The sequence below is a fragment of the Podarcis liolepis genome, assembly GCF_965112155.1.
Source record: "Podarcis liolepis genome assembly, chromosome: 8".
In the NCBI taxonomy this organism is placed as follows: domain Eukaryota; kingdom Metazoa; phylum Chordata; class Lepidosauria; order Squamata; family Lacertidae; genus Podarcis; species Podarcis liolepis.
In genome coordinates, this window is record NC_139560.1 from 14716055 (window position 1) to 14821801 (window position 105747).

Below are 105747 nucleotides of genomic sequence, written 5' to 3' on the forward strand. Positions count from 1 at the left end.
ACATTATCCCAACAACATCTGCTTGGCAGGCTAGGTGAGACAATTCTCTCCAGAGCACCTGTTTGAGGGAGCTTTGGGTTTTGGCAGGGACAGCTCAAGCAGCAGTGATGGAGCTTAGTAGTAGCCACACACACACACACACAAAAACCCCTGCTAGACAGATGCTTGTCACCCCCCCCCCCCAGCTTTCCCCATGAGTCTGGTGGAAGCTGGAGTTTGTTTTTTAATGAAGAAGACTTTTTGGAGGAGTGGCATGAAATTTAAACTCATCCCACTTGTGTATGTGTCCTTGCCTGATTGGTTTATGGTAACACATTAGCCAAAGGGATAAATGGCAGTTTTGTGCCACTCGTATATAATACGCTCTCTGTATATGCTGTACTTGCGCTGTGTCTGAGCACCACATGAAAAATCAGCCCTAGTTTGAGAAAATGCGTAGAAAGCATAGGAAGACGGGCATATCTTAAGGCATTGTTTCCTGTCTTGCAAGTTCAGATCTTACACTTCCTTGAAAAAGAAATCAGATGTAGGCCTAACAGTTAAGCTTTAAACTTTAGATGTGATGCCTATGAGCTGATGGAAAACAATCCTATCAGTGGAATGGGGAGAGGCGATTTTTAGCAATCCATCCTGTGGGGGGCAGATTTAGAAGGGGTGTGGGGCACAGCAGGGAGGGATCTCCACAGAATGCAACACAAAAAAGCAGCTGGAGAAAGGCTACACGGGACTTTTTAGCAGAGAAAAAAGGAGCCATGAAGGTATATAACATGCATGGTGTGAGGAAAGCCAGTAGTGTTTTCCTCTTGAGTAACAATAGAACGTGGAACAAAAGGAAAGTGCTTCACACAATGTGCAGTTAAACCATTGGGTAGCGGGAGAACACCGGCAAGGAACTGAACTAATTAACCTTAGATCCAACCCAGCATGGCTTTTGCAAACCGACCTGATTTTTGCGGCGGCTGACAACCAACAGAGTCCTGCATTGCAAGGGGCTGGACTAAAGGGACTCAGCTATCCTTTCAAACTGCAATTCTATGGAATATAGAAAAAGCAGGGCGCTCATCGCCAGCCAGCGGAAGCAGAGCGCTTTCCTACCACCAGTTTGTTGTTTTTTAACCACCCTAGACAGCAGCTCACGAGTTCCCAGAAAAGCTTGAGCCGCTGCACTCCTTTTCAGAAACTTAAGAGGCAGATCCTCGTGCATGTGCGTAAGAGGGTGGCGCAAATAACGCAGGTGCGTTAAGTAAAAAATAATAAATGTCATGTGCTGTTCCGCTTTTCACCCTCCCCTGCCCTCGCGGCGCGATTCCCTATGGCCAGCGCCTAGTCTCTCCGGGGCCAATCAGAGGGTTGCTTTCTGTTGGGTCCGCTGCTTGCAACTTGGGGCTGTGACCCCACCCACTCCCTCGTTTCCCACAGTCCGGGGGGGAGGAGTTGAAGGCGTGGGGGGGGGGAGAGAAACCCTCTTGCAGGCTTTCCATTGGCTCCGCCCTTTCTCCGCCGTTCCTTCCGGCTCCTTTCTCTGGGTTGCCTATAGGCGAATGCGAGACTTTTTGCACACATTCGCAATTTGCTGCGGCGCTTCCCTCCCCCCCTCCACTTTTATTGTTTTTTTAAATAGAAAATATTCATTGATGTCATCGGGTGTAGAGGGAGGGAGAGGAAAGAACCTCTAATTTTCATGCTGCATGGGGGGAAAGTGAACGAGGGCGGTGGGCTTCTCTTCTCTGTTTTTATTTTATTTTTAAAGTCTTATTCCTTAAAGTGCTGGCTTCCAGTTCAAAGTTCACAAAGCATCGCTTACCCCTCCTCCCCATTAAAAGTGCAGTAGGTTTTTCTCTTTTTTTTAAATGCAAGATGGCGGACTTGCACTGAAGAAGCAGAAATGCAGAGGTCTCTAAAAGCTGCTTGCAAAATATTGCAAGGTAGGGATTTGTTCGTTCTCTAATAATCTTCCGGGTGAGTGTTGCGGGATGGCGAGAGGGGTGAGGGTGGGGGTGGCTGTCCCTACAGGCGTGAAATGGCCAGCAGACTTTAAAAAGAAATAAATGATGGGCTAAGTTACAAAAGCGTTTTCTTCTTCCATGCAGCAGTCCCACAGTCATCGCCTTCGGAGCTAGCATTTAGGAGATGCAAGCTGGCCTCTAATTGTCCCTCAGATCTTAAAAAAACACTCTCTTGGAGTCGTGGGGCGAGGAAATGAGAAACCCTGTTTTCTGCTTGGTGTCCCCCTATGTTATTTTAATTTTTGTGTGTGGCACTGTGAGAAAGCGGGGGTTGCTCTAATTAGGAGGATAAATCATTTGGGGAAATGTAACTAGAAATAATAATAAAAGAAAACCACATTAAAGGGATGGCTCTCATCGTAAATGGAAAATAAATATTATTGTTGGTGGCAATCTTTCAATATTTGTTGTGGCTTTCTGGTCAGTACTCCTGGCCTCTATTGTTTGTGGGGTGCATGTGGTGTTTTGGCTGTATAGTTCTTCTGAAGGAGTTAGGAAACTGGGTAGCAGAGAGGTGAAGGTGGTAGTCAAAATTTGGGCCCTGTGGTGAAAAAGAGAGAGCTTCTTAACTTAAAAAAAACAAAACAAAACCCCCATATCCTGTAATGATCCCTGACAGTTCCATTTCTCTCTGCATTTGCCCTGAAAAAACACAGGGTGCAATTATTTTATCTAGCACAGATTGTACAGATAACCGTGTGCGTGTGTATATTTTAGGTTGGGAGTAAGGGAGCTTTTTGTGTTTTTTACTTGCCCCTTACAACATACATTGAGGAGGGAGTGGCTCATGGAGGGGGGAGCATAGCTGTATGTGTGTGTTCACCAACAGGCTACGGGGGAAATTAAACCAGCCAAATTAAATGTGTCACATTTGTGCTGCACCATTCCTCTGGGGTGGAATCTGGGGCGATCTTGCAACAACCCCCTTGAGGGTGAGGTAAGCCTGGCTTGCTCAAGCGTATTCAGCTTTATGGGTAAGTAAGCAAGGATTTGAACCTCTAAATCTGACCTCCCAGCATCTAGCCACTGTACGAAAGCGTACAGGAATCGTAGGATTTAGAGGCCCAATTTGCGTGAACAAGTTACCCTCTTTGGTTAACTACTTGGAGGTTTGTGGAATTGTGTGCGAGCCTGCAGAGTTCTCTTTCCTTTTGACTTGAATTAAATCTACGCTACAGCACCATTTGCACAGCGAGCACATGAAAATTTTTATTTTTCAGGCTGCCTAATATCTCTGCCCTTGTCGTTGTGCTGGATGACGCTCCTCCTTCTGCCCCCAAGAACAGATGGATGTAGCGCTGGAGTCTCTAAGGAGACTTAAAATAAGTTTATAATTGCAGACAATCCCCTAGGCTTCCGTAAGAACACCTGAACTCAGCAATAAGCGCTTTGCTGCTAGGGCTGCTTTAGCTTTTGGGGTTCCTTAGCTGCCTGCCCAGTCAGCTAAAACCTTTTATCATCTCTCACCTTGATTTTTTCCCTCTTCCCTTGTTGTGCATCTGCCACTTCTTCCCAGAACTCTGCTGTCAGATTCTCTTGCCTAACCCTAACACAGGAACCCCCTTAAAAAAACACAACAACATAGGAGTCAGACCCATTGGTCCATCTAACTATTGTTTACTCCAAGGCTACATTGACGCCATACAATTCAAAGCACTATGGTATCATTTTAAATAGTCATGGCTTCCCCCCAAGAATTCTGGGAGCTGTAGTTTGTTATGGGTGCTGACAATTGTTAGGAGACCCCTGTTCCCCCACCACCACCACCACCACAAAGCTACAGGTCCCAGAGTGTAAGAGTCTCCACAGGGAATCTTAGGAATTGTGGTTGCTTCTAAAGGGAGGTGTTAAAAATGAGTGCATTCAATGTACCCAATAGCCTCAAATCACTGGGCATCCTTAATCACTGTTTGAATGAAATGCTCTATTTTGCTTTGATATAAGTGGGTAGGCTCTAGATCAGGGATGGAGAACCTTTGGCCCTGCAGATGTTGGTGGACTATCTCTCCCAGCATCCCTGACGATTGGCTATACTTGCTGGAGCAGCTGGGTGTTGTGGTTCAATGACATCTGAAGGGCCACAGGTTTCCCCTGTATAGAGGAAGGAACACAGATTGAATATTGGGCTTTGCTTGACCTCTGGGGCTACTCTGGACATTTGCCATGGAACTTGATGGGAAAAGCAGCCACCCACCCCACCTCCCCTAATGGGTCTCTCAGATTTCAACCAACCATTGTGTTGTCAGATGCATCCAGTGCAATAAAACAGAGGTAGGGAGCCGTGTTGGTCTGACGCAGTCGAAATATATATAAAAAATTGTCCAGTAGCACCTTAGAGACCAACTAAGTCTGTTCTTGGTAAAAGCTTTCGTGTGCATCTGAAGAAGTGTGAATCTGAAGAAGTGTGCATGCACACAAAAGCTTATACCAAGAACAAACGTAGTTGGTCTCTAAGGTGCTACTGGACAATTATTTTATTATTTTTTAATATATAAAACAGAGTGTGAGCTTTGCAGTTTGGTATCTCTAAAGTGGTACAGTGAAATTATCTAACCTGCAGGTCCTGATTAGATGAACTTATGACAATGTTTCCCAATTGATGGTGCGGACCCTAAGGATTTATTTTATTTTATTTAGATTTTAGTCTTTAAAATATAAAGTGGTATAGAAATGAAATTAATAGAAATAATAAGAAACACTTTGGTGGGTTGGCACCTAGTCATACCGTTGTGTGTGGCAACCACAACCTAGGTTTCAGCTGCCATTTGGTGATGAGCCTATATATCTGAGTTACTAACACTGAGTAACCCACCCAGGGGATCCCTATGGCACATACCTGTCAACTGTCTGGGGCATCCTCTTTTGGGGGGCAAGCACAGCTCCCCCAAACGTACAAAATCGCAGCCAGACATGCATCTCATGCGAGATTGTGGAGTGCCCAAAAACACGTGTGTTACGTAACTAACACAGGCATGTGGTCTGGAAAACGCACAGCCCAGTATTGCGCTGGGACAGGTTGGCAGGGATGGTGGCACCATTCACATAACAAAAACTACCAACATTTTCAAAAGCAGGGGGGATCCATGGCTCAGCTTTTCGCAGTACGAAACTCATTGGTAACCACTGTTCTGTGACATGTGTCTGCTGCCCCATAACAGAAATCTAATGAGAATGTCTTATTCATCTGTTTGTGGAATTATCCTGAACCACTTCTCTTGGCAGAAGGTTGGAAGAGAGTTCTGGATGGTTGGTTCAGAGCCATCACCAGTTGCCCAAATTTATGCCCTTCCTCCTGTTAGGGAAGGAACAATAACTTGGCGTTGGAGCACTCATTTTGCATCTGTTTGTCGGCCACTTTCAACCAAGTAAGGATTCCTGGGTGCCAGGATGGGCCTGAAATCTCCACCATCTGGAGGTGATCCTTGGATCTTTACTGTTTTCACACACCAATACCTCATCCTGTGGCAGGGACACAGGTGGCGCTGTGGGTTAAACCACAGAGCCTAGGACTTGCCAATCAGAAGGACGGCAGTCCAAATCCCCGTGATGGGGTGAGCTCCCGTTGCTCGGTTCCTGCTCCTGCCAACCTAGCAGTTCGACAGCACGTCAGAGTGCAAGTAGATAAATAGGTACCACTTTGGCAGGAAGGTAAACGGTGTTTCCGTGCGCTGCTCTGGTTCGCCAGAAGCGGCTTAGTCCTGCTGGCCACATGACCCAGAAGCTGTACGCCGGCTCCCTTGGCCAATAAAGCGAGATGAGCGCCGCAACCCCAGTGTCGGTCATGACTGGACCTAACAGTCAGGGGTTCCTTTACCTTTACCTTACATCATCCTGTAGAAGTTATGTTTTATCTGCACAGTCAGAATGAATTTCAGGAACCAATAAGCTTTTTCTGTGCAGCCTAAGCAAGAGCAGTGAACAACATTATAGTTAATTGTTGTTTCTTGTCTTCACTTACCCCATCCTACTGCCCTGCTCACGGTTGTGAAGAATATTCTTAGGTTATGAATGATCTGTGTCACCATTAAGAAAAAGAGGTCGGAATAGGCCGGTATCAATGAGGACTGTCCCTGGATCAAGTGACTTTTCTTCCTTAAGTTCTCAAAGTTCTTAACTTAGCTCAAGGTTGTCGTCTGAACTGGCCAGATGTTTAGCTGAGAATCCATCACAGTCAGTCCACCATTTGAAAAATAAGACTTTAGAGCCATCTAGCCCCAAAATGGCAACTAGACAACCAGTTTTGGTGACTGTAACCTTAGTTTAAGGAGCCATTTGGCTCCTAGCTTATATAGTGAGTTTCTTGAAACCGTTTCCCCTCTTCCTCCTCCTCCCACCCCCAACTTCCAAATTTCTTCCAGTAGCACCTTAGAGACCAACTAAGTTTGTTGTTGGTATGAGCTTTTGTGTGCATGCACACTTCTTCAGATACAGATTTCTAAAATCAGAGCCTTGGTTTCATGCATAGGTAAAGGTAAAGGGACCCCTGACCTTTAGGTCCAGTCGTGACCAACTCTGGGGTTGCGGCGCTCTTCTCGCTTTATTGGCCGAGGGAGCCAGCGTACAGCGTACAGGTCATGTGGCTAGCATGACTAAGCTGCTTCTGGCGAACCAGAGCAGCGCATGGAAATGCCGTTTACCTTCCTGCCGGAGCAGTACCTATTTATCTACTTGGACTTTGACGTGCTTTTGAACTGCTAGGTTGGCAGAAGCAGGGACCGAGCAACGGGAGCTCACCCCGTCACAGGGATTTGAACCGCCAACCTGATTGGCAAGTCCTAGGCTCTGTGGTTTAACCCACAGCGCCACCCGCGTCCCCAGTTTCATGCATACATCGGTCCAAAAACTGACCTGCAAACAGCGTCTAGTTGATACAGATTCATATTGAAAAGTACTAAGCATCATTTTCTGCATAAGTAGAAATTGTGACAATTAGGAGTTTGGTCACTTTATCTTGTGTATTAACCATTTGGTGGTGGTAGAGGAGTAAGGCTTTAGAATAAAAATTGGTGACTGGTTCTTGCAACCAAACCTGCAAATGTTATGAACCCAAAGGGTATTTTTTTTACTTTACTGTTCTGATTCCTATATGTACTTGGCCTGGAGCATATGTGAAGAAGGCGTTTGCAGGATGTTGAGTGGTACAACAGTGTGGTTTGGGGGAAATGCCCTAAATCAGTGTTTCTCAAATTTGGGTCTCCAGTGGTTTTTGGACTACAACTCCCATCACCCCTAGCTAGCAAGAGCAGTGGTCAGGGATGATGGGAATAGTAGTCCAAAAGGAGAAAGAGACCCAGGTTTGGGAAACATGGCCCTAAATTATTTATTTAGTCCAAGGACTACGTTACTCTCTAGGCGAACTTGCCAGCAGGGGCTTGGGCCAGAGCAAAAGTGGGGGGAAGTAATTAATGTAAGATTTATCCTTGTGCACAAGGCTGGTTTCTACACCCACTCGCACACTGCTCACTATCGGCTGTCCTGGCAACCTAAGAGGTCTTATCATTGTGTCAAGGACAGATTCCAGCCAGACAAAGTATTCAAGGAGGATGCAGAGCATAACAGAGCCGTTGCTTAATGGTAGAACACATCATTTGCACTGGGTTCAATCTGCAGCGTCTCTAGGTAGGGCCGGGAAGGACTATGTGTCTGAAATCTTGCAGGGCTGCTGCCAGTCAGTGCAGACAATACTAGCCTAAAAGGCTCATTGATCTGACTCTGTATAAGGCAGCTTTCTGTGCTGCTAATAGTAATAAAACAGTAGCTAAAAAGTTGGATCTGGACTTAAGAGTACTGATGAGAGAGAAATAATCTAGCTGAAAATTATGCTAAACAAATGGTCGAAAGGGGTGGGTTGGTATCTGAAGCATAATCTATGCCTGGATTTTTATTTCAATGAGTTCATATTCTATGTCCTTTTAAATGTGTTTGTGTGAGGAGGGGTTATTGGTTTGGTTGGTTTTTGTTTTGTATTTTTATACTACAAACCGCCCTGAGATCTTTGGACTAAGTTCGGTATACAGTTGTACCTTGGATCTCGAATGCCTCAGCTCCCAAATGATCAAAACCCAGAAGTGAGTGTTCCGGTTTCCAAACGTTTTTCTGGAAGCTGAACATCCGACAGGGCTTCCAATTAGCTGCAGGAGCTTCCTGCAGCCAATCAGAAGCCGCGCTTTGGTTTCCAAACATTTTGGAAGTTAAATGGGCTTCTGGAATGGATTCCGAGGTACGACTGTACAAATGTAATAAAAGAATTAAATAAAAATACATTAGGCATACTTGGAGGTAGGTCTGTTGAAATCAAGGGGGCGTTAGTCTACGGTTACCAGATTTTTTTCAATGAATCCAGGGACACTTTTCAACTTCAATGGATTTTGCATGGGGGCTGATCTGTAAATCCAGGGACTGTCCCTGGGAAACAGGGACATCTGGTAACCTTACGTGAGTCATCCCTGAAGCCCCATTCATTTCAGTGGGTCTGCTCTAAGTATGGCCACGTTGGGCTCCAATGCAAAATCCATAAAACAAATACAACAAATTGTAATGTTAGGGATGAACCGAAATGGATTGAAAGGGTCAGCAGGAAGATATAATTCCAGAGGTGCAAGGGCATTTGGTTTCACACAACGGAAGCAATGCATTTTAAAATCTTCTTTCTTTCTTTCTTTCTTTCTTTCTTTCTTTCTTTCTTTCTTTCTTTCTTTCTTTCTAAATGCAGGTGGTAGACGCCGAAGTTAAGAAGCTGCTGCTTGTCCTTTTATCCTTTGCACTGCAAGTCGCCGTCTTGCCTTGTTGCACTACAGAGATGCTGCTAACGGGCTGAATAATGCTGAGAACCTGCCATGCGATGACGGAGAACCAAAAGCCATTATCGTAACCCAATCCTCCAGGAAGCTTGACTCGGAGTGGGAGCCGCGTCAACTCAAACCTGCCAAGTCTCTTTGCCGCAGCAGAATGGCAAGTAAACGGAAATCCACTACGCCCTGCATGGTCTTAGCGAGTGAGACAGACCCAGACTTGGAGGTGGTCTCTGACGTGGAGGAAGGACCGGCTGCGATCACGCCAGTGGGGAGTGTCTCGAGTGACGAAGACTCTCAAGAATATGCGGACTCGGACAATCAGCAAAAAAAAAAAGTCGAAGGGGGTTATGAATGCAAGTACTGTACGTTCCAGACTCCAGATCTCAATATGTTTACTTTCCACGTGGATTCTGAGCACCCGACCATCGTACTGAGCTCCTCCTACGTCTGTCTTGAGTGCAAATTCGTCACCAAGAGGTATGACGCCCTTTCGGAACATAATATGAAATACCACCCCGGAGAGGAGAACTTTAAGCTCACCATGGTGAAGCGTAACAACCAGACCATCTTTGAGCAGACAGTGAACGATCTCACTTTCGATGGGAGTTTTGTCCAGGAGGAGAAAGCGGAGGAGTCGGAAGCTTCCGAGGGCCATCTGTCGGGCATCTCAATCAGCAAAACCCCAATTATGAAAAGGATGAAGAATAAGAACGAATCGAAGCGGATCGCCGTGTTTCACAACGCGGCGGAGGATGGTGCTGCGGAGGAGAAAGACGCCGATTCGGACCCAGAGTGTGAGGAAATCGTAGAGAAACCGGCTCCTGCCGTTTTGGACCCCAACCCAAGTAATTCACTGGCGGCAGAAACCATTAGCACGGTTGTGAACCCCACCACAGTGATCCAGCCTGCGCAGGTGATTACTACCATCACGTCTCCGCAGAACTCAAACTTGATTTCTAAAGTCTTGATCCCTATCAATAGCATTCCGACCTATAACACTGCTTTAGATAACAACCCCCTCTTGCTCAACACCTACAACAAGTTCCCGTACCCAACCGTGTCTGAAATCGCACTTCTAGCCACGCAAGCGAAATACACTGAGGAGCAGATCAAAATCTGGTTCTCTGCCCAGCGCCTGAAGCACGGCGTCAGCTGGACGCCGGAGGAGGTGGAGGAAGCAAGGAGGAAGCAGTTCAATGGCACCGTGCACACTGTCCCTCAGACCATTACGGTCATCCCGGCACACATTTCGGCAGCCGGCAACGGCCTGCCGTCCATTCTGCAGACCTGCCAAATAGTTGGCCAGCCGGGCCTGGTGCTCACGCAAGTCACGGGCGCCGGCACACTTCCGGTGACTGCCCCGATCGCGTTGACGGTGGCCGGAGTCCCGAACCCGGCTCAGTTGCAGAAAGCGCAGGTGCAAGCGACTCAGCCTGTTACCGAAACCAAGCAGGTAGCTGCCGTCCCGGCCCCTCAGCTTACCAAATCGGAGGTGGTGGCGGCGGCAAACGTGGACGTGGTCGGGGGACGTACGAAGAAGACCAAGGAGCAGCTGACGGCGCTGAAGATCAGCTACCTGAAAAGCCACTTCCCTCTCGATTCCGAGATCATTCGGCTCATGAAAGCGACGGGCCTGACCAAAGGGGAGATCAAGAAGTGGTTCAGCGACACCCGGTACAACCAGAGGAACTCGAAGCACAACCACTATAACCATCTCAACAACGACTCCTGCACCATTGTGATTGACTCGAGCGACGAGACGAACGAGCCCTCAGCGCTGGTGCAGCCACAGCAGAAACAGTCGTGGAATGCCTCTGACCTCGGCCCCCAGAAATTTAAGGAGAAGACTGCCGAGCAGCTTCAGGTCCTCCAAGACAGTTTCCACAACAACCCTGCTCTTACAGACGATGAACTGAACAGGATACGGTCGGAGACCAAGCTGACCAGGCGGGAGATTGACGCTTGGTTTTCGGAACAGAAGAAACCTAATGTTCCGCAGGACGAAAGCGAGGAATTGGCCGAAAGTAATTCAGGAAGCTTGAAGGAAGCATCTGCTGAGGCATGCGGTGGGGAAGGAGCTGGAGCCCAGAAGTCGGGGAAGCTGTCTAAGAAGTCACCGGAACAACTGCACATGCTCAAAATGTCCTTCGTCCGGACGCAGTGGCCATCCGCGGAAGAATACGACAAGTTGGCAGAAGAGACCAAGCTCCCCCGGACAGAAATTGTTAGCTGGTTTGGAGACACGCGTTACGCCTGGAAAAATGGCGGCTTGAAATGGTACTACTACTATCAAGGGGCCAATGCAAGCGGTATGAATGGCCAAGGCTATTCGAGGCGGAGGGGGAGAGGACGGCCAAAAGGCAGAGGGAGGGGAAGGCCCCGTGGGCGGCCGAGGGCCAACAAACGGATCAGGCCTTGGGACAGGACGCCGATCATCAAATTTAAAACTGGAAAAGCCATCCTGAAGGATTATTACCTGAAACACAAATTCCTTAACGAGCAGGACCTTGATGAGCTGGTGGCCAAATCGCACATGGGATACGAGCAGGTCAGGGAGTGGTTTGCGGAGAAGCAGAGGAGAGCCGACTTAGGCCTTGAGTTGTTTGAGGAGGAAGACGACGAGGAGGAGACATTGGAAGAGCAGGACGACGAAGACGAAGGCGAGGCTGAGGAGGACGAAGAAACAGACGACAGCGACAACTGGGAGCCTCCTCGACACGTTCGACGTAAGCTCTCGAAATCGGACTGAGGTTCCAGTTCTTTGGTCGTGGGGTGTGGCTGTGCGGTGCCAAATGATTGACGCTGTCCCTCCAGTCCTGGTGGCCCCTATAGATTCCCTCCACTTTTGGAAGGGGGGAAATGAGTCATTGACTCCTGTAGCAATCGCATATTTGCTCCTTGGTTGGCTGAAGTGAACAAGCAGTTCCGGGATTTGGAATTTACAAATTTGGCTCTCCTCCACATCTCTGCTGGCGAGGCTGCACCACACAAGGGACTGTTGGTTTAATGGCCTTATGTTTGATTCCAAAAATCCTTTAAGGGTGCAGATGATTTTTTTTAAATAAAATAAAATAAAGAATCCTCTTAACCACAGTAGGAAAATTAACTGCAAAACGATGTTTGAAAAACGTGCTTCGTGTTGCAAAACTGCATGTCTATTTTCCTTCCTCTGAGCAGAAGGACAATTTTATTTTATTTTCCAGAGAAAAACAAGATGGGTTGGGGGTAAAGGATACCAAAGGGCAAATAGCAGCAAAAGCTTGTGAGGATGGCTTGCAGTTTTTGTGTGTTTTCTTAGGACAATAGAGGAAAAGGAGTACCTTTGTTACATCCGAAGCCTGTGTGCTAGGTTTACAGAAGTCCTATTGAATGTGTCTCTCTAGCTGTGTTCAGGGAGTTTGGGTTGGAAGTATGCTTTTATATTAAAACTAATCAGTGTATATCATATTTAAATACTAGATACGATTAATGCAGCCAATACCAAAACTTGTCTTTGACCGTGCAGTTCTTTTGAAATCGCTAACAATAATGGCTTGCCTCCGTACAGAAAGGTTCCCCAAAAATATGTATAGCAGGCTTCTTTAAGGAAAAGAGCAAAGCTTAAAAAAACAACAACACAACAGCCGTCTTGGTTTTTAAAGAGCAATGGCCAAATACTTTAGCCTGGGGGAACCTGACAGTTCCCAACCTAGACATCATCTCCTCTACTTCTCTTCTCCATTGTGACTCTTCCCACCCATCACACCATCAAGCAACTTGGACTGGGGAGAATCTGCCTGCACAACCTGTAGAACACATATTGTTGGGACTCCAACTCCCATCAGCCCCCAGGCAGCATGGCCAATTGTCAGGGATGATGGGAGTTGTAGTTCAGCAACAACTGGAAAGCCGCAGCTGGCATCCTGTCTATCGTGGGAAATACGCCAAAAAGCATCCTCTGGGTCATGGTAGCTCAGTGGTTAGAACGTGGTGCTGATAACACCAAGTTTGCAGGTCTGATCCTTGTAAGGAATGCCTGCATTGCAGGGGGTTTGGCCTTTCTCAACCTGTGGGTCCCAGATGTTGTTGGACTACAACTCCCATCATCCCTGAGCTCTGGCCTTGCTAGCTAGGGGTGATGAGAGTTGTAGTTCAACAACATCTGGGGACCCACAGGTTGAGAAAGGCTAAATTAGATGGTCCTCCGAGTTTCTTCCAACTCCTATAATTCCAGATATGCCACCATTTTCAGGTTAACCTCCCTGGCGGAAGGCCATTTGCCAGCTTAGAAGGGGCACCATTTGCTTTCTGCCAGGCACAAAACGGGCATAAGGAGTTGAATGGGAATAATGACAAGAGATGGATGGGAACTGCCAATTCTTGGTTGAGAAGAACAGTGGTTCCCAAATTCCCTCTATCAAGGAACTCATGGATTTGAAGTCCCCCACCCAGTATAATATAACACCAAGCAAAGCAGCTCAGCTAGCGGAACTTGCTCTGGGTCTGTAATCCTGCAGCCGGGCAAACTGAGCAGACAAGGTCAGGCGGAACCCAAGGTGTCTTGGCTTGTGTGCTGTGCTTTAGAGCAAAAAGAACACCACAAAGGAACCAGCGGCCTGTCTCCTTGACCCTTCTTGTGGTCCAGCAACATTGCCCTGCAAATTCTGTGGAGATGAGTTAACAGGGGAGCTTACAGTTTCCCGGGACCTTTAGGGACTTTGAAACAGGTTTGCAAGCTGGAGAGAGAGCGCAGCCTGAGATCCAGACAAGAACACTTCGGGTTTATTTTTACACCCCTTTTGCTTTGCCAGTGTTTGAATTCATACACGGTTTAAAATTGTGACATTTCCTGCCTTTCCAGCACTGGGTGTGTGGCTAAATCTCCTGTGTGGTTCCGCGTTGCCCCATTTGTCTTCCTTTGCAGTTGTAGCTCGAGCGGACGAATTTGCACAGCTAGTTGAACCAGACTTCATGGTAACTAATTCAGGCAGCCAATTACTTCTGCAGCTTTGCAGCGCAGCCAAGCATTCTTCTTTCCAGTTCAGTTCTTTACCTTATTTATTTCCTTTAACTTGCCGGGGGGGTTGGGAATCCTTTGGCGTACAGTATTAGCCTCCAGAAAGCTACCTTTTCCCAAACATTTGAAAGGCCAGCTTAAAAACCATGCACTGGAATTATTTGTCAAAATTAGCCAGCTTTCAAATGGGCATGGTCCAATGCAGAGGCAGTGCTAACATCCTGCAAACCATGGTTTACAACTTCAAAACCAGCCTTGAATATACGTGTCCCCGCACCTTCCATGTGCACTGACCATAGTTAAACACAGTTAACCAGGTTTCCTTAGGACAGACTCATTCCAAACTCTCGTTTCAAACTGTGGTTTATGAGAGGACTGTTGTTTTGTATCTGCACATATGAAATGCTAAGTCATGGTTAAAGCCAGTCAGGGAAGGAACATGGAGAGTTGCTTCAGAAAGACTGACTGCTGGTGTGTAAACCATGGTTTACAGGGAGCCAGTGTTTCATTTTCACTTGTTTCCAACATCCAATCCCTTCTCTCAATGCTTTATGCGCAGGGGCTGGTGGTTGTGGTTTCGGCACCGTTCAGGGTGCTAACTTAGGCAGTTTTTGTGGAGAGGGCACAAGAGGGCATGATTCCTGTGTTTTGTGCTTTTAATGTGGGAAAGTAATCACAAAACTATTTTTCCCATAGTCTTTCATGTGACAAACATTTCCCCTCTTCACAGCAGAAGCAGGTGGTTTGATCTTCGGTCTCCCCCCCCCCCCCAGCATGGTTAAAAAAAACCCTGCTGTCTCCACGTTAGGACACATCTGCAAAAAGAGCGTTGTGAAAATGATGCAGTTAAAACCAAACCATCACGAGGATTTTGCCATCTTTTAAGGGGGTGGGACTTAAGAGACTTTGGGTCCCTTCCAACTCTGTGATTCCAGTTCAGCAGAAGCGAACATCGATACTGGCTCTTGTTTTTGAAGCTATTTTGGTTCTGGCAGCATGCCATAGGAAATAAATCCTTTCGGGGGTGGCATTTCTTTATGAGCGGCAATTTTTGTCTGTTAAATTGTAGGCTGTTTCACACTCCGCCATCTCGAGAGAGAGGGAGGGACCTGTGTTGAGCTGCTGGGAATAGGCCTATGTATTTAAAATGTAGTCAGTCGGTTCAGAAAGCAGGTTGAGTCAAAATCTCTCTTGGTTGGCAAGACAGACTACAGGCCACCTATTAAGACATTTTGGGTGCTTTTGAAAATTAGGAGACAATGCATGTCCGTCCCTCAAGCATCACCACCAATTTAAGAACAAGTTTAACAGAGGGGCACATGGATTAAAAAATGCCACGTAAAAAGGTCCATGTCTTCGCTTCTTTCATCAACCAAAACTGGAGAGGGTTTGGAAGTCAACGGGGAACTCGCAAAGAACTGTCCACTGCACTAGAGAGATCAACTCCATATTTGAGATCTGTTCCCTGGGGCTGCTCATACTAGATCTCTTTTGTTTGCTATTTTTGTTCAAGTGTGTTGTGGGACCCAAGCAACTTCCCTTTCCAGCAGCAAAAGCATTTTAGCACTGATTAAATAAGCCCTCCGATGTAGTGATGCCGTTTCTGTTTGCATTCCTGTTTTTTAAATGGGGGTGGCGTTTTGTTTTGTTTTGCAAAGCTTCTTTGGGCTGACGATACCCGTAGGATGTTGTTTCAGCTTGCATTTGTTTACAGCACAGCTTTCCCCAACTCCGCTTAAAAAGGAAAATATTGAAAAATGATAGCGTTGCAAGCACAAGGTTGCGAGGTGACGACCAGCACTGTGACGAGATGAAGCGTGGGGCTGCCTGTTATGTTGCTCTTTTTCAAAGTGGCTTCCTTCCTAATTTCTGGAAAAACTCTGCTCAGCAATTTGCTATTTTTCCTAGGAAGTGTTTTGGGGTGTAATACAGGGTGAGAGAATTGCACTGAGCCCCTCAAGGGTCCCCAGATTTTCCTTCCGTGAAACTGCTGCCGCTTTTCCTGTTCGTACACTTAAGCATATTATTTATGCTGATCTGCAGTTTGCAATTACTGTGTTGCGATTTATTCGGGATACGAGAATGGTGCTTTGGTAATTGCCAGTAAAGATTTGAGCAAGTTGCTAGATCTGTTTTTCCTGGTTTATCGTAATAGCAGGTGACCCACTGCTGTTACAAAAGTTTTGGGATTTTTACTTGACTGGTGCACAGTTTCCACCCTTCCTTGCTTCCCAAAGTGATGAAGGGGGAAACAAGTTTTTGGGGGGCGGGCGGGTGGGAGGTGGGAGAGGCACGCTTGCTCATCTATGGTTTACTGTGAATGATGGTGGTCCTTTTGTGAAAGCAAGAACTGGACAGACCTAACCCCAGGACTGGAATACGCCACAAGGATTGGATTGTCCACGATGTGCCAAAGTTTTTTAAAAATAAACACTTCTTCAGACGGCAAAAGTTCTGCACTGTAATATGACTGGTTCAATGACAACTTGTACAAAGGAGGGTGGGGAAAATCTGGTTTTAATACAGACAGTTTTTATTCTGCTACGCGGAGGGGAAGTTTAATGTTTTGAAGACATTTAATTAAGAGGAGAGTTGGTGACCCATTTTTCATCTGGCTTGTACCGATAACTATGTTCTTGGTATATAAAGATGGGCTTTAACTGCCTGTGTTCTTTGATAATGTGATTTAAGCTTATAGCTTTGAGTGACCAAACATTTTACAGAGTAAAAGTTCTTAGAAACAAGTAAACTTAATGGCTATTTTCTGTGTCTTATTTATCAGGATTTGCACAGAGGTACATACATACAGGTTTTTTTAAGAAATGGTGGAAGTTGCAGTGGACTTCCATACACAAGCATGTGCAGTACGATGAGTTATGTAGGTGCGGTTTGTCTTCTAGAGCGGATGTCTGTCGCTTTAAGAGATTTGTATTATTTCGGAAAAGACCCGGACCCTCTGTTGAGCCACACAGATGAAGAAAACACAACAGGGCTGGCAGCTCGGAACGCAGAAAGAAGTGCTCAAAGGCCACTGCAGGAATAATAAAAAGTCTGTGCCAAAAATGTCAACAAAGAATATCTGCTTGCTGCTGGTGTGTCCCCCTCCAAGATGGAAGCAGGATGGAGCCAGAAAGCATGTTCATACAAACAGATAGCCTTACGTTCCTCCCAGCATGTTCTTGGGATGTACAAACTTGTACATGCCTTGCAGCCAACTGATTTTTAACTGGGGGTATGTGTTTCTTAATGGAGCCCTTTCCTAAGGGCTGGTGAAATTGACCACCCATTGAATGATCTTCCTAGCAAGGCACACTGAATACAGTGGTACCCCGGGTTACAGACGCTTTCAGGTTACATACGCTTCAGGTTACAGACTCCGCTAACCCAGAAATAGTGCTTCAGGTTAAGAACTTTGCTTCAGGATGTGAACAGAAATCGTGCTCCGGCGGCGCGGCAGCAGCAGGAGGCCCCATTAGCTAAAGTGGTGCTTCAGGTTAAGAACAGTTTCAGGTTAAGTACGGACCTCCAGAACGAATTAAGTACTTAACTCGAGGTACCACTGTACCTTCTATCATTGTAACATTAACCAGCGTTTTCTCAAAATTCTGCCACTAAATCAGGGGGAAAGACCTGTAACTGCCCAGATGTTGTTAGACTTCAACTGCCCATCAGCCTCAGCCAGCATTGCACCAAGTCTTGTTGGGAGCTAAAGTCCAGCACCTCCCGAGTTAAGCTGCACCCCCTAAACTGTTCATATGTTTAGCGCTGGCCCCATTGTTCCGACAATGGGAATATGTTTCAGCAACATGTTTTAAGGATCAGGCTATCTACTGAATTGTTATTTGGTGGTTGAGTTGTTTTTTGTGTAGGTTTACAATAGGGCGGCAGGTAGGTTCTATTGAATACTTGTAATTAAAACAAAAACTCCACCATGAGCTATGATGGTTCCTCTTATAATCTTAATGGGTTTGGATTTTCTTATTTTCTTTTGGCCAATTGTGATCTTCAATCAGTCTGCAATTCTCAACATTTTCAGTGCTTCAAATGTTTGTTTGCCATGTTTTCATATACTGCAAAATGAGGCCCTTTAACACATTTATATATTATTACCCATTTCCACTGCTGTAATAACCACCTGCCATTGTAAAGAGTTTTGCATCTGCATTTCTTTCTACAGGGTGCTGAGCTGACGTTTGCTAGCTATGAAATAATTGGGGAGGGGAATCGGCCCATATTTGATTTGCGCCTTTTCATAATAAAGGTGAGCATCCCAAAGCAATTCTCTTCCACTGATTTTCCACTTATTTCTAAGTGAAAAATCACACTTAATTGCGGCAACGAATGCCTTCATAGACCAGCAAAATCACATTGCCTACCCAGAAGGGAACACATTGTATTAAAGACTTCAGGCGGCAATTCTGTGGGTCGGTTGATGCAAAACTTTGTAGGCATCTGTCTTGTTTCCAGAGACAATGGAGTGCACCTCCAGGGGTGAAGTCAAAAATCTGTTAGCCCCAAAGTGACCTCCTTGGGGTGCAAGCCTGGGTAGTGTGTATGGAGTTCCTGGGATGGCCACCTGAGAAGACTCCCTTTCGGCCTTGCTAATGTGGTCCAAAGGAAAGCAGAGCAATACGTTTGGCACCAGCTTGGCTGTAGGAGTTGCCAGAAGGAGGCTGGTACAAGGCACCATCCGACCATCTAAGGGACTCCACTCTGGGCTTGTGTAGGGTTTACTCCTTCGCCTTTTCCCGAAGTTATCCCTCAAGGCTGTGGAGGTTTAGTGAAATATACTGGGAGTCGAGAGTGGATTTCATGCTCTTTATTCAGCTCATAGTGTTCAGGAGGAATGGAAGTTCCCCCAGAATGTCTGCTTTATATACATTATTTACACAATGGGCCCCACCTGATTGGCTAATTCCGGGATTCTCCTGTAGGCCAATCAGGTTGCGGATTCACTTCCATCTGGAGCTGGATTGGGTGGCTCCTGTTGACCAATCAGACTGCTGCATTCTGAATCCTATTCAACTCAGTACATAACAATTAGGATCAGAATTTACCTTCTCCTAGATGGGCTACCTTCTCACATGGACGAGCCCCATCTGCTCCTTACTTCCCATGCAAATGAAATCTAAAGTGGCCAGTCCTCAGAAAATAACATCATTACCATCCAAATCTGTAGCTTTGGACATTCCTTAGCTATGGATCCCTGCTGGCATTTTCACTATCAGGAACTGCCTTTACACTTTTGACGCACATCACAGTATGGAGTCAGTACCTGTGATGTTCCTGAAACAGCTATATGGGTGAAGGTTGGTATTATTATTTTTTTTGAAGGCCAGCTTGTGTGTCTCACTGTATAAGACAAGCTTCCTCAACCTCGGTCCTTCAGATGTTTTGAGACTACAATTCCCATCATCCCTGACCACTGGTCCTGCTAGTTAGGGATCATGGGAGTTGTAGGCCAAAAACATCTGGAAGGCCAAGGTTGAGGAAGCCTGGTATAAAAGAACTCACAGTAGGCACTTAGCTTTTGTTACCTGGTGTAGTGGTTAAGAGTGGTAGACCCGTAATCTGGTGAACTGGGTTTGCGTCTCCGCTCCTCCACATGCAGCTGCTTGGGCTGGTTTGACATCAACTGACAGGAAGTGCCTACAGAGGGTGGTGAACACAGCACAAGATATTATGGGCTGTCCTGTGAATCCACTGGATGAAATAGAATGTTGCCTCAGGAGAGTGAGGAAAATTCTCAGGGATGATTCACACCCTGGCCGGCACTTTCTTGATCTCCTGCCCTCGGGCAGAAGATATAGAAGCATGATTAGTCGCACCAACAAGGTAAAGAATAGCTTTTATCCGTGGGCTGTTAGGCTGCTGAATGAAAAGATAACAACAGGGCAACTGACTTTCAGGTTTGGTGGGTGTGCATCAGTAAACGAGGGGAATTAAGACTAAAAGAGCTGAGTGTGGGGTGCTCGTGTAATCTCACTGTATGCAAGTTGAACAAGTGACAATAAAGTATTTCAATTTCAGTATTTCAATTTAATATGTATCAGTTGTAAAAAGCAATGACAAACCTAGACATCATCTTAAAAAGCAGAGCCATCACCTTGCCAACAAAGGTCCATATAGTTAAAGCTATAGTTTTCCCGGTAGTGATGTATGGAAGTGAGAGCTGGACCATAAAGAAGGCTGATCGCCGAAGAATTGATGCTTTTGAATTATGGTGCTGGAGGAGACTCTTGAGAGTCCCGTGGACTGCAAGAAGATCAAACCTATCCATTCTGAAGGAGATCAACCCTGAGTGCTCACTGGAAGGACAGATTGTGAAGCTGAGGCTCCAATACTTTGGCCACCTCATGAGAAGAGAAGACTCCCTGGAAAAGACCTTGATGTTGGGAAAGATGGAGGGCACAAGGAGAAGGGGACGACAGAGGACGAGATGGTTGGACAGTGTTCTCGAAGCTACCAGCATGAGTTTGACCAAACTGCGGGAGGCAGTGGAAGACAGGAGTGCCTGGTGTGCTCTGGTCCATGGGGTCACGAAGAGTCGGACACGACTAAACGACTAAACAACAACAAGTTGTAAAACTATTTCTGTACCCTCGTGTCATAAAAGGTCAGGGCATTGTACGAAACATCTTAAAAAAACCCACAGCAGAGTGGTTTGGCACTCATGCGCTGCTTGCAGCATGCTTCCTACAAACATCTGGTCAGCCGATGTGAACAGGATGCCGGAATAAATGGGCCACTGGTAAACAATACTATCCTAATGCTCTTCTCCCTATATTCCAGATTAGGGTGGACCACAGTTCACAACAGCCCGGCCATATCAAGGAAAGTCGAGGCTACCCCAAGAGAGCAGAGGAGGAGATGCAAAACACCCTCCAGATGGCAGCGAGGACTAAATCCAGAGTTTGGCTTTGCATGCAAGCCGGCTTCCTCCATCCGCACTTGACGTTTGAACTGCTGAAACACCAAAAACGGTGTGGGGTGTAAGTGCGGCGAGGGCGACACAGATGCTGTGCAATCGATGCTGCGCAAGCCGCGCCTCCGTTTGCCCGCGCGGCGTTCCAAGCGCCAGTGGACGAGGAATGCCTTCCCAAGCCGACCCGGAAGCTTGCACCTTGCGTACGGCTCTACTTCATTTGCAAGTCTATGAGTTGTCTCCGTAAGCCCGCCCCGTGACTCAGGCCTGTCTAGTTTGCGGCGCAGCGGCGTCCTCTGTGATCCGGAAATGGGTCCCTCTCTAGGAGCGTGGGCTTCCGGCGCGCTCGCTCGCCTCTCTTCCCAAGGCGGCATGGCGCTGCCTTTCGACTTCGAGGAGTCGGTCTTCGAGGGGCGCTGCCGGGAGGGGAAGGGACGAGGCTCCGCCTCTCCTTCCCTCGGCTACAGCCCCCGGTGCTGTGAGCCCGAGGTGAGGGAGAGAGAGAGCAAAGGCTGGGGGTGGGATGAGAGGAGGCCCCATAGACTCCTGGGAAGTGTAGTTTTTAGCCCCTCCCCCCACAGAGATACATTTCCCAGGATTCATTGGGGGAAGCTATAAATGGGCTTTAAATGGGTGTTGGTCCAACCACGCAGCTCCCAGGGCAGGTTTTGTCCATGCTTCTGCCTTCCCTGACCTGGTGTCCGCCACCTGCTTTGGACTGAAACTCCCAACAGACTGAAGCTGGTTGGAATTGTCATCCAAAACATCTGGAGATTGCAGCCTTTGTTCTGGCAAAATGTGGGGCAAGGCGGTTGGGGGGTGGTTTTTCCCCCATTTGGTGTTTTTCAGATTTTATTTTATTATTAATATTACATTATTATTGCTATTATTATTATTATTATTATTATTATTATTATTATTGCTATTATTATTATCATTATTGTAATTATTATTACTATGCTACCCATCTGACTGGTTGCCCCAGCCACTCTGGGCGGCTCCCAACAAAATATTAAAAACAAAGGGACTTCGAAGCCATCCATTACAACTTATTGCAGCCTAACAGGATGTCCCCTCTGGAATTTGTCACATGCACACACAAATTTGTAAACCTGCCTGTGGCTACCCAGAGCTTCATAGGCGCCGACTTCATGGGGCCTGAGGGGGCCCGAGCCCCCTCAGAAATTCGTTGCTCCCCCTCAATAATTTAAGAAAATTATTAGGCACCTTGCCAAAAACCGCGCAGGGGGCTCTGGCGCGTGCCTCCCAAAGTGACCGGGAGCTCCTGAGAAGGGGCGGGCAGGTCGGTCAGTCAGAGGAAGACCCCCAGCGGCGGGACTTTAGAAAGGAATGGAGCCGCGGAGCCGAGGAACGGCGTATTCGTCACCGGCGAGGGACCGGGGTGAGGGGAGAATGGAGGGGACGGGAGTTCCCGCCGCCGGAGTGGGGCTTTTTTTCTGGGTTCAGCTAAGGTGACGTTGGTAGGAGGGGGTGGCCGCCTCCCGGCGCGAAGCCTGGGGAGGGCAGGCCGGTTCTTGTATGCAAAAGCACCACTGCCATCCTGCCGCCAGTATGGACCCCGGTATGGGCCCCCCCAATATTTTTTATAAGTCGGCGCCCCTGCAGAGCTTAAGTATGTGATCTTTCACACATCCTTTCAAACATATGCATGTGGAAAGGATCCCAAACTTTTTGGGGGGGGGTACGAAGAGCGAGAGAGAGAATGAGAGAGAAAAAGACGACCTGAAATACAGGACAAAACTGTATCAATACAGGACATAGCATTTTACATTGAAATACGGGACAATGCTGTATTATACAGGACAGGTGGCAATCCTATCTGGAGAGGACCAGGTTGGGGAAGGCTGATTTATGAGGTAGAGGGGAATTCAGTATCACAGAATTGTAAAGGGACCCCCAAGAGTTATCTAGTCCAACCCCCTGCAATGCAGGAATTGTAGCCAAAGAATCCCCAAGAGATGACTCTGTTTAAAAATGAAGGAGAGTCTAACAGTCCATCAAACGGCTCTTACCTTCAGAAAGTTCTTGCAAAACATTCGACTCTTCCTAATTGTTTAAAGAGCCTTGTATGCCTGTTGTGGGGGGCGGGGGGAGTAAAATCAGAGTCTTGTAATTCTTTGCAGCAGGAATGGTGGAACCTGTGGCTCACCAGATTATTGCTGGCTGGAGTTGATGGGAATGAAGACCACAGTCTCCCAATCCCCACTTTGAAAATGTAGGCAGTTTATTCTTTTGGCATGAGTTTTCATAACTAAGAGCCTGCTTTGTCAGTCTGATGGATGGGTGTATCCAGCATGCAAGAGTCAAATGATATTTATGGAATCGATTGGTAACCCAAGCAACACAACTGATTTTTCTCCCCTTTTCCTCCCTTCAGTGGTTTTGTGAAGAAACAGACTGGGACGATGATGCCGAATGTGTCAACATTAAAAAATTCAGAGGAGATTTGGCATACAAGCAGCAAGAATTCAAGGTATTTTGGATACTATTATTTGAATGTGTATCTTTCAGGCACATGATAAAATATTACACGTGAGAGCATGCTTATATCATTTATCCCCATGACATTTTTTGAACGGACAAATACTGACTCAAATCAGAGGGTTCCCCTCACTGTTTTTTCTTTGATTTTTTTTTAAATTGTACATTTAAATTTTGCATCTTGCCCACTTTCCTTTTCATATTTTGGTGTTGTTGCAATTGGTCCCAGGAATTTGGTAGAGGGCAAGGTGACAGGGAGATGGCAGAATGCCAGCTGGGTGCTAGCCTGACGTAACAGCAACATCCTGTGCACATCAATGGGACTTGCACCTAGGTAAGGGCGTTTAGGACTGCACACTTTAGTATTTAAACAAGGAACCTCAGAGGCCAAATGCCACACTCCACACTTTTCTGTCTAACCCTCAAGTCTTAATGGCCCTTAAAAAATGTCTGCCCCCCGCCCCCTAGTGATCTTACCTGGCTGGAACGCTTCCTGAGAGCCAGTGTGGTGTAGTGGTTAAGAGCGGTGGACTCGTAATCTGGGGAACTGGGTTCGCTTCCCCGCGCCTCCACATGCAGCTGCTGGGTGACCTTGGGCCAGTCACACTTCTCTGAAGTCTCTCAGCCTCACTCACCTCACAGAGTGTTTGTTGTCGGGGAGGAAGGGAAAGGAGACTGTTAGCCACTTTGAGAGTCCTTCGGGTAGTGATAAAGCGGGATATCAAATCCAAACTCTTCTTCTTCTTCTTCCTTGAACTGTGACGACACCTCTTGTTTGTCTTGATGGAAGGCGGGAAAGTGGTGTGCGTCTGGCCACATCCACCGCTGCCATGTGGCCCCCAGAAGGTTACCTAGAATTGAATGTGGCTCTCAGGCTGAACAGAAAAGGTTCTCCGTCCCGCTTTTCAGCATTAATATTATTTCTTACCCTAGAACTTGGGCCTTGATCTTGCTTTATGCCTAATGCTTGCGCACAGATCTCAGGCCACCCAGTCTTTCTGAGTCACACTAAGTTCAAGCTCGGTATTTGCAAAATCTCGTTTCAGAAGGCTCTGTGCGAATATTCCGGCTGCCTTGCGCTGCTGCCTCCCAGCAACGCTGCCATGCGGAGAGATGTGCAGGAGAGCCAGGCTCGTTGCTTTGCTCACCTGGGGAGACACAAGGAAGCCTTGGAGATCGCAGAAACGCTGGTTGGTAGTTTCCCCATCCCCCCCCTTTTTTTAATTGTTGCACATAACACCAGTCTTGAAAGACCTACACTGGCTCCCAGTACGTTTCCGAGCACAATTCAAAGTGTTGGTGCTGACCTTTAAAGCCCTAAACGGCCTCAGTCCAGTATATCTGAAGGAGCGTCTCCACCCCCATTGTTCTGCCCGCACACTGAGATCCAGTGCCAAGGGCCTTCTGGCGGTTCCCTCGCTGCGAGAAGCCAAGTTACAGGGAACCAGGCAGAGGGCCTTCTCGGTAGTGGCGCCCTCCCTGTGGAACGCCCTCCCACCAGATGTCAAAGAGAACAACAACTACTAGACTTTTAGAAGACATCTGAAGGCAGGGAAGCTTTTAATGTTTGATGGATTACTGTATTTTAATATTTTGTTGAAAGCCACCCAGAGTGGCTGGGGAAACCCAGCCAGATGGGCAGGGTATGAATTATTATATATTCTATTCCATCTTTCCTCCAATGAGCTCAAGGCGGTCTACCTTGTTATCCTTCTCCCTGCTTTCATCATCACAGCGACCCTGTGAGGTAGGTTAGGCTGCGAGGGAGACTGAGGCTACACACAATATATTTAAAGCTCATGACTTCCCTGAAAGAATTGTGGGAAGTGTAGCTTGGAGGTTGTAGCTCTCTGAGGGGTAAACTACACTTCCTGGTATTCTTTGGGGGTAGTAATCTGCTTCAGATTTATGGCATGTACTCATTAGGGGAGTGCCAGTTCAATGAAGACATCGGCCCAGTGTGTGAAAAAGGCAAAATCCTTGTTGTGGGATCATTAGGAAAGGAACTGAAAATATGATTATTGATATCGTAATGCCATTATACAAATCTGTGGTGTGACAGCATTTGGAATACTGTGAGCAGTGCTGGTCATCTTACCTCAAAAAGGAGCGACTCCACTGCGAGGAAAGGTTGCAACATTTGGAACTTTTTAGTCTAGAGAAAAGGTGAGGAAGATAGACATTTATGCATAGCATGCAGAAAAGTGGATAGATAACAGCTTTTCTCCCTCTCTCATAACACCACAACTTGTGGATGCCCAATGAAGCTGAATATTGGAAGGTGCAGGGCAAGCTGAAGAAAGTACTTCTTCATGCAGGGCATAATTAAACTCTGGAACTCACTCCCACAAGAGGCAGTTGTCAGGTGTTCAGCCTGCACGCGAGTAGGACCCTAGCAGAGGCACATGCCTGACTGGCATGTTCTCTCCCTCATGGTTGATCGGGAGCTTCAAAAGCTTTCTTCAGCCCGAACATCACAGCGACTGATGCCAACCGACACCAGCACACTTAGGGATCTGCAGAGTTTGCGCATCATGCGTAACAGACCCCAGCAACTCAGCATTTTGGCTAATCTACTTTATTTACATATAAACCCACACGGAGCACTGCAACATGGCTCCCTCTCTCTCTAGCATCAGACAGCAAAGAGAAAAAGAACAAAGGACAATAGTCCCACTTCACGGAACACAGTAACACAAACATCCTTCGTCACTTCCCACTCTGTAGAGTCAAAACATACACCGTCATGTGAAAGACAAAAATCCCATGACTGCAGTCATGGAGCAGGAATTCTAACAGTTATGGCCACTAACCTGGGTGGCTTTAAAAAAGAGGATTGGACACATTCACGGAGGTAAAAGCTATCAGTGGTTATTAGCCATGATGACTGTGTTCTTGCCTCCACAGTTGGAGGCAGCATTGCTGCTGAAACCACAGGAGGGGGAGAGTGAGGGGCAAGGCCTCCTTCCATCTGCCTTGCCCCACCCTCCAGTCTCTGCTTCTCAATTTGTATTGTAATATTTTATGCACCGTGGCTTGCCGTTGTTTTATTGATTGTCGTTTAGAAATTATTTATTGTAATTGTTAAGAGTAGATTTCTGTTTAATTTTTATATGCTGATATTTAATATTATTCTATATTATTCTAATGATTGTTGAATGGGCTGTAACACTCATGCAAGCCAGTAGTTCGTTAGTTTGTAGAAATAAGAGGAATTATGCTTCACAGCTAGCTTCCGCGTTATTTATACTCTACGTGAGTCTGGTGCTCACAATGCACATTTGTGGGTCCAGTGCACTGGGACCTGTTTTCCAGAATTGGAAGGCCTCTGAAAGTTCTCTAGTCACCTAGCCCAGTCGGGGCAGAACCATTTATTGAGCCCAGTCGCTGACATTGGTTGAAAGGCGTACTGACAGGTTGCTTATTTTAAAGCTATGTCTTATCACATTTTTGTATTGCATGAGATTGTTATAAGGTGTACATTCTTTGTTTCTTTAGCTTGTAAACCGCCTTGGGTATTGTAAGATAGAAAGACGGTATACAGATTAAAAGTGGTGATGATGATGATGATGATGAGTTCTCTTGGGCTCGAATCCTGCTTGCTGGTTTCCCACCGGCATCTGCTTGACCACTGTGAGAGCAGGATACTGGACTGGGTGGGTCACTGGCCTGATCCTGCCGGCTCTTAAGTTCCTATAGACCGAGGCCCCTTACTGAGTTTCATGACTGTCACTTAGTTTGCAGAAGAATGCCATTATCCCCCACCCATTGTTTCTCCAGAAGTGTTTCCACTGGTGCTATGCCGTATATGTTTGCGGACATGTAGAGGAAACCACATGCTCCATGTGCCTAACACATGGGGCATAGCACCTGTCCTCTGGAACAGTTTTAAGCTGGTTTAGCTGGTTTCTAAGGCCACATCGGGACGCGGGTGGCGCTGTGGGTTAAAACGCAGAGCCTAGGACTTGCCGATCAGAAGGCCGGCGGTTCAAATCCCCGCGACAGGGTGAGCTCCCACTCCTCGGTCCCTGCTCCTGCCAACCTAGCAGTTCAAAAGATAAATAGTTACCGCTCCGGTGGGAAGGTAAATGGCGTTTCCGTGCACTGCTCTGGTTCGTCAGAAGCGTCTTAGTCATGCTGGCCACATGATCCAGAAGCTGTATGCCGGCTCCCTTGGCCAATAAAGCGAGATGAGCGCTGCAACCCCAGAGTCGGTCACGACTGGACCTAATGGTCAGGGGTCCCTTTACCTTTACCTTTAAGGCCACATCTGTATGTAACAGTAGGCTGTGTGCTGGTATCTCTACTTTGATCAATCCCACTTCGCTCTCCCCTGGCGGAGATGGGTAAACAAGCCTGAAAAGGGATAGCTGAGCATCAGTGCCCAAAGCTTGGGTTGTGGTTCGTTTCTCCCTAACAAATCACAATTGGTAAGCCAACTACAAACCATTGTTTCAGGCTGGTTCGCAGGTATGGTTTGTTCAGGCAAAGAAAAGTCAAAATCTTGCCTTTGCTGGGTTTGGACATAACCCTAAGGTCTCCACTTTCCATGCTTCTGCCAGGCAACAAGTGAAATAGGAGGCACTGTGAGCTAATAGCTTGTTCAGGCAGTAATTTTGGCTTTTCGTTATGTGCTATCATGGCCATGGTATTGCTTCTATTGCTTCTTCTTGCCCTGTTAAATTTGGATAATATTTTTAAGCCGTCTGAGTGCGTACTTCTTTATTCAAGAAAATGTGTCCCCCCACCTTTCCAGATTCTAATAAAAAAAGTCAATACTGCATCCTTTTAATCCTCGAATTTCTTTTCTTTCTTGCCAGAGACTAGGAGCAACAAACACTGACCACATAACAACAGTACTAGGGCTGCAGCTGGCCATTTACCAGACTCTGGAGCGTGTCGAGGAAATAATTGGGTGCTTACAGCCGCTGATTTTGTTGCACCCCTTTCACCCAGGGAACTGGAAGCTGCTTGCTGAAGCTTATGCGAAACTCTTGGAGTTTCCAGCCCCATTGTCTCTGTCGGAGGATCGCTTGACTGCAGGCAACTGTCTCAAAGCTTCGGCAGAGGAATGCAGATCCCAGTGCTGCAAAAAAGACAGCTCGAGGAAGGGTTCCTCTTTGCAGTTTTCTCCCTGGACAAACAACAGCTTTGGATCTTGTGAGGAACGCCAAACAGAAAAGGGGCATTTTGGTGCCTTGGGAAGGACGAAGGCACCTTTTCATGCGACCAAGGCGGCTGTACCTGATTCCTCGGGACAAGAAGGGTCTAAAGATCTTTGGATATATGCATGTGCTTCCTTCATCAGAGCAAGGTAATGTGCAACACTGTCTATAAAATTATCACTGCGTGTGTACAAAATATTCCATACAGTTCTCCTCTTTTTTTTAAAAAAAATGAAATTAGACAATTTCAACGTAGCAAATTATCAATCCAAATAATCAGTTACATTATTTCCCCCCCCCTCCCTCTCCGCCCCACCCAGGACTTCCCTCAGCTCCCCTCTCTGGTTTCTTTGCACATATTCTCTGCATGTTATAAGTAAGTTCTTTGTTGTTGTTTTTTGGCAGGTCTTGTCTTACAATCCCTAATAGAAATATTTCTGGTTTTTTTTTACAAAAGTCATTTTAAACATTTTTTCCAGCTTGTTATGTATCATTTCCCAAAAATTGTTAACGTCTCTACATTCCCATCACATATGATAAAAAGTACCTTCTTTTTCTTTACATTTCCAACATGTGTTTGACCCGGTTTTGTACATTTTTGCTATTTGTACTGGTGTAGTATACCATCTGTACATCATTTTCATGTAATTTTCTTTCAAAAAAGAACATTCTGTAAATTTCAGACCTACCTTCCACAGTTTTTCCCAGTCCTCAAATTGTATATTATGTCCTATATCTTGTGCCCATTTGATCATGACTGATTTGACCTCCTCGTCTTTTGTTTCCCATTCTAGCAGAATACATACAGTTCTCCTCTTGACATATATTTATTAATAATATTTATATCCCACCTTCCCAACAGAAGATTGCTCAGGGTGGCTCACAATAAAAGGAAAACACATCAGACTAGAAACTAAAACCTATTAAAATACACACTGGAAATCACACACCCTAGAAACAAGCTATGCTTGAAACCAAGAGGGGCACTACAATCAGCTGAAAGGTTTCTAAAGGTTACCTACTTTTTAAAAAAGTTGATGTTGAGTGAAGCCATCTCTTGACTTCTTCTGCGACAGACACAAGGTTTACGTGATTAGTTAAAAAAAATAAAATCAAAGCCTCAACTGGCTCAAAATCATGTAGTATTAGCAAGAGCACCTTATGATACTGGGATACATATGACCCTGGCTGATAAATTTTGGTCCAGGTTTCTACATTGTTCACAGGAGAAATCATCCATATTGCTATCTTAGGGGTGAAAGAGACATGACCCTGGAAATCTTTTATCTTTCTTTTATGGTTTTGATATTGTGTTAAACCGTGTTTGGGTGTTACATTTCAACCTTTTCTTTAACACTCTTTTCAACTTGGACATTTGTAAAGAAATAGCTCCGCTGCGAAACACTCAAACTTCCCATATTGGGAACTCATCCTGTGAAATCTTTAAATTCAACAACGTCGTCGTGTATTCATTTTGGCTGCCAAAACTCTTACGACTCCGCTGTGTTCACTCAGCTTTCGTTTTCCTTTTCCTCCAGGCTCTTGCTGCAGCTCATGCAGTCGAATCAGTCTTCCTTTGCGTTAGAGCGTAACTTGAAGGCTCAGCAGGAAATTGAAGACAAAATCACATCCTTCGGCGTGAAAGGCGACGCCTTGTTTTTGATGACTGAGGTGAGTGGAAGTTCTGTGCCAGGTTAGGCAACCTGTGGCCCTCCAACTATGGCTAGACTGCAGCCTCTACAACCCCCGATCGTTGGCCATGGTAGCTGGAACGGATAGGACTTCAAGATCTAACAAGATCTGGAGAGCCACAGGTTCCCCACCCCTGCCAGAAAATGTCAGAAGCCACTCTGAATGTATAGAATAATAGTAATAATAATTTATTATTTATTACCCACCCATCTGGCTGGGTTTCCCCTTTTCAGCCTGAGGGCCACATTTCCTTCTGAATACCAGTTGCTGGAAACCACAGGGCGCTCTTGTGTTCAGGTCCTGCTTGCAGGTTTCTGATGGACACCTAGTTGTCCACTGTGAAGACAAGATGCTAGACTAGATGGACCATTGGCCTGATGTAGCAGGTTCTTCTTACATGCTAATGTACCCCGCCTTTCCCCCCCTTCCCTGCAGGTCATGGGAGAGGACCTTGTCCCAGAAAAGCTCAAGGAGGATGCTCAGGGAGAGGTGAAATGCTTAGGTGCTTCAACCTTGGCATCCATGATGACTGTGACTGCCGTGGAATTTGAAAGGAAGTGGTTTCAGAAGCTCAGAGACCAGTTGCCACACTTGGACTGTCACACATAGCGCAGCGTGCCTGCACAGAGACTCTTGGATGCATTTTTGGTTTTTCCTGGTTATCAAGATGATTTGTATGTAGGTGCCTAGAGCAGGGGTCTGCAACCCGCGGCTCCGGAGCCGCATGTGGCTCTTTTACACCTTTCCCACGGCTCCGGGGCGGATACTAGCGAGGGGAGGAGGTGCATTGTGCGCCCCGACACTCCCCACTGTGGCGGGCGCTGTACTGGCTGTGACATCGCATGGGGGCGGTGCGTGCGTTAGTCACGCACCGTCCCGACGTCACCTTCCCGCCCGCTGTCAGATCGCGGCTCCGGAGATATATTTGTTTTAAATGTTGCAATGGTTTTGCAGCTCCCAGTTTTTTTTTCTTCGGAAACGGGTCCAAGTGGCTCTTTTTGTCTTAAAGGTTGCAGACCCCTGGCCTAGAGGATTGTGCTGGCCAGAGAAGAATTCCACTTCTGAAACTGATTCCATCTGTCTGAGCCTGGGATGGTTGCCCTCTTCAGTGTTACATGAGAGTGGCTTGGCCAGCATGGGGAAGGTTATGAACTTGTTTTTGGCAAGGCGATTGATGAATGGCATGTCAGGAGTTCAGCCTACACTTGCCCGACTGGCATGTTCTCTCCCTCCTGGTCTTTCGTTTGGGAGCTTCATAAGCTTTCTTCAGCCCGAACACCACAGTGAGTGATGCCAACAGACATCAGCACGCTTAGGGATCCGCAGAGTTTGCACAACTTGCGTGACAGACCTCAGCAACTCAGCATTTTGGCTAATCTACTTTATTTACATATAAACACACACAGAGCACTGCAACATGGCTCCCTCTCTCTCTAGCATTTAGACAGCAAAGAGAGAAAAGAACAAAGGACAATAGTCCCACTTCATGGAACACAGTGACACAAACATCCTGTCTCCGTCACTTCCCACTTTGTGGAGTCAAAACATACACCGTCATGTGATAGACAACAATCCCATGACTGCAATCATGGAGCAGGAATTCTAACATAGCAAGCCATTTCCCATGCTGCTGGTTCATGACCCATTCACTTTTGTGTCTCCCAGTGCATGGATCTGCTTCGTGAAACGATAGCAGAGCAGCACGGGCCTCAAATAAGGTTTGACAAACTTCCCTGTCCATTTGCAAAAGGGATGTCCATGTGGGAAAGTAACCCTGGGGGATCTTGAACAGGGGCATGTCTCCCATTTGTCTCTTGCATGTGCTACGATCCTCTTCTTAGAGGTTGGTTCTCTGTAAGTATAACTTCTTGTGAGCAGCTTCATGTCATTCCCCAGATCAGAGCAGGGGAAAAACAACATCTACCGTATTGGCCTGAATATAAGCCTCACTTTCTCCCCAAATTCTGATCATGAAAAATTAAGGTGCGGTTTATATTTGCAACCTTATGGTAAGTAGCCAAGAGCACAGCAAAGTGGTGCCCTCCCCATGCGTAGTCCCCTGTCCTCTCCCCCAAGGCTGGGAAGGGAGAGAGCAAGGAAAGCGAGTGGCTTATATTCTGTCAATTTATCTCTCCCCAATTTTAAAGGTGCGGCTTATATTCAGGTGCAGCTTATATTTGGGCCAATACGGTATTATGCTTCCCACCTCAGAATAGTCCATATTCCAGATAGTTAATAGTTCAGTCCCTCCTATTTTCCAGCTAAACAGTCAGGTAACAGGTGACGGGGAGATCTAGTTACCTTGACATTCTACATCACAACTTTTCATATATTAGGCATCGGGCAAAAACGTTCCTCTTTAACCAGGCTTTTGGCTGATTGACATCTAATGCCCTTTTAAATGTGTTGTGCAAAAGGGGATTATTGGGTTGTTTTTGTTTTTGTTTTTATTATGTATTTTGTGTTTTTATATTGTGATTTTATGTCGTAACCACCCTGGGATCTACAGGTATAGGGGTGGTATACAAATTTAATAAATAATACTAATAAAATAATAGGGGCGGCTCACTTTTTTTCCAGGGTAGATGCGGGGCCATGTGCCAACATGGGTGTAGCTGAAGTGTAAAAATAGGCGGGTTGAGGGCTGCGGCTCAAAAGGCAGCCTTCCAAAATGTTTCCCTATCAGCTAGTGGACACTGTTTTTAATGATTTTCTATTGTTATTACATAAATGCAGAGGGAAGTGTGGGGCAGCTGGGGCTTGTCAACCTGGAAAAGGAGCCCATTTAGGAGAAAGAAAATTCTGATCCTAAACCTCCGCTGCCTTTGTGGGATATCTTTGGAGAAGAAACAGCTAAGAATTAAACCCTACACAAATCCAGAGTGGAGTCTCTTTAAGATCAGGGGTCAGCAAGGTTTATCTTGCCTGAGCCGGATCGGTCCTGCAGAGATCCCTCCATGGGCCGGATTGTGTGTGCTCCTGCGATTTCTGGCGTCTGTGCATGCGCAGACACGATTTCTGGCATCTGCGTCTACGGAGACGTGATTTCCGGTGTCGCGGAAGCAAGTCGCTGCGCTGCGCCGGTTTAGCACAGCGCATGAGCGGGCGGCTCAGTTTGGGGGCGGCTTGTGGGCCAGTCAAACAACCTCCCATGGCCCTTAAGTTGCTGACCCCTGCTTAAGATGGTTGGATGGCACTGTGTATGCCTTCCAGCTCCTGCAGCCAAGCTGGTGCCAGACATCTTTGGACCACATGAGCAAGAAGGAGAGGGGGGGTCTTGTCGTCTGGGCAGCCCAGGACCTCTATACACACACATGCCCAGACTTGCGCCCCAGGAGGTCACTTCAGTGCTGCTAATACAGCAGTTTGACCTCACCCCCGGAGGTGCACTCCATTGTCTCTCAAGACAGACAGCTGCCGACAACATATATAGGGTGGAATTCAATGCACCGCTATGCCGAAGGCTCCATCTGAGCAAAAAAATTCCAGCTTGCTGGGCGGAAATGTTTCCGGCAAGGTTTTTTAATTTCGCATATGCTGAAACACGAAGTACAAATGAAGAGCAGATATACATGAAAGCAATATACATGTGGAAGATGCCGTGGATATGTAGCCTCAGCGACCCAAAAGGATACGGCACCAGGGATTGCAGATTTTTTAAAGGTAAAGGGACCCCCTGACCATTAGGTCCAGTCGTGACCGACTCAGGTTGCGGCGCTCATCTTGCTTTATTGGCTGAGGAAGCCGGCGTTTGTCCGCAGGCAGCTTCCGGGTCATGTGGCCAGCATGACTAAGCCGCTTCTGGCGAACCAGAGCAGCGCACGGAAACACTGTTTACCTTCCCGCTGTAGCGGTACCTATTTAGCTACTTGCTCTTGGTGTGCTTTTGAACTGCTAGGTTGGCAGGAGCAGGGACCAAGCAATGGGAGCTCACCCCGTTGCGGGGCTTCGAACCGCCGACCTTCTGATCGGCAAGTCCTAGGCTCTGTGGTTTAACCCACAGCGGCAGGTATTTTAGTGGGTAAAAAAAGATCCTGCGAGTGGGTGTTGTGCCTAAATTAGCATCACTTAGAAATGCAACAAGGTTCTCTCCGCTTCCCCTCCCCAATGTTTTTCTCTAGCCCCCAGAATAGATGAATACATAGGGGCAGAAAATGCACCGACTTCAGCCTAGGTTTTGTGTAAACAAGTCTTAATCCTGCAACCCTAAGCGTATTTACCCAGGTGTAGGATTTCTGAATAAAAAGGCATAGGATTGCATTTACAGTGATCTGGCTTGGTTCACACAGATGTCTAAAGAGGTGCTGAAATGTTTCTCTGGGGGTGGCTGGGGCCTTTACAAAGCTAACACGTTCAGGAGAGGACTAGGTTTAGAACTCCTCCCTGGCAACTGGTTTATAAAGACGGATTTCTTAAAAAAATATGAAACTGAGGAGCATTCGTTCATTTGATTCTCTCATCGTTGATCTGAAGTGGTGCAGTCCGTGAGCAGTTCTAAGATTTCATGTGTTCTCTGTGATTTGCATGCAGTGTTAGTCCTACTCAGAGTAGACCCATTGAAAGTGATGGGCACAACAAACTTGGATCCGTTAATTTTAAATAGCTCCGCTCTGAGTATAACTTAGTTGGATACAAACTTTAGACTTCAAGATTATTTTCAAATGTAATCTTAAGGTCTTGTTTTCTTTTTCACACACACATGCACGAAGTTGTTTGTGTGTGTGCACGAATTAGACCTGTACACTGATCTTCGGGGTTTGGCAAGAACAAGGTCTACTCTGGGTTTTTTCTTAGGGTGCATTTCATTCTCCACTGACGAATATGGAGTCTGTTTACATCTAACTGAACTCAGCGTTTGGTTTCACAGACTCCTCAAAATCATGAACTGCATACTCTTCCTGATCTGCTTTCTACTAAAGTGGTACCTCGGTTCTCAAACGTAATCCATTTTGGAAGACCATTCGAGTTCAGAAATGTTCGGAAACTGAGGTGCAAAGGGCTGTCTACAAATTCAATTGAGAAAACTGAAAAACACACAGCGGAAGCCGTTCGACATCTGAGGCGCGTTCAAAAACAGAAGCATTTACTTCCGGGCTTTCAGCATTCGGGTTCCGAAACATTCGTCAACGGAGACATTTCAGAACCGAGGTACCACTGTATAGTTTTAGGATTATTTTTATCCACAACCCCCCACACCCCAGATTTCCATTTCTAAGGCATCTAATGCAATGCTGTGATGTTTTCTCATGGTGCTTAGCCACCCTGGAGATGGTCACTTTTCACATTAAAGGAAAAAAAGACAACCGAGATTCTCAACCTGCGGAAAGAGCAACCGGGTCACACTTTCGGGCTACTGTCTCGCAATGAAAAGACTGTGGGATGTAAAAATCAGGTGCAGTCAAACACAACATTGCTAGAGTAGACATGAAGGTTGTCTCAGTCCTCCAGCTGGAACTTCCTGCTTTCCAGGACAGAGACGAAACTTCCTATGTGTAACTTGAGATGGGCATGGCCTCTCAAGAAGTAGAAAGAACTAGAACCACAGGCTGGCGGCCATCTTGTCTCTCTTGTCTCTCTCGATGCCATCTTAACAACAGCACTACTAAGATGCACCCTTGGTTCCAGTCCAAGAAAAGAAAAGGGGAGCTTTCTCCCATAAGGATATAGTCACCACATTTAAACACATTTAAATCTGCCTTCTGGGAACCTTTGTGTGAACAGATGATTACTTTTGAGTAAACGTTTTATACTTTACCAAAGACTCTGTAGCGTCTTATTTTAGGAGGGATTAAACGGGAGAAATACCAGGAAATATTTACAGAGACTCTAACGAGTCTGAGCAAGCTATCTGCTGTGTTTTAAAAAAAGGGGGAATGTTAACTCTGCTGATTTTGCTGAACTTGTAAAGACAAGTTGGGATAGGATATCTTGGACAATATAGCCTCCCCTGCATCCCTAAACATTCCCACAAAGACAGCAAACCCCTGGCCCCAGTCAAGTCATCCAAGCAGGTTAGCGTTGTGAAGGCACCTCCAGACTGGGTTCATCTGTGCCCTTTTGACATCCTCTTGCCTCATCCTCATAGGCCTGTAGATGTTGACTTTGTTGTAAAGGACCGCCGGCGAGTCGCTGATGTATTGCCGGTGGTAGTAGTTGACCTGGATGCCGTTTGGCTGTGGGTTCATGTAGGTGGTGTAACCGTGGAAAGAATGGACCCTGCTGAGAGGCGACGGCGACGCCGGGTGGCTGCTGCGGACCGGAGCCTTGGGCGGTTGCCTGCTTCGCGAGCCGCTGTGGTTCGACGGGCAGCTGAAGGGGTCCGACGGGGTGCGGAGGCTGCCCTGGTTGCTGCTGTTGGTGAGGCTGCCTTGGGTGGCCGCAGTGCTCTTGTTGAGCAGGAAGAGGGACGTGTGCGACGGAGGTCTCAACCCGGCCACAGGCTTGGACAGGGCGTAGAGGTGCCGGAACTCCTCGTCAAACAGCTCCACCACTTGGCCCGTGAACTTGGAGAGGAAGTTGCGGTGGACTTGGCCGCACAACCACGTGAAGCTGGGAGGCAAGAGGAGGCGGGTGGTTGGGTGCAAAGCGGGGGAAAGATGGGGAAAATATCCAGGTTAACAACTTGGAAAGGAATAGTAATAATAATTATTATTATTTATACCCCGCTCATCTGGCTGGGTTTCCCCAGCCACTCTGAGGAGCTCCCAACAGAATATTAAAAACATGATAAAACATCAAACATTAAAAACTTCCCTAAACAGGGCTGCCTTCAGATGTCTTCTAAAAGTCAGATACAGTCATACCTCATATTACGTCCGCTTCATGTTACGTTCTTTCAGGTTATGTCCCGCAGCGACCCGGAAGTACCGGAAAGGGTTACTTCTGGGTTTCGCCGCTCACACATGTGCAGAAGCGCAAAATGACATCATGCGAATGCACAGAAGTGGCGAATGGCAACCCGCGCATGCGCAGATGCGCTGCTGCGGCTTGCGTTCTTTTCATGTTGCGAACGGGCCTCCGGAACGGGTCCCGTTCGCAACCAGAGGTACCACTGTAGTTGTTTATTCCTTGACATTTGATGGGAGGGCATTCCACAGGGCGGGCGCCACTACAGAGAAGGCCCTCTATCTGGTTCCCTGTAACCTTGCAGTGAGGGAACAGCCAGAAGGCCGTCTGAGCTGGACCTCAGTGTCCTGGGCTGAATGGTGGGGGTGAAGAAGCTCCTTCAGGTATACTGGGCTAAGGCCATTTAGGGTTTTACAGGTCAATACCAACACTTTAGGAACGCGGGTGGCGCTATGGGTTAAACCACAGAGCCTAGGGCTTGCCAATCAGAAGGTCGGCGGTTCGAATCCCCACGACGGGGTGAGCTCCCGTTGCTTGGTCCCTGCTCCTGCAAACCTAGCAGTTCGAAAGCACACCAGTGCAAGTAGATAAAGAGGTACGGCTCCGGCCGGAAGGTAAACGGCATTTCTGTGAGCTGCTCTGGTTCGCCAGAAGCAGCTTAGTCATGCTGGCCACATGACCCAGAAGCTGTACGCCGGCTCCCTCGGCCAATAAACCGAGATGAGCACCGCAACCCCAGAGTCGGCCACGACTGGACCTAATAGTCAGGGGTCCCTTTACCTTTACCTTACCAACACTTTAATTTAATGGTCAGCACCAACACATAGCCTCTTCTACACATAACTCAAGGGACTGATGTGGACTTAAGAACGTAAGCCCATCTAGTTCAGCATTCTACTCTCAGCGTGGCCAACCAGATGCTGTAGGAAACCAGTCAAGTCATAGACTCGTAGATTTGGGAGGGACCACAAGGTTCATCTAGTCCAACCCCCTGAAATGCAAGAATCTTTTGCCCAAGGTGGGGCTCAAACCCACAGCCCTGAGATCAAGAGTATCGTGCTCTACCGGTTGAGCTAGCCCAGGCTATATAAGAAAAAGTGTTTTGACTTGCAATTTTACTAGACTAAAGAAGTTCCAAGTGTCCAGGTTTTCTTCTTGCTGAGCAACTGGGTGGAAAATGGCTTGCATGGGTTTATAAATATGTTTTCTTTACCCCCTCTGTAAGTAAAACTGGCTAGAATTGTAAGGGATCTGGAATATCCCCAAGAGCTTGAGGGGTTTTCCCCGTCTGCTTCCCATCCCCTAACCGGCTCTGCCCATTCTTAACCAAAGGAGGAAAATCAGCTTTCTTACTGTCACCAGCTGTTTTTCAACATGCATCGTTTGGGGGCTTGAGGGGAGATTTTAGGTTTCTGCATAATTTAGCTTTGCATAACTAAAACACAGGCAGGTGTGCCAGATATTGCTTAATGCCGCATATCAATGTCATGACGAGGCAGATGCATTTGTGTGTGTTTGTAAGAAAATTAATTGGGTGTGAAGATCTCTTCTAGCCCAAAGCTAGCATAGTTCTGTTTAAAGTTGGTTTCTGGGGAAAAGAAGAACCAGCATAAGGCGGGACTTGGCTTTGGAGAGTACAGCTCTAAATCAATTCCCTATGGTTGCAAGCAGGAATTATTATTATTATTTATTATTATTATTATTATTATTATTATTATTATTATTATTATTATCAGTGCTCACTGGTACAGAGTACCAGCACCTCTCTCATTTTCAGCAATATATGAGTACTGGCACTGCATTATTATTATTTTACCCCAAAAAGAGCAGTGATTGCAAAAGTTCAGGCACAAACAATGACACCTCTATGAAGGCTGTCAGAACACCGGGTTAACTGTTCAAATTTAATACCGTATGATGTTAAACAGCATCTTAAAAAGCAGAGACATCACCTTGCTGACAAAGGTCCCTATTGTTAAAGCTATGTTTTTCCCAGTAGTGATGTATGGAAGTGAGAGCTGGACCATAAAGAAGGCTGATCTCTGAAGAATTGATGCTTTTGAATTATGGTGCTGGAGGAGACTCTTGAGAGTCCCATGGACTGCAAGAAGATCAAACCTATCCATTCTGAAGGAAATCAGCCCTGAGTGCTCACTGGAAAGATCCTGAAGTTGAGGGTCCAATACTTTGGCCACCTCAGGAGAAGAGAAGACTCCCTGGAAAAGACCCTGATGTTAGGAAAGATGGAAGGCACAAGGAGAAGGGGATGACAGAGGACAAGATGGTTGGACAGTGTTCTCGAAGCTACCAGCATGAGTTTGACCAAACTGCGGGAGGCAGTGGAAGACAGGAGTGCCTGGCGTGCTCTGGTCCATGGGGTCACGAAGAGTCAGACACGACTAAATGACTAAACAGCATGTTAAACTGTCTTTGTGCTGTTGCTTCAAGTATGCATTTAGAAATATGATGGGGCTACTTGTTTGATACAGCATATGCTTTTTGGTGGGGGGTGGGGGCTCTCCTGAAAGGTTGCCCATGAAGTGGACTGAAAACTGTTGTTGTCCCTGTCAAGATTAAAATGCATCTTGTAACTTCAAATATTATTTTTAGTAAGTTGGCAACCCAAATATGCAGAAGCACTAGGGCCAACTTGTGCATTTGGCAGCCTAGTAAGTTATTGTTTATTAGAGTTATTTATGCTTGTGATATAGTCACATGGAAGAATTTTTTTTAAAAAAAATGTATATAGCAGCAAGGGAGGTGTAGTAGCCTGGCAGCAGTTGCTGTTGCTCATCTGCTTGAATTGTTCCTCTCACCAGTCAAGCGGCGCAAATGAACTGTCAAGTTATTTTTCCTACAAGCTTCAGCGCAGAAGGCAGCTGTGAGCACAACCCTCTTGCAGCGGGGTGAATGGATGTAGCAGGTGAGCTTACCTGTACGATCCAGACAGAACGTATCTCCAGTCTGAGATGATGAATTTTTCTTGGATTTGCCCAGAGAATTTTCGGCCCGATTTGGCACAGTAAACCTCCCCTGTGACGCTCCGCACAGAAATATTCTGGGAAGTTATCAAAGAATGCTACAAGTTAGTCACAATCTCTTGGCCTGATCTACTACACAGGGTTGTTGTGTGGTTAAAATGATGCAAAGCCACCAGCTCCTTGGAGGAAAATATCGACACATAAATATTGATGGTTATTGTGCATCTCACGAATCAGACTAAAGTCCACAAAAACTTATGCATTTTTTTTAAAAAATTGTTAAGGCGCCACAAGATTCTTGGTTGGTTTTGCTACGAAAGGACTAGTGTGTCTCTTTCTCTGGAAGCTGTTATTGTTTTCCATTATTTATTTGTGCTCTTGTATAGATACTTGTAAATAATACCACTTGCATTCTGATGCACTGAGTTCCCCTAGAAACCTGCCCTATTCCAGCCAGAGGATTAGGAAAGTATGTGGAGCCCCTCATATATTTTCCAAGTTGCCTCTGCTACCTCACTAAAGTCCATCTCCCCGACAAATCTGACATTCCTTCAGGTGTATGAAGGTGAAATTCCAGTTCCTGACGCTTTATCCTTGAAGTGGGATCTGCAACAAAACGCTGGGTAATCCCAGGCTTTCAGCACACATATGATGGGTTTAGAATATAAGGTAAAGGTAAAGGGACCCCTGACCATTAGGTCCAGTTGTGGCCGACTCTGGGGTTGCAGCGGTCATCTCGCTTTATTGGCCGAGGGAGCCGGCGTACAGCTTCCGGGTCGTGTGGCCAGCATTATTAAACCGCTTCTGGCGAACCAGAGCAGCGCATGGAAATGCCGTTTACCTTCCCGCCAGAGCGGTACCTATTTATCTACTTGCACTTGACGTGCTTTCGAACTGCTAGGTTGGCAGGAGCAGGAACCAAGCAACGGGAGCTCACCCTGTCGCGGGGATTTAAACCGCCGACCTTCTGATCGGCAAGTCCTAGGCTCTGTGGTTTAACCCACAGCGCCACCCACGTCCCTTTTAAAGCACATAGAATCATAGAATTGGAAGGGACCTCAAGGGTCATCTAGTCCAGCCCCCTGCAATGTAGGGATCTCAACCAAAGCATCACCGACAGGTAGACATCCAACCTCCGTCAAAAAACCTCCAATGAAGTCCACAACCTACTGAGGAGTCCGATCGACTGTCAAACAGCTCTTACTGTCAGAAATGTTTGCCAGCACATGGCAACCCCCAGAGAATCCTGGGAACTGCAGTTTGTTAAGGGTGCTGGGAATTGTAGTTCTGCGAGGGGGAAACTGTGGTTCTCAGGATTATTTGGCTTGAAACATGTGTTTTTAAAAGCATGATGTGGATCTGCACGGATTCTCCATGAATTAGAGGGGAAAAGTCCTCTTTTAAAGACATCTAAGCTGGCGGCCGTCAGAAAATAACGAGGACGAGGTTCCCCCCCACCACTCCTTTACTTAAAACAAGCTAAGCCAAGACAACACAACACACAAACACCAAAACAACCTTTCTATTGCTGTGTTTTGATTCAAGCTGGTTGGGGCTTGGGGAGGAGGATGGACAAGAGACTGCAATAGTACCTTGAAGTGACCCTCGGCCACATGGAGCTTGTCGCACATTTCGGTGAAGAGCTTTAGGTTGCTGTGGTCGAGCAGCAGGTAGACAAACACCCTCCGTTTGTTTGCGGCTTCCAAGACGTCGCAGAATATCTCGGCGTCAGTGAACACATCCATCAGGATAGCCAGTACCTGGGATGGGGTCCAGAAGGAGGAAGGGAGGGAGGCAGATGAAGGCCAAGCCGAAATATACTATGAAGACCTGGGAACATCGTACCTGCCAAGCAGACCGGTGGCAGTACAGTGGTATCTTGGTTCTGGAAGTCCGTTCCAAAAACCAAAGCGTTCCAAAGCCAAGGCGCGCCTTCCCATAGAAAGTAATGCAAAATAAATTTTACAATCTAACAAGACCATTGATACAGAAAATGAAAGCAATAAGCAATGTACTGCAGTCACACAATCAATCAGTAGCTGAACTGGGTTCCACACATTCACACAAAAAAGAGCCGCAAAAACCAAAACGTAAATTAAATAAATAGCAAAAACAGACAGACCTCAGGGTAACACTCAAAATGGAAGTGTGGCACACAAAATGGAAGCTTGGCACTCAGATCGGAAGCGTAACACTCAAAACAGAGCACGCTCAGCTTTCGGAAAAAGTTCGCAAACCGGAACACTTATTTCCGGGTTTGCAGTGTTTGGGTTCCAAGTTGTTTGAGTACCAAGGCATTTGAGAACTAAGGTACCAGTGTATTTATTCAGAACTTGCTGAGCAAGCTTTAACTCAGCCATCCTCCCAGCAACCCTGCAAAGTAGGTCAATATTGTAAGTCCAAGCGCCTGCGGATAGCGTCCCGCTTAAACCGCAGAGGCCAGAGATGGCAAAGGACCGCCCCCCTCTTTTTCCATCTGTATGGGTGCCGCAGTAAACTCAAAGAAGCGCACAAAACCAAGACCCATGGCTTGAATGGGTATCATAAAGCACATTCTGGGCACTGTAGGGTCTTCTGGGAGCTGTAACTCTGTGATGTGATCTACAGCTCCCATAATTATTGGACGGAAATAACGGGCTCTGGATGTGCTTCAAAGGTATCAGGTGTATTCTCTGCAAACAACCATCTCCCGGGAATCCTTGCAAAATGCTGTAGTACAGAATGCTCTCCCCACCGCCTTTCTAGCTAGCTCCTGAAAAGGCAAATACCAGGTTCTTCCCTGCCATGAATGAATCTTTATTTGCATCAGCCATTGGCCATAGCAATAAAACAACAATACAATAATGTAAAGATTTGGTTGCCAACGCCGAGAATCTAAAATGCGGATGTATATAAAACATAAAATGGCCCCAAAATAGTCGCGGCACATTGGGTTGAAAAAACTAATAAAAGAATTAAAACAGGTCCAGGTCTAGGACACACTACCCAGTCAAAGTAGCCCTGAGTTTCAGAGCCTGCACTATAAAGATTGCCACCCCACGTGAAATTTGGGGATTTGCGTCCACAAGAAGCGATTTCAAACAGTCTTCCTTAGATGTAATGGTGGACGGGATCAGGAGGAGGAGCTTAGGTCTTATTAGCTCATAAATAGGGCAATGGAAAAAGAAGTGTATGAAGTCCTCTACTTCGTTCATTGTGCATGGACATAAACGCTGAGTAATAGGGGTCTTAGAGTAGATCCCCTGCAGGAAGGCCGTGGGTATAGAATGGAAACGGGCCATAGTAAACGCTCTTCTCAAATTGGGCTCCGTCAGGTCTATCAAGTAGTTGGCAACTGATCTTACCACTTTCACTTTAGGGAGCCACATGGAGAGGCGGGCTGTGGAGGACTGTGCCCGGTCCATGGCCTCGTCTCTTGTAAGAATCCAGGCCCGGATTTTATGTTGGTGCCAAGATGACAGCGTGTCGAGGTCTGGGAGGGAGTAGCGTGCAGTAATAGTCTCCATGGCCTTGGACCATTTGTTGGTTTGAGAACAAGTTAAAAAGGCTTGCCTAGCTAGTAGGGAACCTGGGGCATTGATTAATTTACAGTAAAAACTAATGATTCTAATGTGGGCTCTCGCAACAATGGAGGGGAGGCCCAGTTCTGTTCTCAACTGTGCAGCAACCGAGCCCTTGGGGAGACCCAGTATCTTTCGTGCAAAAGAGTTTTGCAGAATCTCCAGCCGTTGTAGTGTTTTTAAATTCCACCCCCAGATTTCAACCCCATACAGTAACATTGGGAGGACTTTGCTGATAAAAGCTTTTCTGATTGGTGGAACCAACTGGCCGCCTTTTGCGTAGAAGAATTTCTCCAAGGCTTTGATGGTTCTGCGGGCAGCCAGGATGGTCATATTTAGGTGAGCTGACCAGCTAAGCCCATGCTGAAAAGTGATACCCAAATACTTGAATGCTGAACAGTATTCAATAGAGTGGCCCTCAAAATTCCAGAAAGGCTTCCGAGTTTTCTTGCCAAAAGTAAGAATTTTGGTTTTGGCGAAATTGATTTTGAGGGAGTTGGTATCACAATATGTCATGAGCCCTCTGAGCATGTTGTTTAAGCCCTGCTTGGTTAAAGACAGTATCACCATGTCGTCCGCATAGAGTAATATGGGAATCTTGAGCTGTTGTAAAGAGGGGGCAGATTGATTTAGGGCCTTCATGGTTGTAACGATGTCATTGATGTAGAAATTGAATAGAAAAGGGGCCAAGAGGCAGCCCTGTTTGACCCCTTTATTCAGAGGGAAAGGATCAGATAGAGCACCCAGAGGGCCGAATTTTACTCTGGCCGATATGTCATTATGAATTTCCATAAGAAGGTGGAGGAGTCTCTTATCTATGTTAGTGTAACTAAGCTTCTGCCACAGCCTATCTCTGGGGATGGAGTCAAAAGCGGAGGTCAGGTCCACAAAAGCCGCGTGTAATTTACAGTTGAACCTGTTTAGGTATTTATCAATCAGGGTAAATAGAACAAGACATTGGCCAGATGTGCTGTGACCTTTACGGAAGCCAGCCTGTTCCGGGTGGAATAGTTTTGTTTCTTCAGCCCACTCGATTAATTTCTCTAGCAAGAATCTAGAGTAGACCTTGTATGATATATCTAGCAGGCTGATAGGACGATAGTTACGCGGATCTTGTGGGTCCCCCTTTTTATGTATTGGGATGACTATGCTCTGTTTCCAATTAGGTGGAATCTTAAGAGTAGCATTAAAGAGAGATGCTAAAATAGGGGCCCACCACGTCTGGTTCGATAAGAATACCTCAGGTGGTATCATATCCTCCCCCGGGGATTTATCCCCTGAGAGCGTGCTGATTAGTTGTATACATCTCTCTGGGGAGACTGGCTCCCAGGGGGGCAAGGCAGATGCTGGAAGAGTGGAGACAACATTTACTTCGGGATCTGGGGCGGAATACAGCTGAGCAAAGTGAGAGTCCCAACTGGCTGCTGTGATGTTATTAGCGATGAATGAGGGGGGTCTTAAACCTGCATTAATTAAATTCCAGAATTTCTTGTCGTCACGGGTTTTAATGGCCACTGACAGTGCCGTCCAGCGTTCTTTCGCAAAGAGCAATTTCTTATGATGGAGCAGCTTCTTGTAGTATGAACGGAATTGGGCTAACTCCCTGATTTTGCTCTGGGTGCTGTCTGATTTCATATCAGACTGAAGAAATCTAAGCCTACTTCTGCACTGTTTGCATTCTTGGTCGAACCAAGTTTGATTCTTCCAGGTTAGAATTGCACGGGCAGGTTTCGTAAGTGAAGGAAGCAAGAAGCCTTCCCTGCCAAAAGGAAGCTCTGTATTCATTCAGGTAAAAATGTAAGAGGAGATAACCATAAATCTGAAAGCAAGATTTTCTCAAAGATTATCGCCATCCGTCCCCTCCAGCCACATATTAAGCAAGGAAGGATGGGGACTTCGCTGCTTCCATGCAAACGGAGAACACCGTAGTTCAGAGGTAGAATATCTGCCTTGCAGCTGAAGGTCCCAAATTCAACCCCCAACATCTCTAGGTGCAGCTGGGACCTTCCCCTGTCTTAAACCCCCGAGAGCTGCTGCCTATCAGAGAAGACAATGATTCATTTTAAGGTTCTTCCTATATACAATACGATAATCTTTATAGTCATTGTCCCATACAGAACAACGAAATTGAAAAATCTACATCAGACATTCAAAAACCAACACGCCTGCTATCTCAGCCTGGTTAACCCCCTAAAAACTCTGATACCCCATAATTAAATACAATATACTCCCATAAAGCATAAAGCTGTCAACGTTTCCATTTTTTAAAGGGAAATTCCCTTATTCCAAATAGGATTCCTCGCAAGAAAAGGGAAAAGTTGACAGCTATGCCATAGAGAGTACCTTACACTGCGTTTAAAACCAAAATCGCATTTGGATAGAAACTGTTTCTCAGGCGGCTAGTCCTAGTCTTTATAACCCTGTACCTTATTCCAGAAGGCAGAAGCTGAAAGAGATCATTTCCAGGGTGCGCACTATCTCTGCACCTTTCTTATGAAACCTGGAAGCATAGATTTGATCCAAGGTGGGAAGAGTGCACCCAATTATTCTCTCCGCAGTCTTTACAACCCTGGACAGCATTGTTTTTCCCTGACCATGCAGCTCCCAAACCACATACACGGACCATAAGTTAATATCCCAGATGACCTGTGGCATTGCAGAGGGTACAGTGTCCACTGTGCTGCTGACATGTTGCGCTCATAAAAATTGAAGAGTTGGAAGGGACCCTGAGGGTCATCTAGTCCAACCCCCTGCAATGCAGGAACCTTTTGCCCAACATGGGGCTCAAACCCACAGCCCTGAGATTAAGAGTCTCGTGCTCTACCGACTGAGCTATCTGCCGTCCTTCTCACCACATCAGAAACCATACAATAGCTCTGCACTCTGACACAGCTTCTGGCTTTATTATTATTATTTCGTTTGGCTCATTTAATGTTTTATTATTGCATTCCTATCCCACCTTTCCTCTGAGATGGCGTGCATGGCTCTCCCTTTCTCCATATCATCTTCCCAACAACCAGCTTGGGCTTAGAGTTTGTGGCTGGCCCAAGGCCACCTAGTGAGCTTCACAGCTTGAGTGCACCTTTGAACCCGGGTCTCCTTGCCTGACCCACCACAGCCCTTGATCCTTGCCTCTCCAGGCCTAGCCTACCTGCATATTGAAGCTCGCCCATTTGCCCACCCAAATCCCACCTGCCATACCTGACTGGTCTTGTTGATACAGCGGCGTATAAGGTCCCGGATATTGCTGTTCTTATCCGTCTGGAAATACACCGTGGCGCTGGACTTCTCCTTCAGGTAGGGCTTCTCGGACGCACTCCATGTGTGGAGAAGAGCTGGTTCGCTGCTCTCTGAGACAAGAGGGAAGTACGTCCCTGACTGGAGGGACCTGGTGTCATTATTCTGCCTCGACCCGGCTTCACCATCAGGGTGCGTGTCGCTGGCGTAGTAAGGCTCCCTCATGTTCCTCTTGATGTACTGAGCTTCCACTGTGGACAAGAAGTCCACTTCTCCTTCTTCCTCCAAGGCCTTGAGATAAGACTGGAGACCGCCATCTAAGAGGGCGTCCGTGGCCAGCCGGACACTTTCGTTGTGACTGAAATCCAGTTTCGCCAGCCGGAAGGACCAGTTTTTGACGTCCTCCAGCCTCCTCCGGATCTTGCCCATGTGTCTTGATCGATTCATGGTTCTTCACCAGGCCCATGCACTCGAACAGAGGGCTGGATCCAGTCTGGCCTGGCGTGGTACTGGCTTAGGCAAACAACAATACACCACTTGCAAGCTGCGTAGGGTCCCACATCCAAAACCTGGAGGTGCCGGGTTGCAAACTCTCTTTTGTCAAGAGCATAATTTCTTAGCGAAGAAACCCACAAACCCTCAGCGCCTAAGGCGAATTGTCCTAACCACCTCTCTTCTCGATTCCACAGTGCGGGTGTTTCTCTAAAGAGAAGAAGTCGAGCGAGCTTAGCAGAGGCACTTCAGTAACAATTATGCTCCAGGTGTCCCAAGTGATGAGTTTGCTCATCTGAGAAAACTACACCTTCTCCTCGGGGCCCAAGAAAGTGGGTGGTGGGTGGACCAAGAAAGAAAGGAGGGGGGAAAGAAACAACCCACCAGATGCTCATTATCCAATTATGATTTCATCAACTGATTTCCTTTTCTCCTGTCATTCAGTCAGGCAAAGCAAGGCAGAGCTCAGGCGAAAGCAGAAGCAGCAATTCTGAATAACATTGGAATAGCTCAGGCTTGACAGACGGCTACAGATTTAAAGAGGTGTGGTGCAGGTCATGTTTAGTCCAGCTCTCTTGCAAGATGTTCACAGCTAGAGAATCAGCAAGGGATGTGGAAACTTGTTTCCTGAAAAGAAAAAGTTTGAAGACCACTCACTGCCTTCTCGATTCATCCAGTGTTTGCCAATCAGGTGCTCTTCAGATGTGTTGGACCACAACAGCTTGCTCAGTCAGCATAGCCAATTGCTAGGGATCCAACAGCAACATCATCCAAAATATCTAGAGGGCACCAGTTTGGGGATGGCCAGACTAAATCACCGAAGGTTGCAAGTTTATTCCACACATACCCATGTCTGCATAAAAGCTTGGTATTAAGATTGCAGGGGATCTGGTTTGATTTTATTTTTTAAACAAGGTTATACCACATGGTAGGGACGTGGGTGGCGCTGTGCGTTAAACCACAGAGCCTAGGACTTGCTGATCAGAAGGTCGGCGGTTTGAATCCCCGTGACGGTGTGAGCTTCCGTTGCTCGGTCCCTGCTTCTGCCAACCTAGCAGTTCAAAAGCACATCAAAGTGGAAGTAGATAAATAGGTAGGAAGGTAAATGGCGTTTCCGTGCACTGCTCTGGTTCGCCAGAAGCGGCTTAGTCATGCTGGCCACATGACCCAGAAGCAGTACACCGGCTCCCTCGGCCAATAAAGTGAGATGAGCGCCGCAACCCCAGAATTGGGCACGACTGGACCTAATGGTCAGGGATCCCTTTACCTTTGCCTTTATACCACATGGAGGGAAATGTGTCTATTCTCTAATGAAGCGCATTTATGTTTGACATATGTCAGTAGTTTATTGTTATTGTAATTAATAGCAACACGGGGGTGGACTGGGCTGGGCTTGTTGGGTCACAACTTGAGCAGGCCAGTTTTAAAAAGGAAAGGCATTTAGGAATTCTAATTATTACAGCCTGCTGTAAACCGTTGAGCAGAAAGTCCCAGCGCAGATGTGTATGTGAGGAGCAATATACGAAGATCCTTTCCCTGCCATTTTCAATCATGCACCAGCCTTTAAGGTCCAGTTAGTTAACTTGACATTAACGAACCACAGTTTTGCCCTCAACATCTGCTTGCAGCAGCACCAGGAACAACAAAAAAAGCAATTAGCCAGCAACCTGCTAAAGGCAATTACATGGGAGAGAGTCATTTGGCATCATTAACTGGACGGGTAAATAGCGGCCTGTCAGCTCGTATCAGACCAGCTGAAATGTGAAAATGTATGACATATGCCTAAATTACTGGGGCCTTTTCTTGTTTGGTCTTTTAAAATGCTTTTGTATTATGCAGGCTGTATTATCATGCATTGCTCAGCAATGGAAAGCCGTAAGTAGATATGAATTTCTAGGTGTGCTGCCCCCATTTCCTACACCTAAGAGGAGCCTGAAAGGCAAATATTCAAGTGCTAAATATTTTCCCAGCATGGAAAGGCAGGGGTGGAAATGCTTTGCCTGTTCAATTGCTGTCTGTAATACAGCTCTTGAAGGAAAGCCTAGAGGCTCTGTCTGTGATAAATACATAAAAATGCTTCGAAGGTTGCACACCTATTGGAAAAAAGACATGAGACTAGAAAGCTGCTTTGTTAGCAAATGCTCCCCCCCCCCCCAGCTGCATAGAAAAGGGAATTTTGTACTGAAGAAGAACGAAAAGTTGCGTGTGTGGAAATGGTCAGCAATAGTACAATGCTAACTTAGTTTCAGTACAACATCAATTGTAATACAGAATAATTAATAAATCAGAGACATAACCTTGCCGACAAAGGTCCGTATAAGTTAAAGCTATGGTTTTCCCAGTAGTGATGTATGGAAGTGAGAGCTGGACCATAAAGAAGGCTGATCGCCAAAGAATGGATGCTTTTGAATTATGGTGCTGGAGGAGACTCTTGAGAGTCCCATGGACAGCAAGATGATCAAACGTATCCATTCTGAAGGAAATCAGCCCTGAGTGCTCACTGGAAGGACAGATCCTGAAGCTGAGGCTCCAATACTTTGGCCACCTCATGAGAAGAGAAGACTCCCTGGAAAAGACCCTGAGGTTGGGAAAGATGGAGGGCACAAGGAGAAGGGGACGACAGAGGATGAGATGGTTGGATGGTGTTCTTGAAGCTACCAGCATGAGTTTGACCCAACTGCGGGAAGCAGTGGAAGACAGGAGTGCCTGGCGTGCTCTGGTCCATGGGGTCACGAAGAGTCGGATACGACTAAACGACTAAATAACAACAGTTAATAAATCATCAATCAAGCAATTTCAGTCTATAAGACACTGCTAACAAAGCAGCAATTAACAAATAAGCTAAACATCACAATTAAAGCAAATGTCATATTAACTAATCAATACAGCATTGATAATCTATTAAACAATTTTAACGTTAGTAAAACAGCAACAACAACAAAAACTTAGCACTGTTATAAACAGGCTCTCCACACACACACCCCGACCCATAATCTTTCCCCTTTATTCAGCAATGATGGGGCTCTGAGTTCAGGAACATTTGAATTCCCCCTTCCCTTGCTTGAAGGTCTGGGGGTGGTCCTTTTCCAATTACAGTCACCAGGACCGGAGCAGCAAGGAATTGGCAGCTCTTTTGCAACATAATGCATTTGTTTATTTCAGGGCCATCCTTTTAGTTTTGCATTTTATTTTATCTGAAACCAGTGGGGAAGAGAAAGGGTGTTGGGCTGGGAAGAGAGAGAGCCCTACTGTTTGTAGCCTGCAAAGATCAGTAGCTGCAAACTCTCACTGTCTCCGCCTTACAGGGCAGGAAAGATCAGCTGACGTCTAGGGTTTCCCCGTTTCACATGGAGCTTTGCAGCGGCACCGCTCCGACCGCCTCGTTAGCGCAGTAGGTAGCGCGTCAGTCTCATAATCTGAAGGTCGTGAGTTCGAGCCTCACACGGGGCAACGGCAGCACTTTTTTCTGAACCCTCAAAAAACACACACACAAAATTTCCTTTTCTAGGGTCGCCCGTGAAGCTCCTCGCTTGCACCAAAACTGACCTAGATTGCACGAGTAGATAGGTAGCCGTGTTGGTCTGCCATAGTCAAAATAAAAAATTCCTTCCAGTAGCACCTTAAAGACCAACTAAGTTAGTTCTTGGTATGAGCTTTCGTGTGCATGCACACTTCAGGGTATCTGAAGAAGTATCTGAAGAGGGTATCTGAAGAAGTGTGCATGCACACGAAAGCTCATACCAAGAACTAACTTAGTTGGTCTTTAAGGTGCTACTGGAAGGAATTTTTTATTTTGACTAGATTGCACGGTATGCAAACGACAGGGGCGGAAATTCAAGCAAACTGCTTGGACGGTTTTAGGCGAGAGAATGTCTTTTTCCCAATCGTTTATTTAATCAACTCGCATTTGGTTGGATCCCTGCAGGCCGGATCCTGGGCACGTGCACGGAAGAAGTAAATCCCACTGAGTTCAACGGGAATCCGCAGAAAGTATTCATTATGTAGGATGCAGGGAGGATGCATTTAAAATTGAAGTTTGCAGCATCTCTGCACCCCTTTTGCCTGGGAGCGAGCGCCATTGCACCCAATGCGGCTTACTTCCGAGTAGACATGTGCAGGATCCTCTCTTGCAATATGTCAGCCGCTTTATGCATGCTCACTCAAAAGCAGGGTGGATTTGATTTAAATCAAATTGATTTAAATCACTAGTCAGTAAGGCTTGATTTAAATCATTTTTTCCCTACAGAAAGACTGCTCCTTGCTGGTATGATCTTAATATTTACAACCAGATGAAGGGTTCATTTTTGGAATAGTAAATTTTCAGAGTAGTTTTTACAGTTATGTCAAAAACTATTGATTTGGTTATACTATTAGAAATACATGCAGATAATTATGAAATTATGGTGAGGTTTAATAAGTTAACTGCTTATATTTGGACTTTTCTGCTGTACTTTATTGGAAGGAGAAAAATAATTTTATTAATAACAATTTGAACAATTTATTTAACTAAAACAATTACATTATAGCACATGTATCCATGTTTGTTAGCTGATGTAGTTAAACAATTTTTTTAAAAAAAAACCCCTTAGACGGAGTTTTAGCAAAACATGAAAAACTTAAAACAAATCATTATTTACTGATGAATACCTTTGGACTATAATGTAACAAATAGAAAACTATCTTTAGAAGGATTTTCCCTCCAAAAACATTTTATTTTAAAAATCCAATTTTAATTTTAAAAAATCCAATTTTAATTTTAAAAAATCCAATTTTAATTTTAAAAAATCCAATTTTAATTTTTAAAAATCCAATTTAAATTTTTAAAAACCCAATTTAAATTTTTAAAAATCCAACTTAAATTTTAAAAAATTTAAGCCCCATGCATCTGATGAGTAAGAAGCTTGCTGCCTCCTAGGTGTATTGGATACTGACTTCTTTTGCTTTGGAGAGAAATCAGCATAATTTAAAATGCCACACTGCCCACTGTTTAAGCACCCAGTGCTCCTCAGTGCTTCAAACAAGCAGCTCCTAAACTTTTCTCATTCGCCTCCCACACGCCCTTGCACTTACCTTCTCAAAACACAAAACCAAGCCATGCATTTAGGAATTTCCTCCCCCCCCCCCCGGCCACTGCATGTTGATGGGCAGGAGAAACAGGGCCTTTTCTGCTGTGTCCCCTCCCTTCTTCAAGATTAAGGAATGGAGGTGTGGGTGGCCCAAACTTCTAATTTTTAAGTGAGGTTAAAACAAAACACCCAGAACTTTTTGAGTTTGAGCCACCTCTGTTAACCTGTTCTTTGAACCCATCTATTTGCAGTTCCTAGTCATTTTTAAGCTGGCTTTTCTGTTTTAATACACCTGTAGTATTGCTGGGTTTAAAATGGTTAGTTTTCAAAATCAGTTTGCTTTTATGAGATGCAAGCTGCCTAGGGTTGCCATAGATTTGGAAAACTGCAATTGGCAGCAGTTTCCGGGCGGAAATCAGGACAATCCGGATACATGGCAGCCCATGTTGGCAGTTCTGTTTTTTAAAAAGAAAAAAAAGCAGCTCAACAACTTTTCTGTTCGTATTTTCACTGTTTGAAAAATGGCAGCCCTAAATCTGCCCCTCTTAGGTAGGCTGTGCCTTAAAAGCTGGGCAGCAAATAAATTTACAAATGGCTTTGTATGTCTATATTTATTGTCTGTTAGCAAGTGAGTATTGTATCTTCCAATCTGGTTTTATCTTCCATGGCATGCAAGTTTCTAGAGGAAGAGAGAACTTGAGAACATTCAAACCACACCCACCCACACCCACGTGTTATGGGGCTGAAACAATCTGTTTTCTCATTATGTGACATGCTTCTGTTTGGCATCAGTGAACATCATTTTTGTCAGTAATATAAGAGATTGCACATAGACTCCATTAAGGTGGGTTCCTGGAATTTGTGCAGATTTAGTCCTCTTTATACAATCAGCGGGGCCAAATAAGCTTGTATCTAAGCACTACAGCATTGATGATTTGGTCAAAATATGTCACCAGACCTATTTCTGATAGGGACATGCTTTTATGCACCATGTATTGCTGATGTTTTATTTGAAAATACTTGTGTCTTTACTTTAGAGATTTGCTTTAAAAAACAGCTACACCTCTCGTTTGGTATTTTATTTTTATGTACAAAAATATTTCTAAAGGCATTTAGAATAAAAATGGTCTAAAAAAATCAGTCCCTTTGATCTCTTAAATGCAGCTCCTAAGTGGAAAAAGTCCATCTGCAGGCAGATGTTGTCCCTTCAGCTGCTCCACTGCGCATCTGTCGGTGGGGCTTGCTTTCCGCGCGCCTGCGACATGACCTTTCGCCTGAGCTGTCTAACTTCCACCAGCAACTCCTGCTCTCTGGATTCCAGCTCTTGCCGTCCTCTGTCTAAAGAAACTAACAAAAAAAGGAAAGATAAGAATTAAAAGCCCCCTGGGGATTACAAGCGTGGAACAGCAACTTTTTGGAGATCAAAGCGGCATGAAGTTATGTTTTATTTGGAAAGTGTAATTGCACATGTGAATAGAACATAAGATGAGTGTGCGGGATTGGGCATCTAGTCCAGCATCGTGCTCTCTCAGTGGACAGAATGCGGGTGGCGCTGTGGTCTAAATCACTGAGCCTCTTGGGCTTGCCAATCAGAAGGTCGGCGGTTCAAATCCCCGAGATAGATTGCTGTTGCTCTGTCCCAGCTCCTGCCAAACTAGCAGTCTGAAAGCACACCAGTGCAAGTACAGTGGTACCTTGGGTTACAGACGCTTCAGGTTATAGACTCCGCTAACCCAGAAATAGTACCTCGGGTTAAGAACTTTGCTTCAGGATGAGAACAGAAATTGCGCAGTGGTGGCATGGCTGCAGCAGGAGGACCCATTAGCTAAAGTGGTGCTTCAGGTTAAGCGCAGTTTCAGGTTAAGAACGGACCTCCAGAACGAATTAAGTACTTAACCTGAGGTACCACTGTAGATAAATAGGTACCACTGTGGTGGGAAGGTAAACGGCATTTCTGTGCGCTCTGGCTTCTGTCATGGTATTTCATTGTGCCAGAAGCGGTTTAGTCCTGCTGGCCACATGACCTGGAAAGCTGTCTGTGGACAAACGCCGGCTCCCTCAGCCTGCAAGCAAGATGACCGCCGCAACCCCATAGTCGCCTTTGACTGGACCGTCCAGGGGTCCTTTACCTTTCTACCTCTCTCAGTGGCCAGCCAGATGCCTTGGGGAAGCCTGCAAGAACCTGAGTGCCCACAGAACTTTCCCCACTGGTGATTCCTGGTAACTGGCATTCAGAGGCATAATTCCTGCAACAGTGGAGGTAGAAGATTATACAGTGGTACCTTGGGTTAAGTACTTAATTCGTTCCGGAGGTCCATTCTTAACCTGAAACTGTTCTTAACCTGAAGTACCACTTTAGCTAATGGGGCCTCCTGCTGCAGCAGTGCCACCACTGCCGTGCAATTTCTGTTCTCATCCTGAAGCAAAGGTCTTAACCCGAGGTACTATTTCTGGGTTAGCAGAGTCTGTAACTTGAAGCGTCTGTAACCTGAAGCGTCTGTAACCCGAGGTACATAGGCGCCGACTCCATGGGGCCTGAGGGGGCCCGAGCCCCCTCAAAAATTCGTTTGGGGGGGCTCTGCGCCCCCAATAATCTCGGGCGCCCCTCCAGCAGAGCGCCACCGCCGCCCCTCCCCCAGCCCAAAATGCACAGGGTCGGGCTGCATGCCTCCTGCCCTCCCTCCCGAGCAAAAGCTCCACCCAATTTCCTTCGGAGCTGATTAATAGGCGCAGCACGCTCTCCCCTATTCGCTCACGAGGAGGCGGTGCCACTTTATCTGCATATTCATGAGCTTATTTATTATTCATGAGCTTTCCCGGGCCCCCCCAATATTTTTTATAAGTCCGCGTCCCTGCCGAGGTACCACTGTATTTTAACGGAGGCATGGGAACCTGTAGTCCTCATCTGCCCCAACCACTATGACCAATGGTGTTGGGGCTGGGGTTCATACAATTTTAGAGTTGGAAGGGACCATGACAGTCATTTAGTCCATCTCCCTGCAACAGTGGAATCGAACCCACAACTGAGATTCAGAGTCAGATAAAGAGTCAGTTCGGAAGGAGCCCAAAAGACTTTGCTTAGCCACTTACAGTGTTTTGATGCTTCTTCTGCCGGCGAATCGTTTAAGCAGACGTTGCCAGGCTGTGATTGAGTCTTGCTGGGTGACAGGAGGGATTCTGAACTCTTTCGGGACTGGGAGGCTCTCAAGTCGCGCAGTCTCTCTGCAGAAAGGGGACAGGCGGGATCCAGGAAGTTCTTGCTGAGTTAAAGGCACACTTTGAGCCAATGTATTTTATCAGTTTTACACCAAAGCCACCTCAACGTTATACCCTGAATCATGATGAAAATGATGCCATTCTTGGAGCGGTCATACAAAACTACTTCATTTATTCATGGAACATATTATCTGAATAATAATAATAATTTTATACCCTGCCCATGTCCTTCATAAAGAGTCTTGGTTCATTCCTACACTAGCCAAGACCTTAGAACAATCTTCAAGAGCAACTCCATCATGTCAGTCTAGCCTCAAGGCCCACAGAAATACAGAGCTAGTCTAGGTTATCTGTGAAGCAGGATGACCCAGGAATCATCAAAGCATACGAACTGAAAGGGACATGAAGGGTCATCTCGTCCAACCTTCTGCAATGCAGGAATCTCAACTAAAGAATCCATGGTAGATGGCCACCCAACCTCTGCTTAAAATCCTCCAGGGAAGGACAGTCCACAAGGATTATCCAGCCCCTAGTCTGTACACAATGAAGTAATGATGGAGAGATTGATAAACTGAACACATTGAACATATTATCAGCATGATTCCAGTGTACTACTGTTATCAAATCCCCTTCTTTCTCCAAGGAGCTCAAGCTGGTGTGAATGGGGGTTATCCCATTTTATTTTCATTCTAACCCTGACACCATCATTTATTTAGGAAGTTTGAATCTGGGCTCAAGGTAACTTAGGACAAGGGGGATCGCAAGCGCCTGGACCAAGGTCAAAACTTGGAGGGATGTGACTATCCTGATGTTGTGTAATAAAGTGGTACCTCGGTTTACGTACTTAATCCGTTCCAGAAGTCCGTTCTTAAACTGAGGTGCGCTTTCCATGAGGCCTCCCGCCGCCGGTGCCCTTCCACCGTTCGGATTCTGTTCTTAGACTGAGGTAAAGTTCACAAACCGGGACACTACTTCCAGTTTTGTGGAGTTCATAAACTGAATCGTTCATAAACAGGACTGTTCTTAAACCAAGGTACCTCTGTAGTTAAGACAGTTGGACTATGACCTGGGAGTTCAGGGTTCGAATCCCCACTCAGCCATGAAGCTCCCTGGGTGTCCTTGGGCCGGTCACCATCTGTTAGTCTGACCTACCTGGCAGGGTTGTTTGCGAGGATGAAAGGGGGAGGAGGGGAACCAGAAACGCCACCTTGAGATCTTTGGAAGATAAAGGTGCCATATAAATGTTAAAGATCGGCTCCCATCAGCCTCAGCCAGCGCTGTCAAAGGTCAGGGATTATGCGATCTGTTGCCCAAGGAGATTTGGACGGCCACAGGATGCTCACACATATCGTATCCACAATATAAGCACACTAGCTTTCAAATGGACCACAAACGTTACCGTGTGTTTCAACTCTGATGTCTGAGGTAGTATTAAAGGTTTTCTTTTTAACAGAAATGCCTGAATAAATGAACCAAACACGTGGACTGCATGCAGGAGGCTTAGGCACTCACCAAAATAGCTGTCTTCGTCTTGGAGCTTCTCAGCCAATTCTACAGCATCATTCATTTCCTGTTCAAGAAAGCGTTTCCTGTTGGCATCCAAAGCAGCGGTCACAGCCTGCTCTGCTGCTAGCTGCTCTTGCTTTTCCAGGAGTTCCTCCCACTGAAAGAAAACAGGCGCAGAGAAGATGTTGTATTGAAAAAGGGAGAGAGAGCAGTTGAAGAAGGAGGCAGCAGCATCAGGGACCAGCACTCTTAAAGGTAAAGGGACCCCTGACCATTAGGTCCAGTCGTGACCGACTATGGGGTTGCGATGCTCATCTCGCTTTATTGGCCGAGGGAGCTGGCGTACAGCTTCTGGGCCATGTGGCCAGCATGACTAAGCCACTTCTGGCGAACCAGAGCAGCGCACAGAAACGCCATTTACCTTCCCGCCGGAGTGGTACCTATTTATCTACTTGCACTGGCGTGCTTTTGAACTGCTAGGTTGGCAGGAACAGGGACCGAGCAACGGGAGCTCACCCCCGTTGTGGGGATTCGAACCGCCGACCTTCTGATCGGCAAGTCCTAGGCTCTGTGGTTTAACCCACAGTGCCACCCGCGTCCCCTGCCCCAGCCTCGAATTCCTCCAGAGCTTTCTACGAAGGCGATGGAAAGAGGCATAAGTGCAGGGATCCCAGTTGGTGTGGGGGGTCAGGTGGGGTTGCTATGAGGAATTATGAAAAATGGAGCATGCCATTGTGTCAGCGATGAAAGCATTGCTTTGACTGGGCTTGATTCATTGACAATAATTTCTGATCAAATCACACAAGCCTCTGCATCTCTGCCCATTCTCTCTGCCTGACAGTCACGTATAGCATATTACACAGGCCAGTTGCTTCAACAGGCATCCTGGGTCATAAATATAGAAGGTAGCTTTTGATATAGCTTTTGTTAATCTTAGGGTCAGGAAGAGAGTTCACAAGGAGATGGTAAATACTACCTGTCCTTCCTCTCCTGTTTACTGCTGTTTATGACCTCCGGGGTTTGCTAAAAGCATTCTTCCTTGATTCCTATTTTATTTACTCTGCATGCTCAAGTAGGAAATAGTTTCTTTGTAGTTAAAAGGATTTCTCTAATCTAACTTTGCCCCACATGTTTTTGAAATGCTCAGAGGACCTCTGATTGGTTCTTACAGCACTGGGTTATAAGTTCTTTTGTTAATAAAAGGGACACACTTCCTCCCAGAATCTTGCTGGCCAAGCCTCGTGTGTATTTTATTAATCAGGGTCCAATCCTTCCTAGCCTTTGGAACGCAACAGTTGGGACTGCGGTGAGGAAGCAAACGGGCTGCTACATTTTGAAGGAACAGGAAGCAACACACCGTAAGCCGCCCAACCAGAGCCACGCAAGAGGTGAACTGAATGTGTGCTTCATCAGCCACAGAAGTGGTCCCTCTCCATGCCCTGTGACCCAACCGCGTCCACCAGCAGAGGCGCAAACAACTCTGGCCAACCTCACAGCACTCACTTTTCTGGCTTCCTCCTCTTTCATTGCCCCAAACAGCTCTGACTCTGCCATTCTGTTGTTACGGAGGTGCCTGGCCAGCTCTCGATATCGCAGGTCGCGATCCAGGTCGCCGCTTCGTTGCTTGCGCAGGACCTGAGTCCGCCAGTCCGTGTTGATGTGCTCTTGATCGGCTTTGGCCAGGCATTCTTCAACCACCTCAAAAAAAAGAAAAGAAAAGAAAGATACCATTTGCATCAGGGAAAGACAGGCTTTGAGTCCGTTCCCTCGAGGAATGAGCCAGGCTTGTAAGAAGAGCTACCACCTTATTGCTTGCCTATGAAGGGTGAAAATTCTCAGCAGGTGATCAAAAAAGGAGGCTTTGCAAAAAGGAACCCCTCCCCATTATCCACAAATCACCAATAAATGGGTATATTAACAACAACAACAACAATTTATTATTTATACCCCGCCCATCTGGCTGAGTTTCCCCAGCCACTCTGGGCGGCTTCCAATCAAGTGTTAAAAACAGTACAGTGTTAAATATCAAAAGCTTCCCTAAACAGGGCTGCCTTCAGATGTCTTTTAAAGATAGGATAGCTGCTTATTTCCTTCACATCTGAAGGGAGGGTGTTCCACAGGGAGGGCGCCACTACCAAGAAGGCCCTCTGCCTGGTTCCCTGTAACCTCACTTCTTGCAGTGAGGGAACCGCCAGAAGGCCCTTGGCGCTGGAACTCAGTGTCCGGGCTGAATGATGGGGGTGGAGACGCTCCTTCAGGTATACAGGTATATATATATTCAAGTATATATAAATATATATATTTGGGTAAGTGGAGCAGACCTTTTGTGAACTTTCTGTGTAACCCTGAAAGTAGAGTAGCTTGCTTTGTTTAAAAGACATCTAGAGATGAATAGGCATGTGAAGCCAGGAGAGACTGGCCTGGTTTGGGGGCACAGAGTCACACTCCCCAACAGTAGGCGCCACTACCATTCACTGAGACAGTGTGGGGCAGGATGGGCACAAGATGGGGGTCACAATATTGATTATGAATTATGGGAAAAGTTGTGTGTTCCAACACAAGGTTAAAAATCAGGAGCTACAACAATTTCTGCTCTTACTTGCTTTGCGTTCGATTCTCCGTCCTGCTCAATTTCAATCAGCCTCTGAAGGAAAAGGTCTTCGTGATCAGCTTTTGCCCGGCTCACGTCCAGCTCCCCTTTCACTTCCTGAGCTACACTTTCCTGCTCTTTGAGTAGTTTCTGCCGAGGTAGAAACTTTGGTTAGAAACAAGGATGGTGTGGAAGAGTGTTTTTTATCAGCTGGAGTTTGTTTTGTATCAGAAGGACTAACAGGGATGCATCTTCAAAAGGTACAAAAAGGACTGAACTGCCATGCCGAACAAGAGGAGCCGGAGCGATTCTGCAGGTTAGAACAGCTGGATTTCTAGCCTGTTGCCAATTTGAAGCTCAGATCGGGCAGCACAGAATCACAGAGTTGGAAGCGATCCCTGAGGGTCCATTGAGTCTGGCCCCCTGAAATCCAGGAATCTCAACTAAATCATACATAACAGATGGCCATCCAACCTCTTCGGTCCCTCTCCAACATAGTAAACTTTCCAAGCCACTCAGCTTTCCATCTGCATCCAAACTCAACTTTGACAGTGAAGACGATAAAGGTCTAACTCATTGCAGAGATGCATCAAATACCCACTGAACTACAGTGAAATAACTAGGGCAAGGCATAGTCCATCATCATCACATCATCATCATCATTTATTATTATTATTTATACCTCGCCCATCTGGCTGGGTTTTCCAAGCCACTCTGGGCAGCTCCCAACAGAATTAAAAGCACAATAAAACCTCAGACATTAAAAACCTCCCTAAACAGGGCTGCCTTCAGATGAGATACGACTGCAGGGTCCCAGCAAGCGAAGCGCACAAACCTGCTCAAAAAGCCGCCTTTGTGCCGTGAGCTCCATCTGCCGCACTTCTACATCCTGAACTGTAGCAGCAGTTTCTTGCTCTCTCATAGACGCCTAGGACAGAAAGAGATTGTTAGCCCAGAAGAGCAACGATGTCCCTTCTTTTGTTGCCAGCATCTCCATATACAGTGGTACCTTGGTCCTCAAACTTAATCTGTTCCAGGAGCCCATTCGACTTCCAAAACGGTTCACAAACCAAGGTGTGGCTTCCAATTGGCTGCAGGAGCTTCCTGCACTCCTGCAGCTGCGTTGGACGTTCGGCTTCCAAAAAACGTTTGCAAACCAGACCATTTGTGGTGTTTGGGAGCCAAAACGGTCGAGTACCAAGGTACAACTGTATATAAAAATAAATAACAACAACAACACACCCACACACACACCAGGGTGGAGGGAAGTGGTATCATTAACCAATACAACTTCCTGTAAAAAGGCATCGTCCACCTCTCAGCCTCCCCTTACAGCAGCCTTTCTCACCCTGTGGGTCCCCAGATGTTGTTGAACTACAACTCCCATCACCCCTAGCTAGCAAGGCCAGAGCTCAGGGATGATGGGAGTTGTAGTCCAACAACAACTGGGGACCCACAGGTTGAGAACCGCTGCCTTACAGTTTTCCTACTTGGATCTAGACCAGCAGGGTCTAACTTTTCAGGTCTCGGTGAACCCAACCCCATAGTGAAGTTGTCTGGGGCTGGATCCACACACTCAAACTATGGCTACTTGGCCATAGAGAGACCAGCTCGTCCAACTCAAGAAAGCTGTTAGATGGCCCTGGGAAACGAGAGAGTGCTCCATAAGCCCTCAAAGTCGCGACACCTGCTGGTTTCTGCAATCCACTTTAGGCTTGGTCCACACCCAAGCAGGAGAAAGATGCAGGAGAGGAGTTTAAAGGCAGAAAAGCTGAGATGGGGAGCCTTTGGCCCTTCCCAGTGTTGCTGCTGGACAGAGCTTTACCTTTCTTGCAATTTCGTCATCAAGCCGTTTGAGCTCCATTTCCCGCTGATCTTGCTGGTACTTCAGGAAACGCCTCCTGGCGGCTTCCAGTAACTGCAGCTCCTTCACTTTCAGCTCTCGCTTCACAGCCGCTAGTCTTCAAAATGCAAACAAAGAGACAGGAATCAAGGAGGGCAGGAACAAGTGACCCTCTTGTGATACGGAAGTGACACTGTGCATTAGTAGCCTTTTCTAAGCAGCTGGACATCAGCCCCAGCTACTATTGCCAGGGATAATGGGAAATGTAGCCCAAAAACTGATGCAGTGTGAAATTCTGGAAGCAGCTTCCAGCTGCCTACTGTAGCAATTCTCACTCTATGACAGGGATAAAAATCAAAGATTTTTTAAAAAATAAAACAGATTTTAAAAATTTAAATCGGATTTTTAAAATAAAACGCTTCTGGAGGAAAAATCTTTCTAAAGATAGTTTTCTATTTAAGTTACATTGCACAGTGGTACCTTGGTTTTCAAACTTAACCCGTCCTGGAAGTCTGTTCCAAAACCAAAGCATTCTTATATATTAACAAAGCTGTATTCGACGGATGAAAGTACATGATGTTTGACATGATTGAGAAACTAAGATGTGGAGATATGCTTCAGAGATCCAGACCGTGGGGAGCTCCGAAAATTTAATAAATATAATTTGGACTATAATTTGGTCTTTTTTATTTTAGTTTTATATTCTAATTGGATGTTTTTTATTGGAAAATCAATAAAAATGATTTAAAAACAAAACAAAAACAAAGCGTTCTTAAACCAAGGCGCGCTTTGCCATAGAAAGCAATGCAAAATGGTTTAATCCGTTCCAGACAACTAAAAACAACCCCTAAAACAGTAATTCAACATGAATTTTACTATCTGAGATCATTGATCCTGAAAATGAAAGCAATAAACCAGGCTGCAATCTACTACCTGGTATCAAAAACTGGTAGTGATTCCCCATTGCCATTGGAGGGACGAGAAGAGAGGGGGCAGTTTAAGTGGGGTGTGGAAACACTCAAACTGGAGGGACGAAGAGCGCGCATGGGGTGTGTGTGGGGAAGGAGGTGGCTAACTGGATGCAGGAGAGGAGAGTTTCAGTGGGAGGGGGGGAAGGAAAGGGAGGCAAAAGTTCTCTTTGCCCCCCAAGCCAGCCCCCCCTCTTGCCAAAGCAGCTGGGCTTCAGAGCGCTGCCAGGACACTTCTCCTCACCAGCCCAATCAGCGCGATCTCTCTAAAAATGGAAGTGAAACACTAAAACCAGAAGCTCAGGATACGTCCGACTTCCAAAAAAATATATCGAGAACCAGAATGCTCACTTCCGGGTTTGCGACGTTCGGGTTCTAAGATGTCTGTGAACTAGGCTGTTCAAGAACCAAGGTACCACTGTAGTCCAAAGACTATGCGTCAGTAAATAAGGATTTGTTTTAAGTTTTTCATGTGTGCTAAAACTCTAAGGTTTTTTGTTTTTTTAATTGTTTAACCACATCAGTTAACAAACATGGATACATATGCTATAATGTTACTGTTTTAGTTACAAAAATTGTTTAAATTGTTATTAAGGAAATGATTATTTTCATCCTTCCAATAAATTATGGCAGAAAAGTTGTCCAAATATAAAGTTAACTTATTAAACCTCACAATAATTTCATAATTATCTGTGTACTTCTAATAGTATAGCCAAATCAGTAATTTTTGATGTAACTGTAAAAACTACTCTGAAAATTTATTCCAAAAATGAAACCTTCATCTGGTTGTAAATATTATTATACCAGCAAGAGTGAGTCTGTCTGTTAAAAAAATGATTTAAACCAAGTCTTACTGACTTGTGATTTAAATTGATTTGATTTAAATCAAATCCACCCTGCTCTGTGACCCAATAACGTAGAGTTTTTTACAGATGTAATCTAAACAGGGAAATGATATTTTGCAAGATGAAACATTACTTTTTTTGCAAAACAAGTCCATCTGCGGAAGAGCAGTTCTTTCGGTAATATTCCTGTGGTCAGTACCAGGGATGCTAAAATGGAAAATACCTCCGCCTTTGCTCTGCTAGTTTCTCCTCTTCCTTAAGCAGAATCTTCCTCCTTTGCTCCTCAGCCTCCTGAAGCAGTTCTTGCTTACGATACCAAGTTTCATCTTCCACTCTGCGCTCAGCTGCTTTGGCTTCTATCTCCTGGACCAATTGTCTGCAGAGAACAATCACAGGGAAGTTTTCAAATGTTTGATGTTTCATTTTGATGTTACATTTGTTGGAAGCCGCCCACAATGCGTGGGGTAACACAGTGAAGTGGACAGGATCCAAAAAATAAAAAAACTATTATTATTATTATTATTATTATTATTATTATTATTATTATTATTAATTTCAAACTTGACAGTTTAATGAAGCAAGAGTTCAAGCAAGTCCATCATGCTTTCAGTTCCAAGTACAAAATAGTTTTTAATCTCAAATACTATACGTAGGCAGTATAGATCACTATAGACTGGCCTAGATTATAAAGCAATGCAGGCTGAAAGGAAAAAAAAGTTTGTTGTACATTAAAAAACAACCCCATTGTTCCAAAGGCTATACATTTATCTACAGTTGTACCTTGGAAATCGAACGGAATCCATTCCGCAAGTCCACCCGACTTCCAAAATGTTTGGAAACCAAGGTGCGGCTTCCGAATGGCTGCAGGAAGCTCCTGCAGCCAATCAGAATCTGAGCCAGACGTTTGGGTTCCAAAAGAACGTTTGCAAACCGGAACACTCACTTCCGGGTTGGCAGCGTTTGGGAGCCAAAATGTTCGACTCGCAAGGCGTTCGACGTCTGAGGTACAACTGTACTGGCGATAGATGGGCAAGTCCAAAAACCCAATATATTTTTCTCTTCAAATGTTCAGTTCTTCCCTTTCACAGGGGCACCTGCCTGTCAAAATGACACAAGGATGTCATTGCCCACATAGTTAGAAATCAAACCACACGGGCAAAGGAACAGTGATTTGCAAGTGTCACTCATTAATGGTGCCTGCATCTCCTGCCCTTTCAGCCAAAAAGCCACCAGACCTTTGCAAAGCAGACCTCACTATTTCCAATGGGCAGGCTGTTCCACGGTCAAACTGCTCTTGCCAGTAGGAAGGGTCACCCAAATGTTTAGCCAAAATCTGCTTTCCCTGCAATTTCCACCCACTGCTTCTAGTCCTGAGGCACAGATAAATACAGTGGAACCTCGTGTAACGTACCATCCTCCTTGCGAACGCTTCGAGTTATGAGCTCCGCTAAACCGGAAGTAGATGCTCCCAGTTGCGAACTTTGCCCTGGGACGCGAGCGGAAGTTGCACGCTGGCGGCAGGAGGTGCCATTAGCGAAAGCGCGTCTCATGTTAAGAACAGTTTTGGCTTAAGAACGGAGCTCCGGAATGAATTACTGTATTTTCCCATCTATAAGAGCCCCCCCCGGTATAAGACGCCCCCTATTTTGGGGGACTTCAGTTTAAGAAAATGGGGGGAGATGGCCTCCGTGTATAAGACGCCCCCACATTTTAAAGGGAAAAAACCTAGTCTTATACATGGAAAAATACAGTAAGTTCGTAACCGGAGGTACCACTGTAGGACCGCAGCATCTTCTAATGCAACTGATCTCCAACCAAGATGGTCCAAGTCCTGCTTTACAAGATTGGGCTAGACTGCCCTCTTGAAGGGCAGTCCAGTTTCCCATTCCCCCTGAGCTGCCAGTCATCCTTCCATCAGATCTGCAAAACAGGCCGCCCAACTAATTCCCCGCTGCCACCCGTTCAATACCTCTCTCTCAGGTATTCAATCTCATCCTGTCGGATTCGCTCTCGCTCCTGAGCCTGGTAATCCACAATGAACTTGGGGTACTTGTTAAAGACGGGGTACTGGCCCTTGGTCAGTGGCACAAAGTCCTCCAGCATGCGGCGCGGGTGGATGTCGGCCGGGGTGCATTCCATGAGGTGGTAGGCCTCTTTCAGCACGGCGCCGACGTCGAGGTTGTTCCGATGGTGGAAGAAATACTGCAACGAAGGTGGCCTTTGGTTTAGGACAGAAATAAATAGGGGGAGAGGGACGCGGGTGGTGCTGTGCTAGGACTTGCCGATCAGAAGGTCGGCGGTTCGAATCCCTGTGATGGGGTGAGCTCCCGTTGCTCGGTCCCTGCTCCTGCCAACCTAGCAGTTCGAAAGCACGTCAAAGTGCAAGTAGATAAATAGGTACCACTCCGGCAGGAAGGTAAACGGCGTTTCCGTGCGCTGCTCTGGTTCGCCAGAAGTGGCTTAGTCATTCTGGTCACATGACCCGGAAGCTGTACGCCGGCCCCTCGGCCAATAAAGCAAGATGAGCACCGCAACCCCCAGAGTTGGCCCTGACTGGACCTAATGGTCAGGGGTCCCTTTACCTTTACTAAATAGGGGGAGGATCCTATTTAGAGCTGGCTCAACTTTCCTGAGATTATGGCAACTGGACCTCAGTCCTCCAGGCGCTGCTGAACTACAACTCCCATCATCCCCAACTGTCAACGAGGCTGATGGGAGGTGGAGTCCAACAACATCTGGAGGGCCAAAGGTCTCCCTGCCTTGAACCTGACAGAACCTGCACCAAAGGCATTAAGAAATTATACAATTTTGTTCCCCCCCGTGCGTGCTAGAATTGATGGTTTGACGATTTATTTTGTTTCTGCGTTCCAAAATCTTACAAATTTCAATTACGCTGCAGTCAAAATACCAATCCCTTATATCGCAACTGCCGTTACAACGACTTCCATTCGTACTGACACGTTAAAGGATTTCTACGCCTACAGATGAAGCATTCAAACTCTCTCTTTCCTGTGTGTGACAATTATTCTGTCCGTAGTGTTTCTTCCTGTCCTTGTAATATATTATATCTATCTTTTGCCAGTTGTTGCTGTTCTCCAGCACGCCTTGGGTGGCGTTTGTGTCCCATTGTTGTTTCAGAAGTTCTCCATTACTCCGTCCCTGGTTCACTGTTTTGCAGCTGCAAAAGTCACACTGTCCCAATAAATTTCCTGTTTTCCCTCACAAAGGCCCTGTCCCATGCCTTTAAGAGATGCATGAGGGTGCAAATCAACAGAAGGGGGGGGGGGAACTGCAACATCTTTCCCTCTCAAAAAAGTCACCATGTGAGGTCCTGTCCTTCTCATTTACATTTATTTAGCAGATTTCAATCCTTCCTCCAGGGCTACCACCTTCTGTCAATGACGTGAATAACACGGTAAGAGGTGACACCTCTTCTGCTCGGGGTTTGCTGTCAGTTGGGACCCCCTTCACCTAGAGCAGTGATCTTCAGCCCTCGGTACTCAGATATTGTTAGACTACAACTCCCATTATCCCTGACCGCTGGACTAAGCTGGCTGGGGATGATGGGAGTTTTAGCCCTACAACATCTGGGGACCCAAGGCTGAAGAATGCCGGTTGAGAGCAAGGGTGGTTAACCTGGGTCTCTCCAGATTAGGGATGGGTAGACAAATTAGGATCTGGTCTGTCCCAGTTCTGCCTGGTGAGGGGACCGAGCCTGTTCCACTCCAATGCTGAGCAGATTCTGAAAGGAAAATCCTTAAGAAATCTGCACAGAATCATAAAGCAATGAAGAAAGAACAAATAGGGCTTATATAATGGTCTGAGGGCTGCAGAGCTATTTCTTGCCTTTTAAGAGGTAAAGGACCCCAGCCAGTTAAGTCCAGTCGCAAACGACTCTGGGGTTGCGGCGCTCATCTTGCTTTACTGGCTGAGGGAGCCGACATTTGTCCGCAGACAGTTTTTCCAGGTCATGTGGCCACCATGACTAAGCCGCTTCTGGTGAAACCAGATCACTGCACGGAAACATCGTTTATCTTCCCGCTGGAGTGGTACCTATTTATCTATTTGTACTCTGACGTGCTTTCGAACTGCTAGGTGGGCAGGAGCTGGGACAGAGCAACGGGAGCTCACCCTGTTGTGGGGATTCGAACTGCTGACCTTCCAACCGGCAAGCCCTAGGCTCAGTGGTTTAGACCACAGCGCCACCCGCGTCCCTTCTTGCCTTTTAGGAGGTTATAAAAACAGTTTATCTGCCTATCTACAGTCTGGGAGTGGCTGGGCGACCTCATTTTTGAAAAATGTGAGAAATACCTTTTATCAGAACAGAGGCAGTGCTGCAGCCGTCAGCCTACCTTGTAAAGACTCTGGCAAGACTGCAGATTGTGAAGTGGATCCGCGATCTGATACAGGTTGTGATCCACCCAGATCGAGTCAGGCGAGTATGCTTTTGAGTACCAATTTGGTGGATTCCTCCCACATTCCCTACTCCAGATGTTGCTCCACTATGCCTCCAATCAACTCCAACCAGCATGGCCATTGGCTAGAGATTATAGTAACTGTAGTTCAACAACATCTTGAGGGTCACAGGTTAGTCACCCTGATATAGAGCTTAGTTATCTACTAGTGTGGACTGGGTCGTTCGGTAAGATCTAGGTTCCCAAGCGAATAGAGTTAGGCCCCATGAATAGACACGCCGACCCAGCAGCAAGATGCTCACCTCAAAGTCTTCCTTCTGATTACAGTGAAGCAAAGGAGCTCTGGAAGAGATGATGTAAGCAGCAACCACCATCAGAAAGTAGGAAGGGTGGTTGGAGAAGATGTTATCGAACATTTTCAGCCATTCCTCCCTTGTCAGGACCTCTGAGAACATGGTTTCCAGAAGAGGCCAGGCGTAAACCTGGTGTCAGGTGGCAAAGACAATTAATGGTCACCTAAGCACAACACATTGAACAATCTCATGCTAATATTGTTCCATGCGAAGGTTGAATATGTATTTATTTTTAACCTGTGATGTTATATTGTAGCTCATGAAATGCTGAAGCAGCTCTTTGTCATGGTGTGCTAATATGTTTTCCACCATGCCGAGGATGTTGATTGGAGGGTTGGGGAAAAACTCGAACCAGTGCTGACACCAATTAACTAAAAAGAAAAGGAACAGAAACAGCTCATTGCCCTAACAGCAGCACACAAATGCAAATTCATCTACAGTTTTGGTCCCACGAATGACTAACTCATGTCTGAAAAGTTGGTGGATGCAACAAGGGGGCAGTGATATTGAATCTTTCTCCCAAATGTGCCTCCCATTTGACATTTTTCAATGACAGCATTACATGCTGTGACATTTTGATGCAGCTCCCGCTAGCATGTGAATAGACGTCATTCAATCTTATTGGGAAAAGCTACATGCTGTGATTGGGGACACTTCTGAGCAGTGCAAAACCTCTCCCACCCATTCCTAATATTCGGTAGCCCAAACCTTATTGACAGAGGGGCTCTTGGGGGTTGAATGTGCCTGTGTTCGGGGGCACACAGAGGTATGCTGCACATCCCACAGAAGTCCTCAGCACACCAGCCATCACAACAAGGGGCATTTTGCTAGCTGGTAAACAATTTCCCCCTTTAATGGACTCACACATTCTTTACTGTGGAAATCGAGTGAATGCTGGACTCCATAGCTGCGCCAGCAATTCACAGCTCTCTGCTATTTGCAAGCGGTCTCTTGGAAGGCAGTGCCTGTGCTTGGACAATCGTAGCTTGGCTTAATTGCAGTGTTTCCCAAACTTGTGTCTCCGCCTGTTTTTGGACCACAATACCCATCATCCCTGACCACTAGACCTGCTGGTTATGGATGATGGGAGCTGTAGTCCAAAAACAGCTGGAAACCCAATTTTGGGAAACCCTGGCTTAACGGAACCAACATATAATTATTCAAAGACAGCCCACAGTATAGGAAGTGTGTCATCATTCAAGAGCGCTCCTGCCTTACCTATTACAGTAGCAACCACTTCAAAGCAGATGAGCTGATTGTTCTGGAAGAGTTTGACAAAAGGGAAGGCCAACAGAGGGACGTAGGGCATCTCGCCAAAGATGGCGGACCAGTGAGCTAGAGCAGATAAGGTCCTGTGCATGGACAGAAGAAGCAAGTGCTCAGAGAAAAGTTGGCCAAGAAGAATCTCATTTAGTGAAGAGTTAAAATCAGCTGGCGCCCTTCGGATGGTTTGGAGTGTAACTCCCATCAGCTCTAGTCAGTGTGGCTGAGCTAGCTGGGGCTCAACTTCCTTTCCTTCCCACCTGAAAACATGACCATATGTACCTTTGTAGGACTCTCAAGAGTTTCCTGCTTTTAATAGGGTATTCATTCTGAAGGTGCACAAAAGCTGAATGGGTCCCTTTATCCAACAAGCTGCTAAAGGCCAAGTGGTTTTCTGGGAGATGAAGTAAGGACCGCCAAACAAACATTCTGTAACGACAAGGGAGATTTGCAGACACAGGCCAGTTTGTGCAGAAGTGGCAGAGCCACAATGCTAGCTTCCCAACAGGTGTAGTCACAGTTGCTTACTGTAAAGGATGAGGCAGCGGAGAGGTCAGCAGGGTGCAAATGCAATGGCAGGAGTGTCTCCACCAGAACATATGCACCACACAGGCTTCCCCACTGCCTCGCACTTGCAGTAAGCAGCAGCAACCCCCCTGCTATGGGGCTGGTGTAGTGGCTCTGCTTCTGGTAGAAGGAAAGACACCAGGTTTGCACCCAACGCACCTGTATTTTGCAGGATACTCCCCAAATCCTTTCAGCAAGGTTCGCAGCCGCTTCTTGTTCAATCCATCGGGCAGCTCGTTCTGGAACAGGAATCACAAATTATTTCTTGCACCGAGATGGCCTTTTCCTGCCCTTCCTGTCTCTCCTCTCTAACCCCTTTCCTCCGTTTTGAATTCTGCACCTTGCAGTCTCTACTGTGGGTCCTCATTATGACCAAGCTGCCCTTCTTTTCTGTCCTTTGCACCTTGAAATGCCATCTATTGATTTTCAAAACCAGCTGGGTGCTGCCCTAGAGTGGCCACCCTGTGAGGCACAACTTTTGAGTCAACCGTGCAAAATCACCAGATGTTTGGCGAGAGGGGTATTCCCAGACTGGGATGTTTGCATCTCTCTGGCAGAACTCATCTCGGCCAAGTTGTAAGGGAGAAAGAGCTGGGAACTGGAAAGGAATAAAATGTGGAATGAAACATGTACCTTCCAATTTTTTTTAGCTCAGAAACATATTGGGGAGGAGATCCTGCCTTGGCTTTAGTGGTCGTAAAGTAAAGGTAAAGGGACCCCTGGCCATTAGGTCCAGTCGTGGCCAACTCTGGGGTTGTGACGCTCATCTTGCTTTATTGGCTGAGGGAGCCGGCGTACAGCTTCCGGGTCATGTGGCCAGCATGACTAAGCCGCTTCTGGCAAACCAGAGCAGCGCACGGAAACGCTGTTTACCTTCCCGCCGGAGCGGTACCTATTTATCTACTTGCACTTTGACGTGCTTTCGAACTGCTAGGTTGGCAGGAGCAGGGACTGAGCAATGGGAGCTCACCCCGACGCGGGGATTCGAACTGCCAACCTTCTGATTGGCAAGTCCTAGGCTCTATGGTTTAACCCACAGTGCCACCTGCGTCCCTTAGTGGTCGTAGCAGAAATTTGAACCCTGGGTGCGCTATTTCCAAGGAGGAAGATTTATACTAGCCTCCTCAACCCTGGCAGCCTCCAGATGTTGGACTCCAACTCACATTGGCCCCAACCAGCATGGCCAATAGTCAGGGAAGATGTGAGTCGTAGTTTAGGAAAACAACAGCACATCTAGAGGGAATCAATGGTAGGGAAGGCTGTTCCATACAGTCAGTCACAGTAGTGGCAACCTTCTATTTCTTATTATTTTATTTATTAATTCCACCCTAAGAAACTCACGGTAGTGTGTGTGGATTTTCTACTTCAGGAATCAGATCTTGGCCCTACCCTGTCAAAGGTTCTTACCTCTTTATCCTCATGTGACACATCTGGCTGTGGTTTTAACATTTTGGTTTGGATCTTTCCCTTTTTCGATTGCCAGGGTCTCTCTGAGACGCCGGGTGTTACTCTCACTGTCAGCTTGGTAGTGTCAAATTTGCTTTTGGACGAGTCTTCAATCACTTTAAACAGAGGTGGGGGAGGCTGAAAATTCAGGAAGGAGATCCATTAAAAACCTTTCAATGCCAGAATACAGAATGTATTCTGTAAAACCCAGCTAAACATCTAAATAATCCTGATCACTACCTAAATACAAACCAATATGCTGCTGAGTAAGAAATGTAGAGGTTATCTAATTCTAGAACCCTGTCTAAATTCTGCCCTATAACTCACAAGAGGCATTAGTGGATAAGGCAGTTTTCCAAAGACTCAAATCTGGGTTGATCCTTTTTAAGCTTTTAAGGTAGATATTTCCCCCCTCGATTCATTAGAATGACGTATATCAATGTGCAGACTAAATCAAGTAGTTTCCTACCCACCTTAAATCATAAATCAACTCAAAGCCATTATCCTCCAGGGAGAACTCTTCACCTGGTTTGAAGTCAGAACTCTGAGATGTATATTTGCTAAAGTAACACTCATGAGGTGTTGCTTGTAGGGGAGAAAAAATCACTGGTTGGGAGGAAGGGTCCCTTGCCCATTGATTTCCCACTGCAACCCCCTCCTCCCACACCGAAGCCATAGATCTCCCACAGCAGAGCATTGGAACTGGAAGCAACTCAGACCAGAGGAAAACACATTCAGTTGCAGGCCCAAAGCAACAGTTGGCAGGGACTTCCTAAATGCATCTGTCAGAACAGAATGCTGGACTGCATGGGCCTTTGGTCTGATTCAAAAGGATCCTTCTGATGTACCTTGTTTACTTCTTTTGTCAGTGCCTGGACGCTATATATGTTAAGGCTGCCATTCTCCATGACCGCTGCAATGTACCTCCCATTAGGGCTCACGGCGACAAGGCTGATTCCCTCCTCGTGGCTGCCGACATCAAAGAGTAGCTTGCATGTCCTTATGTTGATGACTCTCATGATATTATCTTGACTAAGCACTCCAAGAACCTAGAGGGCAAAGAAGAGGGTGTAAGAGAGCTAATGTGGAACGGACAAAGAGCTTAATTTGCTTTATTAAGCAAACAGACATAACAATGCTGTGATCCTAAGTAGGACTTCTATATGGGCAGGCATGTGTAAGATTATGCAGTAATATTTTGTAGGCAGGAAAATGGTTTTCATTTACATATGCAGACGCTAATGCAACAGGCTTTTTTAAAAAAATTATGCAGACATGGAACTGTTGTCACATGTCTGTTTACATTCCAGCACAGTTTGCTGGGAACTTCCGTTGTGTGTATAGCCTTTGCTTTTCCCCATCTCTCTGAGAAGACAGAGAGAGAGACGACATGTTTCTTTGTGCTGATTTATGATTAATAAATCTGTAGTTGTAGTATGCTTCCACAAGCCTCACGCCTATTCTGTGTGTGCAGTTCGCTCTGCTGATATAGTGTGCCCTGGCTTTGACGCTTGGGTGCGCAGCCCGAAAACGTGTAATCTGAAGCGTCTATAACCCGAGGTACCACTGTATAAGATGATGCTTTTTTGCTAAAAAAAAAAAAATATGCAAAAATTGGGCGTCGTCTTATACACAGATAGCGAATGCAAAGTGGGGACGTGCAATTAATGGCAGCAGCAAGCAGGAGATTGGCAGCGATGATTGGACGGGTGATTGGTGGCTGGGGCAAGCTGTGTGATTGGCAGTGGCTAGGGCAAGCGATTGGTGGAAGTGACCTCCCCCCCCCAAAAAAAAGCTAAACAATTTAATTTCTTAATTATGGGTTTAAAAAAATAGGGCTTGTCTTATACATGGGGGCGTCTTATACATGGAAAAATATGGTATGTGCCAGCTATCAGGAGCTTAGTGAACACCATTCTGTTTCGAGCTCTGCCACCCACCTGATTCGAACCACCGTCAAAGCTGTCTGGGAGGAATTCGAGGTGGCGAACGGCTCGCACTTTGGTGGGCATCTGGATGATCCTAAGCAGCTGCTTGGACTCTAAGCACCACAAGTGAAGGTGGTTTGATTTGCCCCCTGCTGCAAGAACACGGCCGTCTCTGCATCCCAAAACAAGACATAGTTGATGTGAATGGAGGGGAAGAGTCACAGCACAGTGGTAGAACACCTGCTTTGCATCCAGAAGGTGTGGATGTCTTCCACCTGACTGTCTGGATAACCGTTGCTAGTCTGGGTAGCTGATACCAAGCCAAGTGGACCAACAGTCTGACTCAGTAAAATGCACCCGGCTCTGCCAGCTGATTGGAGGCAAGCACCTCTGGCCAACAGCAGAGGAAAAATAAATCAAAAGGGATGAGACACTGACCAGAGGAGGAATGACTGCTGGGAAGAGTGCAGAGAGAAGAATCCCCATGGTACACCTGTACCAGCAAAACCAGACGCCTTCATCTGCCCCAGCTGGAATAAAACAGATCTCTCCCATACGATACGATAATCTTTATTGTCATTGTCCCATACAGAACAACGAAATTGAAAAAATCTACATCATTCAAAAACCAACAAGCCTGCTATCCCAGCCTGGTTAACCCCCTAAAAACTCTGATACCCTATAATTAAATACAATATACTCTCACAGAGACTACCTTACACTGCACTTAAAACGAAAATCACATTTGGATAAAAACTGTTTCTCAGACGGCTAGTCCTAGTCTTTATAACCCTGTACCTTCTCTTCCAGAAGGCAGAAGCTGAAAGAGATCATTTCCAGGGAGCGCACTATCCTGCGCTATCTCTGCAGCTTTCTTATGAGACCTGGAAGCGTAGATTTGATCCAAGGTGGGAAGAGTGCACCCAATTATTCTCTCTGCAGTCTTTACAACCCTGGGCAGCATTGTTTTCTCCCTGACTGTTCAACTCCCAAACCACACACACAGACCATAACTTAATACACTCTCAACAGTACAATGGTAAAATGCCATCAACAGGCCCTCTGAGAGATTATTTTTCTGGATGATTCTTCATCAGGCCTTTAAGTTAAGGAGTAAGTTGTTTTTCCTGCACCACTCCCCCAACTGCTCAACTTCCTTCCTATAGGCCGCCTCCCCCTCTCCATATCAGTCTCTACAGTCATAGTACGAACTTTAACCTTCCAACAGTTTGACTTCACCACCAAAGGCGCAATCTATTGTCTCTCAAGACACATGGATGCCAGAAAATCTAACCATAACTCAGCATTACCTAGAAGGACTTCTGCATGGTTGTAGTGTGAATTACCTTGTAACAGCAAAAACTTTGTAGCTCAACGAAGATCCTTCAACGGGCGAAGGCAGCTGAAACTTGCAGCGAAGGGTATCAAACTCCCAGGCAAAAATAGAGTTATCTTTAAAGCAGCTGAGGATGGTGTTACTTAGTGGAAGAAAGAAAACCTGAAATCACAGGGAGGAAGACTTGGAAAGAGTCCATGCATTGAGCAGGAAATACCTCCAAGGTACAGGATTCTAAAATATGCGCTTCCAGATTTCAACTGTTTAATCTCTTACACTTCTGTAATGGGATAGGACCACATGAGCTTTGAGGTACCGGAGCACTAGGACTCCAGGAGAACCTGGGAAATGGGGGAAGTCAGGCTTGAGTTTGTGCAGCACAATCAAGCTCTGGCAAAAGGAGGAAATGCAGGAAGTGATCAAATACTTCGCAACAATGGCTGGAGCGGGCCATGTGGTACTGTCTAAGCCTCTCTGAAAGTGTCAAAAAGGTTGGCAACCTGGGCAAAGGAAATGTTTCTTTGGACTGACCTTCTGAATGCCCACAGACTGCCGGACTTGCAGCTTTCTTTTCCTCTGAAAAGTGTCGAGATCCCAAAGCTGGGCTGTGTCAGTAGATGACGTGATGGCATATCTACCGGAACCATGAACGGAGATGGAGGACACCGAAGATTCATGTCCTCTCATCCAACTAACAAGTTCTTTGGTATCTAAGGAAAGAAGAAGAGCAAAGAGATAAGACCGTGGTGGGACCTTCTAGCACACAGTCTAATTCAAGCTTCTGGGGGAAGTCTCAGCGGTGTCCGGTGCAAACAGGGGAAGCCATATGAGAGTTGACTCTGGCAGAGATGGTTCAAAGACAGCGTTTCCACCCAGATTCACTTCCAACCTGAAAGGTGAATCACCTGTCAGATGATAAGCGGGTGCACCCCCCATGTCAAAAACAACCAGTGGAAATACTATCATAGCACATATTTTGTTATGTTCTTTATCTTCGGCTTATTAATAAAAATGTGTTGTTGTTTTAAAAAGGAGAGCAGTGGAGGTTGGGTCAGTTCTGGATCCTGCCCTCAGGATGAAAAGGGTTCCGTACTCCTGGTTTGATCAAAGATAATAATACTCCAGTTCTGAGGTTTCTAAACTAGTCCATGGACCTCCAGTGATCTACGAGGGTCATTCTGGGAGTCCATGGTGTATTAGAGGATTTGTGACTGAAGACAAGAGATGGGACACCTCTTGCATTAAACATTAATATTGCTTTTTAACTGCTGTATGATTGTTGTTTTTAAAATAAAACAACTAAAAATCACACAGCATCTAGATCACCACATTACAACTGCTACAACAGGCAGAAAAGCCATTACAGTGGTGCCTTGCAAGACGAAATTAATCCGTTCCGCGAGTCTCTTCGTCTAGCGGTTTTTTCGTCTTGCGAAGCAACCCTATTAGCGGCTTAGCGCTATTAGCGGTTTAGTGGCTATTAGCGGTTTAGCGGCTATTAAAGGCTTAGCGGATTAGCGGCTAAAAGGCTATTAGCGGCTTAGAAAAAAGGGGGGGAAGTGGGGGAAAAATCGGAACACTCGCAAGACGTTTTTGTCTTGCAAAGCAAGCCCATAGGGAAAATCGTCTTGCGAAGCAGCTCAAAAACGGAAAACCCTTTCGTCTAGCGGGTTTTCCGTCTTGCGAGGCATTCGTCTTGCGGGGCACCACTGTAAGTGGTCCACCAAGATCCTCAACAATTTACAAGTGTTTTGAATTTTCGGTGAGAAAAAGAAGTTGAAAACCGCAGCTCTAGTTTTATCATCACACACGAGATGAAATAGACACTGAGAAGCAGTCACATATAAGGAACACAGGTTTTGTTAACCGTGCTCAGTACCTGTATCGAAGCATTTAATGGAATAATCAGCCAAAGCCACAAGGAATTCTGTTTTCCTGCGGAGATTAAACGCCAGAGCAGTACAAGCTTGCATTGTTCGTTGCACCAGTTTGAACCTATTTGTACAAATCAAAATTATTACTTCAGAGGACAAGGAAAACTCACTGCAGCCATAAATCAAATACAGCCTTTGTGATTATATCACAGGCTATATAGTAGCCAAAATAACAGTTGTTAAAATCAACCAAAGTTTGTGAGGTTGAAACAACACAACAAACCATGGTTAGCAAAAACCAGAAGCAAAAGCTTCCAAACTGCTATTTGCGCCTGTTCTTGGCAACAGGGTGGGCAGTGTTTGAGATAAGGCTTCCTTAGGCTTGCTTTTGCAATACTAAACTATGTTTTAGAGTTACGGAGAAATCAGCCCAGTTTTTTGAGTATATAAACAACTGGATAGGAACTTACTAGGGCCAGGAGGGGTAATCTAGAAAGAGCTCACCTCACTACTTCATGCTTAAAACTGTGCTAGTGTATGTATCCCTCTACTGACCCACGGTTTATATATTTTTAATCTGAGCACATCAAAAGATCAGAGACAAAGAAGCAGCACTTGCCTGTTGCCCACCAAGTCAAAAACATAGATATTCCCTTGATGATCTCCAGAAAGCAGTGCATCTCCGGAACTGTCAAAAGCCACATTCAAAAAGCGAATGGTCTTGGAATGATAGCCTGTGGCACTGTGAATAATATTTACGATGACTCTGAAAACAAGAAGGTGTCAACAGCATGGTGTTAAGAAGTGGTGAGAGCACCTTCCCCTACCCTGCTTTTTAAGATGCTGTCTAGGTTTGTCATCGCTTTTCTCCCAAGAAGCAGGCGTCTTTTAATTTTGTGACTGCTGTCACCATCTGCAGTGATCATGGAGCCCAAGAAAGTAAAATCTCTCACTGACTCCATTTCTTCCCCTTCTATTTGCCAGGAGGTGATGGGACCAGTGGCCGTGATGTTCGTTTTTCGGAAATCAAAAAAATGTGTATAAGATGTCAATACAGTGGTACCTCGGGTTAAGTACTTAATTCGTTCTGGAGGTCCGTTCTTAACCTGAAACTGTTCTTAACCTGAAGCACCACTTTAGCTAATGGAGCCTCCTGCTGTCGCCGTGCCACCGGAGCATGATTTCTGTTCTCATCCTGAAGCAAACTTCTTAACCTGAAGCACTATTTCTGGGTTAGCGGAGTTTGTAACCTGAAGCATATGTAACCCGAGGTACCACTGTATATGTTTTATCACTGTGGAAAATGATATCCTAAAAATTAATAAATTATTTTTTAAAAAAGAAGGAAAGGCCAATTCAGTAGTGACTGTATTGGAACCGAAAGGGTAGCCTGCTCCTATACATGGGAGCTCCACTGATGACACCCAAGGACAGAGTCCCCCCCCCCCTAAAGCCCGTTTCCCCGCACGGTTTACCCCTGCTGCGTGGCCGGGGAGGGCTTGCGGTGCCAAATCTTCCCGCCCTCCCGGCTCCCCAGGTCCGAGCTCTGCATCCTGACGAGGAACTGAGGCGAAGCCGCCGTCGCCTCCCGCTCGAAAAGGTTCCAACCGCCCAGGCCCCGCCCCGTGCCAACCGCCGCTCGCCTTCCGTGGCCCCGCCTACTTCGGAAGGCACCAAAATCCCGCCGCGGGGGGGTTTAGGCCTCCCTCCCCTTCTTTGAGGGTTCCCGAATGCCAAAAGGCAGGAGAGGCTTCTATCTCTCGACCCCCCTCCGCTTCCTTCTCAGGATGGGCCAATTCACCCCCGTTGCATGCCGGGAGTTGTGGTTTCTTTTCCACCCTCACAGGTGGAAACTGGGCTTGGGAGGCGTTGGGAGCAGGCGGGCCGGTTCAGGTGTTAACGGCCAAGGCTGTGGGGTTAGATTCAGGAGGCTTTAAAGTTTGCTTTTATTCTTTAGCTGCAAGGTTGTCTTGGGTTCTCATTCTTCCTTCTCTTAGTGGTCGAAACCGATTTAAATGTATGCATTCTGCGTTTATATATTCTGATTTTATCCTGTGAACCGCCTGGAGAGTTGCAGGTGTATGGCGGTGTATAAATTTTTTAAATGATAATAATAATAATAATATCACTTGTTAGTATGTATAGAATGATTTCACAAAGTTAAGTTAAGCTAAGCAGATATATAAGGCTGAATGTTTCATTATTGAGATACAAGCATACAATCTCAGTAATAAAGTTATAAAATAATAAGGAAGTCACGCATGGGTGGAAGGAAGACACAGGGCAAGAAATAAGAAAGGGATAAATGTTAGTACATAATGAAATGTGAAAATGTGAATTTACGAATATAATGTATATGTATTGTTACGGAAAAATCCGGGTGCTCAGTATCATTATGTAAAGATTTCACATATGTATTGCAACATAAATAAATAAATAAATAAACAAACATAGCTGTCAACTTTCAGATTTGAAAATAAGGGATCAGCAGCCTCACCTGTCCCGGGGACAGTCTACGGGATATCTAACAATCCGGGATCGCAGCGAGAAATGGCGCTGGAATAAGGGAATTTCCCGCAAAAAAGGGAAGGCTGACAGCTATGATAATAATATCACTTGTTTTAAAAATAAACCGCCCACCGTAATTAGAAGGCATTCCATGGTGCAAGAATAATCGATCGGAAGGGATTCCGCGGTCATCAAGTCCAACCCCCCTGCAATGCAGGAATATCATCGAATGCATACATGACTGATGTCCATGCAACCTCTGCTTAAAATTATTATTGTTTATTAAATCTGTATACCACCCTTCATCCAAAAATCTCTGGGAGGTTCACAGCATAAAGAATACAAAACAAAAACACAAAATGCATAACGAGACCAAGAACAAACTAATCCGATAACCCTCCCTCCAAGCAAGGAGAGTCCACCATCTCTCTTGGAAGTCTGTTCATGCGCCTTTTAAAAACATATGCATTGTGGTAGGTATTCAAGAGGGGCCCAGTACCCACGCAGAGGTGGAGATTTGCTAGGCTTGCCACACGTCACCAAAAATACTGACATGTCCTGGCTTTCGGGTGTAAAAATGGGGTTTGGGAAATGTTGCAGAATCGGAAAAATGTCAGGGAAAACCCAGATGTATTACAATGTGGTGGAAAAAGCAGTGGAAACAGCTCCAAACTACAGTACTGTATTTGTAGCTGAGGTTTTCCCCCAAAAAGCTCAACAACGTTGGTGGTTTCCTTAAAAAAAAGCTCAACTCTGCGGGAGTCAGTAATTACACTTTTTGAAATATGGCAACCCTAGATTTGCGGTTAAGTGTCATGTAAGCTCTGAAATATATATATGACACTTATCCGCAAATCTAGGGTTGCCATATTTCAAAAAGTGTGTGTGTATATACACACGCCAATGTTTTAAATATTTATATTCACCCAGATCGGTTTAGAGAAGAGAGAGAAAAACTAATGCACTACAACTAAAGTGTCACACACTCTGATAATAGTTACAGGTAGATAGCCCTGTTGGTCTGCCGTAGTCAAAACAAAATAAAATAAATAAATAAAATAAAATAAAAAATTTATTTCAGTAGCATGCACACGAAAGTTCATACTAATAACTATCTTAGTTGGTCTCTAAGGTGCTACTGGAAGGAATTATTTTATTTTATTTTAATTATTTTATTTTGTTCCCTCTGATACTAGTAAGCCAGTCTGGGATAGTGTATGCTTGAAATTGGCATTTAAATAAAGCGCACTTATTGAACATTCGTGCCGCGGCTTGCAGCAAACAGGGATGACTTGGGGTCAGGATAAACAGTTAAAAAAACAAATTCAAGCCTCTGTATTACTTCCGCGTTTCTATATTTCCCCCCAACACGCTCCCACGTGTATTGGTAAACAGGGGTGAGAAACGGCGCCCGCTGTCCCTTTAAGAGCCGGAACTTCCGGCGACGCTCCTTCCGCCCCGCCCCTCCTCAAAGAGAGGAAAAGGCGGAAACCGGAAGCGGCCGTTGCTCGGCCGAATTCGGCGCGGCCACGTCGGAGGAAGGCGGGCCCCTCCCACCGCCCCACCTCCCGCGGCTTGGCTGTCATAGGAGCGGCTCCAGCGAGCGCGTCGGGCAGCGGAAGGCCCCAGACGCCCAGGCCTCGCAGCGGCTAGACCGGCGGCGGAGGGGAGATGTCGGACCTCGGGGAATGGTTCCGGAGCATCCCGCTCATCACCCGCTACTGGTTCGCCGGCGCCATCGCGGTCCCCCTCGTCGGCAAGCTAGGCCTCATCAGCCCCTTCTACCTCTTCCTGTGGCCCGAGGCCTTCATCAACCGCTTCCAGGTAAGCGAGTGGGCGGACTACAACTCCCGGCATGCTCGGCGCGAGCCTGGCGCTTAAGACTCACCCGCGGCGCGGCGCTGTGCATGCCGGGAGTTGTAGTTGTTGGGAGACGGCGTGGGGCTCGGCAGCGCTGGTTGTCAGTGGATCGCAGGGAGTTGGAAGGGGATCCCCAGGGCTCATCAAGCCCAGCCCCCTCCCAGCGATGCAGGACAGCTGCCTACCGCCGTCCCTGGGTGGGCTCGAACCAGCGACTTTCTGGTTGACAGCCAGGCGCACTGACCCCTTGTGCCACCCGAGGGAGCCACGCGGGAAGTGTCAGTGCTTTGTCATGGCCACTTGTTGCGGGGATGGGACACCACTTGTAAGGGGTTTCTTCATTCGTTTGCTTCCTCCCTTCTTAAACGGGAATGGGTGAGGAGCTGTGAAAAGGTGCCTTGTTTTGAGCCCAGGAGTTCCTGCCTCTTTTCTGAAAGCAAAGCACACTACCACGGTTTAGTGGGGAATGTTTAGGTCTTTACCATCATGGGTTCAAATTCCCACAGTAAGTCCTGAAACTCATTCGCCGCATCTGAAAGCTTGAACATCATCAATAACTCAAAATCAAACATTGTTACAGTGGTACATCGGGTTACATACGCTTCAGGTTACAGACTCCGCTAACTCAGAAATAGTACCTTGGGTTAAGAATTTGCTTCAGGATGAGAACAGAAATTGTGCAGTGGCAGCGTGGCGGCAGCAGGAGGGCCCATTAGCTAAAGTGGTGCTTCACGTTAAGAACAGTTTCAGTTTAAGAACGGACCTCCGGAACAAATTAAGTACTTAACCCGAGGTACCACTGTACTTTGTGTGCAGCCACTTTACCCCCTTTTTTGTGCAGATGAGTGAACAATACAGTATATGAAGCCAAGAGTTTAGTGTCAGCATCTTGGTTTGATCAGAAACCATTATGCTTAATCATTTTCTAGTTTGGATATAATAAGGAACAATGACGGAAGTCTTTCTGGTTTGTTTGTTGGTTGGTTGGTTTGTTAGGTTATTGTTTTTTGCTTCCAAGATGCTAGGAGTAAAGCAGGCATGTGATGCTTGTTCATGGGCGCAGCGCTTGCTCTACAAGTGAGGGGGAGCCTGGGCTAACAAAGTCCCTTTGCCCTAGTATTGAAATGTCAAGGTAACAGTTCCATTAATAGGGTGAGGAGGCCAGGGCAGAATAGGTTTCCATCTGGCCCTTGCTAGGCTTACAGGATCGCCATCTTAAAGCAGCCATAAACAGAACACCTTCAAGGTGGTGTTATCTGAAATGTTACCCACCCTACATACATGACCAGCTAAATATTTTCAATGTGTTTGTGAGACAAGAATCTGGATTTGTTAGGCACTGAGGAAACATTATAGAACTATCTAGGCTTCTATGAAAGGGACAGGCTTCATTGAACCAGGGAAGAACTTGGTTCTTAAAATTAGCATTGTAACAGAGCAGCTTTTAAGTTGGTCACTGGAGGAACAGCTGGTTTGGAATGAACATGTATCGTGCAAGGGGGACGTTATAGGAATTCAAAGAGGCCAAAGTAAAGTAGGATAAAATGCATGTGCCAGATACGTTTGGAAACAAAGATCATGAATAGACGTTCATTTGTTAATTATAGAAGCCTCCAAGCCAGAATGGATGCGCTGGAATGCTTGGTTTTAAAAGAGAGAATAGATGTATTGGGCATAGTGGGCAATGGTAGCACACAGTTGTCTCCACATCTGGACTCTATAGGAAGGGCAGAGAAGGGTGTTCTGGAGGTGGTGTTGCTCTGCATGTCAAAGAGGACACAGAGTCCCATGAGATGGAAATCCCAAAAGGGGCAGACTCCACCACAGAATTGTTAGGTGGTGATATTGGACCCCAAGAGTAATTTAGTACTGGGGACCTGCTATCATCCCCCTGATCAAAATGCTCAGGAAGATCTTGAGAAGAGAAGGAGCTCAAGGAGGCATCCAAAAGAAGGAATGTCATAGACAGGATAACAACAGGAAAACCCCCAGAAACCCAGAGGACAAAAGTCAGAGATTGATGTGCATTATAATGAGTGAAATACGTATTTGATCCCTTATCAACCAGCCAGATGTCAGGCTACCTGGCATCTTCACTGTATGTAACAAGCTGAGATTAGAAGCACCTGCTCTAAGCGAGAGATATTACCTGTAATCCCAGCTCGTTACAGTACCTGTACAAAAGACACCTGTCGACAGAAGCAATCAATCCAGCAGATTCCAAAGTAGCCACCATGACCAAGACCAAAGAGCTGTCCAAGGGGGAACTTGTCAATGATCTCAGGGCAGCTGGGACCATACTCACCATGAAAACAGTTGGTAACACTCTAAGCTTTGAAGGACTGAGATTTTGCAGAGCCCGCAAGGTCCCCTTGCTCAAGACAGCACATGTACAGGCCCGTCTGCAGTTTGCCAATGCACATCTGAATCACCCAGAGGAGAACTGGGTGAAAGTGTTGAGGTCAGATGGGACCAAAATCAAGCGCTTTGGCATCAACTCAACTCGCTGTGTTTGGAGGAGGAGGAATGCTGCCTACGACCCCAAGAACACCACCCCCACCGTCAAATATGGAGGGGCACATATTATGCTTTGGGGGTGTTTTTCTGCTAAGGGGACAGGACACCTTCACCGCATCGAAGGGACAATGGACGGGACCATGTATCGTCAAATTTTGGGTGAGCACCTCCTTCCCTCAGCCAGGGCATTGAAAATGGGTCGAGGATGGGTATTCCAGCATGACAATGACCCAAAACACACGGCCAAGGCATCAAAAGAGTGGCTCAAGAAGAAGCACATTAAGGTCTTGGAGTGGCCTAGCCAGTCTCCAGATCTTAATCCCATCGAAAATCTGTGGAGGGAGCTGAATGTTCGAGTAGCTACACATCAGCCTCAAAATCTTACTGACTAGGAGAGGATCTGCAAAGAGGAGTGGGACAAAATACCTCCTGAGACGTGTGCAAACCTGGTGGCCACCTACAGGAAATGTCTGACCTCTGTAATTGCCAACAAGGGCTTTGCCACCAAGTACTAAGTCATCTTTTGCAAAGGGATCAAATACTTATTTCACTCATTATAATGCACATCAATCTCTGACTTTTGTCTTCTGGGTTTCTGGGGGTTTTCCTGTTGTTATTCAGTCTCTCACAGCTACAATAAACCTACCATTAAAATTATGGACTGGTCATTTCTTCGTCAGAAGGCAAACGGGCAAATTTAGCAGGAGATCAAATACTTTCCCCCCTCACTGTAAGTGGATGACTTCTTTCTGTGTCAGAAATGCAAGCATGATCAGCCCCTTGTGGCAAGGCTATTTTTTGTGGCTGCTGCTACTCAGAGTTAGCAGGGCTGGAAATGACATAGGCAGGGAGCTTGCTAGAACAGGTGGAATGTGCTCTATTTTTTGTGTGTAAAGACAGGCGATGCTTGTGCAAGTCCTACAATATAGCACTGGGGACGTAGCCACCTACTGCCTGGAGATTTTTGAAATATTAAGTGTTATTTAAATGCTGTTATATATATGAAATAAACCACCGAGTGGTGCCTCGGGTTAAGAACTTAATTCGTTCTGGAGGTCTGTTCTTAACCTGAAACTGTTTTTTAACCTGAAGCACCACTTTAGCTAATGGGGCCTCCTGCTGCCGCTGTGCTGCCACTGCACGATTTCTGTTCTCATCCTGAAGCAAAGTTCTTAACCCAAGGTAATATTTCTGGGTTAGCGGAGTCTGTAACCTGAAGCGTATGTAACCCGAGGTACCACTGTACTTCATTTCTATAGCATGTATAAATTTGGGTCCTCCAAGGAGAAGTTACTTGTGTACTGCCATGCTCTTGGATCAGAGCTTTCCAAACTTTTCATCTCACTGACATACTTTTTGGATGTGCATCATTTTGCAACACAGTAATTCAGTTTTACAAGCAAGCTGGAGGTTTAACTAACCCCTTTCCAGCCCCAGGAGGAGCATGGGGAGCATTCGCACAACACATGTACAAACTGCAGCCAACATACTAACATGTTGCAGCACACAGTTTGGAAAGCTCTTGTCTTAAATGATTGTTACTCTGACTTCACCCCCCTACATTTCTCTCCCATCTGCTAGTCAAGTGAGGCTTACATACCATGCATCATGTGGAGTTGCTAAGCTTATGCCATAATAAATTTGTCAGTAGTTAAGGTGCCACAAGACTCTCGGTTGTTTCACTGTGATAAACCTCTGAATTCATACTCTCTCTTTAAAACGTTTGAACAGATCTGGAGGCCAATCACAGCAACCTTCTATTTTCCGGTCGGCCCAGGAACGGGGTTTCTTTACCTGGTGAACTTATATTTTTTGTATCAGTATTCATCACGATTAGAAACAGGTAATGTAACATCAAATATATAACATACTATTTAGTTTTCACATTCAGTGGCACTAGTTACTTTCCATTTTCTTTTATCACCTTCTGGGTCCATCTTGTGGAGATAGATGCTAATTCGGATGCATAAGAAGCTGCCCTATACTGAGTCAAGGCTTTGGTCCATCAAGCTGTCTGCACTGACTGGCAGTGGCTGTCCAGGATTTAAAACAGAGGGACTCTCCCAGCCCTACCCGGAGATGCCAGACATTGAATCTGTGACCCTATGCATACAAGGCAGGGGCTCTGTCAATGGAGCTGTGAGAATCTCATCTTGCTAAGATGCAGAACTCGCAGGGTTGCATCCAAGCTTCCACCAATTCTTTGTGTAGCCCTTAGCACTGCCTCCTAGCTGTCACCTTCTGGAGCAGCTTTCTGAGGGGCACGAGGCTGCAGGCAGAATTTGTGAAAACAGCCTCTCCCCTCTAGTGGGAGAGGTTCCTGGGCAGAGTACCTATGATAGTCTGGACCCATGGGAGGTTAATGAAAATTCAATTTTGTGTGTGTGTGTGTGTGCGCGCGCGCGCGCGCGCAATGCTAGTCTTGGGGGCATGCTCAGACACTTGTCCTGTGAGGGTTTTGGGAATGAGAGGAAAATGGAGGCTGGTTATTTTGAATTAAGGTCCTGTTTTGAGGCTTCTGTCCTATTCCTGTGTGGTCTGAATTCACTGGTACAGTCATACCTTGGATTCCGAACGCCCTGGAGCTTTGGCTCCCGAACGCCGCAAACCCGGAAGTGATTGCTTTTTAGCGTTCTTTTGGAAGCGAAATGTCTGACGGGGCTTCCATGGCTTCCAATTGGCTGCAGGAGCTTCCTGCAGCCAACCAGAAGCCTCGATTTGGTTTTTGAACGTTTTGGAAGTCGAATGGATTCCGTTTGACTTCCAAGGTATGACTGTACCTCAAAGATGCACTGCAGCTTTGTTTCCTGTATTTTTTGCAGAAAAATAGTGCTAGATACAAAGCTGGTACCCATATTGAATAAAGAGGCTTTCCTCTTCCTAAATGTGGAGATGAGATATTTCGTGTCTATTAAAACAGCCAGTTTTTCCCCCAAGCATTTCTTAAGTGGAAGAAAAACCTTCCCTGACTCTTCCTACGGGCTCCTGAAACGAATCAGCCTCTCGTTTCTTCCTCTGAATGAAAGCCGCAATTGTGTCGTGCAATATAATCATAGCCCTTAAGATCCACCCAGTGTCTCTGGGGGGAACAATGCAAAACAACTGCCAAGGAAGAAGACTGGAAGAAATTTAAAGACTATCTACAGAAATTTTGTAAAATTAATGAATGATAGAATGATGTTGGATAGCAACTAAGGGGTTTCCAGCTGTAATGATTTAAGGGAATATGAAAAAAGGGTTATAAATGGGTTAAAATCTAATGGCAAGGGTTTGCTGAACCAATAAATTGAAGTGGAATGCAAAAAAGGGAGGTATGAGGAGGTCCGGGAAATAAGTTAAAAGAAAATAAGTAAAAGGAAAAATGTATGTTTTTATTTTGTATTTTGTATTTTGTATTTTCCTTTTTCCTTTTTCATTATTACTGTTATATTTCAAAAAAAAGTAATAAATATTTTATTAAAAAAAATACAACTGCCAAGGTTTCAGCTCGCTCTAACGCCACTCTTTTGTTCACAGGCGCTTTCGATGGAAGACCCGCCGACTATATGTTCATGCTTCTCTTTAATTGGATCTGCATAGTTGTATCCTTTTTTTATTTGCTACAGCAACATTTTGGCATGTTTGAGTTCTGCAGAGGGGTGGGAGTCTGTTGTGTGGCCCTCACCTGTGTTCAGTCACACATCCACTGCATGGCCTTAGTAGTTGTAGTAGCATTTATTAAATTTGTATAACGCCCTTCATCTGAAGATCACAGGGCTGTTCGTAACGTAAAAATACAAAACAAGAACACAAAATACAGTGGTGCCTCGCAAGACGAAAAGAATCCGTTCTGTGATTCTCTTCGTCTAGCGGTTTTTTCGTCTTGCGAAGCAAGCCCATTGGCGGATTAGCGGATTAGCGCTATTAGCGGCTTTTAGCAGCTTATCTGCTTATCGGATCAGCTGATAAGCGGCTTAGTGGCTTAGAAAAAGGGGGGGGGGGGAGGAAAAAAAACCAGCAGGAACTCGCAAGACATTGTCGTCTTGCGAAGCAAGCCCATAGGGAAAATCGTCTTGCGAAGCAGCTCAAAAACGGAAAACCCTTTCGTCTAGCGAGTTTTCCGCCTTGCGAGGCATTCGTCTTGCGGGGCACCACTGTATATAATAGAAAACAGAACCTAATACCCGCCCTCCCACAAACACATTCAAAAGGCCATAGATTGTTTAATCAGCAGAAGGGTAATATTTTCGCCTGGCAGCGCCAAATCAGCCTCCCTTGGGGGAGCATTCCACAAATGGGGAGCCACCGCAGAAAAGGCCCGTTCTCATGTAGTGGTCCTCTTGTGGAGGGAGCACACAAAGAAGGGCCTCAGGTGATGATCACAGGGTCTGGGTTGGTTCATATGGAGAGAGGCAGTTCTTGAGCTATTGTGGTCCTGAACCATTTAAGGCTTTACAGGTCAAAGCCAGTATTTAGTCAAGTTAATCTGCTTCACTCCTTTCTGCCCCCTTTTTACTATGATGTGTTGTTAATTATTATTAATAACTTTATTATTTATACCCTGTCCACCTGGCTGGGTTTCCCTGGCCACTCTGGGCAGTTTCCATCACGTATAAAAACATAGTCAAAATAAAAAATTCCTTCCAGTAGCACCTTAAAGACCAACTAAGTTAGTTCTTGGTATGAGCTTTCGTGTGCATGCACACTTCTTCAGATACACAGTATAAAAACATAGTAAAACGTCAAGCATTAAAAACCTCCTGATACAGGGCTGTCTTCAGATGTCTTCTAAATGTTGTGTAGTTCTTTATCTCTTTGATATCTGGTGGCTTTGTGTTTGTCTGTACGTGTAGGAATAGTCGTAAGGATTGCAAGTAAAAAAAAAACAACCTCAGAAAGATGCTGTATAAATAGTTTTATAATATGGCATCACTGGTCCTGTACTAAACCCTGATTGAGTGGCTGAGCCTTAAGGAGCTCAGAGTGAAGTGTTGGGCCTGTGCCTGTCCGCTTCTCGTGTAGCTAGGGGAAGGACTTCTGCCAAGTTGAGTTTAGCTTTCGAGGAATCTTGGCTTCGCATTCTGTAAAAGAACAGGACTCCTGGCTTAAAATGACTAATGGTTTAACCGTGGCAGCTTCAGATTTGGCAACTGTGTTACACCAGGATATCTCATTTGTACCTAATGCTAAGATGAGATTCTTTGAAAGCAGAACTAAACTTTGCAGAAGTCTTCCTCCTGGTCCTGCCGGAGGAGAGGTGAGAGGGGAGCAGGCACATCCTTGGTTGCACTTGAGTCCATTGAAGCTTGCCTGCAGAACAGTAATGGCAGTGTCTAGTATGTCCGGCTAACAGAACCTTTTCTTCTGCACTGTACTGTGTTGAATCTGATTCACTTGCTCTCTCACCAGCAATATTTCCACAGGCTGTTTCAAAGCCATGCTGCAGGTTCCCAGACAGATTCTGTCCAGCTCTTTTAGTCCCTTGAGTTAAATGTGCCTCATCACAAGGTTGTGCTTCTTGTCTTCTGTTTTAGTTTGGTTTTCCTTAGTGAAACAATGAAAGATTACTGGTTTGGCAATGAATATGCAGGTAAGCATGTCTGTTTTCAAAGCGACCTGGCTTCTAAAGTGCCAGGTCTTTCATCTACTTGTACAGAATTCATGTGGGCCAGATCAGAGTGGATTATGTGTATTCAATACTCTCCCATCTAAACCAGTGTGCTGGCAGGGAGAAAAAGGGTCAGTTTGCGTTTCTGAACACCTGAAAGAGCACTGAGCAAAACACTCATCATTCCTGTTCAGCAAGTTTGGTGTGAATTTTCTGCTGATACCCAAGTGCAAAACTGTAGGTGAAATAACCCTAAGAGAAAATGGCTGCATTCAGGTTTTAACAATACCTTGCTGCGACCCTCCATCTCTCTCAGAACTTTCCCCAACCACACCCTCCCCAAGTCTGTCTGTCTGTCTGTCTCTCACACGATTGGCCTTGCTTTGCATTGAAAGTTGCCCTTGAACACTGATAATGTTTGATGTTTGCCTGGAGGACAGAGAAAGGGGTGTGGGTGGGTGTTTTGTCTACTGTGCAAAGGTAAATTTTACATTAGTCGATACTGTTTTGTGGATGTGTCTCTTCGGCTCCCCTGCTCCTCTCACGCAGCTGCAAGGAGGAGAGATTGGAAGCTTTCCCTTCTGTTCTTATCTAACTGCAATTTTGCATCGTGTCCACACAGGATGTATTGTGCTTTCTCTGTGGTGTGGCCGAAAGAAGCAGGTTTAGGAAGCTGACCGCAGATTAGGCATTGGACGTTGAAAATAGGGGCCAGGGCTTCTGATCTTCTCACAGGCATGCTTTGGAAGGAGAAATTACACAGGCTTAAGGCTTATTCATGTAAGGTAGGGTTGGGAACCTCTGACCATCCAGATGACTACAACCCGCATTGTCCCTGATCATTGCCTGTGCTGACTGTGACTGATGGGAGTTGGGGAGTCCAGCAATATGTGGAAACTGCCAGTTTTCCATCGCTGGTGTAATGATGCTAAACCACATCATACCCCTTGAATGCATTCTATGCAGGTGATAAGCAGTCTTACCAATGTCAACAGTGAGTGTGCCGTAGGTGCATTCCTTTTCAGCTGAAGCTGCCATAAAGCCTTTGCCCTTTGTAGGAAGGAGAACTTCCGAGACGCGCCTGGAGCTTCAGGCAGGGTTTCCAACTGCACCCTGTTCTTCTCAAACTCAGAATCCCATATTTGGGCTCTAGGAGCTGTAAGACCTTTTGATTTCCAGAAAGAGGGAGAGGTGTGCATTCCTGCTTTTGATTACGTTTCCACTGTGAGACTTTGAGGCTGAAACATTTCCTGGGAGTTTCATAAGAGCACTTCTTGGGATCGTATCCATGAACTCCTCGCCAGCTGCATTGGGCCCAACCTCTCCCCACTCTCTCTGAGGGTTTCCATTTCAGGTCCTTCTAAGCCACTCGTGCCCAGTTCTCCCAAATGCATGCATCATTTTGCACTGCAGAGAAGAATCGTATTTAACTTTGCATCTAAAATAGCCAGTCAGCCTTCATTGTCTAAGACGTGTGTGTGTGTGTGTGTGTGTGTGTGTGTGTAATATAACTTTCAGGTAATTAAGCAAGCCTGGTGCTGACACCTCTGTCAAACTGTCCTTGCCAAATGCACAATCACATCTCTTGGTCACATTAGCTTTTTAAAAAGATCTTGTTGAAAGTAAATCAACACCATTTTTTCTTGCGATGGAACTCATTACGCAAGAACCAATATGGATGTTATGAATAAGGAGGCCTAAAAACCTGCAAGTCCCCTGTTAGTGCTCAGTTCTGTCAGTGCAGAATAAGGAGGGGATAGCTGGACTTAATTTTAAAGTCTATTTTTATTTCTATAATTTGAGCAGACTCCTGTAATCTCGAGGGCTGCGATCCGAGGTATATTTCCATGGAAAATACACTCGGTGAGATGGCGGCAAATCCGTGGGACTTAATTCTAGGAATAAACAAGGCTAGGAACCAAGTATTTCTCTGTGCACCAATCCTTCATCACTTGTGACCCACTAAGCTGAAGGCAGCCCACAAGCCACGTATTGTGGTTTGACTGATCTTGACAACAGGCCTTTGTATTTGCTATCTGAGACAGGCAGCAAAACCAGATTTCTCACGCCCCGGCATGCTGTCCTGTCTGGTGATAGGCTGCTTTCTGCTTGGAGGATCTTAAATTAGGGAGCCTGGGGCAAAGAGGAAAAATGCCTTTCTAAAACATTTTCTTAATGACGATGTGCTGTCAGGTGTGGAGAGACCTCTCTGTGGCAAGCATCAATGAAAGAGCCACAGCAAGCTTTGGGCTTCTGTGCTCTCTCTCCTGCTTGCTCTGGCACAGCTGTTAGAATATCAGAAACTTCTTCATCTGTTTTATATGAACCACAGCTTAGTGTGTTGGATGAACTCTAAGCTATGGATAATTGTAACTATAGTTAGTGATAACAACTCAAGGTTATAACCACTTCTCAAATTCAAGTGACATGCTACAGTTAATCAAAAACAGAAGGCAGAGATTTCAAACTCCCCTGTGCAACCATGTCAGGAGTGGGGAGGAGACACGCACCAGAGTCTTGTTTCCATAATACTAAATCCAGGTTTGAAGTTACGTGCAAATTGGAGAGAACACTAAACAGGCCTCTGCGTTTCTTTTTATTCTGAGCATTCTGCAGTTGCTTAGGTCTCCTGTACCAAATCTCAATCTTTTTGTCTCTTCATTCTCTTGCTTCCCTTGTAGCTGCTGATGATTCCCTTGATCATGTCCGTACTTTACGTTTGGGCCCAGCTGAACAGAGACATGATTGTGACATTTTGGTTTGGGACACGGTTTAAGGTAAGGCCAAAGGGCTTTCCCCTTTCCTCAAGCATTTTGCCCATATCAAAGGAACTTTGCTCACTCACTGGGGAAGGGAGGCAGTCCCCCCCCCCCCGGTGACTACTTGTCCCAGATTCTTAAAGGGATACTGGCATCAGAGGAGCTCTTTTGCTGCCTCTAAAGGTGTTTCACTTCCAAGCCTTTCTGCAGGGTAGCCTCAAAGTTGATATCATGTGCCTTGGCCACAATAGACGTAGACCTATGTGTGAGATGGCAATGTCTTTATACCACATTGTATGCTCTAGAAACACCTTGCGATGCTGCAGCCAGGCATGGGCTTCTGGCAGAGCTCCTTGACCTCTACCCACCTCCCTGATGCTACTAGTCACCTCATGTCAGATCGCCATGCTTTCTCTTGGCTGCCAGATACGTAGTTGTGGGGGCTATGCTATCATGGAATGTTAGGATTGGAGAAGGGGATTTGTCATCCTTGTCTGGCATGCAATGAGGAGGTGTACAGACAAGGAAAATATTGGCAAAGGCAGTGCAGGATGGGAGGGAAAGGCAGAGTCGGGAGAGAGATTTTATGCCAGCAGAGGCAAGGGATGGAGCAAAAAAGCTGAAGGGGATTTAACTGCAACTTGGGTGTCCTGATAGCATGTTGCAACCCAGGGAGAGGTACTGTACTTCTAAAATGTGAATTACATGCTGCCGACTAGATAGAGCAAAACCTCCATAGTTGAGGGGGGAAACGTCTATATCAGCTAGACTGGTGACTGGCAGCGGCCGCCGAGACCACATAACACCGGTCTTAAAAGACCTACATTGGCTCCCAGTACGTTTCCGAGCACAATTCAAAGTGTTGGTGTTGACATTTAAAGCCCTAAACGGCCTCAGTCCAGTATACCTGAAGGAGCGTCTCCACCCCCATCGTTCTGCCCGGACACTGAGGTCCAGGGCCGAGGGCCTTCTGGCGGTTCCCTCACTGCGAGAAGCCAAGTTACAGGGAACCAGGCAGAGGGCCTTCTTGGTAGTGGCGCTCGCCCTCTGGAACGCCCTCCCATCAGATGTCAAAGAGATAAACAACTACCTAACATTTAGAAGACATCTGAAGGCAGCCCTGTTCAGGGAAGTTTTTAATGTGTGGTATTTTAATGTATTTTTAATCTTTGTTGGAAGCCACCCAGAGTGGCTGGGGAAACCCAGCCAGATGGGCGGGGTACAAATAATAAATTATGATGATGTTGATGATGATGTCATGAAATAACCATGGGGTTGTTTCCAGTGATGCGAGCGGAGCTCTGTTTGATCCAACTGGAGCCCGCTGGATCAGCCTAATAGCCCACCTAGTCCAGCAGCCTGCTCTCTCAGGGGCCAGCCAGCCACTGACTTTGCCTTTCTCTGCTCCTCAAATATGCTCCAAAATGGACCCCAACCCTCTGGAGCAGATTTTCAGGGTGTGCAGTGGGCTTCAGAGATGAGCAGATGGAGTTGAGCTCTGTTGTGCAAGTGGAAGTCATCAACATTGGATGCAACCCCTGTACATTAAATGCTCAATAATGTATTTAGCTAGCTATATTTCTGTCAGGGACTTGTATTTGGAGAATTCTGAAGGAGGTGGAGACTAAATTGCGCTCTTCAGTTTCCTTGCTCACAGCAAGTTTGCATGTGCTCTTGTTGTCCTAGGCATGCTATCTACCGTGGGTTATCCTGGGATTCAACTATATCATTGGAGGCTCGTAAGTATTCCCAAATACCCGTTTTTATTACAGTAAATACAGTCCTTACAGTAACATGTGGCTTACTTCCATACCCCGAAGGACATCTGAAACATCTGGATAATTAAGAGGAATGTGTGTGAATGCAGTAGCCTTTTTTGCAGTGGCAAGGAGACACCCTTTCCCTTGCATTGCCTAGCTCTTCCACTGACCTAACCTCCAGATCTTCACTGGTGGGTTTCTCAGTGAGCAATTTCCATGGCGAAAGGTCCCAGCCATAGTACCAGTCCTGCTCAAGCTGCAGTTGCTCCTGCACGAGCAGCAGGCTCCTGTGTCCTTCCCTCTCTGAAAGAAAAGGTGAATGCGGGAAGGAAAAGAACTTCCTGTGCCCGATTGACTCTTATGTCTGCCTTATTTTTTAGCCTGTCCTTTGAGCATGGTAATTGCTAGGAGTTGTGGCTTTGTATGGTACATTTTTTGCTGCTATACAGGAGTATAGCAATATAGGAGTATTTTGCTGCTATACAGGAGAGTCAGCGTGGTTCAGTGGTTAAGAGCGGTGGACTTGTAATCTGGTGAACCGGGTTCGCTTCCCCGCTCCTCCACATGCTGCTGCTGGGTGACCTTGGGCCAGACACACTTCTCTGAAGTCTTTCAGCCCCACTCACCTCACAGAGTGTTTGTTGTAGGGGAGGAAGGGAAAGAACATTGTTAGCCGCTTTGAGACTCCTTCAGGTAGTGATAAAGTGGGATATCAAATCCAAACTCCTCCTCCTCTTAGGGATAGGAGCCCAAAGCTGCCCTTTCCTCTAGCCCAGGGGTCTGCAACCTTTAAGATAAAAAGAGCCACTTGGACCCGTTTCCGAAGGGGGAAAAAAACTGGGAGCCGCAAAACTGGGAAGGTGACGTCGGGATGGTGCGTGACTAACGCACGCACCGCCCCCATGCAACGTCACAGCCAGTACAGCGCCCGCCACAGTGGGGAGTGTCAGGGCGCACAGTGCGCCTCCTCCCTGCGCCCAGAGCCACGGCAAAGGTGTAAAAGAGCCACATGCGGCTCCGGAGCCGCGGGTTGCAGACCCCTGCTCTAGCCCCAGCTTAGTCTCCTTGGTTGTATGGTAGGGCAACCAAGGTTCGGTGTGTATAGATTGCCTTCAGGTCGGCAGCAGAAAATGCTTTACTACAGAATTGTTAAACGTTGATCCCATTCTCTTCTCCCTGCAGTATCATCAATGAGCTGATTGGCAACCTGGTTGGCCACCTGTACTTTTTCTTAATGTTTAAATATCCAATAGACTTGGGAGGAAGAAATTTCCTATCAACGCCTCAGTTCCTGTAAGTTGTTTTAAAAGGTTTTCTCTGTTTTTAAAAGGAAAATCAGGTGGCTTATTAGGAAACATTTGAGTTATCCTATTTGAAAAAAAGGGTTTATAACAGTGATAACTAGAGAATTTAGGTGACCCAAGCAAGCTTTTCCAGTCTGCTGGATCTATGATGGGGTCTTCCACATTTATCAGAGCATGCATCTCTGACAGCAAAACGAATAAGGAAAGCTTTTCAACTGAAACTTTTGAATCGAAGAGGAGGAAGGGGTAAGATGACAATAGACTTGTAAAATGAAGTTTGAAAACAAGCAATTCAACTTAAACTGGCTTACACATGCTTACTCAAAAATGTCTTTCTGAATTAACGTGGGGAGGAAGCAGCAGCAGATACATTTCAGACATCGCGATATATCAGCATATACCAATATTTAGCTGTTGATATATCACAATGCTGAAAACTAGATATTGTCCAGTTCTTGATGCAAGCACACATACTCCCAATCTCTCTCAGAAAACATATTGGTTCTATCCCAGTTCAAAGCCAAAGAGTGGGATACATCCACACCGTTTCGAGGAGAGAAATAATTGCTGTATCTCTTAAGAGAGCTGCCTAGCACTTCCTGGAACCCATAGGTGACACATTTGCAGTTGCTGCCAAATGTGACAGATCGTCCATTTTTAAACTGGGGCATTTAGCACTTCTTAATGTATCAATAAGGGACGCAGGTGGTGCTGTGGGTTAAACCACAGGGCCTAGGACTTGCCGATCAGAAGGTTGGTGGTTCGAATCCCTGCGACGGGGTGAGCTCCTGTTGCTCGGTCCTTGCTCCTGCCAACCTAGCAGTTCAAAAGCACGTCAAAGTGCAAGTAGATAAATAGGTACCGCTCCGGCGGGAGGGTAAATGGTGTTTCCGTGCGCTGCTCTGGTTCGCCAGAAGCGGCTTAGTCATGCTGGCCACATGACCCGGAAGCCGTACGCCGGCTCCCTCGGCCAATAAAGCAAGATGAGCGCCGCAACCCCAGAGTCAGCCACGACTGGACCTAATGGTCAGGGGTCCCTTTACTTTTAATGTATTAATATGCAATGCTTTCCCTCCCACTAAGCTAGGAAGGGCAATGCTTTTGAGATCTGAGTGTTTGATAAAAGAATGTAAACTGTCAAAAAGAGCTTCAGACTTGTTAGGGGGTCTGCCAAAACAGTTCCAATTAGGTTAAAACTGCGCTCGAAGGGGCAGGGTGGGATTGAACAGTATCTTAGCCATATGTCATCCAATCCTTTTGCTGTTTGGCCAGCTTATAGCTCTTACTGTGTAGATTCTACACGCACAATGCCACAAAGCTGGAACTAGTCCTGATTTCAGAAAGACCAGGCATATTTGAACGGCTCTTTTGCTTGGCCCCCAGGTACCACTGGCTGCCGAACAGGAGAGGAGGAGTCTCTGGATTTGGGGTGCCCCCTGCCAGCATGCGCAGGCCTGCAGAGAACCGCCAGGGCGAAGGGAGACACAACTGGGGCCAGGGTTTCCGGCTGGGCGATCAGTGAAAGAACTTCCTGCTTTTTCTCTTCTTCTTTTTTTCCTTTTTGTGTGTGCGGGACATCTTCAACCATTCACAGGAATGGCTCCTACTGAGGAGTGTACTCAAGAACTGGGTTTGCTCGAGGGCAATTGGGTCTGGCCCATTAAGAAATCTTAACTTTTTCTTTTCGTTCCTGGTGGAAGATGACACAACGGAAGGCACAAGATAGATTTTACTCCAGGCTGTTGAATAGTGCTCAACTCAGTGCTGCCATTAAAAAAAAAAAAAGAACACATATTTTTAATATTGTCTAGCACAGTGTATTTTCTTTTACCAACCTCTCCTCAGGTGAATTTTATGTTGTTGCATCTGAATTTCACGCCTTTCATTGCGTAAGAGCCCTACAGTCCAGTAAGAATCTACTCCTTGGGTCAGAGAATTGTCCAACACAGTAACTGGTGGTAAAAAGGGTTACTTCAGAGTTTGCTGTAATACTAACTAGCAGGAGCTCTTCGGGTATTGATAGCTATGTTGGTATTTATTTAGCAGGATCAGAGCCTAAAATTTCCTGTGTAAGGCATCAGATATGTGTTTTGACTGGAGGAGATGCGAACCTAGGCCACTGAGGCAGAGCGCTAGCTCTCTCTTGGGAAATTTTTGCTGCGGCCACCTAAATGCCTCTGCCTCTTCAGCTGTAGATTGGGGGCACTTTAATGCCAGTCCTGTGCACACACTCACTTGGTGGGGCTTACTTCCGAGTAAATAACATGCATAGGACTGAGACAAAACTCAGTTCTTTGGAATCTGTAAGGTAATCATGCTTGGGTTTGTATCTTGTAAAGGGGAAGGCAAGCCGTGAAAAACAAAGTTGGAGAGTTAGCAAAAATTATTTTGTGTTTTCAAACAAGACTCCCGACCAACCGGTGCTTCAACATTTCTCATCCTGGAAGAAAATTTGGGTACCTGCGAATGTTCAGTAGTAACCTTCATTGCAAGTTAAGCTGCTCGATTATAATACGAGTAATGGGTATCAAACGACTGATGACTGTTTTATGTGGGGTGACACTGGAGATATTTGGATAGAGGGAGGAGAAAGCAGACCTAACCTTGTCCTCCCAATCCGCTGGTTTGTTCCTCTTCCTCTCTCCCCCATCCCCAAGCAAACCACACCAGGTTGTGCTCACCTGTGTTCCCACCTGCAAAATGGGACTGCAAAACATTTCACCCAGCTGCGCAAAGTAGGCACTCTTTCCATAGCACTGCAAACATGGAAAGTGCTGTAGAAGTGATTATGAATGCTTTGGGTTGCAGTTGCTACTGATATTTCTCCATGCATCAAAGGTGTAGCCAATGGGGCACCCTTGAGATGTTGTCAGACCCTCATCGGGGCCAACTGCATTTGGAGGGCATTGTGTTGTCTATCCTGGCTCTGTGTATATTTGTCTACTCAACTGGGGTGGGGTTGGCGAGAGAGCGATATTTTCACCAGATTTTGCTTTCCCAGAGGTGTGAACCCACTGCGGCAGTCTTCATTGAGGAAAACAGAAACCTTGCAATTATGTGTCTTGATAGTGGAAAAACGTATAGATTAAGAAATCATTTAGCAGTGTCCTCATGGTAATAAACCTTCCGGTGGCTCTTGCTTGATTTAAAAATACATATTTGTAATAAAAAAGATGGCATTTCCCCAAGGCCATAATGTATTTGTCATTAATTCTGGCTTGTAGCACGTGGGAACCCAAAGTCCTACAGCATATTGTCATGAATTAATCCTGGTGGTTTTGTGAATTGGCTGTCCCCATGTGCACGGTGACAGTATAGCTTTGCTTGCTGTTCATTCACACAACAGGTTCCATTGGCAAAGAGTCAAGCAGCTTCTTAACACTGCACTCTAGGCTTGCCTCTTCAGCAGTGGGAACAGTTGTACCGAAACCAGAAAGCAAAAGTTTCAGCTGTGTATGCAGTTTTTTGCCCAAGGCTGCTTGTTCTCTTTTCATACTGTGTAAATTTTGAATGTTACCCCAACCCAGGTTCTAAAAACAGGATCTCATTGTGAATACTTCTAAGGATTGGGATTTTGTCTTCTCTGCATTCTAGGAGAAATTGGTCTCTGTATTGCGTGAGGTATTGTGGTTGGTCTGTACAAAAAGCTGAGTTTCTCCCAAAGACCATTTTGTAGAATGGAACACTGGATTACAACCAAAGTGAAATCCATGAACAGACATGACTAATTTGGGTCCATTAATTCTGATGAGTCTACTCTGAGTCAAATCTAATTGGCTACAACCCCATAGCTATACTGATCATAGAGCTAATCAACGCATCCATTTTAAGCCCGAGGTGCAGCCAACTTCATAATGTAGGTGGGAAATCGCAGCTCTGAATATGTTCTTATGTAGGAAGTACTCCATGAAGGGGAAGAGGGAGTAAGAATAGCTTTCCATAGCTTTAATAATTCCTCCTTGGCAAGCTAGCATTCCAAAGCCAGGGATATTTTGGGGTCTTTGTGAAGGTGGAGGAATCCACTCATTCAGTTCTCCGCCTCTGTTGGAAATACTACTACTTCTGAATGGTGTAGCATGGCTCTAATTTAAGAGATCTCTTGCACTGTTTTAGCAGACCCATTCCCCCGATGCTGAATGGCAGCAGCCCTGCCGCAGCTGAAGAGACCTGCCAATCTTGTGTAGCCAACAAGGACCATTATTAAGCCTGCATTGCACAGCTTCTCACTTGAACCCTGGTAGCAGAAAGGGGAAAGTAGCACCCCTCATTTGCTTGCAGTGGTTGCTGATGCTCAAAGAACCAAGCATGTTTTTAAAGGGAACCTGTAGCTTGGCTCTAAAGCCACGAGGATTGCTGTCCTATCAACCCAAGCTCCTAGTTCTGCAGGAAGCTGCTAGGTCATCCTGAACGGAGCAATGATTTCCACCCCTTTTACAAGTATAAAACACACCAGAGGAGCAGAGAAGGGGGCAGATTCGGTGTCTGAAATTTCTGTCTGCACCATAATCTTAAAGCAAAAGTCAGATATTCAGGAAGGGCATGTGGTACAGCAATTGTACCATGTTGCAGTGCATGTGAGGGGTGGCTTGATTAGCGAACACCTAAGCCAGTGACATTCTCCTTTTCCTCCCTGAGCCCATGTTGATTTTTGCAGTGGTCTAGTCTTGTGGAAGACCAGTTCTTCTCAAAGCTGGATTTGGCTATCAGAATGTGTCCCTGCATCTCTGCATAGGGAACACAGCAGGAAGACTTCTAGCCTGCCTTCTCACTAGCATGTTAGCCGTCCACATGCAACTGGTGCATATCCAAGCCTGGTGTCCATCCTAGATCAATACCATGTGCCTTTCCTGGATGTCAGAAGCTCACTTTTGGGCACTTCGCACTACTTTGGTTTTTGTTCACCCGAAGCACTTTTCCCTCCTCACTCTCAAACTGCCACCGGCAGCTTCTGTTACGAAATGAGTACTTCTTTTTGTAGATAATTTCTCTTTTTGTAACCATTTTTTTTTTTTTTTGGTTCTTGGCAAAGTTTTAAATTAAAGATGTAAAACTCTAGAAACCTGTCTGACACTGAATTTGTTTCCGCTTTGCATGCCTTCGACTTCACTGTGCAACCGCAGAAGAGCTTTGTAGGTGCTCCCCCAGCCATAAATTGAATACTGCTTTTCTCACAAAGCGGTAAAAATTCCCCACAGGGCGGTAGATTATTGTTGCCGACTTCTCAGGGAGCTCTTCCTACATTGTGTCTTGGTCAACCTTGCAAAACGTCCTATGTAGCCGAGTAGTAATATTGGGTCATTAAAAGATGCATTGTCTAAGGCCATCTTTGAGCAATTCCGGCATTGCTCCATCTGTAAAGGTAAAGGGACCCCTGACCATTGGGTCCAGTCGTGACCGACTCTGGGGTTGTGGCACTCATCTCGCTTTACTGGCCAAGGGAGCCAGCGTACAGCTTCCAGGTCATGTGGCCAGCATGACTAAGCCGCTTCTGGCAAACCAGAGCAGCGCACGGAAACACCGTTTACCTTCCCACTGGAGCGGCACCTATTTATCTACTTGCACTTTGACGTGCTTTTGAACTGCTAGGTTGGCAGGAGCAGGGACCAAGCAATGGGAGCTCACCTCGTCGTGGGGATTCGAACCGCTGACCTTCTGATCGGCAAGTCCTACGCTCTGTGGTTTAACCCACAGCGCCACCCGTGTCCCATCTGTAGGCTGTGAGAAAAACCCTTCCTCGTGCCAAGCCTATGGATGAGAGGACATGTGGCAGTATCCATAGAATTCCTTCCACAGGTGCAATTCAGCATCCTTTTCTGTGCCCGCTCCCAATCCTGGGCAGAAGCAAAAGAAGGATGTACCTTCGTATAGTAAGTGTGATGGGATGATGAACTGCTTGTGCGTAAAATCGTAGTCCCTCAGAGTTTGTGCAAATCCACAAACCTCTGTCTGTGACGGAGCCCCTCAGACATGTCTGCTCTAGTCACTTGCAGATTCCGACAGTGGTTGCTTTCGGAATCGTTTCCAGCATAAAAGCTCCTTAACGGAAACACGTCTTCTGGACTCGCGGCGTGACAGCTTCCGGCGAGGAATGGGTCTCCCTATGGGAGCTTCAGACACCTCCCCACTGTTCTCGCTGGACGTGTCCCTGAGCCCTCCCTCTTGCTCGCTTTCCCTCAGAGATCCACCTCTCCCCCTGCTGGTTCCTGCTTTAGCTGCTGAGTCTCTCTCAGCCTCCGTGAGACTTTCCACCAGAGACCCACCTCTCCCCCTGCTGGTTCCTGCTTCAGCTGCTGAGTCCCTCCCAGCCTCCGTGAGCCCTTTCCCCACCTGTTCCTCCGATGGCAGTTCCCTGACATCCACCTCCCCTCCAGGGCCCCCTTCACCCCCTCCCGTTCCCTCTCCTCTGGGCGGTGAGGAGGTAAAACCCCGAAAAGAATCCTCTTCATCTTCAGACGTCTCGAACATTTCCCTCCATCGGTCACCGTTCCGGCTCGCTGAATCCTCCTCCTCCTCGGAATCTGTGAACCCCTCCAAGTCCTCTTCTTCGTCGGTGGTGGCAAAGTATTCCCTCTGGAACCTCGCCACAGGCTGAGGTTTACGTGGGAACCTCTGATGAAAAGTTTCTATTAAAACCTCGTCATTGACATCCTCTGCCATGACCCAGGTGTTTTCCGACTCCGGTTCCCCTTCCCACATTACCAAATACTCTACTTGATCTCCCTTCCACCTGGAATCGAGGATCTCCGCTACATGGTAGCTGTGTTCCCTTTCCTCCATTGCTGGTCCCCGAGTGACCCTCCCTTCTCTGTCCCCTTTATACGGTGACAGCAACGACCTGTGGAAAACTGGGTGCAGCTTCATGTGGTTTGGTAACCGGAGTCTGAAAGCCACTGGGTTGACCTGTTGCGTGACTTCAAAGGGACCCAATCTTTTGGGTCTTAACTTCTTACAACCCCCTTTGAATGGTAACCCTTGGGTTGACAGCCACACCTGGTCCCCCACCCTAATGGTTTCACCTTCTCTTCTGTTTTTGTCTGCCTGCCTCTTATATTCCTCCTTGGCCCTGTCTAAGTTAAATTGGAGCTGGCGATGGATCGCTTCCATTTCTTCTACGAACTGTTCGGCAGCTGGAACGCTCCAGTTCTCCCCTCCCCCCCCTGGGAAAGCCCTGGGATGGCACCCGTAATTAGCCAAAAAGGGGCTCATCCCCGTGGACACGTTCTCCGCATTGTTGTAGGCAAATTCTGCCAGCGCCAGCTTCTCCACCCAATCATTCTCTCTGTCATTCACATAACACCTCAAATATTGCTGGAGGATGCCATTGGCTCTTTCCGCCTGCACGTTGGTTTCAGGATGCCGGGCAGTCGAAAAATTGACCTCTACATGCAGTAAGCTCATGAGCTTCCTCCAGAACCTGGAAGTAAATTGTTTCCCTCGGTCTGAAACCACCCTCAAGGGGGCGCCATGCAACCTGAACACATTTTCTACAAACAATTTAGCTGTTTCTTCTGCCGTGACAGCATGTGAGCAGGCTATAAAGTGGGCCATTTTGGTTAACAGGTCTACCACAACCATGATGGCTGTTTTCCCTATGGATTTTGGCAAATCAGTCATGAAATCTATTGCCACTGCTTCCCATGGTCTTTCAGGTGTGGGTAGCGGTTCTAATAACCCTGCCGGTGCCCGCCTCTCCCCTTTGGCTCGCTGGCATTGGTCACACCCTCTCACATACTCCCGCACATCTTCCCTGACCTTGGGCCACCAAAATTCCCTGGTAACCAGCCACATGGTTTTGTGTTGCCCAAAATGCCCTGCTGTTGGGCTATCATGCAGCTGCTTGAGTACCTTTCCCCTCAAATCTCCTTCAGGTATATATAACGCTCCCTTGTAATACAACGCCCCGTTTCTCTCCTCAAAACCTCCGGGTTTATCTCCCTCCCTCCTGAGACCCCTGAGTTTGTCCTGGGCGTATTCATCATTCTCCGTTCCCTCTACCAGTTCTCTTTGCCCCACCAATGCCGCCCCACACACCCAGCGGTCCTCTGGAATGACATGTCTTTCTTCGGGTGCTCCCTCCCCCTCCAAATATTCAGGTTTGCGTGAGAGAGCGTCTGCCCTAACGTTCTCTGAGCCTGGCACGTAACAAATCTCAAAGTTAAATTTGGAGAACTCCTGGGCCCATCTCAACTGCCGTTGGTTGAGCACTCGTGCCGTTCTCCAATACTCTAGGTTCTTGTGGTCAGTGCACACTTGCACCTTATGTTGTGCGCCAATTAGCAGGTGCCTCCATCTCCGGAAGGCCTCATGAATGGCAAGTAGTTCTCGGTCATACACCGTGTAATTCCTCTCGGATTTGTTAAGCTTTCGCGAAAAAAAGGCACACGGTCTCCATTCTGACTCCTCCTTCCCTGGCTGCAGAAGAAGCACCGCCCCTATGGCTCTGTCTGATGCGTCTGTTTCGACTCTCAGTTTTTTTTGTAAATCCACATGTAGAAGTTGTTCTTCAGAGGCGAAGGCCCTTTTTAGTTCCTCAAATGCTCGCTCCGCCTCCTCAGTCCAAACAAATTTCTTCTTACTGCTGAGACAGTCCGTAATGGGCGCCGTCAGGTGCGCAAAATTTTGGATGAACTTACGATAAAAGTTCCCAAACCCTAGGAACCTCTGCACATCCTTCTTTGTTTTGGGTGTTTTCCATTCCAGCACTGCCTGGACCTTTCCGGGATCCATGGCCAATCCCTTGTCTGACAGGCGGTACCCCAGGAATTCCACCTCCTTGGTATGAAACTGACACTTCTCCAGTTTCACCCACAGCCGGTTGGCTTGCAGCCTGCTTAACACTTCTCTGACGTCTCTCACATGCTGCTCCTCATTCTCAGAATACACCAACACGTCATCTAGGAAGGCCACGCAATTCTTGTAAAGCAAAGACCCCAGTACATGGTTCATAAACAATTGGAAGCACGCCGAGCCTGCTTGTAGGCCGAAAGGCATTACTAAATATTCAAACGCCCCCAAAGGGGTGAACATGGTGGTTTTCCATTCATCCCCTTTCCTTATGCGTATCAGGTTGTACGCCCCCCTGAGGTCCAGCTTTGTAAAAATCTTTCCCTTCCGCACCCTGGTCAAAATGTCGTCGATCCTGGGCATAGGGAAGGCCGCGGGTTCTGACACTGCGTTTAAAGCCCTGAAGTCACACACAAGTCTCGGCTTGTCCGTGTTTTTCTTATCCACAAAAAACACTGGGCTGCCTCCCACCGCTCTGGACTCTCTGATGAAACCTCGCTTCAGGTTCTTGTCAATAAACTCTCTTAACTCCTGCATCTCTCTGTCTGACAGCTTGCCTACAGGGAGCTGTGCCCCAGGGAGTAAATTGATTTGACAGTCAAAGGGTCTATGCGGGGGTAGTTGGTCAGCTTCCCTTTCGCTGAACACGTCGCTGAGATCTGCGTATTGTCGTGGTACCTTCACCTGCTCCGTTACTTCCGTCCCTGCTAGGGTAGCTTGGGCTCCTGCTGAACCCTTTCCTTCCTTGCAGTGTTCTAAGCAATGTGCGGAACCAAAGGAAACCACTCTCTGATGCCAGCCCACCAGCGGATCATGTAACGCCAGCCAGCTCACCCCCAAGATAATAGGAGCCCCTCCCAAGGTGGCCACATTAAACGCTATCAGTTCGGTGTGCCTTGCCACCTTCATGATCATTGGGACGGTCTGCAAGCTGACTTCTCCTCCCAACAGCTCCCTGCCATCGATCGTGGTCACCTGCAGGGGGTTGCTTAAAGGGATCGTCTGTATCTGGTGTTCAGCTGCAAACTCTTTGCTCATAAAATTGCAGGAGCTGCCTGAGTCCAACAGCGCCTTTATCTTTAGAGGGTAGCCGTTTTGCAGCTCTAGTGACACTTCTATCACTAAGGTAGGTTTAGGAGGTTCTGGCTTGGGCACTTTCACTGCTCTTTGGCCTGGCTGCTGTGCCCCGACGGTGGCAGCCAGGCGTTGGCTTTTACTGGCTCCGGTATTTCCTCCACTCCTCCCTCAACAGCTCCCACCATCCCTTGCCATTCCTTCCTCTGGGGGCAGACTCTGGCAAAGTGACCTGGCTGTTGGCAGAGATAGCATTTCCGGGCGCCTTTTCCCTCCTTCTTTCCCCCCTCACTGGGTTTTGAAACTGCGCACGCGCTGTTCCGATTTCCATCGGCTCCGCCGGCGGGAAAGTTGGCTCTGGAATGTCTGGAATGCGGAACTCCTTCCACCGTTCCCCTTTCCCTTCCCGCCTCTCCAAGGCTCTCGCCTCCTGGCGCGCCCCTATGGTCAGCGCAGATTTGGTCAGCTGATCCATAGAAACCGCCCTGGGACTCCGGAAAAGTTCGTCTTTCACAGCCGAAGCAAGACCTTCTTCAAATAGCATTTGAATGGGTTCTGCCGATAAGTCCCACCCCAATCTATGAACCAGCATGGTGAACTCAGTCCAATACTCACGGACAGATCGGCTCCCCTGTTTGCAAGCCATTAGCTGTCTGCGGACTACTCCCTGCTCAATATCGCTGGAAAACATCAAATCCATTGCACGAAAGAACCTCATTGTGTCCTTTAGGACGTCATTATTCGTTGCCATCAGGGGTCTAACCCAGTCCCTCGCCCCCCTTTCAAGATGCCCAATCACGAAAGCCACTCGTGATTCCTCATCAGGGAATTCATCAAACTGCACATTGAGGGCATATTGCATCTCTGTCCTAAAGGCATGGTAGTCCTTGGGGTCCCCCCCAAACTTCTGCACCAATCCTGGTACCTTTCTGGTGAACTGGGTGGCTCTCCCCTTCTTGTCTGCATCCTGAGCCCTTCTCTCCTCAAGCCTCGCCGTCTGCAGCGCCAGTTGGATTTCCAACGCTCGGTACCTTGCTTCCAAGCTTGGACCCGCTCCAACTCCTGCTTCTCCGGTTCCGGCTGGGTCGCTCATGATGCCTTCTGCACAAACAACTTACAAAGACTGTCGGAATGCTGTGATGGGATGATGAACTGCTTGTGCGTAAAATCGTAGTCCCTCAG

General features: G+C 46.4%; 5 protein-coding genes across 6 annotated transcripts; 3 read left to right on the forward strand and 2 right to left on the reverse strand.

The window, feature by feature from the left end:
• Positions 1 to 1417: 1417 nt before the first annotated feature.
• On the forward strand, positions 1418 to 12286 carry ZHX1 (zinc fingers and homeoboxes 1). Its single transcript, XM_083518237.1, has 2 exons — positions 1418 to 1925; positions 8719 to 12286. Exon 2 carries the CDS (start codon positions 8955 to 8957, stop codon positions 11547 to 11549), a length of 2595 nt encoding a protein of 864 aa, XP_083374363.1. The 5' UTR covers positions 1418 to 1925; positions 8719 to 8954; the 3' UTR covers positions 11550 to 12286.
• Positions 12287 to 21024: 8738 nt separating this feature from the next.
• LOC310713101 (uncharacterized protein C8orf76-like) lies at positions 21025 to 32632 on the forward strand. Of its 2 annotated transcripts, XM_083516886.1 has the most exons (6): positions 21025 to 21210; positions 23120 to 23215; positions 24270 to 24413; positions 28044 to 28537; positions 29927 to 30059; positions 30516 to 32632. In XM_083516886.1, the coding sequence occupies exons 1-6, from the start codon at positions 21031 to 21033 to the stop codon at positions 30687 to 30689; spliced, it is 1221 nt and encodes a 406-aa protein (XP_083373012.1). In that variant the 5' UTR covers positions 21025 to 21030; the 3' UTR covers positions 30690 to 32632. The 2 variants fall into 2 exon arrangements, with proteins under 2 accessions (XP_083373012.1, XP_083373013.1); XM_083516887.1 differs by lacking the exon at positions 24270 to 24413 and having other exon boundaries at positions 21032 to 21210.
• A 3278-nt stretch (positions 32633 to 35910) lies between these two features.
• On the reverse strand, positions 35911 to 47151 carry FAM83A (family with sequence similarity 83 member A; the record flags this gene model as incomplete). The annotated part of the gene is made up of 4 exons (XM_083516859.1): positions 35911 to 36629; positions 39860 to 39984; positions 41500 to 41667; positions 46669 to 47151. 4 exons carry the CDS (start codon positions 47149 to 47151, stop codon positions 36080 to 36082), a joined length of 1326 nt encoding a protein of 441 aa, XP_083372985.1. The 3' UTR covers positions 35911 to 36079.
• Positions 47152 to 53322: 6171 nt separating this feature from the next.
• Positions 53323 to 78186, reverse strand: TBC1D31 (TBC1 domain family member 31). Its single transcript, XM_083516614.1, has 22 exons — positions 77888 to 78186; positions 77032 to 77178; positions 76418 to 76533; positions 75070 to 75248; positions 74549 to 74700; positions 73215 to 73374; positions 72123 to 72323; positions 71236 to 71412; positions 69988 to 70067; positions 69544 to 69690; positions 69217 to 69350; positions 68236 to 68369; positions 67948 to 68127; positions 65200 to 65432; positions 63454 to 63606; positions 61400 to 61535; positions 60410 to 60502; positions 59584 to 59724; positions 58488 to 58682; positions 56991 to 57141; positions 55353 to 55484; positions 53323 to 53609 (listed from the first exon to the last, which is right to left on the reverse strand). Exons 1-22 carry the CDS (start codon positions 77962 to 77964, stop codon positions 53470 to 53472), a joined length of 3258 nt encoding a protein of 1085 aa, XP_083372740.1. The 5' UTR covers positions 77965 to 78186; the 3' UTR covers positions 53323 to 53469.
• A 2211-nt stretch (positions 78187 to 80397) lies between these two features.
• Positions 80398 to 99766, forward strand: DERL1 (derlin 1). Its single transcript, XM_083517035.1, has 8 exons — positions 80398 to 80744; positions 85029 to 85140; positions 86814 to 86878; positions 88840 to 88866; positions 91566 to 91661; positions 93330 to 93382; positions 94586 to 94696; positions 96091 to 99766. Exons 1-8 carry the CDS (start codon positions 80592 to 80594, stop codon positions 96227 to 96229), a joined length of 756 nt encoding a protein of 251 aa, XP_083373161.1. The 5' UTR covers positions 80398 to 80591; the 3' UTR covers positions 96230 to 99766.
• The last annotated feature ends 5981 nt before the right edge of the window (positions 99767 to 105747 follow it).

Coding starts and splice junctions, on each gene's coding strand:
- DERL1 (XM_083517035.1), top strand. CDS start 80,592: ATGTCGGACCTCGGGGAATGGTTCCGGAGCATCCCGCTCATCACCCGC. Junction 88,867..91,565: donor GTTTGGCAATGAATATGCAG/GTAAGCATGTCT, acceptor CTTCCCTTGTAG/CTGCTGATGATTCCCTTGAT. Junction 93,383..94,585: donor AACTATATCATTGGAGGCTC/GTAAGTATTCCC, acceptor TTCTCCCTGCAG/TATCATCAATGAGCTGATTG.
- ZHX1 (XM_083518237.1), top strand. CDS start 8,955: ATGGCAAGTAAACGGAAATCCACTACGCCCTGCATGGTCTTAGCGAGT.
- LOC310713101 (XM_083516886.1), top strand. CDS start 21,031: ATGGGTCCCTCTCTAGGAGCGTGGGCTTCCGGCGCGCTCGCTCGCCTC. Junction 24,414..28,043: donor TGGAGATCGCAGAAACGCTG/GTTGGTAGTTTC, acceptor CTTTCTTGCCAG/AGACTAGGAGCAACAAACAC. Junction 28,538..29,926: donor GCTTCCTTCATCAGAGCAAG/GTAATGTGCAAC, acceptor CTTTTCCTCCAG/GCTCTTGCTGCAGCTCATGC.
- TBC1D31 (XM_083516614.1), bottom strand. CDS start 77,964: ATGCAGAGCTCGGACCTGGGGAGCCGGGAGGGCGGGAAGATTTGGCAC. Junction 72,324..73,214: donor TTGACGGTGGTTCGAATCAG/GTGGGTGGCAGA, acceptor TTTGCCCTCTAG/GTTCTTGGAGTGCTTAGTCA. Junction 58,683..59,583: donor GAGAATCGAACGCAAAGCAA/GTAAGAGCAGAA, acceptor CTTTTTTTTGAG/GTGGTTGAAGAATGCCTGGC.